This window comes from Microcaecilia unicolor, chromosome 1, assembly GCF_901765095.1.
Source record: "Microcaecilia unicolor chromosome 1, aMicUni1.1, whole genome shotgun sequence".
NCBI lineage: Eukaryota > Metazoa > Chordata > Amphibia > Gymnophiona > Siphonopidae > Microcaecilia > Microcaecilia unicolor.
In genome coordinates, this window is record NC_044031.1 from 450,324,946 (window position 1) to 450,442,036 (window position 117,091).

General features: G+C 44.0%; 1 protein-coding gene and 1 pseudogene across 1 annotated transcript; both read left to right on the forward strand.

The window, feature by feature from the left end:
* Positions 1–4,064: 4,064 nt before the first annotated feature.
* On the forward strand, positions 4,065–104,740 carry ABHD3 (abhydrolase domain containing 3). Its single transcript, XM_030212823.1, has 9 exons — positions 4,065–4,381; positions 4,471–4,634; positions 5,282–5,464; positions 35,458–35,503; positions 76,758–76,870; positions 81,789–81,962; positions 82,051–82,099; positions 88,092–88,257; positions 103,266–104,740. The coding sequence occupies exons 1-9, from the start codon at positions 4,232–4,234 to the stop codon at positions 103,442–103,444; spliced, it is 1,224 nt and encodes a 407-aa protein (XP_030068683.1). The 5' UTR covers positions 4,065–4,231; the 3' UTR covers positions 103,445–104,740.
* Positions 11,259–11,738, forward strand: LOC115476451 (annotated as a pseudogene).
* Positions 104,741–117,091: the final 12,351 nt, after the last annotated feature.

Here is a 117,091-nt window from a genome sequence, read left to right on the forward strand (position 1 = left end):
CGTTTTTCTTGAACCCTCATCTCCATCCCTCATTCTTGGAGACTTTAACATACACGCTGATGACCCGTCAGACTCTTACGCCTCTCAGTTCCTCACTCTGACATCCTCCTTCAACCTCCAGCTGAGCTCCACCACCCCCACTCACCGAACTGGCCACTGTCTTGACCTCATCCTCTCCTCTACCTGCTCACCCTCCAATTTCTGCACCTCAGATCTTCCTCTCTCAGATCATCACCTGATCACCTTCACACTTCATCACCCTCTCCCTCAGTCCCGCCCTACACTAACCACTACTTTCAGGAATCTCCAGGCCGTTGACCCTCCCACCTTATCCTCTAGTATCTCTAATCTCCTCCCCTCCATCATGTCCTCCGAGTCTGTCGATAAGGCTTTCTCCGCTTACAATGCCACTCTCTCATCTGCTCTGGATACCCTTGCACCATCCATCTCCCGTCCCACAAGGCGAACTAATCCCCAGCCCTGGCTAACCCCCTGCATCCGATACCTTCGATCCTGCACCCGATCTGCTGAACGCCTCTGAGGAAATCTCGCACCCATTCAGACTTCATCCATTACAAATTCATGCTATCCTCCTTCCAGTCATCCCAATTCCTTGCCAAACAGGACTATTACACCCAACTAACTAATTCCCTCAGCTCCAACCCTCGTCGTCTCTTCGCCACCCTTAACTACTACTACTACTACTATTTAGCATTTTTATAGCGCTACAAGGCGTACGCAGCGCTGCACAAACATCCCTCCTTTCCTCAATCACTGGCTGACTACTTCCGCGATAAGGTACAGAAAATCAACATCGAATTTACTACCAAACCACCTCCTCCTTTAACCCACTCCCTCAACCAACCAACCCAGGCCTCCTTCTCCTCTTTTCCTAATATCACCGAAGAGGAAACCGCCCACCTTCTTTCCTCCTCGAAATGCACCACCTGTTCCTCTGATCCTATCCCCACCAACCTACTTAACACCATCTCTCCTACCGTCACCCCCTCCATCTGCCATATCCTCAACCTCTCTCTCTCCACTGCAACCATCCCTGACACCTTCAAGCATGCTGTAGTCACACCACTCCTCAAAAAACCATCACTTGACCCTACCTGTCCCTCCAATTATCGCCCCATCTCCCTCCTACCCTTCCTCTCCAAGAAACTTGAACGCGCCGTTCACAGCTGCTGCCTCGATTTTCTCTCCTCTCTTGCCATCCTCGATCCGCTTCAATCTGGCTTTCGCCCTCTACACACAACAGAAACGGCACTCGCTAAAGTCTGTAATGACCTGTTCCTTGCCAGATCCAAAGGTCACTACTCCATCCTCATCCTCCGCGACCTATCCGCCGCTTTTGACACTGTCAATCATAATTTACTTCTTGCCACACTGTCTTCATTTGGGTTCCAGGGCTCTGTCCTCTCCTGGTTCTCCTCTTATCTCTCCCACCGTACCTTCAGAGTACACTCTCATGGATCTTCTTCCACCCCATCCCGCTCTCTTTTGGAGTTCCTCAGGGATCTGTCCTTGGACCCCTTCTTTTTTCAATCTACACCTCTTCCCTGGGCTCGCTGATCTTATCTCATGGTTTCCAATATCATCTCTATGCCGACGACACCCAGCGTTATCTCTCCACACCAGACATCACTGCGGAAACCCAAGCCAAAGTATCGGCCTGCTTATCCAACATTGCTGCCTGGATGTCCAACCGCCACCTGAAACTGAACATGTCCAAGACAGAGCTTATTGTCTTTCCACCCAAACCCACCTCTCCTCTCCCTCCAATCTCTATCTCAGTCGATGGCACCCTCATCCTCCCCGTCTCATCTGCCCGCAACCTCGGAGTTATCTTCGACTCCTCCCTCTCCTTCTCCGCACATATCCAGCAGATACCCAAGACCTGTCGCTTCTTTCTCTATAACATCAGCAAAATGTCCAGCATTTCTCCTCTCTCTCCTCCCCTCCATCCATGTGCATCTCCTCCTCTGTCTTCTCTCCCCTCCATCCATATCCAACATTTCTCCTCTCTCCTCCATCCATGTGCATCTACTTCCTCTGTCTTCCCTCCCCTCCATGTCCAGCATTTCTCCTCTCTCCCTTCCCCTCCATCCAAATGCCTCTCCTTTCTGTCTTTCCTTCCCTCCATCCCTGTCCAACATTTCTCCTCTCTTCCCTGCCCTCCACTCCATCCATATCCAGCATTTCTCCTCTCTTCCCTCCATCTATCCATGTTCAGCAATTCTCCACTCTCCCTGCCCTCCCCTCCATCCATCCATGCCCAGCAACTCTTCTCTCTTCCCTGCCTTCTCCTCCATCCATATCCAGCAATTCTCCTCTCTCCCCTGCCCTTCCCTCCATGTCCAGAGATTTCTCCTTTCTCTCCTGCCCTCCCATCCATGTCCAACAATTCTCCTCTACCCGCTCCTTCCATCCATGTCCAGCGATTCTCCTCTGCTCTCTCCTCCCATCCATGTCCAGCGATTTCTCCTTTCTCCCCTGCCCTCCCCTCCCATTCCATCCATGACCAGCAATTCTCCCCTCCCATCCATGTCCAGCATTTCTCCTCTGCTCTCTCCTCTCATCCCATTCATGTCCAGTGACTTACCCCAGCCCCCACCTGCCCTCCTTTTAAGCCTCTGAGTTCCAGTTCAACCCCAGCCCTCACCTGCCCACCCTCTTCTCCCACAACAGCCCTCCTCTCCTTCCTGCTGCCCTGCCTTTAAAACTTTTATTGTACCTGAAGCCTCAGCGGCGGCAGTGAAAGCGGCAGACTTGGCTCGGCTCCAGCCTGCCCTTTCCTTCCTTCTCAGTGTCCAGCCCTCACAGAAAGAATGCATTCACTCTGCAGCTCCTCAGTACCTCTCTATTCATCTCTCCCTACACTTCTCCCCAGGAACTCCGTTCACTGGGTAAATCTCTCTTATCTGCACCCTTCTCCTCCACTGCTAACTCCAGACTCCGTTCCTTTTATCATGCTGCACCATATGCCTGGAATAGACTTCCTGAGCAGGTACGTCAAGCTCCATCTCTGCCCGTCTTAAAATCTAGGCTAAAAGCCCACATTTTTGATGCTGCTTTTAACTCCTAACCCTTAATCACTTGTTCATTACCCATGTTTTATCATTCCCACCTTAGTAATTCCCTTATTTGTCCTGTTTGTCTGTCGAGTTGGGACTGTCTGTTCATGTCCTGTGATAAGTAGTAGAAGTAGAAATTAGAAAATGGTACAAATGATGTTACAAAATTGCAATACAGCTCCCTAAAAATTATCTAGCATGAAATGCTGTATTTTACCTAGTCAGGACCTCAACTGAATAAGTGTGCAGATAAATCATGTAATGACTGGCTCTAACTATTTTCGATGAATTCCAATATAGTATGATTCAACATAGTAATAATAATAATCAGAGCCGGTAATTATATGAATTATCTGCTGCATACTTATTCAGTTGTGCTCCTCCTGACTAGGTAAAACGGAGTTGAAGAAGCACTAACCTACGCTGTGTGGCACTGACACAGTCACTCTGAATAATAAGTCCGAACAGCACCGTTCACGTCATCATCGGAGGACCCGCCCCCAGGGCCGGATGAGTCACTTGGATGAGGACTCCACCCCCGTCCTCTCATCATCTTCAATATCAGAAGGCCCGCCCCTACGCCAGCTATGTCACGGGAAAGGGACTCACTCCATCCCCGCCCCCTTATCATCATCATCACCAGATCCACCCCGTCCCCCACCCTTTCCCCACCGTCCGGCAGTCACTAGAGGTGGACTCCATCCCCTCCCCTTCCCCTCTGCCGGTGAGCCGGACAATTTTCCCTCCAAGGTCTTTGCCTCTTGAATGAAAGTTTAGTTTTATTCCTTTGCTTCTTGTTTGCTTTTGTTATTTGAATGCCAAAGCGGCCTCTGCTTGAAAAAACAGTGACAAGGAAGGCGTAGACGGGAAGGAAGTGGGCGGGGCAGGAGGCGGAATGAGTGCACGAGAAGGACAATACCGGGTTCTGAAAGGTGTGTATCTTGGTTGGAAGGAACCTTCCGCCACTTACTCGTTCGAACTGTAGCAAGTGGGTCTGCGCAAGGCAAGCTAGGAGTAAGAGTGAGAGGGGATTAGTGCGCTTGAGGGACCGTCACCTCTACTTCGGTTCGGCACGTGGCCAGGTGTGAGCTGAGCAGCAGCAGTGTCTTTCCCTCCCGTTCCCGCCAGGCGTAGCACGGGGGAGAGAGAATATGATCAACCTGCAGGTGCTGACCAGGGAATTGTCCATCTACCTGGAGAGCCAAGTGCGAGTGGGGCTCTTCGGCTCCGGCGTGGGTTTGTCGCTGGTACTGGGTGTCAGCGCTGCCTATTTGTGCTACTACCTGAGTAGTATCGCCAAGGTGAGAAGGGGGGTGGGGAATCGGGGGGTGCCAGCAGTAGCCGCTCTGTGTGTCACCCCGCTCACTTTCCTCTTCTGGTTTGTTCACAGAAACCGCGGCTGGTGGCGGCAGGCGAGGCTTTCCGCACCTTCCTCGAGCAGCACTGCCCCGCCGTAACAGATACTTATTACCCGACGATCTGGTGCTGGGAGGGCAGAGCTCAGACGCTGCTGCGGCCCTTCATCGCCCACAAGCCCATTGTTCAATATACCAAGTAAGTTGGAGGGGGGAGGAAGAACAAGAAGAGGTGCCGGTTGCTGATGGGGGGGGGGGGGGGGGAGTAGAGGAAGAGGAGGCTGAGAGGATCTGCCGGATCTCGATCGACTGACCGCATCCACTCTCATTATGCGCCTTAGGGACCCTATCCTGATATTTAAGTGTTCAAAAAGTGTCCGGTCCTGCACTGTAGCAGCAACTAGGAACCTTCGGGGGGTGGGGGGTCGATTTGTTTCTCGGACTCTTTCTGCCCCATATATTTCTGCTCATATATTTGCCATGTATTTTTTTTTTTTCGTAGGCCCAGTCACGAGTCGTTTGCCAGAATCTTATTGATTTATGAGCGACACAGAATAGTGTGATTTGAGAGTCTGAGTTAGTGTGTGTGCTAGAAAAAAAAAGATGAGAACTAGTATGGGACGATTACAGAATAATTTCCTAATCTGCCCATAGCGTGATGCAGCTTAGTTATATTGCTGTTCATTAAAATAAAAACAACAATCTTTTGTGGAATTGTTTGATGTCTTTTAAAAAAGAAGGTAGAGCTCATCGTAGTAAAACAAGACTATAAAATAGCTTGTAGTGTTTTTTTTTTCCTTCTTTATTGTTGTAGCTAAATTCAGATTTTGAACCACTTCTTTACAGTGAGCGCATTAAAACAGCAGATGGAGGACAGATTTCCCTAGATTGGTTTAATAATGATGTCAACACCTTGTACCCTGATATCGGCACTAGACCTACTATCATCTTGCTACCTGGTCTCACAGGTACCAGCGGGGAATCCTACATCCTTCACATGGTTCAACAGAGCAAGATATTGGGATACAGGTAATAGGTTTTAGCTTTTATAGCCTCCTTCCCCAACAGCAAAAATAACTGCAGTGGAACAGCCTGCAAAACTGACCCTCCTGTCTCCATACATATCTCACCTGTCCCTCTTCCTGTCTCTCACCTATCCACCCTCATCCTGTTAGACTGTCACTGGAATGCTTTGATGTTTCACTTATATATACTGTCATCTACGTACATTTGCTTATTTCCGATCTGAGGAAGAAGGGCAACCTTTGAAAGCTAATCAAGAAATGTATTAAGTTATGGCCAATAAAAAAGGTATCATATTTTCTTTTCTATGTTTTATTTCTATTGATTACGTTTATTGTGTGGAACATGCTGGTGTGTTGCCAAGAAGTGGGAGGTGTATTGCCCAAAATTTTAGCATATATAGCAAGCCTATGCTTTCCTTAACAGCTATCTGTGCCTGCAAGCCGGGGAGAGTAGAGAATTGGTTAATTGAATATACCATAACTGGTCGCTGTTTGTTTTTCTCCACTATCCCTATTGATAACTGCTGCCACCAGCCTCAACTGGAAGTTTACAGGTCTGCTGTCCATTGGCTCTGTTTACTACATGATTTTATGTTTTACAGTTTCTGGCAGCAGAGGGATTTTGTGTTGCTGTTAGTCAAGTGACACCAGAATTTGAATATACAGTATTAGTATATTTATATAACAAGGTGTAAGGAAAAACATCCTAGCTTTGTGGTTTGTATATACTCAAATGGGTAAAAGTTTCTTGATGACAGTAAGTTTAGTGTGCCTACCATTTATATATGTGTTGAAAAACTGTATACAACACATCCGTTCTAGATTTCTTATTGATAAATTGAAGATTAAAGCTTCTTTTTAATAAAAAAATATTTAATAACTTTAATTTTGAGTACTTATTAAAAATTCCATTTAATATTTTATATTTCTCTTACATCATTTTGAATGGTGAAATTTTTGTTCACCGTGAATGTGTTCATTGTGTCACATACATAAATGTTGTCAAGTGTGTCATAGCAGGAAAAAAAAAAGGTTGAGCACTACTGATACAGGTGACCACTTCACTTTAGCAAAATTATAGATTGGCACTGTTAGATTTGGTTAACCCATTATAAAGATCTTATGTTAAGATAAAGTAGACAAACACTTAATCTTGATGTATACTGCATATGGAAAGGTAGATACAAGTTAGGCTATTTTTAAGATAAATCAAGCATAATTGTATTTTTCATTATGAAAGCTGTGGACTCGTATATAATAGAAGTTTTCAAGAAGTACAGTGTAATATGAAATTAGCTTGAAAAACCTGTGAAAGCTGATGTCTGAGCTGACCTCCGCCTCCCTCCCCTCTTACCTCCACCACAGCTTTCTACTATAGTGTGTGCTTTCGCAGTATGGTGATAGGAGGTGCGTCATTTCAAACTGTAGACAATGAGGCCTCAGCACCTCGCCTGGACCCCTTCTCTGTTCATCTGGCGTAGTATTCTTCTTTGTTGGAGGAACTTTCAACTCCCCGTCCTAGATGTTGCTGTATGCTGTCTTCCTTTGCATGGTGATGTGGGCTGAGAACCAGGGGAATTGAGTTTTTCTCACTGTGGCTCCTTGTGACCCTGGGCAAGTCTCTTAACCCTCCATTGCCCAGGTACAAAACTTATATTGTGAGCTCACTAGGGATAGAGAATGTACCTGTATGTAATATGTAAACAGTTATGATTGCACCACAGGAAAGTGGGCTCAAAAAACTTTCACTAAATCTAGAAGCCAGCAGCTGAGGCTGAAACTTCTTGCTTTTCCTCCCCTATCCTTCCAACATTGTCTCCAGTGAAGTGTGTGTAGGGGGGGGGGGGGGTTGGGGGGAATCCCCTCCCAGATTAGCAGTAGCTCTTTTAGAAATCAACTTAAGGCTCTTTTTCTGTTTAACTAATGTTTCTTTGCCCATTGACAAATTTATTTATTTGTTACATTTATACCCCACATTTTCCACCTATTTGCAGGCTCAGTGTGGCTTACAAAGTATCGTAAAGGCGTTTGCCATTACGGTTGATAACAAATACAAGATTGTGTTGTGGTCACATGAGGTAGAAGTGTATCAGGCATCATGGGGTCAAGGGGGAAGAGGATAGTAAATTGTCCAGTACGATCATTGATTATGTTGTGTTGCAGGGTGAGAGGATTTATGTTGGATCAGTGGGATAAGCTTTTTTGAAGAGGTAGGTTTTCAATGATTTCCTGAAGTTTAGGTGATCATGTATTGTTTTCACTGCATATGGGAGTCCATTCCATAGTCGTGCGCTTATGTAGGAGAAGCTAGATGCGCAAGTTGTTTTGTATTTTAGCCCTTTACAGTTTGGGTAATGTAGGTTTAGGTATGATCATGCTGATCCGAGTCTGTTTCTAGTTGGTAGATCAATGAGGTCTGTCATGTATCTTGGGACTATGCCGTAAATGATTTTGTGGACTAAAGTGCAGATTTTGAAGATGATCCGTTCTTTGATTGGGAGCCAGTGCAGCTTTTCTCAAAGGGGTTTAGCGCTTTCGAATCGTGTTTTACCATATATCAGTCTGGCTGCTGTGTTTTGGGCGGTCTGGAGTTTTTTTGTAAGTTGTTGTTTGCATCCCGCATTGATTCCATTGCAGTAATCTGCATGGCTTAGGACCATTGATTGTATTAGTTTACGAAAGGTATCCCTCGGGAAGAAAGGTTTTATTCATTTGAGTTTCCACATTGAGTCGAACGTTTTCTTTATTACGGTTTTTACTTGGCTCTCGAGAGTGAGGTTGCGGTCGATAGTTACTCAGAGTATTTTTAGGCAATCTGAAATAGGGAGTGTGTGTCCTGGGGTGTTTAAGGTTGCGGGTTTGTAGTTGTTATGTTGAGATGAGAGGATAAGGCAGTGTGTTCTTTCTGTGTTCAGTTTCAGTTGGAATGAGTTTGCTCAGGAGTTCATGATGTTCAGGCCATCATTTATTTCATTGGTTATTTCAGTCATGTCTGAATGGAATGTAGATCGTAACATCATCTGCATAGATGAATGGGTTAAGGCCTCGTTTGGATAAGGACTTTGCCAATGGGATCGTCATCATGTTGAAGAGTATTGGTGATAATGGTGATCCTTGGGGTGCTCTACAGGCTGCTTTCCACGGTGGTGATATGTTTGAATTTGATTTTACTTGATATGTTCTGGTGGTTAGAAAGCCCTTGATCCAATTGTGTACATTTCCAACAATCCCCAAGTGGCCGAGGAGTCTTAGTAGTATATTATGGTTTGCCATGTCGTATGCTTTTACCTATGGCTATTTCCTGTTTGAATTTGGCCAGGAGAGTGACTAAGGACAGTTTTGGTAGTATGTTGGGAGCGGAATCCTGATTGTGAGTCGTGTATTATTGAGTGCTTGTCCAGGTATTCCGTAAGCTGTTTGGTCACCAAACTCTCCAGCAATTTTACTACTAGAGGGATGGACGCAACTGGGCGTAGTTGGTGATGTCGTTTGTCTTTTTCTTGGTGTCTTTTGGTATTTGAGTAAGTAGTATGTTACCATATTCCTCAGGGAAGAGACCTTGTTATAGCGTGAAGTTTAGGTGTAGTGTGAGGTCTTCTGTGAATCGGCTTGGGGCGGATTTAAGTAGATGACTGGGACGTGTCCAGTTTGCAGTGGGTGTTGGCGAATCTGTGGGTTGCTTGTGTAACTGATTTAGTGTTGAGTAGATTGAATGTAGACCAGATACGGTCGGCTGGATATCCACCCGAGATTAGGTCTAGGTCATTGAAGTTTTTGATGTCAGTGTTGTGATGAGGAAGAGTGCTGCGTAGTTTTGTTATTTTGTCCTTGAAGTAGGTAGCCAGTTTATCTGCGAATGGGATGTCTGTGTTGGATGTAGTGACCGGGGTGGTGTCTAGTAACTTATTTAAGAGTTGAAATAGTTTCTTAAGATCATTATCCGGTCCAAGGTTAGTCTTATAGTAGGACCTTTTGGTTTGTCTAATTGCGTTTTTGTATTTTCTGTGTATTTGTTTCCATGCTTTGAGTGTATTTTCGTTTTTTGTTTTTTTCCATGCTCGTTCAAGTTTTCTGGATTGTGTTTTGAGTTTTTTTTAGTTCATCATTGAACCATGGTACCGAGTTTTGTCTTTTTGATATTCTTGTCTTTAAGGGTTCTATTTCGTTTAGTACGCTTCTGCATCTAGCCTCCCAGTGTTTGAGGTAGTGTATGAAGTCCGTTCGTGTTGTCCATTCGTTGCCATATATCTGATGCCAGAATATTTGTGGATCTATTTGCCCTCTCGTAGTATAAGTTGTTTGTTCTAGTGTACGATTTGAGTCGTCCTTTCGCCAATGTAGGGATGGGTTCAGTTTGTAATGATCAGTCCAGGGTGCTTCTGACCATTTGATATCTGTTATTGATAGGTTTTGATCTGTGGACAGTTTGTGTGATGAAAGGTCCAGTGTGTGACCCTTGGTGTGGGTAGCTTGCATGTGAGGCCATGTGAGATCCCAAGACTGTAGGAAGTCTTTGCATTCGCGTGCATTGGCTGACTTGGGATCTTCTAGGTGAAGGTTTATGTCGCCTAGTATTAGTGTATTGGAGTTGTTTACGCAAGTGTTTTGAGATCAAATCCATGAAGATAGGCCAGCTTTCGTTCCAGTTACCGGGCGGTCTGTAAAATAGGACGCAGGTCAGTTGATCAGGGATTCGTTTTGGATTCTGAATGAAGCAATTTCTAGTGGGGTGTTATGGACTTGGCGATGGTTTCGGTAGTGAATTGTTCTCAGTAGATTGACGCGATGCCTCCAGCTCTCTTTTCCACTCTGGTCCAGTGAGTGATTTTGTAATCTGGGGGGCATAGTTCGAGGATTATAGGGTCCTTTTGATTTGTGGATCCATGTTTCGCTGATGAAGATAAGATCGAGGTTTTCTGATTTAATCCAGTCTGGTGGTGTTTTGTTAACTACGGACCTAACATTAATGTAACCCACTTGGATATTTTGGTATTGGGTTGATAGGTTAGGTGTTGTGTGGATTCTTGTAAGTTGTCATTTGTTGGATGGTGTCTGTTGTAATATTTCCTTCCATTGCTATGGTGGTGACCATAATTGAATAATTTTCCTTCACTTTGGTGATTATCAGGTTGGTGGAGTATGGAGTGTTTGATCAGTCTTTGGTGGATTTGAAGGATGGGCATGATATTGTATTCAGTAAGTGGGATGGATAGTGTTAGGTGCCAAATCATTGGCAGAAGCCAGTAGTCTTCCTTTGAAAAGCATATCAGTTGTGTGACAGCAACAGGAAACAGAAATAAGGTGACCAAACATGAGGAAACCAAGCTTGTGAATGTCAAAGCTCTTTAATTCAAATTGGTCCTGAAGGCCTATTGTGGGAAGACTGAACATGGCGGTGTTTTGGCTAGTAGCCTTCATCAGGAGCCTTATTCCCTTACAATGTTAAAAATTACACATATCTGCAGTTTTGCTATTAGTAAATAAGTTGATGATAAAATGGTGTGCAATATTATAAATTAAAACAAGTTAACATTCATAAAGGGCATATAAAACCAAACACTAGACCTCATGAAAACATAATTTGAAAGAATATATAAAAACGTATATGGTGAGACAGGTGAAAATATATATAAATATACATAGACTAGTCATTCAAACAAAATGATCAAATGCAAATGTAAACTAATGGCTGAGTGCTTTTAAACAAATATAGGAACAAATAAAAAAAAATCCATTTGAACATCAAACTATAACTGGATACATACCTTAGCAATTGGCAATACAGAAGATACAAAGTTATGTGCCTGAGCTCGTGCGGAGCTACCGTGGTTTTAGCTACATCCTGCAATGAGCGCTACCCGCCTGAAAACATCCTGGATGGGAAATCAGAAACCTTTTGGACAACAACTGGAATATTCCCCCCAGGAATTCATTATTGGCTTCAGTGGGCCTGCAAAAATCAACACACTTACAATGCAGTCTTACTTAATACAGAGTTAAAAAATTGAAAAAAAGCATAGCCAAGGACCCAGTCAATTTTGGAAAATGTGCAGAGAAAGAGCTTGAAAATTCAGAAGGACAACTTCAAACTGAAGAATTTATGCTGCCTGAATGCCAGGCAATATACCTGCGCTTCATCATTGAGTCTAGTTTTGATCAGTTTGTCTCCATACACAGAGTAATGGCAGATGGAAACATGGACAACATTTCATCCACTATATAGTTCTTGTCTTCCAAAACACAAACTTTGTTCAGGAACATTTTGTTAGTGCCATATTTATTATATATGTTTATTTCTTAAGCATTGTATTAAAGGGATGGATTCAGTTGCAGTGGCTTTCTTTTTCATTTAGATTTAATTCAATCTCGTTATGTTTAGGCCTTTAGTAATTTTCATGGATTTAAAAAAAATTAGACGGAATAAAAGTTCATATCATACATAAGTTCTAACCCTTATTCAATTGTTCAGTACCCTCACCTTAATATTCCCTTATCTCTTATTTGTCCTGTTTGTCCTAATTAGATTGTAAGCTCTGTCGAGCAGGGACTGTCTCTTCATGTTCAAGTGTACAGCGCTGCGTACGTCTAGTAGTGCTATAGAAATGAGGAGTAGTAGTAATAAACACTAATTAGATTGTAAGCTCTGTCGAGCAGGGACTGTCTCTTCATGTTCAAGTGTACAGCGCTGTGTACGTCTAGTAGCGCTATAGAAATGAGTAGTAGTAAACAGAATATTTGTAAGGTGCAATATATTGGAGGTGAGAATTGGTGAGGGCTAAAATCTACTAAAAAAATACAGTAAAGCATTAACACATACTCATGATGGCAAACTAAATCGTGAACAATATGAAAGCAAAAGGAAAACCAATCAATAGTGAAATTAAGCAGAGCAGTACTGTAACATGCTGTGTGCATAAAACAGAATTGCATCCATAATAATAAGTAAGGTGTCCGCATACACAGATGGGACTGTGGTGAGTAAGTAAAGATTGTGTAAAACCACCAACAGTTTGAAAATGGGGGTGGGGGGGGGGGGTGGCTTAAAGAGAGCGAGCTCCTAGGTCTGTGCAATGTGGTGTGTAAAAGCTAAAACAACTGCCAACTGCTGTGATGCGACAATTGTGTGAATGGATAAATGAGATGAAATGACAAAAAATAGCAATTAGAAATCCCCAACCAAGGACTGCCTGCCTGTTGAAAAAGAGTAGATAATAAAGGTAATGTGACTAGACAGTGATGCATTGTGCAGTGGACTACAGGAAAAAATCTGTGTGCGAGTGCATCGGAGCACAATCTAAACTACTGAATGTGCGCTGCGGTCAGGTTCTCAGTAAACAAAATGCTTGTGGGAGTGAAGCGTAAAAATGAAGTAAACTTACCAAGTGCAGTGCAAAGAACCATCTAGCAAAGAAACAGCATGCTTTATTAAAGTTAATTTGTTTGAGTTTTATAATATTGCGCTCCATTTTATCAATTTGATTATTATCTGTAGATTTGCTATTACTATTTGTTTGTGTTTCTTTTATCATTGTAAGGGAATAAGGTTCCTGATGAAGGTACACTAGCCAAAACATGGCTGTGTTAATTCTTCCCGCAATAGGCCTTCAGGACTGATTTGAAATAGACCTTTGTACATTCACAAGCTTGCCTTCCTCATTTTTGATCACCTCACTTCTGTTTCCTGTTGCTGTGCATTTTTGTGAGGATTGGATATTCTCTTTTTTTGCTTTGGTTTCATTGCCTTGAAGATTCTGGCTTTTGAACCGTGGGACAATGTGCTTAGCTTCAACGAATTACAGTTACAAAGGTTACTACAAGACTTTCCAGCTCCTATGGATGACGATCCCACCGATAAATCTGTAGCAGATAAGTAGTTTAGCCTGATCCACATCAAAAAGAACTTCGTTAGAAATGAACATCCGTAAATGGCGATGACAGAGTAGTGCAGGGCTAGAAGGATCCCACGTTGACTGAAGATTCTCAAAGCACCAACCATATTCAGTGATGACCAGACATTTTTTTTTAGATCAATGGTGTTCAATTTTAAATGTTTTTTTGAAACGTAGCAAAGTTTTACATTTTAGAGTTTGGTGAAACAGTAGATGCTCTTAAGAACTCTGGTTCTAATTTTGAACATATATACAATGATTTTAATAGATGTATGGATGACTTCAAACATTGAGATTAAAAAGGTCAAGAGGGAGAAGTTTAGGTGTGGTGATCTTGACTACAAGAGTGGCCCCATATATCCATAGGTTAAGGTGAGAGAAGATAAAAGAATATCTAGACGTACTTGTTCTACTTCACTTACTTGTAGTGCTAGGTGCCTTCCTAACATGTATTCCAGACGCTCGTTCCATTCTTCTGCCACAGGCACATCATATAGGGGAAACAAATAAGGGTGTATAATGAGTCAGGCGAGTTATTCACTTCTCCCCCTATGTCACAGTCTCAGGCTCTTGGACCCATGTGAGCCCTTGGACCACAAGCGGCAGCAGTAGGCAAGACCCCAACCAGGATCTGGGTAACAAGCAAGGCAGGAGAAGCTGTAGACTGGCAAAGCTGGAACACCCGAACTGAAACCACAGGACTGGAACTACAGCAGTAGACATGCAGGGAATAAGTAGGACAAAGAAGCTGGTCTTCACCTGCGCTTGACCACCATTCCCCAGGGGTTGAGCCCCCAGGTGCAGGCGGCTGGCAGGACTTACTGGACTGAGCCTGAAGACAGACAGGACCAACTGGATTCTCCCACTGGACACAGGACTCTAAACAAGCTTGACTAAAACAGGGTTCTGGCCTTCTGGATTCAGGAGACTCAGACAGAGTATAGGATACAGAAACAAGCTTGACTGAAACAGGGTTCAGGATTAGGGTTCTCAGATAGGAGGGAAAGGAAGCCAAAAGCAGACAGGGTTGGAATCAAGACAAAGGTGCCCACAGGCACCCAGACAAAAACAAGGCTGAAGCGCTAAGTACAAAGGATTCAGAGTTCTCAGACAGGACAAGAACCAAAGCAAAAGGTAAAGGACAAGATGGAGGCAGAACTCAAGGAAGACAAACAGAACAAGGCAGGATGCTAGAAGGCTAGCAGGCAGCCACAAGGTCACATAAAACACACAACAGAACCTAGATGAGAACAAACAGAAGTGCCACTGGCACACCAACTGGAAACAAGGCAAGGCAGAAATGCAAACTGCATACAAATTGACCTGCAGACCTTAGACGATGCAAAGGCACTGAATAGAAGAACACCAGTTCCTTATCAAGGCCCTGACTGATGATGTCACAACTGCAGGACACAGGCAGAAAGCATACTGAAGCACAGAGAGGCTTAACACACACAGGAGCAGTATAGTGGAGTAATTAGAGCCATGCTGGAAGCAGCCAGCACACAGAGACAGAACTAACTCAGGAAGAACAGACAGAAGCCAGCTCAGAAGCTGACCGCCAGAAATAAGGCGAGTCTGAGAGGGGTCACGACCACAATCGTGACACCCTAGTAGACCAATGCCCACACCCCTTCATGAGCATAGACACACTTTTTTAGATGAGGTATGGGAGAGTGGCATTCCGAGAGAACTGCCCCAGTATCAATGGCAGAGGGGTCTGTGTCCCCATATGGGCTTGCAGCCAAGGGAGAGGGAGGTCGACCATGAGACCAGGGAGGAAGATATACCAGTTTTTAATCTCTCGGACATTACACTTACCGATAGTGAACCCTCATATTTTACAAAGAGGTTTATCTTTTATTCCATATGACCCTTTTCAAACATGTATAGATATGTATAAGTTAATCTGAAAATTAGACTATTTTTTTTCATGTCAGTCTACCACATATTCTAACACATCAGTTGTTGGGCACAGATCATAAAGGGTCCCACCTAGGCCCATGGACCCTTTGATATACACTTTTCAGCAATGCCTAATGAGGGATGTTTCAAACCTTGAAAACAACAAGAGTATATGATGTTGAAGAGACATGAAAATCTGGCACTTAAAACCATCGCACAAAACAGAAAATTTATCAAGCGTGCTGACAGTAGAGGCCTTGTAGCACTCAATCGTACTCGATATATAGCAGACATTGAAAGACTGATTTTTAAATCCTTAATATTATATTGCATTGGAAGAGGATCCCACAGCAGATCTGAAGAAAGACATCAGCGAGATCATCCTCATCGCAGAAAGAGCCGCTTACATTACCAAAAAAGAAAAAGAATTCCTCTTGGTTGAACATTCCACCATTCCTACTATCTACATTCTTCTGAAGATCCACAAGTTGCTACAGAATCCCCCTGGCAGATAATTATCTCAGCTAATGCGTCTCTCCTTGAACTACTTTTCCATTTTTGTAGATCATTTTTTGAGGCCATATATTCCCCAGATTCCATCATACATAAGAGACTACTCATATGATCAACCTTTTGGATTCCTATGATGAGCAACTTATCAGATATCATCTTAATCACATTGGACATCAAATCATTATATACAAACATCCCATAGCTCAAAGTACTTGCAGTTGTTGAAAAGAGACTCTGAGGAAGAAAAACTGATTTGTCGTATGCCAGCACAATTCTTCCTGACCTTGGCACAATAGCTCTTACAAAAAATGATTTTGGATTTCGAGGGAGATTTTAACAGGTTGTGGGTACAGCCATGGGGTGCTTCCATGGCTCCTGACCTAGCCAATCTTTATGTGGCAGATTTCAAAGTAAATTATCTCATGGATCACTCTGTTGCAAATGAGATTCGCTTTTATAAATATTATATTGATATCTTTTTACTATGGATCAACAACACGTCATGCAAGGTTCCACGTTAGGAGTTACGGACCAAGAAAGGGATCTGGGTGTCGTCGTCGATAACACACTGAAACCTTCTGCTCAGTGTGCTGCTGCGGCTAAGAAAGCGAATAGAATGTTGGGTATTATTAGGAAAGGTATGGAAAACAGGTGTGAGGATGTTATAATGCCGTTGTATCGCTCCATGGTGCGACCGCACCTTGAGTATTGTGTACAATTCTGGTCGCCGCATGTCAAGAAAGATATAGTAGAATTGGAAAAGGTGCAACGAAGGGCAACTAAAATGATAGCGGGGATGGGACGACTTCCCTATGAAGAAAGACTAAGGAGGCTAGGGCTATTCAGCTTGGAGAAGAGACGGCTGAGGGGAGACATGATAGAGGTATATAAAATAATGAGTGGAGTGGAACAGGTGGATGTGAAGCGTCTGTTCACGCTTTCCAAAAATACTAGGACTAGGGGGCATGCGATGAAACTACAGTGTAGTAAATTTAAAACAAATCGGAGAAAATTTTTCTTCACCCAACATGTAATTAAACTCTGGAATTTGTTGCCGGAGAAAGTGGTGAAGGCTGTTAGCTTAGCAGAGTTTAAAAAGGGGTTGGACGGTTTCCTAAAGGACAAGTCCATAAACCGCTACTAAACGGACTTGGAAAAATCCAAAATTCCAGGAATAACATGTATAGAATGTTTGTACGTTTGGGAAGCTTGCCAGGTGCCCTTGGCCTGGATTGGCCGCTGTCGTGGACAGGATGCTGGGCTCGATGGACCCTTGGTCTTTTCCCAGTATGGCATTACTTATGTACTTATGTACTTAACACACCTTGAATTCCTTACATGGTTAAATTCTTGTAATCCCAATCTGCGGTTCCGGATGCAATATAACAAAGAATGGATTTCCTTTTTGGATATTCTGATTTGCAAGATGAGATATTCTTTTGTTACAGCCATTTACCGCAAACCCACTGACATACCTTCTGTTACGTTCAGGGTAGTGAGCCCTTGGGTCATAGAAGCAGTCTACGATAGTTTGAATCCTAACAGGCAGAATACAGGCCAGGCCCAAACTAGGCCATTGTCTGGAACAGGACCGAGCAGGAACTGGAGGCTTCACAGAAACCTGCTTGCGCAGGTAAATGCTGGAAGGTGTACTGGAACCCTGTCACGCAAGTAAATGCTGGAATGTGTACTGGAACCTGTGTGCGCAGCAGATGAGGGCTGAACTAGCTGGATAGTGAGGGCAGCAGGAAGGCATCTCAAGAACCACAGGATCAAGACAGCAGCTGGGGCGGCTAATGACGCAAGAGCGTCTAGGCAAGAAACCGGGATTAAATGCCCTACTCTGAAGTTGGTGTCTGACATCTACTGGCGTTGGCGGCTGCAATGCAGGTGCTGCAAGGCAGGTGCTGCAATGTAGTATGGGAGGCTCTTCCCGATGCGTGCCAGCAGCTTGATCCAGCTTGCATGAAAGGTTTCCTTGCCGTGCTCTGGCAGCGCGATCCAGCCTCAAACTTTTAAAGAAACAGTATACTGGGCAGTGTTTCCGCACAGGGCACTGTGGATGGCCTGCTGTCCTTGGAGAATACCCGCAACAGGTAGGTAACTTTGCAATATTATTTGGGTTTTGTCCCTAAGAAAATGTTTATAGTTAAGAATCTTTAAAAAGCTGTTCTTCCAATATAAAGTTAAAGCCCAGGGGAAATGGCATTGCTGTTTTAAAAAAGTAATAAAATTAAAAAGCTGTCTAATTACATACCAAAAATCAGACATCTAAGAGCATAAGATTGGTACTGCAAAAAGCAATGTATTTTGATCCAAGTGACTTCCTGTAACTTATACTCCCTCTATTGACTCTTGAATTTTTTTGAGCAATTAATCAGAACTTTTGGTTGGAATCCGCAGATTCTGAAATCATTCTATGCAGAGATTTTAATTTGGTTGCAAACCACATTTTAGATAGTCTAAATCAAATTTGTATCCTCTAAAATTCATAACAACTCTCAATTTATTTATTGAACACATTGTTCTGTCTTAGAGGACAATCAGGAGTGATAAATTTTTGCTTATGGGTGACGTTGGAGCCCAATGGGGAAAGCACTTTTCCATCAACGTTTCCAGAAGGTTTAGAGCGGTTTAGCATGCATGTATGCCTGTTCTCTTCTGCTTCCTCAATCTTCTCTTCCGTGGAACTGATCAGACTTCTTTAGTGTTGCAGTCACCTCAGTTCTTGGTTCTGATTTTTCACATTCTAAGTCCTGCTGCTGTGCAGATTAGCTTTGTTTTGTTTCCTTTGTGTCTGTATTTTTTTTCCAAACAACTTTGATTTGCTTTTTCTTCATTAACTTAATTCAGGCTGGGTATAGGCTTTCTTGGGATTTTTTTTTTTAAACCATCCAGTCATTTTAATTTTTGCTTGGGTCAAGTTTTCCAGACTGTATATTTGAAAAGAAGACCAGAACAGCTTCAAAAGGTATTCCTTGGGCAACAGGACAATGTCCATTGCAGTTACCCATTCTTGGTGCCTACAATGCCTAGGACTTGACTATGATTCCCCTCCATTGTATTCTCTGTTCACAGATGTCTGAGGGATTCTTAGCAGAGAAATATAGCAAGATAAACTTTTTTGGTCTACTGGCATCGGAGCCATTGATTTTAATGGGTCTAGCAGCTGCACTGGACGCTGGGAATGTCAGCATTTTTAAGTATTTCTTGGTCACCCTTGACATGGAGTATCTGTAGAGTTCACTGGGATTGATCACTAACTGATTCCTGCCCAAAGAATAAGAAGAATTCATTCTTGCCTTGGTACTGAGGGAATGTGATTTGCACATTGGGCAAAGGGTGAGATGTCTTTTTATTTTGTTATACCCTTACATGGTAGACAGGGAAGGGTGCTGCAATATTTCAAGATGGTGGTGCCAGGGTTAGGAGTTGAGTAGAATTGCTCCTGCCTCTCTTCTAAGGTACGGCGGGTTGGGTTCAGGCGGAGTCAGGGTTGTGAGGATTCCACTAGACAGGGATTTTTTTTATGTCAGAAAAGGGATTGGGGTCAGGGGATGGGCCACCAGGCTATCTGGGAAACGGAACTGTGTGTTGGTGTGTGTAGGGGGGACGACTACAATACCAGTGAAATCTTTAATGTGGGTAAGTGGGGTCAGGGAGAAGGGTGAGTGGTTGTGTACAATACACATGGAGGGAATATTTTCTGTGTCTTCCTTCCAGTCAGTACATGAGCCAATCACTGACAGGAAGGGTGACATTCAGCAGTGAGATGTGGATTACTGCCACAATTTTAATGTGGCAGTAATTTGTATGCTTGTTGAATAGCATCCTGTGACCTTTCCTCACTTTTGTGGTGGCTCTACCATGAGTCTTGCTGCCACAAATGAGTAGACGCCACAAATTTCTACAAAAAGTGTTATGTCGTGATTAAAAAAAAAATAAACTCCAGAAGAGATGACTGAAAAGAACTGTTGGAATTAGGGCTGCACATTAATTTCAATTAACACATTAGTCACAATTTTTAAAAAATGAAGCATCCCCGCCCCAGTCTGACATGATTGGTATTTCTCCCTGCACGTCGCTCCCTCGCCCATTCCCCTGTACCTTAATTGCAATTAATACATTTATTACTCGTAATTTTAAAAAATGAATTACCCCCGCCCCAGTATATGACATGATTGGTATTTTTCCCTGCACTTCCCTCCCTTGAAAGTTGCTTAGGCAGCAGCACAGCAATGTCTGTTCACTGTCTATTCCAGAGGCTTCCTCTGACCTATCCTGCCCCCTCTGACACAATTTCCTATTGCCTCAGGTGCAGGATGGGTCAGAGGGAGCCTCTGGAGTAGACAGCTTATAGACATTGCTGTGCTGCCACTGCTGTTTAAGGAACTTTGAAGGTACAGAGGAGTGAGCGAGCAAGGGAGGGAAGTACAGGGATAGATGTCTATCCTGCCACTGTATAAAACTATGCCCAAACTTTTATCATTTTGAAGTAAAAATATGCCACTTCTGGCTTCAGGAGCTGCAAAGTCAATTATTGTGATATATACTAAGCCTTTTATTCTGCTTTAATCCTTACACAGAAGAATGTAAAATGATTACTGAACACCGATCCTAACGTATTCTATATGATTTTCATAAACTAGGCTTCCTTCCTCACCAAAGACTAATAAATGCATACTTTGGTGAACAGACAAAAATCTAGGAGTCAAGGAAAGGACTTAAATGACTTTAGGGTCACTTATCTGGTTGTACAGGGCAATGAAAATAAGAGAAAAAGGTCATTTGGAGTTTAGCATCCATAGGAGTGGAGGAGTGGCCTAGTGGTTAGAGCACCGGTCTTGAAATCCAGAGGTGGCCAGTTCAAATCCCACTGCTGCTCCTTGTGATCTTAGGCAAGTCACTTAACAACCCTCCATTGCCTCAGGCACAAACTTAGATTGTGAGCCCTCCTGGGACAGAGAAATATCCAGTGTACCTGATTGTACCTCACCTTGAGCTACCACTGAAAAGGTGTGAGCAAAATCCAAAAAAAAAAAAATTGATTATAGTTGTGTTGTTCTTATCGTCAATAAAACAGATTTAAACATAAAAATCACAATTTCTTCACAAGTAGTATTACTCATTTATATTTACCTTTATTGTTTTATACTACTCCCCTACAGGAATAATGTTTCCAAATGGGAACAGGACCTAGGTGAGTCTTTTATACCTTGGATAAATGGGAAAAGGAGTTTCAATACTTGTTCAAGGTTTCTGTTGCTAGCAGTTTGGTTGAGAATGGTTTCAGGATATTTTACTGATGGTATTATACCCCAGTAAGACTTCAGAAGATGTTCCCCGCAGCCTCGATGACCTGTTGGAGGAACTGCAGGAATTGAGTCATCTTTTTTCATGTCTGGTGGATCTGCCATTTGGTTCAACCTTATTGGACTTTTGTTTTGGACACTTTGAAAAGTATACTAAATAAGTCTTATCCGAGAAGAGCAGAATGTTGCTTGCTTCATTTTAAGCATTCAGAAATCAAGGTTGAGCACCATAAGCTGGCGATTCCGCTCTTTACCACTAGTAAGCTGGCTTTAGCGTAGGCATTGAAGCAGCCTGACTTGCCTTCCATATCTCGGGTTGTACAGAAATTGGACTTTTATTTTTCTAAGTTGACAGCGTTGAGGCACGGACGCTTGGCTAACTTCTATTGGGGGTTGGCAGTCTTATAGTAACATAGTAAATGATGGCAGAAAAAGACCTGCACGGTCCATCCAGTCATGAAACCTAGAGAGCTGTACCTTATTTGGCATGTTCGTAAAGAGATTTTTTTTTTATGTAGTAAACTTGCTATCCAAGTTTATCTTTCTGTTACCACTGCTTTCCTGGGATGAGAGATTGGGAGTTATGAGAATGTTCTGATCTGTAGAGTATATTTGTAAATTTTTCTTGCATGTCAGTAAAACCTTTTTTTTTTTTTTTTTTGGAAAACAAAAGTGGGGTTAAATGGTCAGTATTCTCAATGGAGAAGGGTATCTGCGCTGGGACTATTGTTTTTTAAACATATTTATAAATGATTTCAAATAGGAATAACACATGAAGTGATCAAACTTGTTGACAACAAAGTTACTAAGACTTGCTATATTACAAGAGGATTGCACAAAATTGCAAGAAGACCTTACAAGACTGGGCATACAAATGGCAGATGGACCTATAGGACTAAATTCTGTATTTGGTGCTCATAAAAATGCTGGGCATTAGTCTATAGACGGTGCTCAGAGTTGAGCACCGTTTGTGGAATGGCATTTGGCGCCAGGATCTGCATCCGGTTTTGGGTTCAGGGATTTACACCAACTGAAATCAGGTGTGGATTCTCATGCCTAAATTGGGCACAGAACTCCCTTATTCTGTAACAGTGGCCACAAATTTCAGGAATGCCCCTGATCTGCTCATGTCCCTCCCATGACTGTGCTTTTTCTTCAGATCCTCACATAAAACATACAATCAGATCCCAGTGCCTAAAGATGTGCACACACCCATATTTGCGTGCACCATATATAGAACTAGGGGGATAATGTGAGCAAATGTAGATGCAAGGTTTCACATTAAGCGTCACTGCCTAGGGAAAGGATATATGTGTCAGTGTGATGTTGAACTCTTCTCAGTATGCAACAGCAGCTAAGAACATAAAGAGAATGTTAGGAATTGCGAGGAAGTGATGTAGGCCTCTTGGATGACTGCCTGATTTCGGGCTCCCAATCTTAAAAAATAGCAAATCTCTTGCTCGTTCGGGCACTTAAAACTGCTCACCAATAGAGAACAGAATCAGCAGTCACAATAAATAAGTAAATGGAGGATTAATTAAAAACCTATGTGTTTACTCTGGTTCCCTTTGTCTAATACAGTATTACATTTTCTTTAAAGATCAGAAGCCATTCAATGTGGCATGTATGCTAAATAACAGGGAAACTTTCACATTACTGTAGCTTATCCCAGAATCTCTGAAACTGCATGATCCTACAACATATGGGTAGAACATCCAGTTCTCGGAGCAATGAGTTGGCTAAGTGTCGGATCAAATAAGTAATTAGGTATAGGTAGATTTGAGGGATTATGCGGGAGTGTGCCTGCTTGGGATATCGCCTAGTGTTAAGGTCCCAAAGAAGAAATTGAAATTTAATGTTCTGGTTTTGGCAGCAAAAATGACAATTGCTAGGCAGTGGGAAGCTAGTTCGGGCCCCAGGATGCTCAAATGGAAGGGGTGCATTCCAAGCCTATCATAAGGAAAACCTGTTGATGCATAGGTGAGCTTATCAATGCAGTAAAGTCTGGGCTTCTGTCATAGAAGGAATTCCAGAACTGCTATAAATTGGTTTTGGGTATATGAAAAAAAGGTGAGACTGGATGGATGAGGTGAAGAAAAGTTGATATCTGTTTCTTTCACAGATTCTGTGGGGAGGGAAAGGGTGGATGAGAGGGGCCTATTTAATGGAATGGAAAACTCAGGGGTAGTACTCTGTGGAACACAGTTTAATAAGATTTCTTTTAGTAGTACTTGAGTCCTTGTTTGTGTTTTGAAATGTAAACTAAATGTGATCTTGGGTTGTATACTGTTTGTAGACTTAAGGTGGGGTGGGACTCTTAAGTTTACAGAAATATTTAATGCATTCTGTGCTATGAGTGTATTGGTATGTCTGAGACCAATAGAAAGCAAAGTTTAAAAAAAAAAAAGCTATTTAAATTTTAAGAAGTACAAGTACGGACGCCTAGAGCAGGAGCGGAGCCTGTGGGTTCAGCTCTTCCGTCTCCCCACCAGATTTGTTCTCTACCCTGCTTTACTTTCTGCAAGGAACGATGATTAAAGTTTCAGCATTTTCTGCTGTGCTGGCAGGCTTGAAGAAAAGACAGTTTTGAAGTATTTTTCATGTGCTATGGCATTGAGATTGACTCTCAGAGTTCTGGAGAAGCGGGGAGCTGAAGTTAAGAAGGTCTCGCCTTCAGCCCCGCCGAGCTCATCGATGAGCTCCCTTTGGCTCAAGGAAATCGTGTCGGAAGTGCGGGCAGTGGTAGAAGTGGCATTGGATGCTAAACTGCAGAAGTTGCAGGATAGAATTGAAGCTGCACATGAGCGTTTAAATAGCACAGACTTAGAATTTGATGTGCAACAACATCGCTTGGGAGCGTCTGAAGTCGAGGTGCAGAATATGAGCCAAGATATGGAAAATCTTCGTCATAGATTTCAACATATGGAGTGCAGATGGACTAGGAGGATAGAGCTCGGAATAAAAACTTTGCTTGGTGGGACTTTCTGAAACTGGTACATAAGTACATAAGCACTGCCACGCTGGGAAAAGACCAAAGGTCCATCAAGCCCAGCACTCCGTCTCCGACAGTGGCCAATCCAGGCCTCAAGAACCTGGCAAAAACCCAAAATTTAATAACGCTCAATGGACTTTTCCTTCAGGAATCTGTCCAGACCCCCTTTAAACTCAGCAAGGCCAGCTGCCGTCACTACCTTCTCCGGCAATGAGTTCCAGAGTCTAACCACGCGCTGAGTAAAGAAAAACTTTCTCCAATTTGTTTTAAACCTACCACATTCTAATTTCATCTTGTGTCCCCTAGTTCTATTATTGTTAGAAAGCGTAAACAAACGCTTCACATCTGTGACGCCTGAAGTTTTGGTGCAGACTCTAGAGACTTGGATTCCAAAATCTTTACACTTGCTCCTCTTGGAAGTTTCATTTAAAATAGCATGGGCTTATCGGCTAGGCTCGGGGTCTGCGAAGCCTAGAGTGGTTGTCTTTCGTGTGGTACATTTTGCACATAAACAAGTTATCCTCCAAGCTTTTAGAGGTGGACAGAATTTGGAATTGTCTTTATATTTTCAGGACTATACTGCTACCATGCGTGCTCGGAAAGCTTTTGCTTCCTTACGTTCTGAGCTTTATATCTGAAAAGTTTTGTGTGCCTTGCTTTACCCAGCGAGACTGAGTTAAGCATGATTTTCTTTTTCACTATAGTGGAGGCAGCACAAAGTTTTCTACAAACTATCCCAGCCAGAAAGAACATGCTCCTGTGAGCTTTCACTTTCCTTGTCGTCATGTTAGATTGTGCCTTTCTGTTTGGGCTATTTTATTATGTAACTAGTAAAACACACGCATTTCTCACAGAAATGAAACGGGTGCTAGCAAGGTTATCCTCCGAGTTGCAGCTTGGCCCCTTCCCTCCCCCCATCTCATCCGAGTTCCAGGTTCTGCTCCCTCTCCTCTGAGAGAGAGAGAGAGAGTGTGTGTGTGTGTGTGAGAATTAGACTATGTGCGAGTGTGTATGTGAGACAGTGATAGAGTGAGAGAGAGTGTGTCTCTGACAGAGAGAGTGAGTGAGAGAGACTGTGTGTGAGAGAGTACGATGTAGTCCTTGCAGCGCAGGAGTTGGGAGGTCAGCGGTGAGTTGTGGTGCGAGTTCTGCACGTGCCCGTTTTCCGCCACCCTGCTTGTTTCGATGCAGTTCTAGTGGCACAGGAGTCTGTACGTCAACAGCCAGTTGTGTTGCGAGTCCCTGCCGCACGGCCATTCCAAGTTCTATGGCTCCCTCTCTCCCTCCCTCTCCTCCCCTCCCCTCCGAGTTCCAGACACCCGCGCCGCCCTCCTTCTCTCTCTGTCCCCTCCGAGTGGCAGCCCGACCTGCGTTGGCCGCTCTCTTCTCTTAGTCCTCCACCTGCCCCTCGCCTTCCTAAGTGCCGGCTGTAAGTGCCTCTGAGTTCCAGACACCCACGCCTCCCCTGCGTTGCCGGCCCTCTTCTCTTAGTCCTCCGCCTGCCCCTCGCCTTCCTAAGTGCCGGCTGTAAGTGCCTCTGAGTTCCAGACACCCGCCCCTCCCTCCCTCTTTCTCCCCTCCGAGTGCATGCACAACCTGTCCTCAGCATGCCCCTTGCCTTCCTGCGTGCTGGCTTAATTTAAAACTTGTTACCTTGTGGTCCTGCAGCAGCAGAGAAAGTCGAGCAGGCATGGCGCTTCAGCCTGCCTTCCCTTCTGTCTCAGCTCTGCCTCTGGTCCCGCTCTCATTTCCTGTTTCTGGAAGGGTAGGACCAGAGGCAGAGCTGAGACAGAAGGGAAAGCAGGCTGAAGCACAGTGCCTGCTCGCCTTCACTGCTGCCGCTGGACCCCGAGGTAAGAGTTTTTAAATTCTGGCCGGCACGCAGGAAGGCGAGGGGCAGACGGAGGACAGGTCGTGCTTGTACTCGGAGGGGAGAGAGAGGGAGGGAAGCGCGGGGTCTTGAACTCGGAGGAGAGGGGGACATGGAACTCGGAGGGAGGGGGTCCTGGAACTCGGAGGGGAGGGGGGCTGGAACTCGGAGGGGAGGGGGGCTGGAACTCAGAGGGGGAGGAGGCGAGAGGGGATCTGGAACTCGAAGGGAGGATGGGGGAGGGGGGCGATTCTCGCCTCACCTCCAACGTTCTGTGGCTGGCTGGTGCTGGCTTCCCTTCCCTCTCACTGATCTCCCCTCTGACATCATCGCGAGGGCGGACCAATGGGAAGTGTGTTAACGGATCCAGACGTAGAACGTTGGTGGTGCAAATTATTATGTAGGATTTGCCATTGCATAGTGGAATGCTTTAGTATGTCTCTCTTTCGTTTCTTGTATAACTCTAATTACTATTCTTCAGGATAGAGGGTCTCGAATGTTGTGTCTTTGGGTTGGTTATATTAGGTGGGGGGTTTCATGGGTCCAGCCCCTTTGTTTTGGGGTATTACCTTATAAGGGGGTTGGGGTAGAGAAGGGAAGTTGGGAGGGATGGGTATGGTAAAGGAAGAGGATGGGGGGTTGTGTGGGAGGATAGCTATGGGTTGGGTGGGGTTGAAGATTGCAGGAGGTAAAGGGGGGTTAAAAGTAAACCTGCTTGATGACTTTTGAAAGTTTGTAGAATTTGTTTTGTTGTTTGTACTGTGATACCACCAATAAAACTAATGAAACATAAAAAGTACAAGTACATAAAGATGTTATCAAACAAAGTACAGGAAGTTGATAGTGTTGTGTAATGGTAAAAGGCAGAACAGCCATTATAAATGAGAAGGGAAAAATAATTCTGGATAAAGAATACTGAGATTGTTTGCTGTTCTTTGACTCCTAGTCCAGTTCTATTAGGTCTCTCATTTGCCCCGTCATACCATAGTTATTTCTCTGCCTCTCCTACCTCTCTCCTGTCTCTTCTTTTCCATTTTTTTCATTACACATTGCTGTTGTAAACCACTTTGCTTGGTTTCTCTCAAAAGGCAAAATAAGTTAAAATAAAAATTATGGAAGACAAAATGAAATATAAGGTCATGGTGCTGAAAAAAGAAAAGTCCAAGTGTAATTGAGGAGGCTGAGGGTCTTTTCATTTGCAAGAAGACCATATGAAGCCACAAGCAAATACCATCCATACAGACTATAAAATATTGAGTAGTATGCATTCTTTCATTGAGAAAGTAATATACTTAGTGCTTTTTGTTCAGAGTGGTTTAAAGACATGAGGGTCAATTATTTAAAGTGATTTAAACCTGATTTAAACGGACAGGAAAGGCTCCTGGCTGCTTAAATAGCCTGTCTGGGGTTAACTAGGGATTTTCAGCAGCACTTAACTGGAAAGTGCCACTGAATATCCCCTCTGACTGCCCATGCCAAAACCAGCTAGTTTGTGGGTGGTGGAGACAGGGCGGTACTTAAAGTTAGCCAGTTAACAGAGATTATCTGCTAACCAGCTGTATATTGGCTGGTGCCCAGATACCTTTGCAGGGATTTTAACAGTCCTCTGAGCCTCCATCCCCCTCTCCAATCCCATCTTCAAGCCCTGGTGGTCTAGTGGGGGCAATGTGGGCAGGAGCAAACTCCCCCCCCCCTCGCTCCTGCCCCTAGAAGCAGCATCCGGAAAATGCCTAGGGGCCAGGAGCGAGGGAGGGTTCACTCCTGCCCTCACTAGACTACCAGGGCTTGAAGGTAGGCCCAGAGAGGCCCAACCAAGATGGGAGTGAGATGGGGAGGGGGTCATTTTGAGAGAGAAGTATTTTAATTTCATGGACCTGGTGGGGGGAAGGAGGCCCCACAAAGATATTCAGGTCTCAGCCAGTATTCAGCTGAGGCCTGCATAAGCTCCAGTGGTCAGCACAGCAGCATTTAACCCCAGATATTCGGTGCTGGAGCCTATACATAGTCCAGCACTGAATATTGGGGGGGGGGGGGGGGCTAATCTAGCTGGCAGTGGTCAAGTGTTTAAAAAAAAAAAAAAAGGAAACCCCGCTGGCTGCCAGCTGAATATATAGCAGATGCCTCATTTAGCATATGACATCTAGATAAGAATTGGGACATCCAGGTCCAGATGTTCACAATTTGAGTATTTTAGAAAGGTTCTGCCAAATGTGGAGTATTGTGTAACATACAGCGGTTAGCTTACCTGAGTTTTAAAAAGGTTTGGACGGCTTCCTAAAGGAAAAGTCCATAGACTGTTATTAAATGAACTTGGGGAAAATCCACTATTTCTGGGACACTAAGACAGGACAACCAAGAATGGGAGCCTAATAGGCTCAGAATAAAACCACAATATCAGACACTTCCTGGATTTTCAGAAGGCGTTTGACAAAGTACCTCATGAAAGACTCCAGAGGAAATTGGAGAGTCATGGGATAGGAGGTAGTGTTCTATTGTGGATTAAAAATTGGTTAAAAGATAGAAAACAGAGAGTAGGGTTAAATGGTCAGTATTCTCAATGGAGAAGGGTAGATAATGTGGTTCCTCAGGGGTCTGTGCTGGGACCGCTGCTTTTTAAAATATTTATAAATGATCTAGAGATGGGAGTAACTAGTGAGGTAATTAAATTTGCTGATGACACAAAATTATTCAAAGTCATTAAATCGCGGGAGGATTGTAAAAAATTACAAGAGGACTTTACAAGACTGGGAGTCTAAATGGCAGATGACGTTTAATGTGAGCAAAGTGATGCATGTGGGAAAGAGGAACCCGAATTATAGCTACGTCATGCAAGGTTCCACATTAGGAGTCACATACCAAGAAAGAGATTTAGGTGTCGTTGTTGATGATACGTTGAAACCTTCTGCTCAGTGTGCTGCTGCTGCTGCAGCTAAGAAAGTAGCTAGAATGTTAGGTATTATTAGGAAAGGTATGGAAAACAGGTGTGAGGATGTGTTAATGCCGTTGTATTGCTCCATGGTGCGACCGCACCTTGAGTATTGTGTTCAATTCTGGTCGCCGCATCTCAAGAAAGATATAGTAGAATTGGAAAAGGTGCAGCGAAGGGCGACTAAAATGATAGCGGGGATGGGACGACTTCCCTATGAAGAAAGACTAAGGAGGCTAGGGCTATTCAGCTTGGAGAAGAGATGGCTGAGGGGAGACATGATAGAGGTATATAAAATAATGAGTGGAGTGGAACAGGTGGATGTGAAGCGTCTGTTCACGCTTTCCAAAAATACTAGGACTAGGGGGCATGCGATGAAACTACAGTGTAGTAAATTTAAAACAAATTGAAGAAAATTTTTCTTCACCCAACATGTAATTAAACTCTGGAATTCGTTGCCGGAGAAAGTGGTGAAGGCTGTTAGCTTAGCAGAGTTTAAAAAGGGGTTGGATGGTTTCCTAAAGGACAAGTCCATAAACCACTACTAAATGGACTTGGAAAAATTCAAAATTCCAGGAATAACATGTATAGAATGTTTGTACGTTTGGGAAGCTTGCCAGGTGCCCTTGGCCTGGATTGGCCGCTGTCGTGGACAGGATGCTGGGCTCGATGGACCCTTGGTCTTTTCCCAGTATGGCATTACTTATGTACTTATGTACTTATAAGGTTATTGCAAAACAGTTGCAGTAACTTAAGAATTGGGGGGGGGGGGGCATGGGAGGTAAGCTTACAAAGGAAATGCGTTGTCTGTGAATCATTTACTCAGTGTTTTTATTTTATTTTGGGGGGGGGGGGGGGGGGTCTTGGTTTTTTGCTAACCCTTGTCTGCTGAGGGCTGGACAATTTAACACAAGCACTCTAGTTCCTTGTCATCAAGCAGATGCAGCCATTACAGATGGGTTGTGTCCATCAACCAGCAGAGGAAGATAGAGAGCACACTTTTTTCAGTGCCTCATACCAGCTTGCTCCACTGCCTCTCTTCAGTATTCTCTATCTCCCCTAGCAGAGTGGCTGCAGCTTCTTCGAGCTCCATCTAAAATCTGCCTGGAGGTTGCTCCTGTGCTTTTGCCAGTTGTTAGCACGGGTGTTGGAGGCTATAGCAGCTTCACTTTAAAGGCACATAGGTTCGCCCTTTCCCTGCCTTACCCATACCTCCGTGGATGTGGACACATTGCTTAGCTTTCCCTGTCCTTTCCCACCAACAGTGAATGCAGACACACAGGTTCGCCCTTTCCCTGCCTTTCCCACTCACCTGAGCCTCCGGAGTTCTATTTACCTCTGCTTTCCTCACAGCGTAAAAAAAAAAAAAAAAGCGCTTAGACACTGGAACAGAGGTTTTTCCTTGCCTTTTTCTGTGGGACCGGAGCTGTGATACTTGGTCCAGTGAGGTAAGAGTGTTTTCTGACTCATCCGGGGTGGGCCCGCGATCGGGGCGATTTTGGTGCGAACCGCCATTTTGAATTTTACCGCCATTTTCGACGATGGCTGCGGAGACAGTAAAGCGCTGTTCCAAGTGTGGCAAGCGCAGATCAGCAGCGGGGCTCTGTAAATCGTGCTGTACAGACGTTAGAGCCGGCCCGAGCATGGCGAGTGACAATTCTTCGCGCTCTGAGCTGGCAGCGGACGCCATTTTGAATTTACCACATGGCGCGACCTCCGCTGAGACGGAGAGTCCTGAGCCCCGGGGGAGGCCTCGGAGTGAGGCTGATATGGGAGCTACTAGCCCCGGCAGAGATCCTGGTGCCCAGGGTGAGTTTTTCTCCCCTGATTTTGTCTTATTAATGCATAAAGCATACATGCTTAAAAGAGCTCTTCCACAAAGCCCGGCATGGGCCTCTTCTAATGCCCCCCCGGTGGATTCAAGCCTGGGTATGCCCTCTGAGGCGTTATTCCCTGATAATTGGCAGAATATGAAGCGCAGAAGGGCTCATTCCCCTTCAGAGAGTGCTGCACCTCCATGTTTCCCCCCCGTGGTCGGGCTGCGAGGATTCGGAGGACTCTGGCAGGCCTTCATGGTCTGAGGAGCCAGAGTCTGGTGCAGAAGTGACTCAGGATCTGGATGATCCCTCCGCGGTGAGGATTTTCCACCGTGATGAGCTGCCAGCACTTATTTCTGATGCCCTGCAGGCTCTCTCTATTGAGGACCCTGCCAGTGGCACAGCCTCCTCTGTGAATCCTAGGATGGCTAGTACCAAAAAGCCTGCTCGAGCCTTTCCTTTGCATGACTCCATCCAAGAGCTTATTTCGGCTCAATGGGCTGACCCCGAGGGACCTTTGAAAGTTTCCAGGGCTATGTGGCAATTATACCCTCTGAGTGAGGAGCATATGGCTCGCTTTGCTATGCCTAAAGTGGATGCCCTAGTCACAGCTGTGACAAAGAGAACTACCCTCCCTGTTGAAGGAGGTGTTGCCCTGAAGGATATTCAAGACCGTAGACTGGAATCAGCACTTAAACGGTCATTTGAAATTGCAGGTCTCACTATTCGGGCATCTGCATGCAGTTGTTATGCTGCTAGAGCCTGCCTGGCTTGGTTGCAACAGGCAGTGGAACAGCCCGGTGATGGAGCGGCCTTGTCCTTTCTTGCTGACGCCCTTTATGATATTGTCAGAGCTTCGGCTAAACACATGTTAGTAGCAGTGGCGGCTCGCCGTCTTCTTTGGCTACGGCATTGGATGGCGGACGTGGCCTACTTTGTGGTGCCGCGAAACGGAGGGTCTTTTCGCCCTATTCTGGACTTAAAAGAATTAAACAAGTCCCTGAGAGTGCGGCATTTTCACATGGAAATCCTGCGCTCCGTCATTGCAGCGGTACAGCCAGGAGAGTTTCTCACGTCTCTGGACCTGAAAGAAGCTTACTTGCACATACCAATTTGGCCCCCACACCAGAAGTTTCTGAGGTTTGCGGTGATGGGAAAGCATTTCCAGTTCCGGGCCTTGCCTTTTGGCCTCGCCACAGCTCCCCGCACCTTTTTGAAGGTTATGGTGGTAGTAGCTGCCTTTCTAAGGCGAGAGGGTATTCGGGTTCATCCGTACCTGGACGACTGGCTCATTTGAGCAAACTCTGCTGCAGAGAGTCAGCATGTAACAGCCAGAGTGGTCTCAGTACTTCAATCTCTGGGCTGGGTCGTCAATTTGGCCAAAAGTCACCTGACCCCCCTCGCAGTCTCTAGAATATTTGGGGGCCAGGTTCGACAGCCTCGGGGTATGTGTACCTACCCGAGCAAAGGCGGTTCAAGCTTCAGAATCAGGTCAGTCTGCTCCTGAGGATGCCCCGCCCGCGAGCTTGGGACATTGTCCAGCTGCTTGGATCGATGACGGCCACCATGGAACTGGTGCCCTGGGCGAGAGCGCACCTGAGACCTCTACAGTATGCTCTACTCCAAAGATGGTCTCCAGTATCTCAGGATTACCAATGCAGACTCTCTTGGCTCCCTGCGGCCCGACTCAGCATGGAGTGGTGGCTCTCAGACAGCATGCTGCGGTGAGGAATGCCGCTGGCGTTCCCCGATTGGTGCCTAGTGGTGACAGATGCCAGTCTGAAAGGCTGGGGCGCACATTGCAAGGGGAAGCATGCCCAGGGTCTATGGACACCCGAGGAGTTGGAGTGGTCCATCAACCGCCTAGAGTTGAAAGCGGTGTTTCAGGTGCTTCTGGCCTTTCAAGTGACCCTGGAAGGATTGGCTGTCAGAGTGATGTCGGATAACACGACAGCAGTGGCCTACATAAATCGACAAGGCGGCACTCAGTGCAGAGCTCTAGCCGCGCAGGCCGAACAAATTTGCCACTGGGCCGAGCTGCATCTAGAGATTCTGTCGACAGCTCACATTGCAGGTCAGAGCAACGTGCAAGCCGATTATCTAAGCAGGCATCAGATCGATCCAGCGGAGTGGGAACTTGCAGACGAAGTGTTCCTGCAGATATGTGCCAAGTGGGGCAAGCCCGTGATGGATCTAATGGCGACAAGCACCAATGCCAAAGTCCCGTGCTTCTTCAGCAGACGGAGAGATCCTCGCGCGGCGGGGTTAGATGCCTTGGCTCAACCCTGGCCTCCGGGCCTACTATATGTGTTCCCTCCGTGGCCCTTGATAGGGCGAGTGCTCCTGCGGATTCGGCTGCATCCAGGAGAAGTGGTTCTCGTCGCCCCGGATTGGCCCAGGAGGCCTTGGTATGCGGACCTCCGACAGATGCTCGTAGAGGATACCCTTCAGTTACCTCTGGCTCCCAACCTGTTGTCACAGGGTCCGGTGACCATGGAGGACGCCGGCCGATTTGGTCTTATGGCCTGGCGATTGAGAGGGCGCAATTGAGAGGCAGAGGCTATTCCAATAAAGTAATTACCACTCTCCTGCAAGCCCGCAAGCGTTCCACTTCCGTGGCTTATGCCAGGATTTGGCGCCAGTTTGAAGTCTGGTGTGCTTCCAGAGAGATCACACCCATGCAGGCTCCTGTCTCGCCGATTCTGGACTTTTTGCAGGATGGTGTACAAAAAGGCTTGGCCTATAATTCCCTGCGGGTGCAAGTGGCAGCGTTGGCTTCCCTGCGTGGCAAGGTTGAAGGCGTGTCTTTAGCTGCTCATCCAGATGTGGCACGGTTTCTTAGAGGGGTGCTTCGGCTCCGTCCTCCCGTACGTGCACCTTGTCCAGCTTGGAACCTGGGGCTAGTGCTGAAGGCCCTTCAGGGTGCTTTCTTTGAACCGCTTCGGTGTGCTTCAGAGAAAGATTTGACACTGAAGGCCGTCTTGTTAGTGGCCATTACGTCGGCGAGACGGGTGTCAGAGCTCCAGGCGCTGTCCTGTAGAGACCCTTTTCTGCAGTTTTCAGAGTCCGGGGTCACGGTTCGGACCGTGCCTTCCTTCTTGCCTAAGGTGGTTTCAGTGTTTCACCTAAACCAACCTATTTTCTTGCCCTCCTTTGTCAAGGAGGAGTTTCCAGAATCTTTTGGGCAATTGCACCTGTTGGACGTGTGCAGGACTCTGCTGCAGTATCTGCGAGTTACTTACTCTTTCAGGACCTCTGATCATCTGTTTGTTTTGCTATCAGGTTCTCGCAGAGGGTCTCCAGCGTCTAAAGCCACTATTGCCCGCTGGCTTAAAGAATCTATCTTTTCAGCTTATTTGCTTGCCGGCCGGCCTCCGCCTGATGCCTTTAAGGTGCATTCCACTAGAGGAATTTCCTCTTCTTGGGCTGAAACTGGAGCACTCTCTCTTCAAGAGATTTGTAGTGCAGCAACATGGGCTTCTAAGCTCTCTTTTGCCCGACATTACAGGCTGGATATGGCTGCCAGGAGGGACACACATTTTGGAGCGCAAGTGCTGGCGCGTGGTGTGGCTTGTTCCCACCCTATCTAGGGATTGCTTTGATACATCCCATCTGTAATGGCTGCATCTGCTTGATGACAAGGAAGGGAAAATTAGGTTCTTACCGTGATAATTTTCTTTCCTTTAGTCATAGCAGATGCAGCCATGATCCCTCCCTGTCTGAATGCTATCTGCTGTAAATCTATTTCAGGTTCTGTTCATGTTTCCTGAAGATTCCGTCCTTGGGAGAAAGTCGGAAAACAGTCTTCAGGATTCTTTTTCAATTAAAGGAGGATGACTTAATTCCCTCCAGTTTCATGTTTTGGAGGATGAGTTTATTCCCTCCGGGAGGATGAATTTATTCCCTCCAGTTATGTCTCAGTGGAGGATGAGTTTATGCCCTCCGGGAGGATGTTTCATTCCCTCCATTCTGAGTTAATGCCCTTTGTTGTAGGGCCATCGGTCGCTGTGAGGAAAGCTCATGTTATTCCCATTGCGGTTTGCCATACTGCTTTGGAAGCTTCAAATACTGAAGAGAGGCAGTGGAGCAAGCTGGTATGAGGCACTGAAAAAAGTGTGCTCTCTATCTTCCTCTGCTGGTTGATGGACACAACCCACCTGTAATGGCTGCATCTGCTATGACTAAAGGAAAGAAAATTATCACGGTAAGAACCTAATTTTCCCATCCAGGTTCACCAGGTTGTCCACTTACACCAACAGCTTCAGACCTGCTGGAAAATTTTGCAATTTAAAGGTAGGTGCTCTGTGCACGGAAATGTCTGCATTGCTCAGAGTGCTCATTTTAATACTAATGAGCTGCTTGTAATATATTTGCATAGGGCTATTGGTAGCTGCTATGGTGAACGTTAAGAGACCCAGAACTCCTTTGTGCATTAGATGGTAAATAATGTTTGCTTTAAACCGGGTTCAACTGGTCTAAAGCAAATGTTTCAAAATGGTAAGCTTTGTGTATCGGACCCTAAGTGCCTTATTTGGTAAGGTGTTTGTTCAAATTATAAAATATAAACTGTTGATTTACACTGTAGTCCTCCCCTCCCCCACTTTTTTTGGGTAGTGGTCTTCTCTTTCTGAAGGAATTGAATGAAAAATGTTGCTGTACAAGAATTCCATCAAGGTTGTCAGAACTATTAATCTTTTTTTCTAGAATGATTATAGATAGAATGCAAATTCTATAGTCTGTGCACTTATTGAAAATTGCTTTTGTGTTTTACAGATGTGTAGTTTTTAACAACAGAGGAATTGCTGGTGAGGATCTCTTGGTAAGCTTTTTTGTGCTTGTAAACCTGCTTTGTGACTTCTGGAAATATGGGACATCAAATTTTAAAAAATTAAATAAGTTAGAAGTTCCACAAGACACTTATTTTATTTTCATATGATACATAGGCAAACATAATGCTGTTGTAACCTGCCTCTTGCCGTGGGGATAGGGGTATCTCTGGTGGAACTACACAAACAAACCAATTAAAAAAAAAATAAAAGACTAGGAAAGGTGGGGATCAAGTAGCCAAAATGACCAGTACTGTAAAATTTAAGACTCTAGTTCAGTGCTTCTCAGCCCTCTCCAGGATGCACTCTTGCCAATTCAAGATAACCACAATGAATATGTATGAGATGGATTTACATTAAGCAGAGACCCATTGTATGCAGATCCATTTCATGCATATTCATTGTGGTGATTCTGAAAACCTGATTACCTGTCTTCAAGAGAGGCTTGAGCAGCCCTGGTCTAAGTGACCTGAGGGAGTCATAACATCTCAAAGCCTAAGCTGGAATAGCAAAATATAAAGTACTCAAAACTTGGAAAATACAAGTCCACATGTTTTGCTGATACCTGAAAATTAGGTAGAAATTGGGTGGCGGAGCAGGTGGGGGGAAGAGGGGGTTGGTGGTTGGGAGGCGAGGATAGTGGAGGGCAGACTTATACAGTCTGTTCCAGAGCCGGTGATGGGAGGCGGGACTGGTGGTTGGGAGGCGGGAAGTACTGCTGGGCAGACTTGTGCCCTGAATAAGGCAGGTACAAATCAAGGTAAGGTATAAACATATGTTTGTCTTGTTGGGCAGACTGGATGGACCGTGCAGGTCTTTTTCTGCCGTCATCTACTATGTTACTATCACATGTAAAAATGTAAGCAATACAACTATAGGAAAACAGGTTATATATAAATCACCGTCCAAAAGTGTCCTTGTTTCAAGTCTTGAGACCCAAATAGGCATCCCTATTGGCAATCTTCTCTCTTCCTAAATCCTTAGGCCCCGATCAAAGGTAAATGCAAGCGCTAGAGGCCACTATTGCCCGCATTTACTTTTTCACCTATGATCAAAGAGGTCTGGCGTGGCACTGTCAACTGGTGCCAGGAAATAGCACAGAGCTAATTTAAATTAGATTTAAATGAGCTCTGCAGTATTCCGCCCCTATGATCAGAGAACAGCGCTCCAATCGTAGGGGCAGAATAGCCTTAACCCTACGCCAGCTCAGAGCTGGTGCTGGGGTTCCCGCCTTCCACCCATTGTCAGAATTAGGCAGTCCGGGCTGTCACTGTGTCCTGGGGGTCCATTGGATCCCCGGACCTCCCAATTGCTTAGGTTGTGGTGGCCTAGTGCCCTCCCCCCCCCAAGACAGGAGGCTGGCGGTCCAGTGGACCTCCAGCCCCTGTGTCACTGTCTTGGGGGGGTGGCGGCTTGTAGGGCCACTAGGCCACCAGGGCCTCGGCGATTGGGGGATCCAGAGGTTCAGTGGACCTCCTGTTTACTGTGTTTGGCAGGGCCAGGACCTGTCAGACAAGTGCGCATGCTCAGACACAAACCTCCCACACTTTACCCCTATGATTAGAGCTAATAGCATGTCTAAATTTGCTTGCTTATTAGCTCTGATCATAGGGGCGTTTATTTCCCCATGCTGTTCTGCCACTAATTTTAAAGCGATCTTCGGAACAGTGCAGGGCTTCTGATCATAGGCGTCTTAGTTATTCAGGGTCCTGAGCTGAGCATCCCAGATTTGTGGATCAGAACATAGGTGTAATACTGTCCATTTTTAAGTGCCTAGGAGCTTAAGGAAAAAATCCCTCAAACCTCTATCACTTTCTCTGTGTCCTTGGAGATACACTGTGGGGATGTTGCTGACCTCCGCAAATAAGTGATACTGATATGCACCTTTTGAGTGCTATTCACTTAACCGGTGTGTATCAAACACCCAGATTTATTTATTTGGTTTCCTGCCACACTTGGCTGGCCTTCTGTTACAGAGATTTAATGTGGACAAGTGCAAAGTGATGCACATTGGGAAGAATAATCCAAATCTGAGGACAAGCAGGCCATATTCTCACATGTTGGTGACATCATCCACGTCGCCCTATGCGGAGCTTCAATAAAGCCAAAATAGCTTCAAGAGCATTCGCAGCATCCCCACCGGACATACGCAAGTACCTTCCCACACGCTGTGAGAGCACAAGACCAGCAGTCTCTTCATCTGCAGTGAGGAGAGAACTGTTGAGTGCGCTCATGAAAATATTTCAAAGCATTTCTTCCTGATTCAGCGAGGTCCAGTGAAACAAGTCACTCTTGTAGAAGATTTTGCAGTTTATTTGGTGGTTGAAGATTTTGCAGTTCACTTGCTGGTGAGACCAGAAGGTTTTGCAGCTTATGTGTTGGACCATTAATTTGGCAGTAGTGCGTGGATGGTGACATCGTTGAAAAATTGTTGGAGGACGACAGAGGACTTCGATGCACACATTTCATTGTTGGATAAGTGTGATTTTCCCATATATTTATATAGTTGAGGTATCATTATACTTTGCTCTGGTATACTCCTTTTTTAATTACTGAAGAAGGATATCCATGTGCACATTATTTTTTTTTATATTTTGACTCTTATTTAAAATATGACTTTGTCTCTTATTTCTTTATCTGATGAGCAAATTCTTCTGTACCTCAAAAATTGTGAAACATGAAGACTGTTCTACAAAGAAATAGATGACATCTCTCATAATAAAGAAGCAAATTCCTCTACATTTCTTTATGAAACACGGTAGTAACTAACTCAATGTTTGATTATTCGCACATCAAGAAATGATATCTCAGTATGATGCCACTGCATTGTAAATTCCAGTGTACAATGACTTTGACTAGAAACAAAATTCTTCCAATTATAATGATGATCCTGCCCATAGGCAGAAAACATCATCGATGAAGCGTATCCACATCTGCACCTGCACTTTCTAAAAAAAAAAAAAAAAATCCGTATATTATTTTCTCTTCAAAAAAGTCACAAACAAATTTGCTGCTGATGGGGCCATGGTAGCTCCCATAGCTATCCCTGAAATCTGTTGAATAATTCTTTCATCATATTGAAAATTTTCTTAGCCAACTGTGCTAACGAGTTTCACTTGCTCTTAAAATTGAGTGAAGAAAAATAAAAAAAAGTACAAAAACGCATGAGAGGTTTTTTATGCCATTGATAATATTGCAGCCAGTGAGTGACCGCAGCAAAATATTGATGGTTTAGCTCATAGAGGCTTTTTTCTGTGTGTTGAAGTGCTATTAATATGGGTGATGGTATTATGTGGTGACTTTGTGATTACATCTCCTCTTACATGGTATTTTGAGAACAGGGTCTCGGAAGTCTCAACAGGAAACATCCCTGACCATTGCAGGACAGGTAGACCCAGTTCCACTTTCTGCAAGCAGGGTCAGATTAGGAGCAAGAATTCTGGAATTAAATTTTTATTTATTACAAAAATAGGGGAAGATAGGTGTTCAAACAAAGCTAGTAACACAAACTGGTTTGGCTTGATGTAATTTCTAAACATGAACTGAGGCTGTGGATGTTATGGTCTACTGACCTATTCTTTTGCTAAGATGGGAAAGAGCACCTTTGTAGGAAAGACTCATGGAAACGAGGAGCCCTTTGTAGGGCCTTTGTGATGGGATTTTCTATCTCTTAATTGGTGATCCAGAGCCCCTGCTTGATGTAGAATTTCTTTGGACTAAAACTGGAAAAAGATTCAGGATGTCCATTTCTAAGTGTAGTACCAGATCTAACTTTAGCATTTATGGATAGTCACTGAAAATATTGGCAGTTTTTGAGGAGCAGTAAATTCTCAGAGATTTGGTCCTTTTGACTCGGTATATGAATTTCTGCCACTGGTATGATTCTTTCACGCTAAGGGCCCACAAGCGAATTATTGGAAAGGGCTTCCAGAGGGATCCAAGATGGCCGCATAGTGAGTCACTGCTTCAGACTCGCCCAGACTTTCTCCAAACAAACGCTGTGAAGGAGCTCCGAAGCTCCTGCGATATGGGGAAAAGGAGAGGCAAAGTACGGGCTACTCCCTCTACCCTCACCGGGACCTACCTCTTGCAGCAACAGACATTGGAACAGTTTGGGATGATGACTGGTCCCAGGCATGCTTCCTCCCCTGCTATCGGTGCCGACGCTCCTGAGTTGGCCAGCAGTGAAAACAGGGTTTCTTTGAGCCCCGTCCAGCTTACGGCTCCCCCACAGCCAAGAGGGGGTAGAAGCTTAGGCAGTTCTAGCAATTCGGACTCCAGACAGGGATACAGATGTGCAGGGAGGGAACCTGCCCACGCTGACAAACGCTGAGGACTGGCTTGGAGGAAGAATGAATTGTCTCACAAACTATGCCTTCACAGATTGTGAGTACGCTGAACCAGATTCTAAGCGCTCCCCCTCCTGCTTCTTCTTTGGGGTCTTTGGTTAAACCTGCCGTAGTGACAATGGAGTCACTCTGGGATTTGACTTTTACATTGCATTCCTCCTTGCAGCAAATAACAATTAAAAATACTGTTGAAATTAAGGTATTGTCTGAAGCAGTCCTTCTACAGGCACAGACAACTGCCCAACAAACCTCTGAGGTAAAACAATTAGGGTAAAAAGTACAAACATTGGAAACTTTGGGACAAGTCTCAATTATGGATAGAAATTTTACCTTACGTCGTTTACAATACCTGGAAAATCAGTCTAGAAAACTTAATTTCAGACTAACTAATTTTCCTAGATCTCCCCTAATATCACCAATTGATAGGGTAAAAAAATATTTGGTTGAAATATTAGGGATGTCAAGTGATTCACTGCCTTCTATAGTTCGGGCACAATATTTACAAAGTAATACAAAATTGGATGGTGGAACTTTTCAACCAGAAATAGGAGACGATATGACTCTCATCATCATTCTTAGAATCCTCATTGGAAGTTATCACTTGGAGAACTACTGTGGTGGTCTCTTTTGCCCTGTAGATGGACCGAGATACTGTCCTGAAACTTTCCTTTAGACACTTGGATTCCATGTTTTTAGGATCTAAAATAAGAATTTATCCTGATCTTTCTAGAGAAACCCAGAAAAGGCGCAGGGCTTTTTTGGCCCTGCGCCTGAGGACTTTAGCCCTCTGGGCTAATTTTGTACTAAAATTTCCCTGCATTTGTCGAATATATTGTTTCAATCTAAGCAGTTTAAATTCTTTGATCCTATACAGTTAAAGGAATTTTTGTTGGCGAAAGAGGATGTTAATGTAACTGTTAACAGCACACTATGATAGGCTTGTGGAGGAGTAATGAGTAGCAGTAACTATTTACTAATTTCTTTAAATTATTATTTGAAAAAATTTTTTTCTTCTCTTGGATCAAAATTGCTTAAAAATAATGGTTGAAAGTAAAATATTCATTTCCACTTAATTGATAATATGGATAAATGATTTGTTATTTTCTAAATTTTGCAGTCATCTCTTTTGGAGTTGTGTAAAGTATAAATGAATAAAAATAAGATAAAAAAAAGGGCTTTCAGAGCAGGGGAATCTACCAAAGAAGATATGGGAATGGCTATAAGTTGCTAATGTGAGCTGCTAGGTGACAGCCTATATTTTGAGTTCTGTGCAGAACTAACCCACAGTTTCTACCTGCCTGATCACTAGACAGCCTGTTCCTGCAGACTCTTTCCAGCCCACAGCCTCTACTTCCTGCCCTACTGGGTCATTAAGCAAGTCTGTACTGTGGGCAAGCCTGCAGTCTATACTGTCAGTGAATAACATAGTTACATAAACCCACTTAGCTTTTATTAGCTTAGTGGCGTCCGATGTATCTCTGCATACAGTTGCCAGGAATCGGGGATTCAGCATACAAAGCCAGGAAGCAGCTGTACAGCATATTAAGAACAGCAAACTTCAGTGTCCATTATGTTCCTCCTTGGAACTTAGTACAGCTTGCAGGGCGGTCTTGCATTACAAGTCAATAAGCCAGGAAAAAAAGGAGCTGAAAGCAAAGGTACTGTAGGATATACGGCCAATCGGAAACTTGCAGCTCTGACTGCCTAGGTTGGTAATCAGCCAATGGGGAATTCTGTAACTATGCCAGAATTGGGGAAATACCCCTGTTCTGACACGTAGCCAGGAAAGCCTTTTCCTGACCAGATAGGGGTGGGGAGTGGAATCCTGCCTTTAGGAAGGTAACTTTTAACAATGGAGCTCCTTTCCCCTTATCAGTAGGGAAGGAATGTGAGAAATCTGTGTTTTACTCTGACTTAATACAGCATGTTGTTCAAGGTTTTTGCAAACAGTATGCAGATTAAAAGAAATTAACTTCATACTATTATATTAATGTTAACTACACTAAACTAGGCTGCTGCTTTAATAACAAGGTACTACAAACTAGGGTGTATGTATGTATATATGTGTGTATGCATTTTATATATATTGCGAAAAACTGGTAATTTGATATTTCTTAGGCAATTGCCTAACTTCCACATAGTTTAATGCGGTTTCCATCAGTTGCATCCCTCCTCCTTTTGACCCTGTGTTGCAGCGGCAGCATGGATGGAATTCAAATTGCTGAATCACAGAGGGCGCTGGGGAAGGGACAATAATTATTATCCCTTTATCTTTATTGCAGTTCTTAAATGTTTCTGCAAATGACATGCAGTGCTTAGTGTAGGATTTAAGGACACTTACAATTAGTGTAGGATTTAAGGACACTTGCAATCTTGTTTCTTGCCCTCCCCAACCCTTTTCCCATGTAGTGTGGTGCATTTAAAAAAGGTTTGGATAGCTTCCAAAAGAAAAGGCCATAAGCCATTATTAAAATGGACTTGGGGAAAATTCACTGCTTTATTTCTAGGATAAGTAGTTTTGGGATCTTGCCAAGTAATTATAACCTGGATTGGCCACTGTTGTAAACAGGATACTGGGCTTGATGGACCTTCGGTCTGTCCCAGTATGGCAGCACTTATGTTTTTATGTAGGTTCTGCAATGGTCATTTGTTTCCTCCACAGGCTGCCTGAGATACAGGTTGTAACTGAACATTAGCTTTTATAGAAACTCTGCTCTTGTCATTTTTTTCATTATATTTGGTTCATTATCTTTTTTTTTATGGTGGTTGGGAGGCGGGAAGTACTGCTGGGCAGACTTGTACAGTCTGTGCCCTGAATAAGGCAGGTACAAATCAAGGTAAGGTATAAACATATGTTTGTCTTGTTGGGCAGACTGGATGGACCGTGCAGGTCTTTTTCTGCCGTCATCTACTATGTTATGTTTTATTAAAGATCCAGTGAATATTTTTCAGCACTTAAATTCAATTTATATATTGATTTTTAAGAGACTTTCATTTGCTGAGTACTGAGGTATTAGTTTAGACACTATTGGCCTAACAAACACTTCTCACTGCTGAACCTACAGTTTGCTGATTTAAGGGTTGTGGGTTTTCTTGGGCAGATGGTTCGACTGGATCTGTTGTACGTAATGTGGTGCATTATTCATAACTCCTTCTTTCAGTGCAACACCGCTGGACTCCATTTCTTGTTTGCATGTTCTTCTGGAGCTGTGTTCTTGTGATTATTTTTTTTTCTTTAGTTCAGAAAGTGAAAAGAGTTCGTTTGAGTGCCTGTTCAGTACTCTTCTTCATATAGCTCCATAATCCCAACTGTAAATATGTTGGCATTTTAAACCTTTGCTTTGTAATACACTGGATTAATTTGGGGAGTTCATGTTAAGGAATTTGAAGTACTTTAATTTTAATTACCTTCTGCCTGTATAGGACTCTTGAGTATGTATTTGCACTTGTAGAGTCTACTTATTAAAGAGAGCATTCCTTAGCATATTCAGCAGATGAATCCAAGAACTGGTGGGTTGTGTCCATCTACCAGCAGGTGGAAATAGAGATTACAAAGCTGAAGGCAGTGATACCAGACAGACAGCTTCTTCTTCACCTCAGTACATTTCTATCTCCAGCAGATGGTGGACGGCTCTTCAGCAGCTCCTGGATTTGTCTATTGGGGATACTCCTGGTTCCTGCGGGCCAGTTGAGTTTAGGGGTGTCTGGCTGGTGGTGCCGACTTTGGGGGCATACTCAGTCTTCTGGGTCCCTGCTTCACCCTTCCCCCCCTTGCCTCCCGATCTTTAGAGTTCTAGCATTCCTCACCAGTAAAAAAAAAACAAAAAAAAAAACAGCAACCCCCCAAAAACAAGAGAGCTCCTTTGCCTTCATTTGGTGTTAACCCCCCCCCCCCCCCCCCCCCAGAAGAAACAGAAGATTTCTGACAGGATCGGGCAGTACAGGGTTTCCTTGTCTTAGTGCTGTGCTTTGTCTGTGTGCCGGTTAGGCAGCAGGCTACTGTATCGGTGGGATTCTGTTTCTCCTCCGGAGAAAACCTGCTGTTCAGTGAGTCCCTGCCTTTCTATTTTCGGCGCGGGGGTACCGTGCTTTAGTGTGAGCGATGCTGGCATTTGAAAGCTGTTCCCGCTTTGGTAGCAGATGCTCCATAGCAGGACTCTGCATGGTAGCGTGGTCGAATGCTGGGGAGGGAAGCGCTGAAGTTCCCCTTCCCCGAGCAGCCTTTCACATGCTAAAATGGCGGGAACGTGTGCCCTTTTGCCGACGTGGCCGTCTTTTCTCCTGATATCAGCTCCGATCCTCTCCTGCCCTGCAGCCTTGACGTGGGGGGGGGGGGGGGGGGAGCGGCTTCTCCTAAAGGATCTTGTTCCATTAGAGACTGCTGGTACAGGGGGATTCCCCTTTATTTTCTCCAGCCTTTGGCTTCCATACCAAAATCACTGCTCAGTCAGAAACTGTTTGCATGTAGCTGGGGCAGTGGCACAAATGCTTCTCAAACTGCCCCCACTATGCAAGGGAATCCAAGGGAAAAACAGAACTACTTTAAGCTGTTTCTATATCTTACTAGCCTTTGAGCCCGTAAAAACGGGCTATTATAGGAAGGGGGGGGGTTGAAAGGCCCGCCCCCGCCGCCGAGTTCGCCGCTGCCCCTCCGAATTTGCGCCCCCCCGAGCCGTCACCACCCATCTTCCACTCGGCTGGGCCCTCGCTCCGCTATTGAAACAGCGAGGGTCCGGGAATGCAGCACTGAGCTCTGCTGAGCTGCCGACGTCGGCCTTCCTTCTTCTTCTCTGCCTGTCCCGCCCTCGTGTGACGTAACGTCGTCGAGGGCGGGACAGAGGCAGAGAAGAAGAAGGAAGGGCGATGTCGGCAGCTCAGCAGAGCTCAGTGCTGCGTTCTCGGACCCTCGCTGTTTCAATAGTGGAGCGAGGGCCCAACCGGGTAGAAGGTGGGTGGCGGCGGCGACTCGGGTGGGGGGAGCGTTAGACGGAGGTGTCCCTCCCTCAGAAATAAGCAGTACAGACCCTCTCTGTTCCGCCCCCCCGTCATCACGTATTGACGCGGGGGCGGGGCAGAGAAGGTCTCTACTGCGCATTTGCGAGTGAGTACGACACTCGCCTTTTATATATATTGATGAGCAGGATCTCCTCTGTTCTGGGACCCTTAATTTGAACCTTTCTTCTTAAGTTTTTATGCCCATCTTGGGCAGATGGGTTCTAGATGGCTAAGTTTTCTAGAAGGGATCTGATGGTCCTGCGATGTGCCTTGTTTTTTTTGGGGATGCACGTCAGCCACTCTGGGGGCTTCTCTGGGGCAGGGGGCTTCTGACATTCCTCACCCAAGCTCATTCTGCAACATATACAGTGGTGGAAATAAGTATTTGATCCCTTGCTGATTTTGTAAGTTTGCCCACTGACAAAGACATGAGCAGCCCATAATTGAAGGGTAGGTTATTGGTAACAGTGAGAGATAGCACATCACAAATTAAATCCGGAAAATCACATTGTGGAAAGTATATGAATTTATTTGCATTCTGCAGAGGGAAATAAGTATTTGATCCCCCACCAACCAGTAAGAGATCTGGCCCCTACAGACCAGGTAGATGCTCCAAATCAACTCGTTACCTGCATGACAGACAGCTGTCGGCAATGGTCACCTGTATGAAAGACACCTGTCCACAGACTCAGTGAATCAGTCAGACTCTAACCTCTACAAAATGGCCAAGAGCAAGGAGCTGTCTAAGGATGTCAGGGACAAGATCATACACCTGCACAAGGCTGGAATGGGCTACAAAACCATCAGTAAGACGCTGGGCGAGAAGGAGACAACTGTTGGTGCCATAGTAAGAAAATGGAAGAAGTACAAAATGACTGTCAATCGACAAAGATCTGGGGCTCCACGCAAAATCTCACCTCGTGGGGTATCCTTGATCATGAGGAAGGTTAGAAATCAGCCTACAACTACAAGGGGGGAACTTGTCAATGATCTCAAGGCAGCTGGGACCACTGTCACCACGAAAACCATTGGTAACACATTACGACATAACGGATTGCAATCCTGCAGTGCCCGCAAGGTCCCCCTGCTCCGGAAGGCACATGTGACGGCCCGTCTGAAGTTTGCCAGTGAACACCTGGATGATGCCGAGAGTGATTGGGAGAAGGTGCTGTGGTCAGATGAGACAAAAATTGAGCTCTTTGGCATGAACTCAACTCGCCGTGTTTGGAGGAAGAGAAATGCTGCCTATGACCCAAAGAACACCGTCCCCACTGTCAAGCATGGAGGTGGAAATGTTATGTTTTGGGGGTGTTTCTCTGCTAAGGGCACAGGACTACTTCACCGCATCAATGGGAGAATGGATGGGGCCATGTACCGTACAATTCTGAGTGACAACCTCCTTCCCTCCGCCAGGGCCTTAAAAATGGGTCGTGGCTGGGTCTTCCAGCACGACAATGACCCAAAACATACAGCCAAGGCAACAAAGGAGTGGCTCGGGAAGAAGCACATTAGGGTCATGGAGTGGCCTAGCCAGTCACCAGACCTTAATCCCATTGAAAACTTATGGAGGGAGCTGAAGCTGCGAGTTGCCAAGCGACAGCCCAGAACTCTTAATGATTTAGAGATGATCTGCAAAGAGGAGTGGACCAAAATTCCTCCTGACATGTGTGCAAACCTCATCATCAACTACAGAAGACGTCTGACCGCTGTGCTTGCCAACAAGGGTTTTGCCACCAAGTATTAGGTCTTGTTTGCCAGAGGGATTAAATACTTATTTCCCTCTGCAGAATGCAAATAAATTCATATACTTTCCACAATGTGATTTTCCGGATTTAATTTGTGATGTGCTATCTCTCACTGTTACCAATAACCTACCCTTCAATTATGGGCTGCTCATGTCTTTGTCAGTGGGCAAACTTACAAAATCAGCAAGGGATCAAATACTTATTTCCACCACTGTAGGCATACAGAGCAGCAGAAGTCTGGTAGGGAAACTTCCAGTTCCTTTTTAGTTCAGCCTTTGGAATTTTCTGGCTTGTTCCCTGTCTCAGTCTCTTCTGATGGACCCTGCCCCAAAGAGGGGATGTTTTCTCTCTGGCTAAGCAGTAGGGTACAGTGCTCCCCTGTCTTCCTCTATTCTGATGGAGTATTTTTAGGGCAGTCCCTTTCTGCACAAAGGCAGCAAGAATTATCTGAGCTGGAAAGCCATGTATGCCTAAGTGGGTACATTGATAGCAATAGACATCACTATCTGTGGTGAGTTTAGATTTTCTTATAGTTCCTGCATTGGCTAAGGCTGTTCCTGGTGTGAGGAAACAGTGAACAGCATTGAGCAGGGCTCCTTGTATGTTGGGCTTCTGAAAGGGCCTATTTAGTATTTTTATTTACAGACTCTTCTCAGTGTTGCCAGGTGGGCGGTTTTACCGCCCAATTGGGCGGTTTTCCGCGACCTGCCGCAGGAAATTTTTGCCCGCAGCGGGTTGCGGTTTTTTGGGCTTTTTTGTCTTTTGGGCGGTTTTTTAGGCGGTTTTTTCGGCCGCGGGGGGGCGGGGTTAGTGACGTTTTGGGCGGGGTTAGTGATCTGGGAGGGGCCGATGACGGGGCGGGGTTGACGGCGGGGGTGGGGTTGATGGCGGGGGCGGGGGTGAAGACGCGGGGGTGGGGGTATCAGGGGCGGGGTTTGAGTTTGGGCGGGTTTTGGGCTGGTTTGGGTGGGAAAAAAAATTTCCACCTGGCAACCCAGACTCTTCTGTCCCGTCAGTTTTTCTCTGAGGGCAGTTGCTTGAACAGCTTGGAAGTTTCCCTCCTTCCTTTGTGACACTCTTTTTATACTGGCAGTACAGGCATTGCCTATGAGGACACCACCACCCTGAGTGTGCCTGATCTCTGATCTTGGAAGCTCAGCACAGGGTTGGGCCTGGCTGCTTTCTATTTGGTTGGGAGATTTCCTGGGAATACCAGGTGCTATAGGTTTTCTTTTTTTTTTCTGCACCTTTTATAGATGGGAGTTTCAAGGCTTAGTGTCCTTGGCTCCACATTTCTTTGGGAATTGTTACATATTGTTGTTTTCTGTGGTTAGAGCTCTGATCTCCATGGTAACCATGGAACCTCAATGCTGTTATGGTGCATTTTCTCCAGGTGCAGTAGTTTCAGTGTTGCCAGGTGGGCGGTTTTCCCGCCCAATTGGGTGGTTTTCCGCAACCCGCCGTGGGAAAGTTTTGCCCGCGGCGGGTTGCGTTTTTTTGGCCTTGTTTTGGGGTCTTTCGGCGGTTTTTTTTGCGGTTTTTCGGGCCGCGGGGGCGGGGCTAGTGGCGTTCTGGGCGGGGTTAGTGACGTTCTGGCCGGGGGCGGTGACGGCGGGGCCGATGGCGGGGGCGGGGTTTGATTTTGGGCAGGTTTTGGGCTCGTTTGGGTGGGAAAAAAATTTTCCACCTGGCAACCCTGAGTAGTTTCAGCGAAATAGTTTTATTTTTCTGGAAGACGGTTGGCTTTCAGCCTGAAGGTCACAGGTTTAAAGCTGGTTTGTGCATCATATTAGTGTAACCAGGGTTAAAAGAGGAAAAAAAATTAAAATTATACTTACTTGGGGGTCCGGGGTGAGAGAACAAGGAGGCAGTCTGGCCAGGACGCTGTAGGGGCAGAAAAGACGCTGCGGGAGGCAGCGTTACGTTTTTGGGTGGCCAGGGACGATTGGGCACGTCCCCGGGAGAAAAGAAGGAAGTGGGGCCTGGAGGAGTGCGGCGGGAGGAACGCCGCAATTTTGCTGGGTCCGGGGACGCGTCGGGGCTTCTTTCTGTTTCGGGCTGGGTCGCTCCGGCATTCAGGAGAGTCGCGCTGCAGGCGCTACAGCCGCCGTGTTTTGGACTCCGGGGACGTTTGGGCCCGTTCCTGGGAGCAAAGAGAGGAGTGCCGGAGCAGCGCCGTCATTTTAGACCTCCGGGGATGATCGGGTGCATCCCCGAGGCGGGGGTGGTGAGCGGGGCCTGCATGGCCAGAGGGAGGAGTGCGACGGGGGTGCGCGCACGCGCGTTAATTGTTTTTTTTTGGGAGCTCCGGCGAGGCCTACAAGCCTGGGCCTCAATTTTTGAGCTCCAGAAGAAACGGCCATTTTCGGGGCAATTTTTCAAATGGCTCCGTTTTCGGCCCAGGACCAACGGGACCGGATCCGTTGGTTGGGATCACATGAGGGGAAAATCTACATTAAGGTAAGGGGTCTTTTGACCCGAAAATTAATTTCATTTTAAAATATTAAAATAGCGTTTTTTTATTTTTTAAAAATCAGAGGTTCATCGAATTTGATTTATTTTTGCATATTTGGGTTTGGGGTAATTTTGTCTATTTTTGGGTGGGGTTACATTTTAAATTTTAATTTTTTTTTTTTTTTAGGGATGTTTTGAAAAAGTGTGGATTTTAAGGGGTTAATTACATTGTAAATTTTTTAATTCGACGTAGCAGGTAGAGGGGAGGGGTATTGCATTTTTAGAGTGGGTTTCAAATTATTTTGGGATTTTTGAAGGGGGTTTAGGAGGATAATTGCGGGCGGACTGTAAAAATTGGTATTTTAAAATTTTAAAAGCATGATTTAATAGGGAATGGGAGGTTTAATTGGTATAGAAATTTTGGGGTGATTTGGATAAAGTTTTATTGGGTTTTTATTTAGTTTTATTACTTAACCATTAGTTTCTATGGGGTTAAAATGGGGATTTTGCACTGCTGGCCAGAATTCCGCTGGTCAGCAGTGGAAATTAGAATGTTGGTAATAGTCAGGGATTGGCTGAAAGGGTCTTGGAACGCAAGCCAAGGCTGATTTGGAAGGCAAGCCGAGGCTGGTAACCAAGGCAACCGGGGAGTGGGCAGTTGGGCAGAGTGAGATTGATGGTGAGAGAGAGTGGAGGTGCTGAGGAGGTGCTGGTAGTGAGAGGAGGGTTTTAATGGTAAAAGTTAAGATATTGGGAAAAGTTTCTGGTGATTGATGGTGAATGAAAGTAAGGTGTGTAAAGAAGGTGTGATTTATGGAATAAGTTTTAAAATTTTATTAGGATAGGGTGAATGAATGAATAGGGTAGGAGTTAAGGGGAATTTGATAAGAGAGGGTTATTAGTGTAATTGTATTAGTAGCTTAAGGAGTATTTGGGAAAGGGTTTGGGAATAAATTTAAAGTTTAATTCAATGGAAGTAGAGTTACAGCTTAAGGGGTAGTGAGTTGAAATAAGAGTTTGAATAAGTGTAATAAAAGAATTATGAGGGAGTGATTGTGTGGAAGGGACAATCAATCTCTCTCAACACTAGTTCAGGGAACAAAACTAAAGTATAGACCTGGAAGATAGGGTATTTCTGGTTAATTTTATTTTAAAAGAAAAGTTGGCCACAGTTTTTGAACCAATCCTTTAGAGTTCCAGTACGAAGCAGTTAGAGAGGGTTTTGCCTCCTTTTCATTTGCTTAAAGAAAGGTTTAGGAGGAAGAATTCATAGAAATAGAGCATCTGTTGTCAACGGGCCCCCACACAAGAAAGACGGCGACAGGAACGGAGGGTGAACCAACGACAGCTAAGTGACATTTTGGGACATATAAAAAGATTATAAGTAAAGAGTGAAAGACTGATAGGGAAGAAAAAAAAAACATACTTACCTTATTACCTTGATGAGAGGGGTGGGCTGCTTACAGTGACCTGAGAAGAGGAAAGAAACAACAAAGAATCAAATTCAGGGAAATACCCACAGAGAGAGAAAATACATAAAATAATTGAGGTTGTTAAGGTTCTTTTCATACTTATCTGATATTGGGTATGTCCTGACGTGAGTAAAAGGTACCTAGAAGGAAAAGAGATACAAAGGAAAGTAAGATAACACAGCAAAAGGATTTATCCGCTCATTGTTTTACAGCTGTTTCTTTTAATTATTAATATTGTTATAGTAATTTCTGAAATTAAAGTTTGACTTATTGTTTAAAAATCTTAACAGTGTGGTGGTTCTGTTAATTTGGGAAAGTATTCAATTTGGTGTATTTTTCCTCCCACATCTTTTTGAAAGGGTGGGACGAGGTTAGTATTCCTGCACCATCCCCTGAGCTCCGTGTAGTACCCAACATTAGCCACGACTACTGACAACTGGTGTTGGGTAAACCATCTCAGATACAACGGAGCGCAGGAGGGTGGTGACATTAGAAGCTGTGGCCCTTGGCTCCTTTTTCTGTGGGGCATATTTTACTTCCCTCTCTCATATTGCTTGCCTTGACAAGCAGTTCTTTGCATAGCTAGGACAGTTTACACTATGCTACAGTGCCAAATGTTAGCTGTGGTGTTTTCCCATAGCAACTCTGTTCTTCTGGTTTTGCTCTTTGACACTGATCAAACTATTGCATACCAGTTTCAGCTTCCACTGTATCTGTGACACCTCTAGCTAGCTGTTTGTTGCAGTGTCTCCAAGTCTTTTATTGCACTTTTGCACTTTTTAGCTATATTCAGAGATTCTTCAATTTAGCATTTTTCCCTGCACTTCTCCCTTAGGAAGCATTTCTTCTGTTTCCTCTTTGGCCCCCTCATCTGTGATTTCTGTGTTTGGCCAGTCTGGGCCCTCATGTTCAGTTCCAGGCTTTGCCTTTCGGCATGGCTATGGCTCCATTCACCTTTTCCTAGGTTTGAAAGTTTTGCGGCATTCAGAGTTCACCTCCCTCTGGTCTGAGAGTCTATCTTCCCGGGTCGTCTTGAAATCCTTGGGCTGGGTGGTCACCCTTCAACTGAGCCCCCTCGTCTCATTCCAGACAGCTCTGGTACAAATTTTTTTTCTTGACTGAGGACTGGAGGATCTAGGTTCAGACTTTGGTGCGCAGTCTGCTCAGGGCGCTGAGTCCTTGGGCCCGGCTATGCATTCATGTCTTGGGTTCTGTGATGGACACTTTAGAGGTAGTGCCATGGGCGGTGCTCATAGACAATATCTACAGCTCTTGCTTCTCGACAGTTGGTCTCCTGTGTTTCAGGAGTGTCAGCAGTGTCTTTCGTGGCTGTTCTCGGTATGGCTGCGCATGAACTGGTAGCTCTGCAATTCCTCCCTGTGGAAGGGATGTCTTGGCGCCTCCGCAGTGGATGGTGGTGGTCACTGATGCGAACCTCTTGGACTAGAGAGCCCTTTGCCGTCTCCGGGACGGTGTTGCCGATCTCCCACCTGGACCTGCTTTTGGTACTGTTGTCTTCTAGCACTTCAGGACACTTTGCGGGCTAGGCGGTGCTTGTGTCGTCGGAGAAGATGAAGCAGTGGCTGCTGCTTCGACAGAATGGGACTTTGAGTCAGACTGTGGCCATCAGGGTGTGTCACCCCCATGGAGTGGGCAGAGGATCTTGTGTTCTGTTTCTACGCGGCCCACTTTGCGGGCTTTTCCTACAGTGAGTTCTCCTTTCTGCCGTCTTCTGGTCTCAGCAGAATGGTTATTCTGTACCAGTGTTTCTCCAGTTTGGCCTCGGGTAGATCTGATGACATCCCGGCTGGACGCCCAGATGTTTCGGGTAGATCTGATGACATCCCGGCTGGACGCCCAGATGTTTTTTTTCTGTCATCAGAGAGAGGGCGTTTCAGCAGGGCTGGTTGTTCAATTGCTTCCTTAGCCGGAGGATGTTCTTTGATTAGTGTTTCCTCCGTGGCTTCTCTGCGGCCGAGTTTATTTTGGATCGCTTGCCACCATGCGGATATGGTGCGCCGCCTGGTGGCACCTTCGCTTGACTCCGGGCTCTTTCTTCTGGGTCCATTCCTGAGTGGATGATCCCTCTCGCTTTGGTCTTACGGCCTGGTTTTTTGAGAGGCCAACTCTGAGGAACAGAGTTCTTTTGGATGCTATGGTTACTGTTCTGTTGCGATCTTGTATGTGTTCCACGTCAACCGCATATTCCATATCATCAAGCTGATCAATCCATAGACTGGTGGGTTGTGTCCATCTACCAGCAGGTGGAGATAGAGAGCAAACTTTTGCCTCCCTATATGTGGTCATGTGCTGCCGGAAACTCCCCAGTATGTTCTCTATCTCAGCAGGTGGTGGTCACACACAGCAGCAGCTCTGGCTAGGCCTCCAAGCCTAATCCTTAGGTTTTGTTGAGGCCTGGGGTTGAGGGCTCTTTTGAGCAAGTGCAAACCTGGTGGTGCCAGGTCCCTCCTTTTCTCTCCCCCCTCCCGCTGGCTCCGTTTAAAAAAAAAAAAAAAAAAAATTTTAAACGTCTTTAAAGGCGTTTAATTCGACGTTTCTTTAAACGTTCATTGCAGCTACTCACTGGGACACCAGTTCGTTACAGCTCGGAGCGGCAAGCAGGTAATTTTACCTTTTTATAGCGGGCAGGGGGTTCCCCGATTCTTCTCCTCGTGGCATATGGCGTCAGAGGGCGAGGGCGCAAAGGGTCGCTCCCCGGATCGCTGGAGCGCTTCTAGAGGGGATGCGGGGGTTTTACAACCTGATTCGCCCTTGATGGGTGACAGTTTAGTGACCGATGAATGTCCCGGTCGTTCCTCCGGCGTGGCGGTTTTTTCCCGCCATGAACGCCCATCCCCCGCTCCTCGCCTCCGCCATCTTGGCCGGCCACGCGGCTCGGACGGCTTCTTCGTGGGCCGCCCTTGAGGTTGGAGACATTAATGCCATGAACGCCCTTAATTTGGGCGACGGCACAAAGCGGCTAAAGTTAAGCGCCGTTCTTCCCGCGCGGCTCCTTCGCGGAGTTTCGCGCCGGACGCCATTTTGGATGCGCAGCATGTCTCTCCCCCGCTATTGCGAGCGCCGGTTGAGAGTGCGTCTAGGGCTGTTGCCCAGGCTGCGGAAGTGCACAGTCTGGGGGGTTTCTCCCCCGAGTTTGTTTTGCTGCTGCATCAGGCTTTCCTCATGCAAAACGCTGCCCCTGCTCCCTCTTCTGATAAAGAGGTTGAGGTTCCCAGAGGTAAACGCCCTCGGGTTGATTTCCAGGCCTTGGAGGACTTTGTCTCCTCCGATGTAGATGAGGGCAGCGTGTCTGAGGTCTCCCAACGGTCCTTTGCGGATTCCTTGGAGGAGATAGATCCCCGCTCGGATGGAGCGGATGACCCCTCTGCAGCGCGGCTTTTTAGCCCAGAGGATTTGCCCAACCTGTTGTACAGGCCATGGACACTTTGAAGATTTCCTCTCCGGAGGACGTCTCTCCCTCAGCCCCTGTTGGCTCTGCCATTATGCTGGGGACGTAGCGCCCGCCTAGATCCTTCCACGTGCATGATGCCATGCACACCTTAATTGCGGCTCAATGGGATGTCCCGGAAACGAGCCTTAAAGTGGCTAGGGCTATGTCCCGCCTCTATCCTTTGGCTGTGAGTGAACGTGAGGCCTATCTGTGGCCTACCGTGGATTCTTTAATCACTGCGGTGACTAAGAAAACGGCGTTGCCGGTGGAAGGTGGCACGGCCCTAAAGGACGCCCAAGACAGAAGATTGGAGGCGGCCTTAAGGTCGTCCTTTGAGGCAGCTGCGTTAAGTTTGCAGGCCTCAGTTTGCGGCTCCTATGTGGCCAGGGCGTGCCTGACTATGGTGCAGCGGGCTTCCCCCTCGGATCTTTCCTTGAGGGCTGATTGGCCGGCCCTGGAATCGGGCTTAGCCTATTTGGCAGACTTGCTGTATGATGTCTTGAGAGCCTCAGCTAAGGGCATGGCTCAGACAGTCTCTGCGCGGCGGTGGCTTTGGCTGAAACATTGGTCTGCTGACCACGCCTCTAAATCCCGCCTGGCTAGATTGCCTTTTAAAGGCAAGCTGCTCTTTGGGGTCGAGCTGGACAAAATCGTGACCGATCTCGGCACGTCTAAGGGCAAGAAATAACCAGAGGTCAGGGCTCGGGCTAGTACTCGTCCCGGTACCTCCAGAGGACGGTTGCTGGAAGCCCGTCGGTACCGCCCGGGCAAGTCGGGTTCCTCTGCCCCCTCTTCCTTCAAGAGGAATTTCTCCCCCAAGCAGCATTCCTTTCGCAGAGACCGCCGTCCCGGAGGTGCTCCCTCCGGTCCTCCCCCAGGGTCTCGTACCCAATGACGGGGCCTTGGTCCACGCCCCAGTGCAGATTGGAGGACGGCTGTCCTCGTTTCTGGGCGAGTGGACCACTATAACTTCAGACGCGTGGGTGCTGGAAGTCATCAGAGACGGCTACAAGCTAGAGTTCTGCCAACCCTTAAGAGACGGGTTTGTACTCTCTCCCTGCAAGTCTCCGGTCAAGCTGTGGCAGTGCAGCAGACCTTGGACAACCTGATCCGCCTGGGTGCGGTCGTTCCGGTGCCAAAAAATCAGATTGGCAAGGGACGTTACTCCATTTACTTTGTGGTTCCAAAGAAAGGAGGTTCTGTCCGGCCTATCCTCGACCTCAAAGGGGTCAATCGGGCCTGGAAAGTGAGGCACTTTCGCATGGAGACTCTCCGCTCTGTTATAGCGGCAGTGAAGGCAGGAGAGTTCTTGGCTTCCTTGGACATCAAGGAAGCGTACCTGCATATTCCCATCTGGCCTCCTCTCCAACGCTTTCTGCGTTTTACAGTCCTGAGACGACACTTCCAGTTCAGAGCCCTCCCTTTCGGGTTGGCTACTGCTCCGCGGACCTTTTCCAAAGTAATGGGGGTCATAGCGGCCTTCCTGCTAAAGGAAGGAGTACAAGTCCATCCTTATCTGGACGACTGGTTGATCCGAGCCCCCTCTTATGCAGAGTGCGGCAAAGCTATGGACCGGGTAGTTGCTCTGGTGAGCTCCCTGGGATGGATCATCAACTGGAAGAAGAGCCAGCTGCGCCCGACTCAGTCCCTGGAGTATCTGGGAGTTCGATTCGACACCCAAGTGGGCAGAGTGTTCCTGCCAGACAATCGGATTGTCAAGCTTCAGGCTCAGGTGGACTAGTTCCTAGTAGCCTCTCCTATTCGGGCTTGGGACTACGTGCAGCTGTTGGGCTCTATGACGGCCACGATGGAAGTAGTGCCCTGGGCCAGGGCTCATATGAGACCACTACAGCTATCTCTGCTGCTGCGCTGGACTCCGATGTCGGAGGATTATGCTGTGCGCCTTTCCGTGGACCCAGCAGTGCGCAAGGCGCTGAGCTGGTGGACGCAGACAGACAAGTTGTCTGCAGGATTGCCTCTGGTGACCCCGGAGTGGATTGTCGTCACGACAGACGCCTCTTTGATGGGCTGGGGAGCCCACTGCTTGGGAAGGACAGCGCAGGGGCTCTAGTCTCCTGCAGAGGCAAGTGGTCTATCAACCTCCTGGAACTCAGAGCCATTCGGTTGGTGTTATTGGAGTTCATCCCGGTACTGGTGTTGTAGCCTGTACGGGTCCTGTCGGACAATGCCACGGCTGTGGCCTATATCAACCGCCAGGGAGGTACCAAGAGCTCTCTAGCCAAGGAGGCTATGAGTCTTTGCCAGTGGGCGGAAGCGAACCTGGAGCAGCTTTCAGCGGCCCACATTGCCGGAGTCATGAATGTCAAGGCGGACTTTCTCAGTCGCCATACCTTGGAGCCCGGAGAGTGGCAACTATCTGCTCAGGCGTTCTTGGACATCACGAAGCGCTGGGGCCAGCCGAGCCTAGATCTGATGGCGTCATCGGCCAATTGCCAAGTGCCGCGCTTTTTCAGCAGAGGACGGGACCCTCGATCCCTGGGAGTAGATGCTCTTCTCCAACAGTGGCCGACACAAGAGCTCCTCTATGTGTTCCCGCCCTGGCCCATGTTGGGCAGGGTGCTAGACCGGGTGGCAAAGCATCCCGGCAGGGTAATCCTGGTGGGTCCGGATTGGCCCAGACGTCCCTGGTATGCGGACTTGATCAGGCTCTCAGTCGACGATCCTCTGCGGCTGTCAGTGGAGCAGGGCCTGTTACATCAGGGTCCCGTGGTGATGGAGGATCCCTCTCCCTTTGGTCTTACGGCCTGGCAATTGAGCGGCAGCGTCTGAGGAAGAAGGGCTTCTCAGACAAGGTCATCGCCACTATGCTGAGAGCGAGGAAGCGCTCTACTTCTACTGCTTACGCCAGGGTTTGGCGTATCTTTGCAGCATGGTGTGAAGCAGGCTCACTTTCTCCCTTCACTGCTCCAATTTCTTCAGTGTTGGCGTTCCTGCAAGAAGGTCTGGAGAAAGGCCTGTCGCTCAGTTCCCTTAAAGTCCAGGTAGCGGCTCTGGCTTGCTTCAGGGGCCGCCTGAAGGGTGCTTCCCTGGCTTCGCAGCCAGATGTGGTGCGCTTTCTCAAGGGAGTTAATCACCTGCGCCCTCCTCTGCACTCAGTGATGCCTGCGTGGAATCTCAACCTGGTGATAAGAGCCTTGCAGAAGCCGCCTTTTGAACCCTTGTCGAGGGCATCTCTGAAAGACCTGACGTTGAAAGCAGTCTTTTTGGTGGCTATCACTTCAGCCAGAAGAGTTTCCGAGCTCCAGGCGCTCTCATGTCGAGAGCCTTTTCTGCAGTTCACTGAGGCAGGAGTGACTATTCGCACAGTGCCTTCCTTCCTGCCCAAGATTGTTTCTCGCTTCCATGTGAATCAGCAGCTCTGTCTCCCTTCCTTTCGTAGGGAGGACTACCCAGAGGAGTACTCCGCTCTTGAATATCTGGATGTGAGACGAGTCATCATCAGATACTTGGAAGTGACCAATGATTTCCGGAAATCGGATCATCTGTTTGTCCTGTTTGCAGGTCCTCGTAAGGGTCTGCAGGCTGCTAAGCCTACAGTGGCAAGATGGGTCAAGGAAGCCATTGCAGCGGCTTATGTGGCCGCGGGGAAGGTGCCGCCTATCCAGCTGAAGGCTCACTCCACGAGAGCTCAGGCGGCCTCGATGGCAGAGGCCGGATCCGTCTCCTTGGAAGAGATATGCAAGGCGGCAACGGGGCTTCGGCTCATACATTCTCCAAGCATTACCGTTTGACTGTGGCTGCACGGGCGGAGGCCCGGTTTGGAGCTTCAGTGTTGAGGTCAGGGATTTCTATGTCCCGCCCTGGGTGAGTACTGCTTCGGTACATCCCACCAGTCTATGGATTGATCAGCTTGATGATATGGAAGGTAAAATTATGTATAATCATACCTGATAATTTTCTTTCCATTAATCATAGCTGATCAATCCATAGCCCCTCCCAGATATCTGTACTGTTTATATTCTGGTTGAATTTTAGGTTCAAGTTTAGCCTTCAGTTACTTCAGGAGGACTTCGTGTTCAAGTTCTTCTTTCACTTGGATTCTTCAAGAGTTGAGACGAGTTTGTGTTACAGTGAGCTGCTGCATTCCTCTCCCCTCCGTTTTACGGGGCTGGATTGAGACATAAATTCTGCCGGCACTCCCTCCCGCTTTATGCGGCTGTAGGGCAGCTTTGTACCCCTCCCGCTTCGGCGGTGTTAGGGTCAGTCAGCTCCTCCCGCGGTTGCGGTTGCAGGATAAGCCAGATCCCCCCGCATCGGCGGGTGTGGTGTCCCTCCCCCGCTCCGCGGGGATGAGCTGGACGGATTCCCCTCCCCCACTTGTGTGGGGATGAGCTGGGTTAATTCCCTTCCCCCGTTTCGGCGGTGGTGAGCTGGGCAGAGTGTCCCTTCGTGGGTGTAATTCTCTAAGTGCTGAGTCCTGCGGATGGAGCTTTGATATCGACATACTGAGGAGTTTCCGGCAGCACATGACCACATATAGGGAGGCAAAAGTTTGCTCTCTATCTCCACCTGCTGGTAGATGGACACAACCCACCAGTCTATGGATTGATCAGCTATGATTAATGGAAAGAAAATTATCAGGTATGATTATACATAATTTTACCTTCTCGGGTGTTGAGGATTTTTTGAGGCTGTTTGCAGCCCATGCTTGGTCTTCATTGCGGGCGTCTGTGCCTCAGTGATTGAGTTCTTTCTGCAGGATGGGTTGCAGAAGGGCCTGGCCTTGCACTCGGAGGTGGTGCATTTCTTGCGGAGTGCTTTGCTCCTCTGCTGCTTCAACCTTGTTCACCCTGAAACCTCGTTTGTATTCTCTGAGTCTAGCTTTGGGCTCCTTGTCTACCGAACATTGCTTCTGACTCCTTTTGTTCCTTTACAGAATGCTTCGCTTAGGAACTTACAAGCGGTGTTCTTGGTAGCCAATTTTTCGGCTCACAGGGTGTCTGAAATTTTAGCGCAGCCACGCTGAGCTGTTTTTTCTGCAATTTGCTGAGTCTGGAGTGACCTTACTTTCAGTTCCTTCTTTCCTTTCTGGCTGTGGTTTGGCTCCTCTCTTTCTTCCCTCCTTTCGAGAGGAGGATTTTCACACGGAGTACACGGTGCTTCGTCTTCTGGATGTTCAGAGGGTTCTCTGGTATTCGCAGATGTTGCATGTTTTTCAGCGTTCAGATTTTCTCTGCCTTTGTCGCTGGTTCTTGCCGTGGAATGGGGGCCTCTGGACTGATCTGATTTTTTTTTCTTGTTGGATTTCAGGTACTTTGTGGATTTTTTGGAAGGGTTGCATCCCGCCGGTGGCATTACAGGCTTATTTCATGAGATTGCTATCTACCTCTTGGATGGAACGGGTGTGCTTTCACTATTCAAATGCTGCCTTTGCAGCAACAGTTCTGACTTGGGGAGCGGCGACTTCCCACCCTACTTAGTGATTGCTTTGGTACATCCCACCAGTTCTTGAATTCATCTGCTGCATACACTAAGGAAGGTAAAATTATGCTTTACCTGCCAGGATTAACCTGGCAAGGCATTGGAAAGCATCGAAAGTCCCCTCGCTGGTAGACTGGATTACGAAGGTGAAATATATATGTGAGATGGAGAGATTGACAGCTGTGAGACGGAGAACTATGTCCAAGTGGGAGAGAGTATGGCTGCCATTTCTGAATGAAAGTGCGCAAGACTAGCTGGATGGTCTGAGGGGGGAAGTAGGGAAGAGGGGGGATTTGGGAGGGAGTTTCTTGGTAGGAGAAGGGGAGGGAGGTTAATAGGGGGGGCAGGGTATTAATAAAGTTGATAAAATTGAAGTTTAAAATATGTTAAAAGTGGGACTAACAACTGTTAAAGGTTCTTCTCATTTTATGTTCAGTGTATTGGCTGCCCACTTGGAATAAGATGTAATGAGCAGTGTACAGCTTGACTGGTGTTGTCTTCATTTTGCTCAATAAAGACTTCGGTAAATTAAAAAAAAAAATTATGCCTTACCTGCTGATAATTTTCTTTCCTTTAGTAGCAGCAGATGAATCCAGGATCCTGCCCTTTGTCAGCCGTGCTTGTTTTGCCTGTCCTTGTCCTGGTCTTTAGTTTCAAAATAAAAAAGGAGAAGAAGAAAGAGAACATAAACTACTGAAGAGGACTCCATCGCTGTCGTGGTTTCTCTTAAGTCAGACTGACAAGTTTCTGGTTTGTATGGTTGATGAGGAAGGCTTCCTGGTTTCTTGTCTGATTCTGCTTGGGGATGAGACATGTACTGAGGTGAAGGAGTTGCTGGCCTTCTGGTATCACTGCCTTTGGCTTTGTAATCTCTATTTCCACCTGCTGGTAGATGGACGTAACCCACCAGTTCTTGGATTCATCTGCTGCTACTAAAGGAAAGAAAATTATCAGCAAGTAAGGTATAATTTTACCATACAGGGTCTTGTGATTGAGGAGGATGTTCTTTTTCTAAACGGTCATTTATCCAAAATCTTGAAGTTAACAAAATAGTATATGGTCTGTTCTGTCCTTTTTACTTTCCAGATATTGTGTCTTGCAGAATTAAAAAAAAATATTTATATTTTTATGTCTTAGTCTTCAGGGTCTGAATAATTTGATGTTTTCCTGCTTAAGAATGGTAATCCTTGTTCTAGAGATCCTTTTTAATGATGTATGTGCTGTGAAAAAGTTGAAACCTTGAATTGATGTCACTTTGGAATGTTTCCAGTGAACAAACATGTTAGACTTTACACAATGTCCTAAACATGGGCTTGGCTAGTCAGGATGAAACTAGAATACGTGTGTTCAACATCTATGCTCTTTTTCGTTTCATGGGTGTGGAAGGAGGGAAAATGCAAGGACATCAGCAACTGTGACTTGAGAATGACAAGGGGCCAAAGTTTGTCTGTGTCCCCACAGGTTCTGTCTCTGTCTGCCCCCCCTCCCCTCCCCCCCATGGGCTCTGTCCTCATCTGCAGAAGCCTCAAACACTTATGATTTTATATTTAAATCTTTTTATTGAAATATAAAAAGGAACAATATGCTGTGCAACTGTTGTGTATAAATTACAAATAGAGAACAATAATAACAATGAGCAGCTATAATAACCCTCCTTCCCACCACTGCCCTCTACCCTTCCAACTCCAACAATAGGTGATTTCTACTACACCAAGGAATCCTAATTCACACTGTTAAAATGTCCAAGGGTATAAAATACAACCCATTCTATATGCCCTAGAGGGGAAAAATATGCCCTATAAAGCACTGTTATGTTTTTTTTAATTTGTGGATAAATAAGAAATCATCAACAATCTCAGGATTCAATCTGGCTCTCCTGTCTTCCACAGTCCTTCCTGGAATAGAAGTTGTCTTCTTAGAAGATATGCTGGTAGCAGGATGTACAGGATCTCCCATGCAAATTTTGCTAGTTGTGGCCAGTATGTTTGCTTGTTTTTCCAAAAAAATCAAAATATCTTTGTAGGCATCACATAAACATAAATAACAGTCCAGTTCATTAACAGGCTTCAAAGTAGAAAATGACAAGGGGACAAAGTTTGTCCCTTATCCCCGTCCCTGTGGGATCTGTCCCATCCCCATCCCCGCGGTTACTGCGGTTCCCCATCCCCGTGTCATTCTCTAATTGTGACATGTCATTCATAAAGCTCTGATTTATGGCATCACATTAATCTCTTAGCTTTAGTGCTCCCCATATCGTGTTTCAGTGAAATTAGAATGTGCTCTTGATAATTTCAGTGCTGTAGCACCAGTCAGTGTCATGAAACGTTATAAAAAGTGAGGGGAACCGTTAGGGCCTTGTTTAGCACTGAGCAGACTTTGCAGCATACTGACAAAGATCTTATGTTAAGTGAGCTCCCTCAAACATTTGAACATGTAAAGCTTGTGAGGGATAGAAGATCTTCATTTTCCCATTACTTCTGTAAAAAGAGGGTGAAAACCCTGTAAGCTGGGAGAAAAATAAACATGTGGAGGGGCATTTTTGAACAGGGACGCCCATCTCTAAGGGTGTCTATCTCTGAGGACGTCCCCGCAAAGGGGCAGGGCATCCCATATTCTCGAAACAAGATGGGCGTCCATCTTTCGTTTCGATAATACGGTCAGGGATGCCCAAATCTCAACATTTAGGTCGACCTAAGAGATGGTCGACTTAAATGCTGAGATGGTCAACAGAGATGGACGACCTCGGTTTTTGCCGATAATGGAAACCGAGGACGCCCATCTCAGAAATGACCAAATGCAAGCCCTTTGGTCATGGGAGGAACCAGCATTCGTAGTGCACTGGCCCCCCTCATAGGACACCAACCGGGCACCCTAGGGGGCACTGCAGTGGACTTCACAAATTGCTTCCAGGTGCAAATTGCTTACCTTGGGTGGTGAGCCCCCCAAACCCACTCCCCACAACTGTACACCACTACCGTAGCCCTAAGGGGTGAAGGGGGGGGGCACCTACATGTGGGTTTTGGAGGGCTCACATTTACCACCACAAGTGTAACAGGTGGGGGGGATGGGCCTGTGTCCGCCTGCCTGAAGTGCACTGCACCCACTAAAAACTGCTCCAGGGACCTGCATACTGCTTTGATGCAGCTGGGTATGACATTTGGACATTTGAGGCTGGCATAGAGGCTGGAAAAATTTTTCTTTATTTATTTGTTTTTTGGGTGGGAGGGGGTTGGTGACCACTGGGAAGTAAGGGGAGCTCATCCCCCAATCCCTACGGTGGTCATCGGGCACCTTTTTGAGGCTTGGTAGTGAAAAAAATTGGATTAAGTAAAGCTGGCCAAATGCTCGTCAGGCTCGCCCTTCTTTTTTCCATTATTGGCCGAGGACGCCCATCTCTTAACCACGCCCCCGACCCGCCTACGGTACACTACTGACACACTTTGGTCATCCCCTCGATGGAAAGCAGTTAAGGACGCCCAAAATCGGCTTTTGATTATGCTGATTTAGGCGACCCTGAGAGAAGGACGCCCATCTCCCGATTTGTGTCAGAAGATGGGCGTCCTTCTCTTTCAATTATGCCGCTGTTAGTCAATCTGCAAGTTAGTCTGTGCTGAGCTGCCTGTGTTTAGGTTTCAGACAAATATTTGTTAACAATGAATATGAGAGGCAGAGCCATCAAAGAGGATCGGGAAAGAAAGATGATGGTCTTGGGCCCCAAACAGAGGCCTTTCTTTTTCATGTGAGCACATGTACCCAAAAAGGAAGGAGGGTGCTAAAATCATCTCTTGCCAAGGGTGCTATTTTTTTTGTTTTGGTTGTTCTTTGTCCAGCAATTGCCTATGGTGGCGAGAGGAAGAGTGAAGTCATCCACATTTCAGAACAAGTAAAGATTGTTTTCATTGGTGCTGGTATACCGAGTCATGCGGATGTTATGATGTAGTGCAAAAGCTTGCTGTGTATCATCCCACTTTCTGTGCTGTTGTGCTAGTTTCTCAGTGTAAATTTTCATATATCATCTTTAAGGATCCTTATTTTCTCATGTAACCTTAAGTGAGAACACCAAATACAGATTGTGGATTGCATTTCTATGTTCTTTATAATGTTTGTCAGCCAGTACAAACATGTGGTATTATATAATAAATGGGCAAGTCACATTGGGACTCATTTTCACAACGTTCCATAGGTTACTCTGGAGCTTTGTAAGGCTAAATGCTTTGAAAATGAGCCTCTATGTATCTTTAAGTCTGCTTTGAAAACATGCCTCACTTGTCTCTATTGCCTCACAAGGGCTAGGAGTTAGTTTCTGATAGAGCGATAGTCTTAAATCCCCCCCCCCCCCCCCCCCAGATAGTTCTGTGACTTAGGTTTATGCTGTCAAACCCTTCCTACTGATGGTGGTTATGCTGAACTGAGTTCTGTTACAACTTACATTTCACTTCACATAATTGTACAACAAGAAAATTTGTTTGAATATATAGTAGTGTTATAAGCTTTCCCAGGACTATCACAGACCACAGGTCTAATTTTTGTCCAATCATTTAATCATTACACACTTAATTATTTCATAGTGCAATAACTCCCATCTGTGCTCAAAACAAATGTTGCTATTTAAATTACGTAGTTTATATAATCTCTTGGCAGTTTGTCAAGCCAGGGCAGCTTAGCACAGCAAAGTTCAGGCATAATGGAGGCACCAGCAGAGCGAGTAAAGTGCTGCTCCTGCCGCAGTGCTCACCATGTGTCAGCAGAGCAGTGCAGTGCTTGTCACTCCTTCTCCTTCCCAAGGTCAGAAGCGCCAGTTTCAGTGGTTATGAGGCAGGAGCAGCAAAGCTGATTTGGGGCCCAGAGGATAAGTGGAGTGGAGGAGTGGCCTAGTGGTTAGAGTGGTGGACTTTGGTCCTGGGGAACTGGGTTCGATTCCCACTGCAGGCACAGGCAGCTCCTTGTGACTCTGGGCAAGTCACTTAACCCTCCATTGCCCCAGGTACAAATAAGTACCTAACCCGCATTGAACCTGCTATGAGTGGGAAAGTGCAGGGTACAAATAAAAAAAAATTAAAAAAAAAAAGTTGTCATCGGGCTTCTGTCTTTTTGACTCCTCATTTGCCAGTTTCAGATTCGTGGCTAAATAACATGGCAGATACAGACACTTCAGCCCAGGGGCGTAGGCAGGCCTTGGCGGGAGGGGGATTCAGAGCTCGAGGTGAGGGGTCACATTTTAGCCCCCCCCCCCCACGCCGCTGACCCTCCCTCGCCGCCAGGTACCTTTACTGGCGGGGGTCCCCAACCCCCAGCAGCTGAAGTCCTCTTCAGCGCATGTCTCTGGCGCGTTCGCTGATCTGTTTCGAACGGCACGCGCTGGAGACCGGCACTGAAGAGGACTTCGGCTAGCGGGGGTTGGGGGGACACCCGCCAGAAAAGGTACCTGGCGGTGGCGGGGGAGAGTCGGCGGCGGGGGGGGTCGAAAGTAGAGGGGGCCAGGGCTAAATCTGTGGGGCCCATGCCCCCGTGGCCCCACCTAGCTACTCCTCTGCTTCAGCCAAGGCTGAAATATAATATGGGTTTTCTAGAAAGATCTTGGCTGACCCTGGACACTTCAAGGTCACCTGGGAGCAGGGGTACCATTTTCTCTGAAACTTTTTTTGTTACTTCACAACACCTACTTGATGAAGGAAGCTCAAAGGGGATGAGCTAAGTTGCCTACTCTTAACTTCATGGCTGCTGGAAGTCATACTTCTCTGAAGCAGCAGTGAGTAGATCACTTGGCCGATGAAGAATCCAATTCAGTACTGTGCAGGTTGCTTTCAGAAGAACTTAGGTCTGTTGCTTCAATGGCGTATCCCTGTTGCTTCAAGGGTGAGCCGGTCGATAGATCTGGATTTTCAAAAGACATTTGACAAAGTACCTCATAAAAGAGTCCAGAGGAAATTGGAGAGTTGTGGGACAGGAGGTGGTGTTTTATTGTGGATTAAAAACTGGTTAAAAGATGGAAAACCAGAGAGTAGGGTTAAATGGTCAGTATTCTCAATGGAGAAGGGTAGTTAGTGGGGTTCCCCAGGAGTCTGTGCTAGGACTGCTGCTTTTTAACATGTTTATAAATGATCTAGAGATGGGAGTAACTTACTTCTGCTTTTGTGGAGAGAGACCACATCTACTTTTCTCCAGTCTTCTGGGACCACTCCCAACTCTAGAAAAGCATTGAAAAGGTCAGGCAGCGGAGCTCCTAGAACTTTCCTAAGTTCCTTCGGTACCCTCGGATGTATGGCATCCGACACCATCACTTTTTCACCTTTAGTTAGTCAGCTCCTGACAAACACAGTCCTCTGAAAATGTTTCAGGGACTACCACCCCTCCGTTCCTATTTGTATTTGTCTTCTGTGGTCCTGTTCTCAGCCCTTCAGCTGTGAACACAGAACAGAAATATTTGTTAAGCAATTCCGCCTTATCTTTATCAGCTTCTGCATATTCCTTCCCTTTACCTTTGAGTCTCAAAATGCCACTTTGCACTTCATGCTATCACTAACATTGAAAAATGTCTTGTTCCCCCCCCCCCCCCCCCCCCCCCCATTTTACTGTATTGGCTATTTTTTCTTCTGTTTACATCTTTGCTTTCCTGACTAATCTACTGGCTTCTTTTCCCTTTTCCAAGTATTATCGCCTCTCTTCATCTTTCTGCGCTCTTGTAGTTTTTATAAAGTCTAAACTCTCTTTCCTTACCATTTCAGCTACTACCTTTTGAGACCCAAAGTGACCTCCTTTTTCTCTTACTGTTGTTTACTTTCTTTACAGAACAGTTTGTTGCTCTTACAATACCTCCTTTCAGTTTTACCCAGTGCTTTACAGCTTCTTCCAGTTGCTCCCATCCGGACAACAATTCCTTGAGGTAATCCCCCATTTGAATGAGCCCTCTCCACACGTAATATTAAACCACACCATCTGGTGATCACTTTATTCCAGATGATCACCTACTATAACATCAGAAACACTCTATTAGGAAGCACGAAGTCCAGTATGGCCCCATCCTGTGTGAGTTCCACTACCAACTACTGAAATAGTTCCTCCTGTAGAGAATTCAGAATCTCTCTGTTTCTAAAAGACTCCACAATAGGAATTCCCCAATCAACATCTGGTATATTAAAATTGCCTATTAGTAGTACTTCCCCTTTCACAGCTATATTTTTAATGTCTTCAATTAAATCTCTGTCCATTTCTTCTGTCTGTTAAGGAGGCCTGTATATCACACCAACATAAATACATTTGCTATTCCCTCTTTCCAGATTGACCCACAGTGCTGCTTCCTTTCCCTTTAGGTCTTGCAATTGTGTGGCTAATATTATCTCTAACATGCAATGCCACTCCCCCTCCCTTACGTCCTATCCTGTCTTTCCTGAATAGATTATAGCCTGGTATAATTATATGACAGTCATGGTACTCTGTGAACCATGTCTCTTTGATCGCCACTAAATCCAAATCAGCTGCTTCCATCACAGCCTCAAGATCTAAAACCTTATTTCCCATATTTGGGCATTAGTATATACTGCTTTCCAGACTTTGCCTTTCCCATTGTGTAGAGATATTTAATGCTTCACTTATCTGGGGGCTTTATTCACCCTGCCCCAGCGATTCTAGTTTAAAGCCCTCTTTAGTAGACTAGCCAGTGTGCTGCTGAAGACACTTCTTCCCTTCTTTGATAAATGGATATCATCTCTGCTCAGCAGCAATTAGAAAAGCATCCCATGGTCCAAAAAGCCAAAATGCTCTTGACAATGCCATGTGCGAAGCCACATGTTCATCTCCAGGGTGTGAGCTTCTCTGCCTTGACCTTTACCCTCAATAGGGAGGATTGATGAGAACACCACCTGTATACCTGTCTGCTTCCTCTGGGATGCTGTCACCTCTTCCAGGACTCCATATCGTTTCTTCAGTTTGAGGGCAGGTGGAGTCATTGTATCGATCCTGCAAGGTCTCATGATCTGAGTCCAGTTTTTTCAGCACAGCTACTTCCACACTGTTGGAAATCTTTGATGCTTCATGAAGCATTTCATCTATGTATTTCTCATTTTTGTGGAAGTTTCTTGTTTATTTATTTGTTACATTTGTATCCCACCTTTTCCGACTTATTAGTAGGCTCAAAGTGGCTTACATAGTTCCGGAGAGGTGGTTACAGACTCCGGTGTGAACAAATAAAGTAAAGAAATATCAGTAAATAGGTTGGAGTGGTTCATCTCAATCAAAATGCTAGGGAGTGATCATGTGTCGGGGTTGAGTATTGTCCATTTCCTGATTAAATTGCCATATTACATTATTTGATATTTATATCAGACTAGTAAAAAAAGGCCCGTTTCTTAACGCAATGAAACGGGCGCTAGCAATGTAATGACTTCCTGCCATTAATGTTTCCACGGTTGTATTCTGAATGTAATTGTTGTTTACATGTGTAAGATTTCTTTATATACAATAGTTTTTGTGTAAACTGTGTTACAATGTGGTAAAAGTTTTCCTTGTTCAGGCCCTTCAATCAGTTTAACAATCACATCAGAAGAGCTCCTTACTCGTGAGAATGCAACATACAGTTGCCCATGTGAGAGACTGAGAGTGACAGTGTGTTTTACAGACAGTGTAAGAGAGAGATACACAGAGTGATTGAGTGTGTGTGATGTGTGTGAGTGACAAAATCATCCACGCAGATGCCCCACTCTATATGTTAAACCTAGTGGACCTACCGCCTAGAAACGCCAAAAAATCGGCCCGCAAATTCCTCAATCTGAACTTCCCCAGCTGCAAAGGAATTAAATACAAACAGGCATACGCTACCACTTTTGCGTATAAAAGCACACAGATTTGGAACGCACTACCCATGGCCCTGAAAACTATGGACAATCTATCCAGCTTTCGCAAAGCTTTGAAGACATATCTCTTCAACAGAGCCTACTAAATACAACCTAATAAACCATTGTCAAACTACTCAGGTGCATCAAAACACCTTTCACAATGCCTCACCTAGACCATACACCTTCAACCGATTATTGAATGTATTTAAGATAATGTAATGACTGCATCATAACAACACTTTGTAAGCCACATTGAGCCTGCAAAAAGGTGGGATAATGTGGGGTACAAATGCAATAATAATAATAAAAGTTTTCCTTGTTCGGGCCCTTCAATCAGTTTAACAATCACATCAGAAGAGTTCCTTACTCCTGAGAATGCAACATACAGTTGCCCATGTGAGAGACTGAGAGTGACAGTGTGTTTTACAGACAGTGTAAGAGAGAGATACACAGAGTGACTGAGTGTGAGTGTGATGTCTGTGTGTGTGTGTGTGTGTGTGATGTGTGTGAGTGACACAGTGAGTAAATGTTTGTCTTCCCTTCCGTTCTGTGCATTTGCCTCCACTGATGTTCGTACCTCCCTGTATATGATTGTTTGTTAGAGATTCAATCCACTCCACTTCCCTCCTCCAAGTTCCGTTCTGTCTGATTGGTTCTTCATTCCTGTGATGTCACGTTTGTTTGCTTGGCAACTATGCAGCGTTCCGTTTCCTTGACATGAGGGCGGGGACAGTGAGAGCCAATGAAACGCTGAACTACAGACTTACGAACCCTACACTGCCACAGTGCCACAGAGTCAGCTTCAGAATGTTGGAGGTGCTTTTTATTATATAGATCTGTGGGGTATGCCTTCTTGAAAAGTGAGTCTTTAGATTTTTTGGGAATTCAAGATGATTATTCGTGGATTTCAGGCGTTTTGGTAGTGTATTCCAGAGCTGTGTGCATACGTAGGAGAAACTTGATGCGTATGTTGATTTATACTTCAGGTTTTTACAACTTGGGAAGTGAAGAGTTAAATACGTTCTGGCTGATTCAATTGTGTTTCTAATTGGTAAGTCGATTAGTTTAGTCATATAGCTCGGAGCTAGACGATGTATTGTTCTGTGAACAAAGGTACAAATCTTGAAAGCGATACTTTCCTTGATTGGTAGCCAGTGTAGTTTTTCTCGGAGGGGTTTTGCACTTACAAATTTAGATTTTCCATAGGTAAGCCTAGCTGCCGTATTCTGAGCAGTCTGTAGTTTCTTTAGGATTTGTTCTTTACAACCCGCATGTATTCCATTGCATTAATCTTGACCTTGCCACCACCACTCTGTTCTTTCACTTCTTTCATCAGGGATTCAAGCTGAAGCATATGTTGCACGTGGAACCAGCCCCACTCCTGGGATCACATTTTCTGTCTTCACAGAGGCAGAAACCAACTGTGACAACAGCTTTTGTGACACAATCCTGCTTATTTTCAAAAGGAGAAAAACGCCCATGTTCGGGAGATGGGCGTCCGTTTCCTGTGGGCGGCCAAATCGGTATAATCGAAAGCCGATTTTGGTCGTCTTCAACTGCACTCCATCGCGGGAACGAATAAAGTTGACAGGGGTGTGTCGGAGGCGTGGTGAAGGCGGGACTGGGGTGTGGTTATTGGCCGAGCAGAGATCTGCGCTCGGCCGATAATGGAAAAAAGAAAGGCGTTTTTAGCGAGAATTTAGGACACTTTTTTTGGACCCTTTTTTCTCACGAACAGGTCCCAAAAAAGTGCCCTAAATGACTAGATGACCACCGGAGGGAATCGGGAATCACCTCCCCTGACTCCCCCAGTGGTCACTAACCCCCTCCCACCAAAAAAAACCCCACTTGCAAAAACCTTATTTCCCAGCCTCTATGCCACCCTCAAATTCTGTACCCACCTCCATGACAGCAGAATGTGTTCGATCCTCTCACAGCCTTTCCCTGGGTCAGATGTGGCTCTCGGGTGTACTGCAGAGTCACATCAGCATTGCATTGTGGTGGGTGTAGGGTATTGGGCTCCGTGATTTCACTAGCTTGTTTTACAGTCTCACTATGTTGGTAGTTGGTAGGCTCTTCTCCCATGGTGCTTTTCCCTCTGCTTACTGGGTCAGAGTGTGCCCTGTTTTGTTTCCAGTAGTCCACGAGGTAGTGGCCATTTTTGTAAGCCAGTTTTAGATCCCTTTCATGTGTTACCCACGTTAGAGAACTTAGTTCTTACCTTGAATGTTGCTGAACGAGGGCATTGTACACCATTCTGCCAGCTCTGAGCTACTGCTAATCTTAGTACCAGAGAGACTCGTTGCCAGTGGGGCACAACCTCTGATCTGCAGTTAACTGTGAGTAAACGCGGTTATTGAAATAAAGGACGTTTTCAGCGAGATTAGTCTTACGGTGTGAACTGCTGTGCCAAGGTTATACAGCAGCAACAAGTCCTGTCCCTGGAGCAGTTTTAGTGGGTAATGCAGTGCACTTCAGGCAGGCGGACCCAGGCCCATCCCCCCTACCTGTACCACTTGTGGTGGTAAATGGGAGCCCTCTAACCCCCCCCCCCCCAAACCAATTGTACCCACATGTAGGTGCCCCCTTCACCATTAAGTGCTATGGTAATGGTGTTGAGTTGTGGGGAGTGGGTTTTGGGGGGGATTTGGGGGTCTCAGCACCCAAGGTAAATGAGCTATGCACCTGGAAGGTAATTTAATGTTTTTTCCTATTTTTTAAAAGTGCCCCCTAGGGTGCCCGGTTGGTGTCCTGGCATGTGAGGGGAACCAGTGCACTACGAATCCTGGCCCCTCCCACGACCCAAAGCCTTGGATTTGGTCGTTTTTGAGCTTGGACGCTTCAGTTTCGATTATCGCTGAAAAACGAAAACGCCCAGCTCAAACAAACGCCCACATCTCAAAAACGCCCACATCCAATGCATTTGGCACAAACCGTATGTTCGAAACTAAAGATAAACGTCCATCTTTTTCGAAAATACGATTCGGCACACCCCTTCACGGACCGGAAGAGGGTGGGACCGGAAGAGCTGTCAGCTGTCAGCGCTGCCATGCGGAGCTCTATGGCTCCGTGCACAGTGTTTGTTTGCCGATCGCCACTGAATCGGAGAGGCAGCGGGTTTGGCGACAGGGCAGTATAGAAGGGAAGTTCCAGCTTCTTTCTGGCAGGAACCGGCAATCTGCCAGGCAGCAACATGCAGAGCCCCATGGATCCAGTTAATACGCCGCCAAAAGAGGTTGCATTTAAGCCTCCCCAAGCCTCTTATACGGGGCGCCTATGCATATAAGTATGACTCTCTTGACCCTGATTAGTTAAAAGTATTTATGGATGCTAAGAAGATTGAACCTCCTGCACCTACTAGCGAAGGAGGTTTATAGCTTGCTTGGAATTTAATTGACGCTTAATGTAATTTTTTATTATGTTACTTTGTTTTAACACCCTAGCTTCAGGGATATTTTTTTTCTTGGATTTGTCCCATTTGGTGGACTATTAAGCACTATTGTTTTCCTTAGTATATATTTTGGATAGTTTCCTGGTTTATTTTCTAAAAGTGCTTTTCTTCGAGTGTGATTCTTATTAATGTTGCTGAAAATTAAAAATAGAGTTGGCAGAGATAATCTGAACCAGAGTATTGCATCCATTGCTTTGTTATACAAAATACTGAGGTTTAAAAGCTTTATGGTACCCTTATGGGGCAAAGCGCACAGGACATTTTTATCTCCATTCACTGGTAGGTGGGCAAAACCTGCGGTTTCTGTACTAGTCTGGTGAGACTCAAGGAAAAAAAATTAGCAGGTATGATCTAATTTCTCGTATTTGTCATAGTTGGGTTGTTTTTAATAAAAGGTCTCAATGTGTATATATGTGGGCAGACCTTGCCATCTCAAACTTTTAAGTTCTTTTTATTTACAGAAATGTGACACACCATTTGGGCTGAAAGCGCAGCATGGTGGTTCACAAAATGTGAAGAGGAGGAGAAAAAGTTAAATTTCATGAGACAGCAAAATAGATGCAGAATAGGGAGAATAATAGGAAGGGGAGGCAGGCTGTTCACAAGCTTTTAGATCCATGTTTTTATAAATTTGGGAAAGGAGCTTTTAAAGTGGATGTAAGGGAGAAGGGAGTTCTAAAGAGAAGATGGAATTTTGTAAGATGCCAAAAACAGAGGCAGGAAAGCGGAGGAAAGGGGAAGCCTGGGAGAGCATAAGAATAGTCATACTATGGTCAGACCGATTGTCCATCTAGCCCAGTATCCTGCTTCTAACAGTGGCCAATCCAGATGGAGGTACTTTATCAATGTTACTTTTGCAGATGGGTGATATGGCTGTTGAGTAACTTTATTCTTTGAACCAAAAGTACAGGGATAAATCAAAATATAAACCAGAACCATATACTATAACTCAAACAATTTTTGTTACTGGTAATACATTTAGAAATTATACAAACAGTTGTTCAAATTGCTACATACCTTTACATTTAAAATTCACTGTCAAACTTAGGAGATAAAATAAAGGAATCTGGTGTGCTAAAATAATCCCATTAATCAATCTCTGAAACCTAACCAGTTTAACATCAGATGTTACAGTCCACAAGTATGTTCCTGATCTACTGAAGATAAGACTTTTAATGCTTCCATTAATGTCCATCTTTGGCATGTTTTAAGTCACTTTATTATCATTTGTTCAGGAATATCCAAAGGAAACCTCCTTGATCAGAGCTATATGAAAAAAGGCCTTAAGGGACTTCACCCTCTCCTCTTTCACACTCCACAGTTCTCCAGATCTTTCTTTATCAGCACAAAAATCCACAGTTCAGAATCTGTCCTCTACATAGATCCATATTTCGCCACCTGGCTTAATCAGGAGAAACAGAGTTCATCCAGGGCAGATTAGGGACCCCAGACTGACCATTCTTAACGGTCAAGAAACACTTTAAAAATTATTACTTTTTAAATTACTTCACTTACGTATTTACTCAGGTTCTCTTTGTCTAATATTACATTTTGTTTGAAGATCGGAAACGATTCAGGGAAATCGGGGGGGGGGGGGGGGGGGTTAAACTTTTTTTCCCCACATGGAAGAAAACAAATCTCATACATATATGGGTGTATTACATTTGCTGTGAAGAAACTGTAGGAAAAAGTTCCAAGAGTGCTTTGTTCAACAAAGAAACCTGTAAACACCCCACCACCCTTGGGGGACCACTAGCCAGTCAGGTTTTCAGAATATCTTTACTGAATATGCATGAGACATATTTAAATATAATTGAAGTGATAAGGTATGCATATTCATTAGAAATGTCCTGAAAACATGACTGTCTTGGGGGACCACCAGCCAGGTTTGAGGACCGCCGCTCTAAACAAATACAGTCTTTTAATATAGCTACTATTAAGAACTGATAGGATTATTAAATATGTAACATCTGACATTGGGATAGAACCCAAATAGAGACCCTGTATCTCCAGGTCTGCAAACAGACATTCCGTAAACTTAATTGTTCAGAGAAACACACACGAGCAGAATTAGAGCATTTTCCTTTATGATGCATCATTTAAAGATGAATCTTAAAATTTGAGTCATCTCAACAGTGACACACTACTCTCACGCACTCTGTGGCCCATTTACTAAGCTGCGGTAAAAGGGGCCCTGCACTAGCTGAGGCCCTTTTTACTGTAGAGGGTTAAAAAGGCTGATAAAAGAAATGGAAGTGCAGTAAGTTTGCACTTGCCACGTGGCCATTTGGGGGGGGAGGGGGCGGGGGAAGCACCACTACCCATTGAAGTGGCGGTAAGGGCTCCTGTGGTAACCAGGCAGCACAGGTGCTGCTCAATTACCGCTAGGATTATACGAAAATAACTTTCTATAGTGCCAGAAATGGTGCTTGCTGGGGGCGGAATTACTGCTTGACTGCTGCGGTATCCTGGTGATAGTTCAAGATTGGTGCGTGGCAAGCCTATTGCTTCATGCCAACCCTTTAGTAAAAGGGCCCCTCTGTGAGCTAACAAAATTTGATGGGGAAAAGCAGTACCAAATGGGCACTAACACTTTGAACTCAAAACAGCTACAACCTAGCTTACAAAAGGCAGCAATGCAAACATGGTGTGTCCTACAACACCAATCTGTTGGGAGGTGCTACCTTGGAAACAGAACAATTTGGCTGCTACTGATCCCTGCATACTAGCAGAAAATCTTACTTCACTTAGGGGCCCTTTTACTAAGACGCGTAGGCGTCTATGCGTGCACAACATGCGTCAAATTAGAACTACCGCCTGGCTATCATGTTCTGCGGGTGGTAATTCTAATTTTGACGTGTGTCCAAAACAAGGGGCAGAAAGTAATTTCTATTTTCTACTGCGTGGTGCTAACTGAGCGGTAATCGGCAGTATAAGCATGCTAACGATTACAGCCCGGTTAACGCGTGAGACCTTACCGCTAAGTTAGTGGGTGGCGGTAAGGTCTCAGGCCCAAAATGTACGCATGCGGATTTTTATTTTGCCGCACGTCCATTTTCGGCAAAAAAAAAAGGCCTGTTTTGCAGGCTTCCTGAAAAGTGGACCTGCACGCGTCCAATACACACACCTACACCAATGCATTTTTCCGCGTGCCTTAGTAAAAGGGCCCCTTAGACATGTGAACACAGACTAGAAATAGAAAAGTGTGACAAAAACCAATTGAAAACCTAAGAAAGTTGACTCTGTATGCAATGCAATACTGGATAAATCAAAATATAGTAAAGTAAATGACAGTGTATTCTTTTGCACGTTATAAATTTTATCAGCGAGGAGCATTTCTCAAAGCTGTGAGAAAATCAGGTTTCACACAAAAGAATGAGCAGGGAAATTTGCATAACACTGGAAGAAATAGGAGAGTGCAAAGTTAGCAGGGGGGGGGGGGGGGGGAACAGGAGACACTGTGCAGCGTGTTTGCCTATCTCCATCGTGACCACACTCCCCTAGCTTTTTATTTTTAAAAAATGTATTATCGTAACTCTACATTTATAGGCTTTCTTCTTTTGGGCTTCCAGCTCAGTTGGAGGTGGCCTGTCCTAGGTTATGATACAAATCTTAGTCCAAACATTAGTCTTTGGTCAGGGTCCCAGGGCTAGTTCAAGGAGTTGGGGTACATAAAAATAAAATCAAAGCTGGCCCAGGGTAGTAATCTTGTGGCAGGTACTGTTCAGGTCTTGGAGCTTATACCTCAAAATGTGGTCCCATACCAGAAGGAAGCCAGCATTATAATTTGTCATTGCTTACCTAGTTTTTGGTAGCGGGCATCTCAGTCTTCATGAAGCTTTCCATAGTTGAAATGCCTGGGCCCTAGCTAGACTGGCAGCTGGATAAATGAGTGTTTAAGCACACATGTCCTGCTGTGGTATGACAGACCTGCAATACTGGACCCATGGCAGCAGGAGACATGTATTTAGTGCTGCTGCTCCTGCTGCTGGAACAACAGGGTGCCCAGTTGCTTCAGCAACCAGTCAGCATGAAGATCAGGACTTGAGTGTGAAAGTCAGCAGTACAGACTACAGCCATGTTTTGATTTTTGGTGGCTCTAAGCTTTGGTGCCTGAGCTGATGCTTTGTTGACACCTGTAGTTGGCCCTGCAGCCTTTTTGGTGACCTAAGATCTAGATAGTGGACAGAATATAAGGTCCAAGATCACCCTGCCTCTGCCCATGCTCCACTACGACAGTTCCGGAAGGGCTGAGGTGGTCTGTAAGAATATTCAAAGGCACTCTGTAGTTAGTACCTCTGAATATTCTGGTTAGGGGCACTTATCAAAATAGCACCTGTTATTAACTTAAGTGCTTTAGAATATTGGATTTAATTATGCACGTATTCTAGAGTATTTTGACCTTCATCCCTATGTGCAAATATACTTCTGGGTCCATCTAGGTGGGATAACAGCTCATCCATTTAAGATCTGTAAATGGAACCATCTGGGCTAAATACTCTATAGATGAAGTGAGTTTTTTGCATGTGTGGTTAATTATAACTATGGTAAATACTTCATCTTAACGCTTCTAGGACATCAGCAAATATGATAATTCAAGGATTTATTGCTGCTGGAATTCAGTTTCAGAAAAGGTCATGTGCATAAAATGACTTCATACCTGTAAGAATATGAATAGCAAGCATCACACAGGATGCATTTCGGTTTTTTTTGTTTTGTTTTGTTTGACCTTCATTGTGCTGTAACGGTCATCTAATTGACTGCACATTATGTCTCAGCATGAAATATTTGGTATTGGCAAAAAACGCTAAGGATACTGGAAATGAACCTTTAGTGCTTCTTTTAAATAGAATGTAGATAGAAAATATTTGTGTGCCAAATTCTGATTTTTCTTAATAGTTCAGTTGAAATTTTAGATGCTTGATATCATTAAGCTTGCCTGCTTCTTTTTTTTTTTTTTTTTTTTTTTAACCAGCACCTGGGTTTGTTCTTGAATTACGGATGAGAAAGTGCTTATCTTGTAACTTTTTTCCCCATTTGGTTTTTTTTTTTTACAGACACCAAGAACATACTGTGCATCTAACACAGAAGATCTGGAGGCTGTAATTAATCATGTATCCAGCACGTACCCATGTGCCCCACTTATGGCTGCAGGTGTTTCTATGGGAGGGTAAGGACAGGTTTACTGAAAATAGATTTAATTCACTACTTCTAAAATTTTGATTTATTATTTAGTCCTGACCCAATTTTATTTCTGGATTTTGAAATATTTTGGAAGTGCAGACTTATGAGAATTTTTTAAATGAATGTTGTCAAATATTTGATTTTGTCATGCTTCCTCAGTTCTTTCCTTCAGCAAGTATGTTGAGTAGTTGTTAATAGGAATAAAAAGCATTGTTTGTTGGAAATATCTGTATACAAATGTTAGAAGCCTAAAAATAAGATGGGAGAGTTAGACTGTATTGCACTAAATGAAAAGATAGATGCTTATTATATCTGAGACCTGGTGGAAGGAAGATACCAGAGTACACACTGTATCTGTTATGTGGTGGATTAAACTGGTGGAGGAGGTAGCGTTATATGTTAAAGAGAGCCTTGAATCAAATAGACTAAAAGTTTGCAGAACACAAAATGCACCTTGGAATCCTTAAGGATAGAAACTCCATGTGTAACAGGGAATTGGATAGTGATAAGAGTATACTACCATCCACCTGTCCAGAGTGAACAGACAGATGTAGAAATGTTAGCAGAAATTAGAGAAGCTAACAAACGAGGTAACACAGTAAGAATGGGTGATTTCAATTACTATCAAAAAAGGGAAGAGAAACAGTATATACCTAAGAAAAGCACCAAAAAAAACTGTTGCTTAAATATTGAAAGAGACTTATTGAGCTACTAAGTGACAATCGCACAGAAGTGGGGGGGGGGGGGGGGGGGGGGGAAACGGTCTTGGACTAAGTGCTCTGCTACTATTTTTTTCATAGAGCAGACATCAAACCATCATGGGCCAGAAAAAAAAACTCCACTCAATCTAGATTATCAACATAAATATTTCCCACTTGTCAAACTTTATCAAAATATATTTAGTGGAGGAGTGGCCTAGTGGTTAGAGCACTGGTTTTGCAATCCAGAGGTGGCCGGTTCAAATCCCACTGCTGCTCCTTGTGATCTTGGGCAAGTCACGTAACCGTCCATTGCCTCAGGTACAAACTTAGATTGTGAACCCTCCTGGGACAGAGAAATATCCAGTGTGCCTGAATGTAACTCACCTTGGGCTACTACTGAAAAAGGTGTGAGCAAAATCAACTGACCTTAGCGAGATCCATGCGGAAATACATCTCGGACTACAAACTGTGCTTAACTGGGCCAACGCCTTTCAGTTAAAGCTCAATACTGAGAAAACCCATTGCCTCATTCTCTCCTTCCCTTATAGCAAATACGCTCCACAAGCTTTAATTACTCCTGAGCTTACCCTCTCCATCTCTGAATCCCTGAAAATCTTAGGAGTGATAGTTGATCGAAACCTAACGCTAGAGCAGCATACGACTTCTACCGTCAGAAGCATGTTCTTCACTCTTTGGAAACTTAAACATATAAAACCATACTTTCCTAGAGGCGTCTTTCGCACTTTAGTCAATCACTGGTCCTCAGCCACCTTGACTATTGCAATGGCATCTATTCAGGGTGCAGAGGTGTGCTCCTGAAAAAACTACAGACAGCTCAGAATACTGCTGCCAGGCTAATTTATAGTGCAACTAGATTTGAAAGTGCAAGACCATTGCGAGAGAAACTGCACTGGCTTCCCGTCAAGGACCGTATCACTTTTAAAATTTGCGCCCTAGTACATAAAATCATCTATGGCGAAGCCCCAGCATACATGGACACCTTGATCAACTTGCCACCAAGGAACACACACAGGCCTGCACGATCGTACTTAAACCTCCATTACCCAGTATATTCTGGACTTAAATACAAAAGAACCTACACATCAACTTTCTCCTACACTAGTGCCCATCTCTGGAATGATGTACCTAAGCTAGTGAAATTTACCACTGATCATCCTACCTTCAAAAAGCACCTCAAGACCTTTCTATTTGGCAAAGCATACACACCACTACCGTCTGGCATCTCTAACTTCTGAACTGTCTTCCCCGCTGTCATATTACCACCTCTGCTTTTTCTCTTTCTCTTCACCTCACTTCTGTCCTTTCCCATTATACTTCTAGAACATTAATTGTTTTGACCTTGCCTGCTGTATGTTTATGTAGATTGTTGTAAGCCACATTGGGCCTACCCTTGGGTGGGAAATTGTGGGATATAAGTGCTGTAAATAAATAAATAAAATAGTATTGTCACAGTAGAAGCTTCCATAATGATTTACACAAACGTACAATAAAAAGGTCTCACTTATAAGACTTTTTTCAGCCTTGAACAAAAATATACATAACTTGAAAACGTTCACTTTCAAAGGTTCATCTTCATATTTATCCCAGAGAGATTTTCATATCAACTTTTTGACAGGAGCTTCCTGTTTGGTGAACCATTGCATCAGACGAAACCATCCACTGACATGACTTACAAGATGGCTGCTCAGAGAGACAGATGCCCAAATTCAAAACTGTCATGTCACTCATCCTCCTTACTCTATTTTAATTAGTCAGGCTGCTAGTTAGAAAAAGCCATCCACTCAATTGTAATGTTCAAACTGCAAGGTGAAGCAGTATCAAAATAAAAAAAAATAAAAAAAATCCCAATCTGCTCACCTTGGTGAAGTTGCCGCCATATGTTTTTCAGCATTCTAAAAAATATAACTGCTCCAGTACTATGCAAAGATTCAAACTCCATGATTTCTTTTTACACACTGAGACACTGAAGACTCAGAGAATATTTGTTTTGTTTTAATTTAGTGACCATGCTGTCTTCGGTGGTTTGGACACTGGAACCGTAAAAGATAGATAAACAAGTGGTTAAACTTTGCAAATCACACTTTCTCCTGTTTGACCTTCATACAGGGTGGTTTTCAACATAATAGAGCAAAATGAACAATGTCCACAGGGTTGATGTTCCACCTGTTCAACCACCCTATTCTCCGAGGACAAGCAAGCCTATAGTTCTCACAAATATATGGGTAACGCAGGTCCGTGTTGCTGTTTTAGAGCTTGTAACAAGCTTTAAAAAAAAATAGGTGTTTGACCAAATCTGATAACTGGGAGAAAACAACTTTCTCTGTCAACTTAGACAAGAAACAGAGATTGGAAATTGGATGGAAACTTGAGGGGTCGAAAGTCTTTTTTTTCTTAAGGATTGGTTATACTAAGGGCTGTTTCCATAGAGCAGGGATCTTATTTGCAAGTGCATAGAAGATAAACAAGGGTAAGGGAGGTTAAAGAGGAGATAGTGAATTTGTTCCAAGTGGAGAGGGGGCAGATGAGATGTAGAAATCAGGGGCTGCAAAGATTTGTCAGAGGTATGAGATACAACCAAGGGAGGATCAGCGGTTGTATAAAGGTTAGAGCTGCGCAATGTGGATAATTTGCTAGAGCATCAGCCAAAGGGATTGAAGAAGTAGGAGAAGGTGGGTGAGCCTGTTTTTTTGTGCTGAAAAGTTGCTTACTGGAATTGGTCTTGGTCTAAGTATTAATTAAATGACTAAAGTACTAACCCTTTGCTTTCCTAAGTTGTAAATTGTAGGTCCATTTGCAAGTTTTAACAAAAGTGACACTCATGTGACTTCTTGCACACGTTTGTCCTGGTTTTTTTGAACTTGAGACAATTTATTCTTTTTGTTTCCTAAGGTTGCCAGAATATCCTAATGAATATAGATGAAATAAGTTTGCATGCATTGGAAATGCAGTATATACAGGTTAATCTCATGTGAATATCCTGAAAAACTAGTTTTGGAGTACCTAGACCAGGATGTGAGCTAAAAATACAAACACTGTTCAGATGTTTTCATTTCATTCTTACACTATTTTCTTTCTCACTTTTGATGATTTTCTTTTCAATGGGTTTAATATGCTGTCTCTGTTGTTTTTAGAAGGTATCCTTCTTAGGCTGCAACATAAATACCATATTTTGTGGTCTACTCTCCAGATGCTTTGTTTTACACTTTTAATTTTTTTGATGAGGTAACCAGAATGTTTCTTGTAATTCACCTGAAAGGTTTCCAAGGCCCACTAATGTGTATCACTACAGTTTGGGAATTTCTGCTCTATAGTATACTAAAGAACAAACTAGTCTGTATCAGTAGCGTAGCCAGACCTCAATTTTTGGGTGGGCCTGGGGGTGGACTGGTTGGGCATGACCCACATATTTCCTCTCTGTCCATCCCCCTCCCGAAAAGATAAATACCTGGGCTGGTGGGGATCTCCGGGCCCTGCCAGCTGAAGAATCTTCTGGAGGCCCCCAAGGCTTGAGAAGTCTCATCCCTGTGCCAGTCACCAGCGTGGCGGAAAGCAGCGTTCAGCGTTGCCTGCGTGCCTGCCTGCCTTTTAAAATAATTTGTCTCCCCAGGCTTCGCTGTATTTACTTATTTGCCCGTCGCAAAGCGCTGCCGTTCGCACAGGCAGCTCTGCTCCCCTTTGCTGCGTCCATTCTGCCCTCTCTGATCCACTTCCTATAGTGGGTACTTAGGGCCAGATGGACGCGGCAAAGGGGAGCGGAGCTACCTGTGTGAACGGCAGCACTTTGCGACGGGCGAAGAAATAAATGCAGCTGAGCCTGGGGAGACAAATTATTTTAGCAGGCAGGCAATGCTGCTGAACGCTGCTTCCCAGACCCAGCAGAGCCACGGGAGAAAAGGCAGGGACAGCAGCAGCATGTTGGAGGGAAAAGCTGGCCAGGCCCACCCGTGGCTACGCCCCGGGTCTGTATGCAGTTGCCCATGTTTGCTGATAGGCATATTTCTGAGGTTGCTCCCTAGCTCTTTCTGAACCAGTTCCTAATGTGATTTAGAAGATGCTCCTTATACAGAGTCTGTAAAATAAAATGGATGTAGTCCAAGACTTTGCTAATTGCATGTCTGCTCACAAGACAATTTTGTAACAAATCTGTGTTGCATTTTTCCTTTTATTTGTTCTTGTTGGTAGCATGCTGCTTTTAAACTACTTAGGCCGCACAGGTCAAGGAACACCGCTGAAAGCAGCTGTAGTTTTTTCAGCTGGTTGGAATGCTCCTGAGTCAGCAGATTCTCTTGAGAAACCAGTCAACTGGCTACTTTTCAACTACTACCTGACAACTTGTTTGCAGTCATCTGTGAATAGGTAATAAATCTTTGAAGAAGTTGAAGGATATTTGTGTGAATGTAGGAGATTTGTTACATATTTATTTTAGTTTGATTTTAACTTTCAGGCACCGGCATGTTTTGGAGAAAATTTTCAATATGGATGTTGTCATGAAGGTAAGAGTTCTGGTAGTTGTATGGGTCCTCTTGGGTTCTATGAAAGCTCTACCATCTCTTTTTTTTTTTTTTTTTTTTTAATTCAACATAGTACTGGTGTAAAGATAGAAACATGATGGCAGATAAAGGCCAATAGCCCATCCTCTGTAACCCCTAACGCTTCCTTTTCCTAAAAACCTAAAAAAGATGTTGTAGAATGCCAGCTTTTAAGATCATTTAGGTCAACTCTCTAGCATTATACTAAAAACCTGCTAGTATGAGATGCCAGTGTTGCTGTTGGCTCCTCTTCACGCTGTCTTCTGCTTCTGCTCTCCAACCTGACTGTACCACCACACACTAGTCTCGTAACCATTGCCATACTTGTCCATCAAGCCCAGTATCCTATTTTCAACAATTGGTAATGTAGATTACAAGTACCTGGCAAGATAACAAAAAATCAATAGATACCTTGCTGCTTATCCCAGGAATAATTAGCATATTTTCCCCAAGTCCACCTGAATAATAATTTATAGACTTTTCTTCCACAAAACTGCTCATGCTTTTTTAAGCCCTGCTACATTAACAGTTTTACCACATTCTCTTGCAGTGAATTTCCAAGCTTAATTATACATTGAGTGAAGAAATATGTCCTCAGATTTGTTTTAAATGTACTACTTAGTAACTTCATTGTGTGCCCCCTAGTCCTTGTAAATTGCTTGTTTATTCTTTCCAAAGGACATCTACCAATCCACTCATTATTTTATTAACTTCTGTCATCTCTTCCCTCGGCTGTCTCTTCTGTAAGCTAAAAAGCCATAACCTCTTTAGCTTTTCCTCATAGGAGAGTCATTTTATCACCTTGACCACCACCTCTGTACTTTTTTTTTTTTTTTTTTTAAGATGCAGTGACCAGAATTGTACACAATATTTGAGGTGCAGGGGGTTTAAACAGTGTGCCAAAAATGCAATATCAGTGTAGAACAATCCAAAAACAAAATTTAGACAATACTAACATATTACTAGGTACCCCCACAATTATAAACCATTATGTTGCAAAGAAGCACACACTGCAAGAAAGCAACTGAATACCTCCAAAGATGTTAAAATTTTATATTACACCCCCACCCCCACTTCCTATAACAATCTCCAAATGTAGTTCTCTCCTCCCTTCCTTTACCTAAGGTACACAATTTCACCATACAGCTAGACAAAACATTCAAAGTAAGGCTTTTAAATTCTAAGGAAAAGCTCATATCAAAATTTGCTATGAACAATTTAACAAGAAAACTCCCAAACTTTTCTCCTGTTTTATGCAGAGTTTTCCTACATTCAACAGTTAGTCACTCATTTCTCAAACATAGTGTAGTTTATTTAACCATTTGACTACAGGAAGAACACTATCAGATTTCCAACTCTGAGCAATGATCAGCTATAGTTCCGGCTCCAACATGCGCCGTTTCTGGCACATTGAAAAATATTTAATGTAATTTTTACCATGGTGCTAACCCGGCGCGCTACCCGGTTACTGCTGGGTTACAGCGGGAACCCTTACCACCTGAACGGGTGCAAGTAAGTGTTCCCCACTGCATAACCATGCGGTAAGAGTAATCTTACTGTATGACCATTTTATTTTTAGGGGCTTTTTACCCACTGTGATAAAAAAAGGCCCAAGGTCATAGGGCCTTCTTGCCGCAGCTTAGTGAAAGGACCCCTAAATGCCATGCACCCTATAGGTATACAATACACAGCATTTGGGGTGCACTAAATTCATTAGCACACCTCAGTAAAAGGACCCCATAGTATTCTATAGATAAGAAATTGGTTTGTTGGAGACATGGCCATACCACTTCTGTGCTTTGCCTGTGTGTACTGCCCCATCGCACTTATGTGCTATATGTTCCTATGCATATAAGTGACAGTTTTCTAGGCACTTAAGTGCAAACTGCAGGTGTACAGTTTTATTGTTCATAAAGGCATACCCTAATGATCCAACCTAAATGCCTGAAACCTGCAACACAGCGAAACCAAAACCATACTGGAAATAACTAAACCCTTCCTCCTCTTTACGATCCCCAAATGTTTTTGTCAAACCTGAACGTTACCTTACTACAACTTCACTCTGTATTTTGTTCATACCAGAATTGACACTCGCCTAATGTTATTATGTAAGCCACATTGAGCCTGCAAACAGGTGGGAAAATGTGGGATACAAATGTAACAAACAAATAAACTCTATTGCGAACCAATGCCTGTTTAACATGAGGAAGGTCAAGTGCAGATTTAGGTAAACCCCCGAGTCCCAGGGAATTTGAGAATGCAACTTATATTGCAGTCTACTTTGTACAAATCTCCAAAATACCGTAACCTTACAACAAGACTCTCAAATGTGTCCCATGGTGCCCCATTTACTAGAACATTGCAGCAAGCAGGTGAGGTCGTGGGATACATACAGTGAAGTCTAGGAGAGATTAAGTACCATCTGTACATTACTTTTACACAATTTTCTTGTATATTAGTGGTCAAAGAGATCCTAGCCTAGGCAGCCTTCATTAATCCTCACTCTCCCAAATCCACATGCCATTTCTGTCGCTGAAGTTATCCATCTAGGATCAAAATAAGTCGTCATTGTGCCCTGAGAATCTTCACACACCTCTACCAATTAAGAATCCTCCCTTAAAACATTGGGTTTAATTGTCTTGCTAGCTAAGAAGTGAACTAATTGAGTATAAATGTAAATATCTAAAGGTGCCAGCTGACAGATGTGGGCTAAGGTGCTAAATGGTTTAATAATAAATGTCCCCCTTCTGCTGCCAGTTTTTAAAGACATTAAGTCCCAAACCCGGTAGAAACAGTGAATTAGATGCAAGAGGGGTAAATTTGAGACAATTGAAAGTAAACTTCTGTGGTCATCTTACCCCAGTGTTTTATTGTTTGTTAATTATATTGACTGTATCGCCTTTCCTGACAAACAGGTCAAAGCAGTTTACACTCTCAATAACAATAGCAAAAATTAGTACTGAAAGGTACACCATTGAATAAAGGACAGATCATACTCGCACAACAGAATTGGATGGTATGGGGCTTGTGCCAAGACGTATGAGAAGAGACTGGAAGATCTGAATATATATACCCTAGAGGAGAGGAGGGACAGGGGAGATGTGATACAGACATCATTTCCTCTAGTTTTATCCTTTTCCCTTCTCTCGAACATGTTTTTTTCTATATTAATACCTTTCAAGTATTTAAAGAGAAGGGAAAAGGATAAAACTAGAGGAATTTTTGTGGGACGGTAGACTTAGGCGTAATGTCAGAAAATTATTTTTCACAGAGAGGATGGTTGATGCCTGGCATGCCCTCCTGAGGCAGGGGGTGGAGAAAACAATGGTGGCAGAATTCAAAAAGGTAGGCATGGTATGAACACAGAGGATCTCTAATTAGAAAATGAAGGGCATGTCAAGTGGTGCTCGAATGACAACTCTGGTTGTAAAAACTAAGGCCACTGCTGGGCTGGCTTGTATGGTCTATGTCCCAAATACAGCAATCCAGTTTAGGATGGGATGGCGAGGGCTTCATCGGAGACTCCAGTAATTTGGAATGTGAGGATAGTGCCAGACAGACTCATACAATCTGTGTCCCGTGAATGACAGGACAGATTCGGATAGGCTGGAGTGGGCTTTGACAGCAACTCCAGTAGTTGAAACATAAGGACAGAGCTGGGTGGTCTTCTACAGTCTATGCCCCAGAATCACCATAGAAAGACCATGATCAAGTATATAATCTTACATTCATTCATTGATTAATTTAATCTTGAATTGATAATGAATGGGACTGTTGGGCAGGCTGGATGGACTGTTCAGCACTTTATCTGCCATCACTTAACTATGTTACTAACAATTTGAATAGAAATATTAAATAAGGTATTTTATGTGAGCATTCCTCTGAAGAAAGTGCAGGATAAAACGTCTGTTGAGCATGTTCAAGAAAAAATAGTTGGGTTACTAATATTTCATATATTCTTGAGGAATCTATTTCAGAAACAACTTTAAGGTCTACTTTGGTGGCCTCATTTATCTTTGAACAGGATTTGAATAACGTAGTGACCATATGGTTCTTTTTCATGAACAAAATATGGATTTATCCAGATGTCAAGTAACGCAAGATCATAGGAAGGCTTTTTTTTAAGCTTACAGACAAATGCTTAATACTGGAGCTACTTTTAAACTAGTATATCCATGTAAATGTTTGGTGCTTTTTTTTGGGGGGGGGGGGGTCAAAATATGTATTCTGTAACCCTGAACAATTGAAAGCTTTCCTGGATCTCAAGAAGGTCGCAAATGTGACGATTGGAATATATTATAATAGCTGCAGTATGTTCTGGCCTTTAGTTTATTGTAAGTTTCTTGTTTTGGATTCCTTCTATTTGGTGATAGAGATTTTATTTTTTTCTTGTTAATAGCCTGGTTGGGGGGGGGGTGTCTGGTTTGTTTCCTTCTGTATTTCTGTAATAAGTGGGCACTTGTGTATTTTAATACTATAAATAAAAATTATTTTAAAAATATGAATAGAAAAGGGGGGAGAAGAAGAAGCTACTCAATGATTAAAGATATTGTCATGTAACGCTTGAGCGCTACCCCTAGCACCCACCTGAGGTTAGCACTGTGGCCACCTGGAGAATCCTAACAAGCACTGCCCAGGTCAACCTGTGCACATGCAACTACACTGGCATACCCTCCACCCACCTGCTGGGTCCTACTTGCCTCTGGGCAAGTCTCCCATCCACAAGTAATTTTCCCCAGTGGTTTCTAGGGACACTGGGGCCACAATCCTAGGGGTCCTGCAGTTCCCAGACAGCCGCTCACAGACTGAAAACACAAACTGCTAGGATTCTTAGTCCAGGACAAAGAAGCGAATAAACTAATATGTTTATTAAAAAGTAGAACAGTAACAGTAAACAATAACAAGGATTCGGTATTAAAGCTAACTAAACCCTTTTTTTAAACTACCAAAGTAGTACCTGGGGAGATCAGGAAAAGAAACTGCTCACAGGAATTGAACAGGGCCTCAGTGTAGAGGTCTACTCCCTACACACTCCCAACTCTGAGACTGGGGAGTTCAGCACATTCTGGGCTAGGTCTTTGACTTCACAAAAACAGACTTGTGCTACAGTTATAATGTAGTGGTTAGTGATCAGGGAAGACAAAACCATAGCGGAGAGATTAAATGAATTCTTTTTTTCGGTCTTCACCGAGGAAGATTTGGGTGGGATACCGGTGCCGGAAATGGTATTCGAAGCTGACAAGTCGGAGAAAATGAATTCTCTGTAAACCTGGAGGATGTAATGGGGCAGTTCTACAAACTGAAGAGTAGCAAATCTGGACCGGATGGTATTCATCCCAGAGTACTGATAGACCTGAAAAATGAACTTGCGGAGCAACAGATCTAAGCAGCCACCTCAGTCAATGATGTCACTTCCTCCCTCATTTTATTCTTATATTTTCCTTGCTACACTTATTTTTCTCCCCTTCCTTGTTTCCCCTCTACCTCCCTTCTTGCTGCTCCTTTTTTGCCCTTCACCTTTTTTTTCCTTTCTCTAATGGCACTCCAGCACAGCAGAATGCTGCCCAGGCATCAGTGTTTCCCTTTCTTGGTGGTGGAGATCTATCATGGGCCACAATAACAGTAGATGTGGCTCCTTGGCTTCCTAGTAGATGGTTGCCATCAACTGCATCAGATTTCTCTTTAGCAGCCACCTTGATCTCACAGTATGGAAGCTTGAGAGCAGGGTTAACGTGGTTCCCTTTCTCAGATGGGGGGATCAAAGGGAACTTCTGTGGTTTTGAGTGCTTATGTTCCTGTATCTTTGGACTATTCTTGTCTTGATCCAAGAAAACATATCACAGCCTACAAATAATTCAGTCCTGCATGCATATAAAATACATCTTGCTAAGAAAATCTGACTGTCATGCTTTTCCAAAAAATAAAGCTGTTTGTCATTCTGAATTCTGTATAACAGGCTAAAACTATTAGAGAGTTTGATAAGCAGTTTACCTCGGTCATGTTTGGCTACCCTTCAATTGACGATTACTATAAAGATGCAAGTCCTTGCTACAAGCTGAAGTCTGTAGAAATTCCAGTGTTATGTTTAAATGCCTTGGATGATGCCTTCTCACCAGGACATGGTAAGAATTTTAAACAGATTTATTTTTGTTTTTGTTAAAATAAGTTTATTCTTTCCCATACAGTGTAGTATAATTAGTAGAGAGAAAAACTGCATCATATGTCCATGATGAGAACCCAACAGGAATGGAGTAAGAAAAAGACATCTTACAGGAAGAGCAAAAAGTCAAATATTATATAAAGCAATAAATTGTGTAAAGGTTTAGAGAATAAGGTAAGCAGAAATGGGTGTAATAGGGACAGATGACTGGCCTTTCTGGCAAAAGTAGAGGCAACTTTAGGGGTGAAAACCACTGAACAAAAGTTTATTGATGAACCAAATACTACAATGGACTAAAAGACTTGACATGGTGCTAGCTGTGTTTTGACATGAAACGCCTGCTTCAGTAGTAATAAAATCCTATTTATAGTTGCAAATATGAATTTACATAAGGGAACAACAGATGTTCCTTTAAGGGGCTCATTTTCAAAGCGCTTAGACTTACAAAGTTCCATAGTAACCTATGGAACTTTGTAAGGCTAAGTGCTTTGAAAATACGCCTCTAAGTGTACCTTACAGAGTTTAGGACTTCGGAAGACCAAATCACCACTGATTTGGTCTAATAGTGTCCTAAACTTTTGTTCCATGGTCCCTACTACACCCATTTCTGCTTGACTTTCTAGTTTACTTATTAATATGCAGGTACTTTCTCTGTTGCTATGCTGTCAAGGACTTATTACTCACCAACTGTCTTAATCGAGATTCAAGGTGTTAGTCATAAAAAGAGACTGATACAATCAACCAGTAGTTTCACATCAAACAGTAAGCATATATATGAAAAAAAATTACATCTCACTCAATGTGGAAAACAGATAAGTCTTCAAAGCTTTTCAAAATAGTAAATAATTACTTATACAGCATATCTTTGAGGGGCGATGCCAATGATGGACAGCTGAGAAAAAGAGTGAGAAAAAGCAGCTTTAAACCAAATACCTTTTTGTAGATGCAATTGTTTGCTGCTAGCATTTCCAAGTCCAATAGCTAGTCCTAGATTTTAGCAAGCTTACTAATTGAGGTCGACCTTTAGGACCTGTACCATCCAAAAAGTTAAAAACGAAACAAAGTATTTTAAAAATAATTTAAAGTTGAACAGGTAGCCAGTGTAAAGAATTTAACAATATACCGCCTTGAGTGAATTTCTTCAAAAAGGCTGTAAATAAATCCTAATTAATAAATACATAATAACAATGGCATCACATGATACATTCGAGTCTTTCAAAAAAATTAATTTAGCTACTGAATTTTGGACCATCTGAATTCTTGAAAATTGCTGGGAAGACAAACCTAAAAATAATGAATAATCTAATAAAAGAAAATGGTCTGTTGAACAATAATTCTAAAAGGGTCTTGTAAGAAATAAGATCTTCTGTTCCTAGTGGACACACACAATGTAAGTTTTGTACCTGGGGTAATGGAGGGTTAGGTGACTTGCCTGGTGTCACAAGGAGCTGCAGTGGGAATCGAATCTGGTTCTCAACCCATAGCGCTAACCATTAGGCTGCTACTCTACTCTTAAGAGAGGGAATTGGATTCTAAAACCCTAGGATACCCTTCTCTTTTTTTTTTTTTTTTTTTCCCCTAGGCTATCTGCTTCTTAAAAACAAAAAAAGTTAAACTTGAAAAAGACTTGTTGCCACCAAAAACAGTTTTTGGTGTCTGCCTGTTTGCTGTACCTTCATGTTCTCTTTGTTAAAGGCAGCTTGTAGCTAGGGAGTTCCACTTGTGAGGGCTTGCAGTCTTTCTTGTCCTTAAAGAAAACCCGTACTTGTAGCATGTGTTGAAATCCTTACATAACTTTCTTTCCACATCCCCTAGAAATTGAATTCAACAAGCTGCATAGGAGCTGAAGGAGTCTCCTAAGTGATGACACAATGCTGGAAATATGGCACATGTGCAGATGACACTAAAAGCGTCAGGGAGGTTATCTGAAACTCAGTTTTTCATGCACTGGATTCTATCTTCCTCATCATGTCACCCACTTGGGAGGACTTGAATCCTACTGTCTAGCCTCAGAGATTCTGGAGGACAGATTGACCAAACCTACTGCTAGATCTGGAATACTTTTCCAGACAGTCCATGTCACAGCTCTGTATGTGTCTTTCAGTGGTTCATCTGAAGTGGGCTACTGATGCAGCCATGGTTCAGCTTGAGGAGCATTCACATGACCCTCTAAGGTCAAATAGGCTAGACACAAGTGAAGATGTCTTGTAGCCAGTTGGATAGTGTATGCTTGGCAACATCATGCCCAGGCCTTTTGGATCAAAAGAAACAAAAAACTAAATGGACTTCTAAGGTCTTGAGAGTACTCCAAATAGAAGGCTGAGACTTGTATGCAGTCCAAACCCATTCTCATGATAGGCCTGTTAGGTCTGAGACCCCATTATTTGTTTGATTCCCATTGGTGGGCAATATTTTCTGGGTTGTTGTGACCTCAAAATTCGCTTGGGTATGGGCAGACTAGATGGGCCATATGGTCTTTTTCTGTTTCTGTCATGGTTCTTGCATGTCCAATAACTTCAGAGTAAACATTCAAGCTCCATGTCAACAAGCTTGGATCAATAGTAGACAGCTCAGTTCTCTAAAAACACCAGTTTAGGCCTGGTTTGAAATAGGTCAATTAAGGCTTTGCTTTTTAGCCTAACTTTCTGTAACTTATAGCTCCCAGAGCCACCAACAGCACATTCATCACCTATTTCTAGCACGTGCACCTATCAACATGTATATCTTGTAAGCAGGCATTCTCCAAGAACAAGCAGGCCAGTTGTTTTCTCACAGCTGGGTGATGTTGTCTGACGGAGCCCAGTGTGGATGCTGACTAGTGAGATGAATGTAGAAATTTCTAGCATCGTCCTACCGCACGTGTGCTGGTGCCTTCCCACCTGATGCGTGGGTCCTTCTGTCTTTGTTTTTCCGCGGAGCACAGAGGAAACTTCATGTTCTCATCTTAGTGCATTTTTCTCTACTTTTAATAGTTCCTTTTTCTGCAGGCCAATGCGATTGATTTTGCTGGGCAGCACCCTTCGCCCCATGATTCTTTACTTTGTCTGTTTATTGCTACCTGTTGTCATTGTGCTCTATCTTTCAGGCTGCCCTGGATTGCTGACCATTCTCTTAGCTTACAGTCCTGCTGCCATAACCCTGCTCATCCTGGAAGTGACTTCTGCAGTTAATGCCTTTAATTCTCTATTTCTTAGCAGCACGTGCTGAAGGAGCGTGCACAAGGAACAGGTCTTGCTCCTTTGTGTGCTCATGAATGCACACTCTTTATTTATTCCTTCATATTGGCACACCTCTTGTACTGTGCTGTCTCTCCTCTGTTAGTATGTTCCTTGCCCTGCCTATTCTGGTTATCTGGAGTTGTCAGTTGTCCCCTCCATCCGCTCCCCAGTGACAGCTCTTGTAAACTCTCAGCATGCCAGCTTACGGCTATCCCTTTATTCACCCCATCCATCCGCTCCCCAGTGACAACTCTTGTAAACTCTCAGCAGGCCTTGCTGAACTGCCGTTTAGTCCATAACAAGCACTCCTATTAACTATCTTAATTTATCAAATGAGCTTGACCACCTAAACTTACTGAGACATGGTTAATTGTGTTCCTGTTGTGGAACCTCCATCCTTATATTTTCCTTTAAGTTTTTGTGATTTTTGCCTGGGTTTGTTTCCTTTATTTTCCGTTGTCATCAGGCTGCTTTTAGGCCTTGACTTCAGCCGAGAATGTTTCGTTTCTTTTTTGCAATGCCTTGCCACTTTTTCAGGCACCATTGCTTCATTTTATTTAGCTGAGGAATTTTTTTTTCCTTCCATGCCCACAAAGGTTCCCAGTGGCTTCAAGTGCTGCACCTGGTGCAATCGTACAATCTGTGGGAAAGACACCCATTCTTTATGTCCACAGTGTCTTGGGTCCAACCATAGCCCCACTAACTGTGTTCTCTGTCATCGCATGAAGAAGAGGACCCAGATTTACAGAGAGACAGAGAGAGGTTTTTTGGAGCAAAGTCCGGTTCCTTGACGTCAGCATCAATGTCAAGCATAGCACTGGCATTGGGAGCATCGGTAAGCATGGCTGCTGCTAGACCCTTAAACACACTGGGAGCAGTGAAGCATCGAGTGGGTCTCCATGTGCCTCAAGGTCTCCTCCCAGGACCATCCATTGTTGGATCCGACCACGAGGTGACATGTGGATTTTACATATTCCTTGTCGGCACCAAGGAGACATGCTTTGAGCGAAGGCCAAGAATTCTTGTCATTGGTTCCCCCTCGACGCATGGTGCCTGGAGTTCCGGGGTGTTGAAGGATTCAGCACCTAAGAAGTGTCTGCGCTGGGAGGATCACTCCCCTTTCATACAGGAGGTGCCAATGCGTCGGTCTCCCAACAGCCAAGACCCCGCTCTCCTATATCGACCCCAGCAGTTCCACAACCTACGTATGCGCTGACACCTCAGCTTTTCCAAGTTTTGGCCCTCTATGAGCGCATCCAGAACTTGCTCCCTGTGTTGCTGGCTGGCCTCATGCAATGGTGTACATCGGAGGTGCTTGCGCCTACCCTGCCTCCTGTTGCAACCCCGCTTGGCCTTCTGCCTGTGGTACAGCCTCTGATGCCGCATGCAGCCCAGATATCGACTGCCACCCAAGCCAGCACTCCCTCAACGTTGACAGAGGGAAGGTTTGCTGGAGTTGAGGCGGGAGCCAACTTCTTGATGTGGTTCTTCCATGTCAAGGCATGTTCGGTCTTGATACTCCCATCTCCTCCAGCAAGCCTTTCATTTCCATCTTTTGTGAAAGAAATGGCTGATGCCATTCCATTTCCTTTGGAAGTGGAGGATGAGCCCAGGGCCAAGATGCTCGAGGTCCTGGAGTACATATCTCCTCCTAAGGTACTCAGAAAAGTCCTCATCAGGAACTGGGAGTCACCTCTGTAGGGCCCTGTCATGCCTAAGAAGATTGACACCCAATATCAGATCCACTGTATGCCTGGTTTTGATAGGCCTCAGTTGCCTCACAATTCCATAGTAGTGGAATCTGCTCTCAAAAGAGCCAGGAGTTCCAGGGATTATACCTCAGCAGTATCCCCCCAGGCAGAGAAGCTAGAACCCTGGATTCTTTTGAGAGGAAGATGTACCAGGCTTCGATGCTCATTTCTCAAAATCATACCAGCTCTTCATGAGCGAAACTTGGTGCGCAAGTTGTCAGACCTGGCATGTTCACTTGTAAAACGCTGCGTACGACTGGTAGCGCTATAGAAATGATTTATAGTAGTAGTAGTAGCCTAGATGCTCCCTCTGGAACAGGCCGAGTCAGTTCACCAGTTGGTCAGGCAGCAGAAGGTGTGTTGATAGTTCTTGGCCAGGGGCACTTACGACACTTTTCATGTGGCATCCAGGATTTCTGCTCAAAGTATAGCAATGCGCATGTTCTCATGGCTGCATGTTTCTGACTTGGAACATTCTGTTCAGCAGAGGTTGGTAGATGCCCCATGCCGGGGGGGGGGGGGGGGGGCGGTAACCTTTTTGGAGAGAAGGTTGAGGAGGTCACAGACCAAACCAAAAAACGCTGATGCCATCTCTTCTCTTCCCTGCTGGGCACCTTCTGCATCAGCCTCAGCTAGGATGACTTTTGGCAAGCCAAGGAGGAGTTCCTATTACTATCCAAGGTGTATGTACAACCCTTTGGCTTGCCAGCTTGCTCAGGCTCAACCCTAGTTCGCTGATTCATGTCAACAGCATTTGCCTAAGGCCCGTGCTGTTCCCCAGGCAAAGCAAGGGATGAGCTTTTGACTGGCAGATAGCCAGTCAAAAACCGCAGTAAAAGTGTCCGTCCCGTATGATTTGCTGGTTGGGTGGAGGTTGAAGTTATTTCACCAAAGGTGGTCTTTTATAGCCTCTGACCGGTGGGTTCTTCATATAGTCCATCTGATATATGCCCTCAGTTGGTATCTCAAACCTCCAGATTGCCCACAGAGAACTCATTCGTTGAGCTCTCAACAAAGGCAGGTACTTGCAGAGGAACTCTGCCCTTCTGAAGGCCCATGCGGTCAAACCCTTTCCACCAGGGTAAGAAGGGCAGGCATTCTGTTCCAGGTACTTGTGCAAAAGAAAATGCATCCCATCCTAGACCTAAGGGCCCTGAACAAATTCCTAGTCTGAGACAAGTTCAGGATGGTTTCCCTGGGCAGCCCTCTCCCAATGATTCAGGAAACTTATTGGTTATGCTCTCTGGACTTAAAGGATGCATATATTCACATCCCGATACTTCTCGCCCACCGGAAGTAGCTTCGATTTCAGCTGGGAACACATCACTTTCAGTATCATGGGTTGCCTTTTGGCCTTGCAGCAGCTCCCAGGGTCTTCACCAAATGTCTAGCGGTAGTTGCAGCATCGCTACACAGACTGGGAGTCCATGTGTTCCCATATCTTGACAATTGGCTGGTGAAGAGCACCTCGGAGGAGGGTGCTCAGGAATCCATGCGGATGACTATTCGGGTGCTCAAGCTACTATGATTTGTTTTTAAAAAAAAAAACTACCCCAAGTCCCATCTCCGCCCTTTCCAGCGATTGGAGTTTATAGGAGCCCTGCTTGATATTCAGATGGTACGAGCCTATCTTCCGGACATGAGAGCGGACAATCTTCTCACACTCACATCCAAGGTTCGTGCCTCTCAGCAGGTCACAGCTCAGCAGTTGTTGAGATTGTTGGGCCACATGGCTTCCACAGTGTGTTATACCCATGACATGAGATCAGCTCAATGGACCCTGGCTTCTCAGTGGTATCAAGCCACGGAGAGTCTGGAAGATGTCATCCAAGTGTCCTCAGAGCTTTGTATGCTTCCTTCAGTGGTGGATCGTTCAATCCAATTTGACTCTGGTACTTCCATTCCAAATTCCTCAGCCATAAAAAGTGCTGACGATGGATGCATCTCTTCTGGGATGGGGAGCTCATGTAGATGGGCTTCACACTCAAGGAGCTTAGTCCTCCCAGCAAACAAATCTTCAGATCAACCTTCTGGAGCTCCAGGTGATCTGGAACACTTTCATAGATCAGCTGTCTTGCCAAACTGTTTTCATCCAAACAGACAAAGGTTGCAATATATTACACCAACAAGCAGGGGGGCATGTGATCATGCTCTGTGTCAGGAGGCTGTCCAGATGTGGCATTGGGTTCGCCAACATGGCATGTTCCTTTGAGCCACTTATCTGGCAGGCAAAAACAATACCCTGGACCGACAGACTGAGCAGGATAATGCAACCGCACGAGTGGTCTCTCAATATGGGCATAGCCCACAAGATCTTGGGAGTGTGAGGCACCCCCTCGATGGATCTTTATGCCACTCGGCTCAACCACAAGGTCCCTCAGTTCTGTTCCAGGCTTCAGGCCCATAATAATTTAGCGTCGGGTGCCTTCTTGCTCAATTGGGGGACAGGTTGTCTTTATTTGTATCCTCCCATACCTCTAGTGTGAAAGACTTTGTTGAACTCAAGCAAGTCCATGGAATCATGATTCTGGTCACACCGTACTGGCTGTGGCAGTGATAGTTCCCTCTGCTTCTGGAGTTATCCTCTGAAGATCCTTGGAGATTGGAGTGTTTTCCGACCCTTATCACACAGAATGAGGGATCCCTTCTTCATCCCGACCTCCAGTCTCTGGCTCTCACAGCTTGGATGTTGAGAGCCTAGAATTTGCTTCCTTGGGCCTTTTGAAGGTGTCTCTTTCTGGCTTCCAGGAAAGATTCCACTATTCTTTCAAATGGAGGAGGTTTGCCATCTGGTGTGAGAGCAAGACTCTAGATACCCTTGCTTGCCCTACACAAACCCTGCTTGAATGCCTTCTGCATTTATCAGTCTGGTCTCAAGACTAACTCCATAAGGGTTCACCTTAGTGCAGTTAGTACTTAGCGTGTAAAAGGTAAGCCCATCTCTGGACAGCCTTTAGTTGTTCACTTCATGAGAAGTTTGCTTTTGTCAAAGCCCCCTTTCAAACCTCCATCAGTGTCTTGGGATCTCAACATCGTTCTCACCCAGCCGATAAAAGCTCCTTTCGAGCCACTAAATTCCTGCCATCTGAAGTACTTGACCTGGAAGGTCGTTTTTTTGGTGGCTGTTATTTCAGCTCATATATTCAGTGAGCATCAGGCCTTATTAGTGGATGCACCTTATACTAACTTAATCACAACAAAGTAGTCCTCCGCACTCACCCTAAGTTCCTGCCGAAAGTGGTGTCAGAGTTCCATCTGAGCCAGTCAATTTTTTTGCCAACATTCTTTCCCTGACCTCATGCCCATTCTGGCAAAAGCAGCTTGCACACCTTGGATTGCAAGAGAGCATTGGCCTACATGGTGAGGACAAGTCCCCACAGACAGTCCACCCAGCTTTTTGTTTCTTTTGATCCCAACAGGATGGGGTCGTCATCAGGAAATGCACCATTTCCACCATTGGCTGTTAGATTGCATTTCCTTCACTTATGCCCAGGCTGGCCCGGCCCTAGAGTGTCATGTCATGGCTCCTAATGTCAGAGCCATGGCTGCGTCAGTAGCTCACTTAAGGTTAGCATCTGCAAGGCTGTGGTTCACATCTTATTACTGCCTTGAGCAGGATACCCGAAGCGATTCGGGCAGTTTTGCAGAATCTGTTTGGGGTCTAGAATCCAACTGCACCCTCCTAGGCCAATTTTATTTTGTTCCAGGCTGCACTCTCATTCAGATTGTATATAGTTTCAGGTTAATCTGTGTTATGTCCTTGCTGTTGTGAGGCCTGATTGACCAATATTTGTTGTTTTTGGTGAGTGTAGATGCTAGGGATTTCCCACTTGTGAGAATTATAAGCCTGCTTGTCCTCGGAGAAAGTGCAGGTACTTACCTATAGCAAGTGTTCTCCAAGGACATCAGGCTTTATATTTTCACAGTTCCTCCCATCTCCCCTTGCAGTTGTCTCCATAGTTTTTTACTTTATTTTTTGCTTTAGTATTAAACTGAGGAGACTGCTTTCTCATGGCGGGCGGGAAGACAGTGGAGCATGTCTCGCTGTCCACAAAGCTCTCGTACACTTTGGTAAATTCCGGACCAGGCAACACGGGTCGGCGTCACCCACTTGTGAGAATATAAAGCCTGCTGTCCTTGGAGAACACCTGCTACAGGTAAGTACCTATGCTATCTCTGTGTAGGAGGTTAGCCAATCGCTGTACAGCCTCTAGTTCGCTTCACGAGGTTTGCTATTGACAAAGCTCCCTAAGAAACCTTTAACTGTGTCATGGGATCTCAATGTTGTCCTCGCCCAGCTGATGAAAACTCCTTTTGAGACACTTGATTCTTGTCATATGAAGTATTTGACCAGGAAAGTTGTGTTTTTGGTGGCAGTGACAATTTCTCGTACAGTCTATGAGCTTCAGGCTCTAGTAGCTAATCCACCTTTACACAAAGTTTCACCACAATAGAGTATTCTCCACACACACCCTAAGTTACTTCCTAAGGTAGTGTCAGAGTTCCATCTTAATCAATCAGTTGTTCTGCCAACATTTTTCCCAAAACCACATACCCATCCTGGCTAAAGTGTACTGCATATCTTAGATTGCAAATGAGTCATAGTAACATAGTAAGTGACGGCAGAAAAAGACCTGTACGGTCCATCCAGTCTGCCCAACAAGATAAACTCATATGTGCTACTTTATATGCATACCTGACCTTGATTTGTATCTGCCATTTTCAGGGCACAGACCGTAGAAGTCTGTCCAGAGTCTTAACCTTTTATCTAGGGCAGACTAAAGCCCATAGATAATCCACACAGCTTTTGTTTCTTTTGACCCAAACGGGATGTGGGTAGCTATCAACAAACACTCGATTTCTAATTGACTACCAGATTGCATCTTCTTCACCTCATTCCCAGGCTGGGCTGACTCTAAAAGGTCATATCAAGTCTCATAATGTCAGGGCCATGGCTAAGTCGGTACCCCGCTTGGTCAGGCTCCATAGAGGAGATTTGCAAAGCTGCAATGTGGTTGTCTGTCCACACATTCACATCTCATCACTGTCTTGAGCAGGATTACCAACTTGACAGCCAGTTCGGTCAGACAGTCCTGCAGAATTTGTTCGATGTTTAGAATCCAACTCCACTTCCCTAGTTTGTTTTTTTTCAGTTCCAGGCTGCAGCTTCACAACTCGTATATAAATATTTTCGGTTTAATTGACTTTTGAGGCCTCAATGTTTTGAGTCCCTTTTATCCTAGTGTTGTTTTCAGTGAGCCTGGTACGTATGGATTTCCAGCTGTGAGAATACAACTGACCTGCCTGTCCTTGGAGAAAGCGAAGTTACTCGCTGTAGGAGGTGTTCTCCAAGGACAGCAGGCCAAGTATTCTCACTTAACCTTTCACCTCCCCTTGGAATTATATTCTTTAGCTATTTTACATAACTAAGGGACTCATGCTTGCATGTCGGGCAGAAAAGCACCAGTACGTGCATGGTGAGACGCTGCTAGATATTTCTACAATCATCTCTCTAGTCAGCGTCTGCACCGGGCTCTGTCGGATGACATCACCCAGCTGTGAGAATACTTGGCCTGCTTTCCTTGGAGAACATCTGCTACAGGTGAGTAATGTTGCTTTACTGATCACAAAACTAGCAAGAGGAGCTGATATCCATTTTTTTTTATTTGTTGAATATTGAAAGGTTTTACAAAACAGAGCTTAATAACAATAAAGAAAACAAAGGAAAACAGAACAGAATTACCCTCATCCCAATCCCTTGTGGTTATTAGGAAAACTGTACAGGACTAATCCACAATACAAATATTTCCTGTCTTTGGTAACAATGTTATGATGCAAACTTAAAATATCGCAACCAAGTTATAATAAGCCTCTCACCCTGGGAGTAAACCATTCTACACGAATCAAAGAGTAGGGTGGGTAGGCTCTTCCAGAAGACACAAGGAAGACGCCAGCGTACTTAAGGTTTAATTAAAATTACATCAAAAGACTCAACACAGCGACTGTGTTTCAGCCCAAAGGCACTCGGGAGTCTAAAATAGCTACATGTAAATAAAACAATACATAAATACATTGGATGTAAAATAACAGCAATAAAGAATAAAATGTAAATACACAATATATGAATTAAAATAAACATGGACAATCTAAATGTATAATAAAATAAACGAGAGTAACTGGGGAAAAACTTTCATAAGCAATGATTAATAATAATGATCAAACCTATAAAATGCCAGATTGTTACATATGCAGGCCTAAAGCCATTAAGTATATAAAAATATGCTAAATCTCTGATAAATCAAAACACAATGAATCTGTACATAAATGAATTACATTAGCTGATTACATGAACAATAAAAATGTAATTTTGGATTGTGATAATTCTACAGGTCTGAGCCCATAGAATGTATATAGTTATTGTTTTACTTACATGCATCTATTTTAGACTCCTGAGGCAGGCTCTTTTGCACCAAAACACAGCTGCTGTGTTGAGTCTTTAATAAATCCTTATGTAAAAGTACTCTGGCTCTCCCTTGTGTCTTTTAGAAGAGCCTTCCTACCCTACTCTGATTCATGTGCACCGTAGTCATAGGGATAGAGCGTTCCTCCATGCTTGGTGGCTGATCTCCCCAGTATACTATTCTACAATAGGCACCCACACTTTATCAAAAGATTCAAAATGTTCCAGCTCAATAGTTTACTCAGATACGCATGCCGTAGCTTGACTCGTGTCTTCTTATTTGGGAACAGCTCTAGATTTCCAACAGCCAGCTATTTCCTTACAAAGTATCGATAAACACTGGAATAAGACCTTGGCTTGAGCAATTTACTACTACTACTACTATTTAACATTTCTAAAGCGCTACCAGGGTTGCGCAGCGCTGTACAATTAACAAAGAAGGACAGTCCCTGCTCAAAGGAGCTTACAATCTAAAGGACAAAAAATGCAGTCAATTAAGATTGAGGCAGTCTAGATTTCCTGGATAGAGGTACAATGGTTAGGTGCCAAAAGCGACATTGAAGAGGTGGGCTTTGAGCAAGGATTTGAAGATGGGTAGGGAAGGGGCTTGGCATATGGGCTCAGGGAGTTTATTCCAAGCATAGGGTGAGGCGAGGCAGAAAGGGCGGAGTCTGGAGTTGGCAGTGGTGGAGAAGGGTACTGAGAGGCAGTTGCCATTTCAAAAAAAAAAAACAAAATTAGGAGCCATGGGGGGAGTGTTACTTTCAACATGTCAATAAAGCTCTTAGCTCAGTCATTCCAGAATAACTGAAGTACTGGGCATTCCCACCATATATGACAATTAAGAGCCTGCATAACCACCGTCCCTTCAGCATAAGTTGGATTCCCTTGCAGAAAATATTGAGGTGTGAGTAGGAGGGAGATACCAGCAGTATAATAATTGACACCCTGTTTTATTAAGTTAACAGAAATAGATTGTTTTAAACTATTATGATGCATGATCTGCCACTCCTTTTTATCTGTAAAGGAAGCACCTAGATCTTTCTCCCATTGTTTTTTTTTGTTTTGTTTTGTTTTTTTCATACTGTGTCAGAGCAATGGTCCATCTAGCCCAGTATCCTGATTCCAACAGTGGCAAATCCAGGTCACAAGTACCTGGCAGAAACACAAATAGTAGCAACATTCTATGCTATCAATTCCAAGGCAAGCAATGGCTTCCCTCATGTCCATCTCAATAACAGATTATGGACTTTTTCTTCCAGGAACTTGTCCAAACCTTTTTTTAAACCCAGATATGTTAACCGCCATTACCACATCCTCTAGCATTGAGTTCCAGAGCTTATTATTCTTTGAGTGAAAAAATATTTCCTCCTATTTGTTTTAGAAGTATTTCCATGTCATTTCGAGTGTCCCTTGGTCTTTGTAATGTTGAAAAGAGTAAAAAAAAATCGAGTCATTTTTACCCATTCTACACCTCTCAGGATTTTATAGACCTTAATCATATCCCCCCCTCAGCTGTCTCTCTTCCAAGCTGAAGAGCCCAAACCTCTTTAGTCTTTCCTCATATAGGAGGAGTTCCATCCCCTTTATCATTTTGGTCACTCTTTTTTGAACCTCTTCTAATTCCATTATATCTTTTTTGAGATAGGCAACCTATAATACTAGGTTTGCAGGATTCCCCCTCCCCTCCCCCCCCCCATGATTAAGTCATACAGATTAGAAATCAGTTTCTTTTGAGAGACCGCATGGAACAAAAGCTTCAAAAGGGAAGTAAAACTCAGAGTGCGGGATTCCAACAGTGTCCCTCAAATATTTAAAAGAATGTAATACATTATTAGAGTAGAATGCCCCCCCCCCCCCCCGCCTTAATTAATCCATAATATTCCCACCTAGCTATACCCGTAGAATCCAGATGTGGGGCAAACATCAGCAATAAGTGCCTCACTCTAGTGATTAGAGACATGGTATGCTCCAAGAAAGGATTAGAATCCTGCAACTGGAATTTAGACTCCACAGATGCCCAAATTAAATTAGGCCGTTGATGTAATCATATGCACCCCTTCTTACTCACACTTTGTATGTAGATTCACACCACTCAAATAAGGATCTAAGGTGGACTGCCCAATATAAATTTTTGAAATCGCAAACTGGTCTGTCCTTAAGTATCTTGTAGATGAGGCAGGATTTTCTTACCTAGAATTCCTCAGTTTCAGAACTAGTGGTATGTACCGCAGCTGTGTAGAACTTCTGATAAAAACCTGAGAAAAATTACCTCCTCTTGGAGATATCACTAGAAACTGCCCCCCCCCCCCCCCCCCCCCCCCCCCCCCCCCCCCCCCAAATCATCTCTGTGGGAGGAACTTGTGCTTATAGCCTTCTTCCTTTAAGTTGAGCTAGCAATTTGCTAGCCTTATTCCCCTCCACACAAAAAAAAAAGAATTCTGTCACTAATTGCATTTTGTATTGAACCTTTTTGGCCCAGAGACTCTGTAATTCCCCCCCTTAATTTTAAATATGTGATGTTAACATTGAGGTGGGGTCCTGAGCAAACCTCTGTTCACAAATGGAAATTTCCTTTCTGAGTTGGGAGTCCTGTTCCCTATGTTGTTTGTCTGCTCACCCATTTAATTAAATGGCTCCTAAACTATTCCACACCATCCCCATAGGCACCTCCTGGGAGGAATTAAATGTAAAGTATTCTAGAATCAGGCATGTGATGTCTCCAGCCACCTCCGCCTCGGTCAGAAGACAGTCTCCAGAATTGTAACTGAGAGCCCAATTCTGTATGTGATCCATACTGGTGCATGGTCTGACCACACTGTTGAGTATCTCAGACCTGAGCACCCCTTTATCCACAAAAATATAATCTGTTTGAGATTGAGACTCATGGGGGGGGGGGGAGAGGTAAATAATAAGAAAACTGTCTGATCTGTGTGTGCATTTCCCTTCATATATCTATTGTCCCCCAAATGGTTTGCAAAAGATTTAAGTGCTAGGTAGTATTTTCCAGATGTGGAGGAAAAGTCAAATTAAAATCCCCAACAATTATCCAGTTAACCTGTTAGTCCCTTTTCATATACATTTTGAGTCTTAATATTTTTTCTGTCAGCACCCCTGTAATGGGAATGGTAGCAGTACAGAATAAAAGATAAATGGATAAAACAGTAGGAAAAAGTTGATTTTCAAATGTATAACTTTGAGCTGTTCTCAGCTCAGTTCTTGGAAACTGCTCAGCCAGTCTGTTTTTCAGGATCTCCACAATGAATATACGTGAATATTTGCATATTCTATCTCATTTTGTACAGATATATCTTGTGCATATTTGTTGTGGAGAGCCTGAAAGACTGGACTGAGTTGACAAGGTCTTGAGAACTAGGTGGAGAACCACTGATCTGCAAAGTAAAATGAAGCATTATTGATGTGAAGTGTTCATTGAAGTCATTTTCTATCGTCATGAAAGTCAACAGTCATTTTGGGGTAATAGAAATATTGTTTCAAATTTCTTTAATTGTGCTTTTTTTTTTTTTTTTTTGTCTTCTAGCAATCCCAATAGAAAGTGCCAAACAAAATCCAAATGTTGCTTTGGTGATTACATCTTTTGGTGGCCATATTGGATTTCTGGAAGGAATCTGGCCAAGACAGCACACTTACATGGACAGGCTTTTCAAGCAATTTGTTCAAGCCGTCATTGAACATGGACGTGAAATCCATACCACGTAGCTCCTCCAGCTATTGCCTTTCTACACCACCAATGCACAGTGACAAGGGCAACTCAACTTATATGCACAAATGTTAATTATGTTAGCAGCAGACTAGATTGAGGTTTAGTATTTGAATATGCAAAAAAATATACATACATATGTATAATGTTCATGGTGTTGACTAAAACTTTGTAGCAAGAAATTAAGCACTAGGTTATCACTTACGTATTTTCTTTTTTTTTTTTTATGTCTTACTGAGAATGACTTTGACTTTAAATGAAGCAGTTGTCACCATACCATGAAGCTACAATTAGCCAAAACTGTTATCTAAGAAGTAGGATCCTCAGGGTTTTAACAGAGTTTTTTTTTTGTTTGTTTTTTTAGTAAACCAAACGTATGTAGCGAGTTTTAGACTTAGCAGTTGAAAACCATTTTATGTTGTTTTCATGTATGTTACACGTTTGTGCACTTATCGAGACACTGAAGAGAATTTTCATTACCATTTATGTGGGTCAATTAGCCTGACTGAAAATTGCACTTAAGTATATACAGGTTTCCAAATAGATGTATTTTTAACCGCATTAAGGAGGTAATTTTATAAAGTCGTTTCATGTATATATGCCAATATATACATGTATAATGCACCTTATAAAATTACACTAGATACTGTCAAAAGTGCAGCAAGTAAGACAAAACATCACCAGAGCAACCAGTTTGCTCATACCAGCAGCACTGTGAACTTGCAGTGGAGAAAACCTTCAGTGGTTGCACAGCTCAATCTTTCTATTTGAGAGTAAACATGAGACTGCACTGGCACTGACAAAATGGCTTGTCACAAAATCAGGCACATGGTTAATATTCAGTAAGAGTTATGTGGTTGCATACTTAAGGTGGCCACTACTGGATGTTGTATGGCACAACCATGACATACTCCCATCAGCTTTGGTTCTTGCCATCCTTTAATGATATCCATCTTTCAGCAATACATTTCTACCGTTCTGCGACTCAACAATCTCCATTCTGATAGTGCTACAGAAAATTTAGAATATTGAAAGTTGTTGCATAATTATATTAAAATTGATATGCTGAATATAACATATACTGCTACCAAATGTCAGCAGCAGTCCCCATTTTGTAATATACGTAGTAACAATAAATTTAATATAAGCTCTAATATTTTAATAAAGTGCATTTAAAGCGTTGAAGTACCCTTAACCCAAGGATTATATATATCATGCCGAGATTTCTGCGTGGAAATCGAAGCGTATTCCAATGCACATAAGCTAATTGGTTAAGCTAATCACTGATAATTGGATGTTAACAACCAGTCAGCACTAATTGACAATTAGAATTTGTGCACAGAGCTGTCTAAGCGTATTCTGTAATGTGTACATAAATTCTTTTACATAGTTGAAATGTAGGCATGGAATGGGTGTTTCTAAAATCTATGCGCATTAACAGAATACACCTGATCTGCACATAATTTAGGTGTTGGGATTTACACCAAGTTTTATTTGGCGTAACAGCCTGTGACTACATTTAGTCATGTGGTGCAGCACTTGACATATTCGGTATACTGTGTGGAAATTTAGGCTTATTCTAAAAAGCACGCCTAAATTAAGGCATATTTTACAGAATACACTCAGGCAAATTTCATTTTGGTGCCTTTTTTTAGGCGTGATAGAACTAGGTTCTATATAAGTGTGTATTTCTTGACAACTCAAACTGACAAATTGACAAAACACAAGAAACAACAAATGGCCCCTTTTACTAAACTGCACTAGTGATTCCCAGCGCGGTAAATGCAACACAGCCCATTCAATTCGAATGGGCTTTGTCGCATTTACCACACAGGAATCACTAGTGTGGTTCAGTAAAAGAGGCCCTAGGGGTCCTGTTTACTAAGCCGCATTATAGGCGCATTACTGTTTTTAACGTGTGTTAACTATGTACGCACTTTAACCATGTACGCGCCTACAGTATCCCTGTATCGCCTACACAGTTAGTGTACGCTGTGTTTGTAGGCACCTTAAAAAAAGTGTATTACGGCTACCTGTTGACTTTATGTAGTCCTCCATGCTTCTCTTCCTAAAGATTATATGTAGATTTGGTGAAGCTTTTATCTTTTGTCCATTCCTCTTTTTATCAACCTGTTTATTTAAATCCTATAAAACATCCAAGCATAATTGGGCTCTGTTGTCGGGGGCTGATTAGTCACAAGCCATTTTGTCAGGATGATTTTGTGTATAGGCCATTGCTCCAGGCTGTTTTGACTTGGTACTTGACAGTACCATATATCAATGTCTTAAAACAAAATTTTTAAACTCTTAATAGTCACACTTTAAGAATATAAGCCTTGCCATACTGGGACATACCAAAGGTCCATCGAGCCCAGTGTCCTGTTTTCAGTAGTGGCCAATACAGGTCACAAGTGCCTGGCAATTTACCAAAAGCGTAAAATAGATTTTATGTTTCTTATCCTAGAAAAGCAGTGGATTTTCTCAAGTCCATCTTAATAATGTCTTATGGACTTCTCTTTTAGGAAATTATCCAAATCTTTTTTTAAACCTTGCTCAGCTAACTGCTTTTACCACCTTCTCTGGCAACAAATTCCAGAATTTAATTACATGTTGAGTAAAGAAATATTTTCTCTGATTTTGTTCTAAATTTACTACTTAAACTTCATTGTGTGTCCCCTAGCCCTTGTATTTTTGGAAAGAGTGAACATTCCATTCCACTCTATTTTATAATTTTCTTTAAATAGGTCTCAGTAAAGCATATGTCAAGACTGGGACTTTCTTGTGCATCTATGATCAGGAAATTAGTGTGAAGTGACTTGGTGCTCAGTAAAACATTCAAAGTGTAACTATTAAAGGATTTTTAAAAAACTATTGATACATGTTGTAGTCCCTTGTTCTCAGGGAGAGCTTTGTGCAAGTTTTGAGGGTTTTTTTCTCTCCTCTGCAAGCTCACATAGCGGCTCATTTTCAAAGTCCTTGGACTTAAAGTTCCATAGGATTGCCAGGTACTTGTAACCTGGATTGGCCATTGTTGGAAACAGAATGCTGGTAATGCTGGGCTTGATGGACCTTCGGTCTGTCCAAGTAAGTGCTTTGAAAATACATCTAATAGTGTTGCTGGTATGAGCAAATTGGTTCTTGTGGTAATCTGTTATAAAATTACCCCATGTGTAAAAGTAAATGTGTTTGGTGTTAGTGTTGTGGGACAGAGTCAGGTGTAAATGTACATGAGTCATTTTACCTGTAATTTTTGCACAATTTCTGATAGTATTTTATAAAGACATATAAGTACCTGTGTGTCTTTATTAAATAGGCTGCAAGTAGGTGCCTTTTTGCTCCCTCAGTCCAGGTGACCAGTTATAAAATTACCCCAAGGGGGCCAGCCTTTGAGTAGACCTGTGGTCAAGAAGGAAAGTAATGCATATAAGTGACATTTTTAATTGATTTAATTTTAATACTATCAATACTGCTTAGCACCAATGTATTAAAGCAGTGGTTCCAAAACCTGGTCCCGGAGCCACCCCAGCCAGTCAGGTTTTCAGGATACCCAGGACCAGGTTTGGGAACCACTGCATTAGTGATTTACAATAAACTATAGTACAATTCAAAACACAGAGGCTGGCCAGCATAGTGAAAAAAAGGGCAGCAGTGAAGAAAGAACAATGAATTGGGTCGTACCCTTAGCTGCTATTTCTGTTCAGACATAGACTCAAGTTCCTAGTATTCTGCCAACATCCAGGCTATTGAGTTTGTGTGGTAAGACATTGAGGAAATAGACTGCTGTCTTTGCCAGGGTCCACAGTTCTTGTATGAATCAGTTTCTTCCCAAACCTAGAGCCCTTATCCATTTCCAGTAGCATTAGTTACCTTTAGTCAAGCTCCAGCTGGTGTGGCCACTCTGCCTTGGCACTTCTGTAGATACTGCATGCAGGACTGATCAGCAGAGTCCTCTGATTTCTCCTTAACGTCTCTTGATGCAGCTAGTATTGGCTGGGTCATAGCCCTGTCACCAAAATAGGCATTTCCCCTCAGTATCTTTAGCAGAAGGGAGACTGGGGCTTTCCTGTTTATTTGTGATTGGCTTCTTAGCTCCCCACACAAAAGAACAAGTACAGAGTGCATGGGTAGTTTAACCATTCTCTCTTTATCCAAGTTTTCTAGCAAGTCACCTGCATGGTTTCTTTTTTCAAATCAAGGTAAAGTATATATGTTAAAACAACAACCTGTGTAGTTTGCAGCTATGTTGTGTGTTTAAAAATCTGTCCCCTGAAAGCTTTCTCTTCCCTGCAATAAAGAGTGATGTATCAAAAGAGAAATGAGAGCAAACAACTTTGCATTGTTTTCCATTAATCTCTGGTTTGGACCATGAACTGCAATATAAGTCGATTTTCCGTTTATATAACTTAACTGTTGGATGAGGCCTTGTTTTTATTCTGCAATGCCAATACCATGTTTGGTGTTTTATTTTATTTTTTTAACCTATTTTATATTAGTTGACCTATAATATATTTAAAAAAAATAACTTATGTTCCCAAAAATAAACTATGTAATTTCAAAATATGGCTTTGTTGATCTCATTACAGAATTTGGTATAATATGATACTCAATATGGTATTCAGAAGACTTAAGTTCAACAGTAGTAAAAGTGTTGTTACCGGATATGATTTAAATGTTCTTAATATCCATTAAAAATGTTACAAAATTGTCACAGTCCTAATATGATATTTAAGAACAAAGAGCAGGGGAATATTTTAAGAGCACTCGCTAAAATTTCTCCACCAGTTGCTGATTAAAGCAACAATAATCACAATTGCAATGAATTAAATATTATCTCTGTTGAAATGCAGTGTGCTGCGTTTCCAGATTTAAAGGTATGCACCCAGCATACAAAGAGACTATATTTTTAGCTTCAAAAGGGTTTATTTAATATACTGCAAACGAGAGATAGCTTTTAAAAGGATCTTAGAACAGAAGAATTTGTGCTTAGGAAACAACACAACAGACTTAAATCACAAGTTACTTACAAGTCCATGTTATGGCAGCTGAGAGAGAAAAAGTCTTTTGGAAAAATTCTATTATTCCGCTGAGTGATGAGCCAGGTGGCAGAGGTGGTAGCAGGAGGCTGGACATCCTCACAGCTTCTGCAGAGATAGGTCTAGAGGATTGCAGCTGAAGAGAGAATCTCTGTTGTGTGGAACACTTCTTCCTTTTATATTCTTAGTTTGCAGGGAGAAATGAGTGCATGCCCTGGATCATTTGCTTCCTGGTTTGTACTGGACTCTGGGTATTTGCAAAGCATTATGGTCCTGGTTTCATTGGTTGGTGTATAGTTGTAACATGATAACTCCTTATCTTCTACACAGCAAGCAGGCAAAAAGTTGTTATGGCTTCCTGTTGGTTTATTGCAAGCATCCTGGCAGAGTTTATAGTAACTCTTGGGTCTGGTTTTCTGCTATCCCTCTTTGATCCTTTTTGCTGTGTTGATATTTACACCTACAATGGTTTTGATCAGTAGTCTTTTGTTGAGGGGAGGAAGGGGGGAGATGAAAGCCAGACCAGTTTCTCTGCTGCAGTCCTTTAAACTGTATTTTTATATTGGTACCTGATTCAGCACAATTCTACATATTTAATTCTGCTGCATACTTAATTCTGACAATTGAACTGACATATCACGCTACAGTGTGAATGCATTTTATAAAATTAAGTGCTTATTTTCAGGTTCTCTCCCATCTGTAGTAGAGAATGACACAGGGACAAAGTTTGTCCCCATCCCCCTCCATCTCCCTCCTATCTCCGCAGGCCCTGTCTCTGTGGGCTCTGTCCTCTTCTGCAGAAGCCTTGACCACTTATGATTTTATATTTAAATCTTTGTATTAAAGTATAAAAATGAACAATATTCTGTGCAACTGTTATTTATTGTGTTATCCCTGTCCCTTGGGAGAGGAACACTTCAGTCTCATGGGCTGAAAAAATAAGAGAGACAATTTAGACTCAGTTGTTGGCACAACCAGTAAAATCTGTATTGGTATCTCACTAAGCCAAATACAAAGTAATTGTTCTCTCTGGAGCAAGTTGTCATACAGCAAAGCAAGACTCAAATCCTGAATAACAAAGACTACTCAGCTAACACTGTCCCAGCCATCACATTTATACCCTTTGTAAGTTTCGTTTCTCCTAAATCATGTGATTTCTCCTAAACTAAAAGCAGAAAGTAGCCGGTGTCATATATGGATTGTTCCTGTATTCTATGTGTTTGCACGTGCACAGTCGGTGGCCATTGGCTAATTAGTTATCAGTTCTGCGTGCAGTTAGTCACACAGCAAACTAACAGTCTCCTTGTGTCTTCTTTCCCCAAGAGTGAAACATTCTTTAGGCTCACTGTATCCTCCTCAATCTCTCACCACGTCCCAAGGTTATATCCACCTTATATGAACGCAATGTAAAGGCTTTTGTAACAGGCCTAGCATAGGAAGGAATATACATTATAAATCACAAATACAAAACAATAATAAAAATGAGCAACTATAATAACCCCACCACACCCTCTACCCTTCCAACCCTAACAGTAGCTGACTTCTACTACACCAAGGAACTCTAATCCACCTTGTCAAAGTGTCTGGGGGTACAAAATACAAACCGTTCTGTATGCTCTACTGGGGGAGAAATATATCCTAAGAAGCACTGTAATGATTTTTTAATCAATGGATGAATAATAACTCATCAACAATCACCAACGTTCCTGTCTTCCACAGTACTTCCTGCAATAGAAGATGTCTTTTCAGAAGTTATGCTGGTAACAGGAATGTACAGGATCCCCCATGCAAGTGCCAGTTGTGGCCAGCTCGTAACCTTGGGGTCATCCTCTCTCTCCTTCTCTGCACATATTCAGCAGACTGCTAAAACCTGTTGTTTCTTTCTTTATAATATCACCAAAATTCACCCTTTCCGAGCACACCACCAGAACCCTTATCTACACTTATCACCTCTCTCTTAGACTATTGCAACTTGCTTCTCACAGGTCTCCCAAACCATCTCTGTCCTCGTCACTCTGTTCAAAATTCTGCTGCACAACGTATATTGCAGTAACGCTTTATCTCTTATTCCGAACATGAACTCTTTATACTTGATTGCTTAATCTACTATGTCATTCATGATCTTAATACCACTTGTATCTCGCCATTCCGGAACAATGTAAGCCACATTGAGCCTGCAAATAGTTGGGAAAATGTGGAATACAAATGCAATAAATAAATATTCCGCCAGTGTCGCTATGATCATATTAGCCCTCTCCTCAAGTCACTTCACTGGCTCCCTATCCATTTCCGCATACAGTTCAAACTCCTCTTATTGACTTATAAGTGCATTCACTCTGCAGCTCCTCAGTACTTCTCCACTCTCATCTCTCCCTTCACTCCTCCCCGGGAACACCGTTCACTGGGTCTCTCTTATCCGCACCCTTCTCCTCCACCGCTAACTCCAGACTCCGTTCCTTTTATCTTGCTGCACCATATGCCTGGAATAACTTCCTGAGCTGGTACGTCAGGCGCCATCTCTGGCCATCTTAAAATCTAGGCTAAAAGCCCACCTTTTTGATGCTGCTTTTAACTCCTAACCCTTACTCACTTGTTCAGTACCCTTATTTTATCATCCCCACCTTAGTAATTCCCTTATCCCTTATTTGTCCTATTTGTCCTAATTAGATTGTAAGCTCTGTCAAGCAGGGACTGTCTCTTCGTGTTCAAGTGTACAGTGCTTCGTAGTCTAGTAGTGCTATAGAAATGAGCATGTTTACTTGTTTTTCAAAAAAAAAAAATCAAAATATCATCTGTGTGTCTCAAACATAATAATGGTCCAGTTCATTAACAGGTTTCAAAGTAGAGAATGACACAGGGACAAAGTTTGTTCCCATCCTGTTCCCTCAGTCCCTGTCCCATCCCATCCCAGTGTCATTCTCTAATCTCTAGCACTGACATCAGAGGTGGAACCAGCAAATAGACAAAGAAATGGAGAATACAAATGCAACACCTGCTAAAGGAGTAGAAAAGATTCCTACACAGGGGTTACCCTGTAAAAACTATCAAAGCATACTTGAGGGCAAAGTATGCCCAACGAGATTTGTTAAAATTATGCTAACAGGGAAACAGAAAATAGAATAGTAGCTATGCTTCCATACATGGCTGGAAGTTCTAGAGTTACATCTCTGATCCATAAATATTGGACTGTTTTGCAGGTACACCCTTCTTTACAAGAGAGACAATTGATTGCCTACCGAAGGGGCAAAACTATAGGAGAAATGTCCTACAAAAGAGTAGAGTATTTTCATAATCAGGAGGATCTCATTGGCCACACTCAATGTGGTAAGTGCCAATGGTGCACATTAACTATTCAAGGCACCGATTGGCAGGTGCCTGGGAGTAGGTGGAGGGTTACCTCACGACATAATACAAACTGCAATAGTAACAATGTGATATATATAATATGCTGTCCATGTCAATTTATGTGGGGAAGTCAACGAGACCGGTAAAGAATAGATTAAGCGAACATAAATCAAGAATACCCACTGCCACGTTGACAGCCCACATTGTAAGCCATTGGTTGACCAAGCATCATGATTGGCTAGATATAAAATGGCGCGTCATTGATTATATCCAATTAGGGAGAGAGGGAGGGGATATTGACAGCTTGCTCAGTTACAAAGAGCAATGGTCTAGGCTCCATGACCCCTGGGGGGTTTAAATTTAGAAATTTATTGGGCAGCTGCATTATGATTAGTGGTGACGCTTTGGGGTGGAGCTAGGAGCCATTTTGGCTTGTCACTCTGAGCCTTAAAATGCTATAAATACGTAGCAGAGCGCATGGGTGGAATAAGCGTAAACATGACAGAACGATGAGAAGTGTAGATACTGCTACCTACAGAGGTATGCTAAATGTTTGGTGAAAGATTGTCTAATATATGTTTTGACCAACAACAATGCACTAGTAGGTGATCATATGTTTTAGTCTTAGTTAGAATTTGAACCACACCCTGAAGCAGCGATTGGCATGCATGTAGAAGCTATAAATATAAGAATGTGGCCGATAAAGAATAAAGTTTCGTATGGTTGGAATATAAAGTGAAGTTTGGACTTGAATTTTGTTACAAAGCGTTTGAATAATTCAACGGCTGGGTCTAATATTATCTATAAAAGGAGTAGAGCTGGCAGGGTTCCCCATGCCTTGCCACTCATAGGAACCTGTGGCTGCGTATATATGACTTATGCTGATACTGCATCTCAATCTAACAGTTCTCCTGAGTGATAGAAGCTGTGCAGTGGGATAAGTGGGGGGGGGGGGGGCAGCATGGAAGAGAAAGGACTAAGCAAAGTTATCACGTTGAAGAGGGATGAGGATTGAGAACAGATCATTGGAAAAACTTGAGAGAATGATGGGGCAGTGAGCTTGACAGAGGGGAGTTAGGGGTATAGTATGAGAATATTGGAGTTAGGAAGTATAGGTTAATACAAATACACCACCAAAACAATCAATGAGGGATATCCTCTAAAAATCATATCAATACTAAAAAGTAACCATCAGTTTTGCCTCACTTGTCACAATACAGAAAGAGAATAGAGGCATTTATAAATCATAAGTGCATGATCACTCAGGCATGAAGCATCCATTATTTTAACTATAATGTGCCATACTTTCAGGTTTAAAATGTAAAACATCCATGAGATTTAGCGGAAGATTTTCTTAAAACTGAAAAATATAGATGTTTTGAGTAGTCAAATATTAAGTAGTTCAAAGGATGTGCACAGGGCAAAACATTTCAGTTTGGAAGGGAAAAAGCCAGAATGAACTAAAAACAAATTTTTGATGTTGGTTCAATTTCACATACTCATTTAAGTAATTTTTTTCCTCAAGGATGAGTGAGCTATCATGTCTCACATGTAGATGATGTCTGTCTGAGAGAGCCCCATGTTGCAACAGCTCTCCAGCTTCGTCATCAAACTTTTGAGCAGTCATTGCACATGCATGTACACCTTCGACCTGCTGTTGCATGGGGCCCAGCCATGTTGGTGCGCCCCCTCACTTCACATCCTGTTATTTTTCCAAGTGTTTTTCCTGCTCATTTTCAGTTTATGTGTTAGTCGTGTTATGATCATGCAGGACCTTTTTTCTCTACTTTTAGCGACTTGGATTTTTTGGCCGTCTTTTCAAAGCTTCTTTTCTTTTTGAAGTTTACACTCTCTAGGCTTTAGTAGGTTTGGGGAATCTGGTCAGGTAAATTTTTCATCAAGTCATTTGATTTTGCTGCAGATACTTTTCTGAACATGCCCCAAAAGAAAGTTACCAGTGGCTTTAAAAAGTGGCCCCATTGAAACAGGACTATTTCCTTTACAGAAACTTATTTTTGGCACCTGCAATGGCTGGGACCTGAATGAGATTCTTTTCATTGTGTTCTGATGTCAAGGAGGAGAAACCTTGTTCGTGACAAACAGTGTTAATAAATTTTTGGTGCATATACGTCTGGCCCATTGGCATTGGTGACATTGCTCCCCATAGTTCCCAGAGCAGCATTGAATACTGGGGGCACATTGACATCAAGAGTCTCAGGTTACTCTCAATAACAAACAGTAATAGAGACTGGCAGGATTTAGCATTCTCTGATCCTCTCTTAAGAGAGAGGAAGGATTCATCCTCAGCCTTCTCAAAGCAGAGGACTCAGGAGTTGGATGTTAGATATTGTGCTGAGAACACAGGCATTGAGGTTATTGATGTCCTCACAGTGCTCTAGCATGAAGACTGTCAAGACCTAGCTGTTGATACACCTCAAAGGGTTCTCAAAAGGACTGTGATACCCCTAGTCATCGATTAGCTTTTAGGGAGCAGCTCATTAAGAAGTTAAAGGAATTCATGAAGCAGCTCAACTAATTCTTGAGACCCATGTGCTATCTGCAGGAGATGCATTGATACTGAGGCCTCAAAGGGGCCCAAGATTAGTACTTCCTATGCTGGTGTTGATCTTAGGATTGGGGGGGGGGGGGGGGGGAAGCATTGATACATGAGAGGCCCCTGGTGCCTCAAGGCCCTAGGCATGACTAAGTGGTCGGTCATTTGAGGCAGGCAGAGAGTTGGATTTCTCCAACAGAGTACATTTGAGTCTGACACAGTGCTCCTAGGCTTCAGAGACGGGGTGTCCACCTGTCTACCCTCTAATCCCCCCCCCCCAACACACACACAACGGAGGTGTAGATAGGAGCTCTCATTCATTTAGTGTTCATCAAGGAGATGATTAATGCTGTCCCATTTCCTTTAATGAGAGGAGGAGCCCAGGGCAGAGGAAATACTGATGAGAATATATGAGATTCTCTTTTCTCTGTACCTCCTATTAACAAGAAAGTCAACTTGATATAGTTCAAATGACTCATGGATTTGAGAAGCTACAGCAGCCTCACTGTTCCAAGATGTTTCAATCTGTTCTTAAAAAAGCCAAATATTTAAAAGACTTTTTGCTCAGTGCCCTGGGGGTGGGGGTCTTCAGAATCTCTTGGGTAGAAATTCTTTCAGAATTCAATGTTCAAATCTCATTTAGCAGCCTACAAGCTTTTCATGGGCATGTACTTGCAGAACATCGTTCAGTGTAATGGAGTTTGCAGATACTCCCAAGAAGGCCAAAGAACACCATAAGCTAATAGCTATATTTTCAGTATGGCATCAAGAGCTTCCTCAGAATTGCATGGCTGCATTCTCGGACCTGAAACTAGAACGGCAGGAAAAGTTGGCAGACATGCCCTGCTGTGGAAATAATCTATTCAGAGATAAGGTGCAAGAGGCTACCACACTAATTAAGCAATACTCTAAAAACTCTTTTCAAGTCTGCTTCTGATCTGGCCTCCTCTTCTAGTACTACTACTACTTATCATTTCTATAGCACTACTAGATGTACGCAGTGCTGTACACTTGAACATGAAGAGACAGTCCCTGCTCAACAGAGCTTACAATCTAATTGGAGGGTTTATAGCAGGGAGGGGCAGTGCAGATCCCCCCTACTTGCACAGGCATAAGTATTCTGTATGTTCCTTCCAGAGAACTCACTCTTACACCAGACAGCCAAGGGTCCAGAAAGCTCAGTCAGAACCAGGCATGAGATTTTGACTGGGTACTTCAGAGCATAACTTCAATCTTGTTAACTACTCCGATAGCCTTCTGATGGGAGAGAATTTTTGTTTGCTTTTTTGCAGCAAATTAGCACCTCATAACCACAGACCATTGTATTTTCAAAACAGTGTGATGAAATGGTGAATTTCTGTGTTTGTCTCTCAATCTTTATGAGCACATAAAAAACATTTAAGAAAGTTGTTGAAAAATATAGAGAAATGTGGAGTAGACCTGAAGAATGGATTTTTTTTGTTAGTACTAATGTATTATTTCCTCTATGGGTAAAAAGAATGTTATTCTTCTTGTTATTTAAATTAAAAGCAGACAGATTTTCAACATTTGAAATTATCACTGTCACCTGCTGAGCAAATTGTAAAAAGGAACAAACAGAGTTTGAAATGTATATATGCAAATGCCAGAAGCCTAAGAAATAAGATGGGAGACTTAGAATATATTGCACAAAATTAAATAGGCATCTCTGAGACCTGGTGGAAGGAGGATAACCAGTAGGCCACTGTCATACCAGGGTACAAATTATATCGCAGTGATAGGGTGGATTTAATTGGTGGAGGGGTAGCTAAAGAGGGCCTTGAATCAAATAGACTAAGAATTCTGCAGGACACAAAATACATCTTGGGCAACCTAAATCAAATTAGAGGGACCACGGCCAGGTAGGGAGAGGGATAGACGCTGCATTGGGGGTGGGGGGATGAGAGAGAGCCTCTCAGTAGTGACGATCTGATTAAATTAGAGGGACTGCAGGGAGGGAGCAAGAGGGATAAATGCTGCATTCAGGGGGGGAGCGAGGGAGCAGGATAGACACTGCATTCGGGAGGGAAAGAGGGAGAGGGATAGATACTGCAATGGGGGGGGGGGGGGGAAACAAGGGAGAATTGCTGGACATGGGTGGATGGAGGGGAGGGCAAGGGAGAGAGGAGAATTGCTGGAGATGGATGTAGAGCCTAAATCATGACACACTACCTCTTGAAGGATCTACATATGGTCTTTAATAAAAGGAGCTCATTGTGATCACACGTAAAGGATGTTTTGTGGCTCTGCATGAGGATTGTGATATTATGATCCCTTGTTTCATATTGTTGACGGTCTGCATTTTCCGTATGGTGGTATATTGAATGTGTATTAAGTCTGCCCAGTGTAATATTTATGGCACAGTAAGGTTATGAGTGTGTTTTTTGTTGTGCATAGTGTTTTGCAGTTGAGCGATTGTGTTAGTATATGCTTTGAGCAACCACTTTATTCTTTGACATATGAAACATATCTAATTTCTAAATTTAATAAAAGGTATTAATTGTGATTATTTTTTTTTTTCTGTGTGTTGTCAGACAATTATGGATGTAAGCCCCACCCCTGGCTCCACCCCTAACCCCGCCCCCTTTAGCCTCCCCAAACAGTTGGGCCACCCACCGCCTATGCAGATTTATAACAAATTACTACCATACCTATGAAAAGTTATTCCGTTATTATATTTCCTCTGTATACATCCG

Excerpts from the sequence above, each read along its gene's own strand:
- ABHD3 (XM_030212823.1), top strand. The coding sequence starts at position 4,232 with ATGATCAACCTGCAGGTGCTGACCAGGGAATTGTCCATCTACCTGGAG. Across the intron at positions 4,382-4,470 it reads ACCTGAGTAGTATCGCCAAG|AAACCGCGGCTGGTGGCGGC; the intron begins GTGAGAAGGGGG and ends GTTTGTTCACAG. Across the intron at positions 81,963-82,050 it reads TTGCAGTCATCTGTGAATAG|GCACCGGCATGTTTTGGAGA; the intron begins GTAATAAATCTT and ends TTTAACTTTCAG.